At 34.6% G+C, this 140,238-nt stretch overlaps 18 protein-coding genes, 1 non-coding gene and 8 pseudogenes across 23 annotated transcripts; 12 read left to right on the forward strand and 15 right to left on the reverse strand.

The window, feature by feature from the left end:
• Positions 1-1,753: 1,753 nt before the first annotated feature.
• On the reverse strand, positions 1,754-4,747 carry LOC120179929 (tetraspanin-20-like). Of its 2 annotated transcripts, XR_005521654.1 has the most exons (7): positions 4,371-4,747; positions 3,733-3,832; positions 3,328-3,408; positions 3,123-3,227; positions 2,514-2,720; positions 1,878-1,982; positions 1,754-1,780 (listed from the first exon to the last, which is right to left on the reverse strand). XR_005521654.1 is itself a non-coding variant. In XM_039185380.1 (6 exons), the coding sequence occupies exons 1-6, from the start codon at positions 4,673-4,675 to the stop codon at positions 1,941-1,943; spliced, it is 840 nt and encodes a 279-aa protein (XP_039041311.1). In that variant the 5' UTR covers positions 4,676-4,747; the 3' UTR covers positions 1,754-1,940. The 2 variants fall into 2 exon arrangements, 1 of the variants encoding a protein (XP_039041311.1); XM_039185380.1 differs by having other exon boundaries at positions 1,754-1,982.
• Positions 4,748-7,206: 2,459 nt separating this feature from the next.
• On the reverse strand, positions 7,207-7,644 carry LOC120179878 (S-protein homolog 1-like). The gene has a single exon (XM_039185345.1). The coding sequence runs from the start codon at positions 7,642-7,644 to the stop codon at positions 7,207-7,209; it is 438 nt and encodes a 145-aa protein (XP_039041276.1).
• Positions 7,645-8,400: 756 nt separating this feature from the next.
• LOC120179940 (putative vesicle-associated membrane protein 726) lies at positions 8,401-11,542 on the reverse strand. Its single transcript, XM_039185388.1, has 5 exons — positions 11,353-11,542; positions 9,942-10,083; positions 9,514-9,634; positions 9,274-9,336; positions 8,401-8,837 (listed from the first exon to the last, which is right to left on the reverse strand). The coding sequence occupies exons 1-5, from the start codon at positions 11,540-11,542 to the stop codon at positions 8,691-8,693; spliced, it is 663 nt and encodes a 220-aa protein (XP_039041319.1). The 3' UTR covers positions 8,401-8,690.
• Positions 11,543-16,558: 5,016 nt separating this feature from the next.
• On the forward strand, positions 16,559-17,283 carry LOC120179927 (small ubiquitin-related modifier 1-like). The gene is made up of 3 exons (XM_039185378.1): positions 16,559-16,714; positions 16,806-16,955; positions 17,170-17,283. The coding sequence occupies exons 1-3, from the start codon at positions 16,616-16,618 to the stop codon at positions 17,239-17,241; spliced, it is 321 nt and encodes a 106-aa protein (XP_039041309.1). The 5' UTR covers positions 16,559-16,615; the 3' UTR covers positions 17,242-17,283.
• Positions 17,284-19,614: 2,331 nt separating this feature from the next.
• On the forward strand, positions 19,615-21,142 carry LOC120180001 (adenylate kinase isoenzyme 6 homolog). Its single transcript, XM_039185438.1, has 3 exons — positions 19,615-19,876; positions 20,369-20,514; positions 20,945-21,142. Exons 1-3 carry the CDS (start codon positions 19,676-19,678, stop codon positions 21,129-21,131), a joined length of 534 nt encoding a protein of 177 aa, XP_039041369.1. The 5' UTR covers positions 19,615-19,675; the 3' UTR covers positions 21,132-21,142.
• A 1,101-nt stretch (positions 21,143-22,243) lies between these two features.
• Positions 22,244-49,738, reverse strand: LOC120179978 (oleoyl-acyl carrier protein thioesterase 1, chloroplastic-like). Its single transcript, XM_039185419.1, has 10 exons — positions 49,725-49,738; positions 41,697-41,699; positions 34,028-34,034; positions 25,724-26,080; positions 24,855-24,988; positions 24,654-24,767; positions 24,190-24,285; positions 23,167-23,254; positions 22,887-22,955; positions 22,244-22,765 (listed from the first exon to the last, which is right to left on the reverse strand). Exons 4-10 carry the CDS (start codon positions 26,069-26,071, stop codon positions 22,487-22,489), a joined length of 1,128 nt encoding a protein of 375 aa, XP_039041350.1. The 5' UTR covers positions 26,072-26,080; positions 34,028-34,034; positions 41,697-41,699; positions 49,725-49,738; the 3' UTR covers positions 22,244-22,486.
• On the forward strand, positions 39,728-41,471 carry LOC120179879 (40S ribosomal protein S8-like). The gene is made up of 5 exons (XM_039185346.1): positions 39,728-39,731; positions 39,839-39,911; positions 40,352-40,682; positions 40,940-41,109; positions 41,366-41,471. The coding sequence occupies exons 1-5, from the start codon at positions 39,728-39,730 to the stop codon at positions 41,445-41,447; spliced, it is 660 nt and encodes a 219-aa protein (XP_039041277.1). The 3' UTR covers positions 41,448-41,471.
• TRNAK-UUU lies at positions 42,160-42,232 on the forward strand. Its single transcript has one exon. It is a non-coding gene; the product is annotated as a tRNA-Lys (tRNA).
• LOC120179977 lies at positions 42,304-44,605 on the reverse strand (annotated as a pseudogene).
• On the reverse strand, positions 49,102-51,804 carry LOC120179979 (rhodanese-like domain-containing protein 4A, chloroplastic). The gene is made up of 4 exons (XM_039185420.1): positions 51,091-51,804; positions 50,882-50,984; positions 49,548-49,781; positions 49,102-49,342 (listed from the first exon to the last, which is right to left on the reverse strand). Exons 1-4 carry the CDS (start codon positions 51,741-51,743, stop codon positions 49,289-49,291), a joined length of 1,044 nt encoding a protein of 347 aa, XP_039041351.1. The 5' UTR covers positions 51,744-51,804; the 3' UTR covers positions 49,102-49,288.
• Positions 51,805-52,759: 955 nt separating this feature from the next.
• LOC120179880 lies at positions 52,760-54,518 on the reverse strand (annotated as a pseudogene).
• Positions 54,519-58,017: 3,499 nt separating this feature from the next.
• Positions 58,018-63,572, forward strand: LOC120179990. The gene is made up of 7 exons (XM_039185430.1): positions 58,018-58,513; positions 59,988-60,087; positions 60,983-61,048; positions 61,882-61,999; positions 62,371-62,453; positions 62,881-62,942; positions 63,457-63,572. The coding sequence occupies exons 1-7, from the start codon at positions 58,278-58,280 to the stop codon at positions 63,566-63,568; spliced, it is 777 nt and encodes a 258-aa protein (XP_039041361.1). The 5' UTR covers positions 58,018-58,277; the 3' UTR covers positions 63,569-63,572.
• A 2,468-nt stretch (positions 63,573-66,040) lies between these two features.
• Positions 66,041-74,121, reverse strand: LOC120179989 (flowering time control protein FPA-like). Of its 2 annotated transcripts, XM_039185429.1 has the most exons (5): positions 73,998-74,121; positions 73,601-73,900; positions 68,314-69,533; positions 66,693-67,919; positions 66,045-66,339 (listed from the first exon to the last, which is right to left on the reverse strand). In XM_039185429.1, exons 1-4 carry the CDS (start codon positions 73,998-74,000, stop codon positions 66,728-66,730), a joined length of 2,715 nt encoding a protein of 904 aa, XP_039041360.1. In that variant the 5' UTR covers positions 74,001-74,121; the 3' UTR covers positions 66,045-66,339; positions 66,693-66,727. The 2 variants fall into 2 exon arrangements, with proteins under 2 accessions (XP_039041358.1, XP_039041360.1); XM_039185427.1 differs by having other exon boundaries at positions 66,041-67,919.
• A 3,110-nt stretch (positions 74,122-77,231) lies between these two features.
• Positions 77,232-78,306, forward strand: LOC120179942. Its single transcript, XM_039185389.1, has one exon. The coding sequence runs from the start codon at positions 77,321-77,323 to the stop codon at positions 78,275-78,277; it is 957 nt and encodes a 318-aa protein (XP_039041320.1). The 5' UTR covers positions 77,232-77,320; the 3' UTR covers positions 78,278-78,306.
• A 5,569-nt stretch (positions 78,307-83,875) lies between these two features.
• On the forward strand, positions 83,876-88,545 carry LOC120179926 (zinc finger protein CONSTANS-LIKE 9-like). Of its 2 annotated transcripts, XM_039185377.1 has the most exons (6): positions 83,876-84,112; positions 84,893-85,636; positions 86,186-86,410; positions 87,098-87,402; positions 87,848-87,976; positions 88,067-88,545. In XM_039185377.1, exons 2-5 carry the CDS (start codon positions 85,043-85,045, stop codon positions 87,960-87,962), a joined length of 1,239 nt encoding a protein of 412 aa, XP_039041308.1. In that variant the 5' UTR covers positions 83,876-84,112; positions 84,893-85,042; the 3' UTR covers positions 87,963-87,976; positions 88,067-88,545. The 2 variants fall into 2 exon arrangements, with proteins under 2 accessions (XP_039041308.1, XP_039041307.1); XM_039185376.1 differs by lacking the exon at positions 83,876-84,112 and having other exon boundaries at positions 84,526-85,636.
• Positions 88,546-90,138: 1,593 nt separating this feature from the next.
• LOC120179882 (probable transmembrane ascorbate ferrireductase 2) lies at positions 90,139-90,597 on the forward strand. The gene is made up of 2 exons (XM_039185347.1): positions 90,139-90,494; positions 90,588-90,597. Exons 1-2 carry the CDS (start codon positions 90,139-90,141, stop codon positions 90,595-90,597), a joined length of 366 nt encoding a protein of 121 aa, XP_039041278.1.
• A 1,789-nt stretch (positions 90,598-92,386) lies between these two features.
• On the reverse strand, positions 92,387-93,122 carry LOC120179946 (nuclear transcription factor Y subunit B-3-like). The gene has a single exon (XM_039185396.1). It carries the CDS (start codon positions 93,093-93,095, stop codon positions 92,526-92,528), a length of 570 nt encoding a protein of 189 aa, XP_039041327.1. The 5' UTR covers positions 93,096-93,122; the 3' UTR covers positions 92,387-92,525.
• A 743-nt stretch (positions 93,123-93,865) lies between these two features.
• LOC120179960 lies at positions 93,866-95,875 on the forward strand (annotated as a pseudogene).
• Positions 95,876-97,486: 1,611 nt separating this feature from the next.
• LOC120179883 lies at positions 97,487-98,984 on the forward strand (annotated as a pseudogene).
• Positions 98,985-100,230: 1,246 nt separating this feature from the next.
• Positions 100,231-101,668, forward strand: LOC120179994 (rho GDP-dissociation inhibitor 1-like). Its single transcript, XM_039185432.1, has 5 exons — positions 100,231-100,661; positions 100,772-100,838; positions 100,971-101,189; positions 101,275-101,399; positions 101,478-101,668. The coding sequence occupies exons 1-5, from the start codon at positions 100,503-100,505 to the stop codon at positions 101,556-101,558; spliced, it is 651 nt and encodes a 216-aa protein (XP_039041363.1). The 5' UTR covers positions 100,231-100,502; the 3' UTR covers positions 101,559-101,668.
• A 391-nt stretch (positions 101,669-102,059) lies between these two features.
• On the reverse strand, positions 102,060-102,660 carry LOC120179996 (annotated as a pseudogene).
• A 6,223-nt stretch (positions 102,661-108,883) lies between these two features.
• Positions 108,884-110,579, reverse strand: LOC120179995 (60S ribosomal protein L13-1-like). The gene is made up of 5 exons (XM_039185433.1): positions 110,513-110,579; positions 110,295-110,410; positions 110,051-110,184; positions 109,379-109,537; positions 108,884-109,295 (listed from the first exon to the last, which is right to left on the reverse strand). Exons 2-5 carry the CDS (start codon positions 110,401-110,403, stop codon positions 109,074-109,076), a joined length of 624 nt encoding a protein of 207 aa, XP_039041364.1. The 5' UTR covers positions 110,404-110,410; positions 110,513-110,579; the 3' UTR covers positions 108,884-109,073.
• A 2,662-nt stretch (positions 110,580-113,241) lies between these two features.
• Positions 113,242-114,410, reverse strand: LOC120179884 (annotated as a pseudogene).
• Positions 114,411-117,950: 3,540 nt separating this feature from the next.
• LOC120179993 lies at positions 117,951-119,351 on the reverse strand (annotated as a pseudogene).
• Positions 119,352-126,285: 6,934 nt separating this feature from the next.
• Positions 126,286-128,007, reverse strand: LOC120179980 (scarecrow-like protein 23). The gene has a single exon (XM_039185422.1). The coding sequence runs from the start codon at positions 127,750-127,752 to the stop codon at positions 126,424-126,426; it is 1,329 nt and encodes a 442-aa protein (XP_039041353.1). The 5' UTR covers positions 127,753-128,007; the 3' UTR covers positions 126,286-126,423.
• Positions 128,008-131,716: 3,709 nt separating this feature from the next.
• Positions 131,717-132,192, reverse strand: LOC120179981 (annotated as a pseudogene).
• A 2,065-nt stretch (positions 132,193-134,257) lies between these two features.
• On the forward strand, positions 134,258-138,991 carry LOC120179869 (differentially expressed in FDCP 6 homolog). Of its 2 annotated transcripts, XM_039185340.1 has the most exons (11): positions 134,258-134,297; positions 134,354-134,417; positions 134,509-134,622; positions 134,790-134,851; positions 134,936-135,019; positions 135,126-135,157; positions 135,254-135,335; positions 135,580-135,808; positions 137,429-137,656; positions 138,125-138,417; positions 138,534-138,991. In XM_039185340.1, exons 2-11 carry the CDS (start codon positions 134,394-134,396, stop codon positions 138,826-138,828), a joined length of 1,443 nt encoding a protein of 480 aa, XP_039041271.1. In that variant the 5' UTR covers positions 134,258-134,297; positions 134,354-134,393; the 3' UTR covers positions 138,829-138,991. The 2 variants fall into 2 exon arrangements, with proteins under 2 accessions (XP_039041271.1, XP_039041272.1); XM_039185341.1 differs by lacking the exon at positions 134,258-134,297 and having other exon boundaries at positions 134,515-134,622.
• The last annotated feature ends 1,247 nt before the right edge of the window (positions 138,992-140,238 follow it).

Genomic DNA, 140,238 nt, shown 5'->3' on the forward strand with positions numbered 1-140,238 from the left:
TTGAACAAATTCGTATTTGACATATATAGTTTCACATGAAAAGTTGTTAATATGATGTGGAAGCTAAACTTGGTTCCTCTTTTTGGTCCAATGGGTGGTGGCTTAGGCTTAGGTGCTTCACCACCTTCTGGTACCGCCGTGGTGGCTACCGGCGCTGGCTAACCTCCTCGTCTACCGCCCTTACAACAAGCCGTAAATTGTTGTTGTTGTTGATTTTGGAAGGGAAAAAGGATGGAATTGTTGAAACTGTGGTTCAATTGTTTTAAGCAAATGGAAGAACAAAGATTGAGAGGCCTTGAATTTATTGGATCCTTGTTCATCAATGGATTATCTGATATTTTGAGGGAGTGGACTCTTTTGATTATTTTCATCCACTAGGAAGCTGCCACGTATGCACCATATCTTATTTGTTTGGATAATGTGATTCAAATTTTTGTACTCTAAGCTAGTTTTCATTTTTCTTTAAACGAAATTAAAAATATTAAACTTGTGAGAGGAAATACGTTTGATTGTTGGTCAAGTTACTCATCTTTATTTTCTCATTTTCCCTTAGGTCATGTGTTCTAAACATATTAAGATCACTATCTTTTCTTCCCCTATTCTCTAGATAGAGTTAGGATTAAATTTAAAATTTAGGATAAATTATTTATTTAGTACTTAAACTATCAATTTTCATCCATTTTAGTACATAAACTTAAAAAAAATCAAAATCATACATAAAGTTTAAGTTTTGTTTCATTTTTAATACCCATTCAAAATTTAACGTTAAATTTTAATTTTTTTTAAAGTATAGGTACTAAAATAGACAAAAACTAATAGTTTAAGTATTAAATGCGTTAAGTTTTTAACAACGGGTATTAAAATGAAACAAAAACTAGACGTTATGTATGATTTTAATAAAATTGAAAGTTTAGATACAAAAACAGACTAAATTTATAGTTTAGGTATTAATGCGTAATTTACCCAAAACGTTATAATATTAAATTACGCAATAGCTTATAAATGTGAATGAAAATATTTTATGTGAAAGATTATGTTAATAACCATTGAATTTAATCGGTTAATGTCACACGTCTCATATAATATTGTAAATAATATTTTTATAAATTTATTAATTTTCAATAAAAAATTAACAATTGTTCTAAAATCCATAAATTCTACCGCAATATACCAAGTGACAATAATATTTATATATAAAAAAACTTAACTGTAAAAATGAATTAATCCAACTTCCCAGTTTGAAGATCTAATTGGTTTAATTATCCTATTTGAGAATTCGATTGCACATAAAAAACCAGAAAAATACTCCATAGATTATTGATGAAGATAGAAAATGACGTAAAGATTTAAAGAAAAAATATCACACCAGTGTCAATGTTAAATATTTAATGGTCGATCACTAAATTAAAATTAAAAATATTAGTGATGCTTCTGTAAAAAAAATAGTTAGGTGACCCTAATTAAAAAAACAATAGGTTGGTGATTACTAGTGTAATTTACTCGAATATTTATTAAATTCATCCACCAGCGCAGAGCTAATGCTTATGATGAGTGACCGGTTCATTCGTCAACAGGCAACACAGTCCAAGCCTCAGGGAAACAATAGGGTTGACGAAGAGGCGAAAAGGAAATGAAATCAACAACGTTTATACAACATTCACTCAAACAAATCATTTCAAATGACAACAAACAGGATATCAGTAACACCAGATTAAATCATTAGAATCGGTTCATAAACACGATTATACAGTCGGTAATACACACGAACGAGTCCAAAGACCTATGCAAAACATCAAACTTCGTTCGGAAATGCCAAGAACTTAAAGGAGTGAGATGATATGTACCTGATTGGTTTGAAATACGGAAGATACAGCCGCCTGTGACATAGAGATGTCTCCTGATCATCGTTCTACTTCAACTTCATACTTGCAGATGGCCTTCTATTTCAGTGAATTATAGTTACCGCCACTCTGCAATCCAAACTGCAATATACAAAATTAAATGGCATGATATAGGAAACAACTATAAAGAAGTCATTGCAGCAAATGGAAGATACAAGGGGAAATACAACTCGGTGTTAACTTGAAGTTACTGCATTCTAATACACGAAAGTTATGTTGAACAAAGTCATGAACAATTACGAACTGCATATGTATTCAATCATTAGCCATTTGCTATTAAGATTCCGGATTTTCATGCAGTGTTCAATGGCTGTGAGTCGGAGCAATAATTTGCCACCTGATCACCAAATACTTCAATAGATTACTAGAAAAACTCGCACGTAGCATGCCAGTGATGAGATCCACTTTGGTATGAAGACAACTTAAAGGAACCAGTTCCACAGGCAGTGATCATCATTCAATCTCGAATTAGATGTTGGCATGTCGCATAAAGGATTTCACATCATACAGAATAAACTAATAAAACAACAAGTGAACCGTCACATATAACTAGCGTGCCAGCCATCTTTCTCTACTAAAGATGAGTTATATAAGCACTGAAAGTCGGGATACCTTTTCTCTCATTCGTGAACCCCACATGTTAGATTGTGCTTCCCTGCCATCACCCTTGGCCGACGTAGATGAGTGGCTAGACTGAGGGTTCAGGAGTGGCTCCCAAGTTCTACCTCGGTCACTTTCATAATCATCTTCCTCTTCGATGTCTCTTCTTCTAGCAGAGACCATTGCCCGCAAAATTATTGCTACTAGCAAAGCTAATGCCTGAAACATTGAAGGAATATTGATTAGAGTAAAGAAACCAGAAGATTTATTGGGCATTTAGGTGAGAACTTATCTTTTATTTCCTAACAGAAAACAAGATCCTTTCTATCTAGCCTTTGGATTTAGTTACCACAAATATATATATATATATACACACACTAAAAAAACAGTTCAGTGCTACAAAAGCTGAAACCCAAAATAAATACTTTTCCAAAACATGGTCAGAAGATCATTGCATCATAAATGAACTTCAGTAGAACCTTCATCTGATGAAGTGCAATGCAACAGGTCAAAAAAAGTATGTACTTATTTAGTTACTACATTTCTTTTGATAACTGCAAACAATTAATTTAGAATGTTTAATGTCATAAACTGCAGGAAAACATGGGTTAAAAGATATACCTGAATGATGACCACGCCAAGGCCAACCCATTTACATATATCAATGTTGTCTTCGACAAAAGATCGGAAGCTATCAAGTTCCCCAGTTGGGTCAAATGGAAGATCCTGTCATAAAATATGGTATTTAGCTGTAAATGGTAACCTGCACATGATCAAAAACATAGCATCTCAAGCTAAACCCAATGTACCAAAAAGAAAAATATACCTTCTCCCACCTACGGTCAATTGCAATAAATGCAACCAAAGCAGCTTCTATTAGAATCAAAACAATTTTGAGAAGTGTATACTGGCAATTTTATCAAGGAAAAACATTACTGGAAAGCAGTCCGTTGGATACTTGGCTGCGGATATAGAACTTAAAATCCCCAAGTTCTTCTTTGTCAATAAATTTAACAAGTACTTAGTTTTAGACACAATTAAAAGTGAAAATGTAGAAGATGACATATTGAGTTTTGTGCTTCAATAAATAGAAAACCATAGTCTGAAATTAGCTTTTTTCGTTAAAAATAGCTAATGTCTACTGTGGAGATGTTCACAATCACTTCAGTTTTAACTTATCTTTAAGCCAATTTCACCAGAAAAAGAAATGTAAAGACTCCTGGTAGGATACAAAACAAAGGCAGCATCCATTAACAGATTCAGCAGCTATGCAACCGATGAGAGTAACGCAAGATAGCGCGATTCCTATTCCCATAAAAGAGTATATGAACCTGAAACAAAGGAGAAAATCATCAAAGTTTGCAATCCAAATGTCTAACCGAAAGCACCAGAATAAGCAGACATTCTATAGTTGTGAAATAATGAATTGAAAGAGACACATCAAATAGCAGCAAGAAACAACCAACATCTAATGCAATAATCACAAACTTTACTCTTTATAAACCTTTTTTATGAAGAAAAAAAATCACCAAATCAACTAGCCAGTGGTGTAATGGTAAATTACTAACTAAATATTAAGAGGTAAAAGAAACAACACAGAAGACAACTAGAATCGAGCTAGCAATTTTGATGCATGGCACGATTTATTGGAAAACTTAAGGAACTTCACCTAAGTACAAATCATTAAATTACATGATCAAAGGTTTCCAGATATACAAGTCTTAAAGTGAGTTTATTAACATGTCCTCTCAAAAACCCCTCACAAACAATTAAAGTTCGTCTTCTTTGCTTCCAATTTTGTTTATAGCATTTAATGCAGTGTCCAATTATATGATTTCTTTTTAAAAATGGACTAAATGGAGGAAATACCAGGGAGCAGGTAGCTCAACGGAGCTCAAGTTTAACTCGACACCATCACTCAACCCGACAGCTAAACCGTCGAAAACCCTAGCTGCTTGAGCTCCAATCTCCGGTCCCGAATTGAAGAGTGTCGAATCCGGTACAGAAGAAGACGGTGACGGCGCTAAAGCAGGCGGAGAAATTGGGACGTGATGGTTCCACTGGTCCAGCATCCATATCGAGTAGAGAACAATCGATACTCCAACGAAAGCTTGGAGAGAATTCAACAACTTTAGAACAAACGCAAACGATACGTGGCAGCAGTTCGTCTGCATTCCCTATGATTTTTCAATCGATTTCGACTTCAATTTGCGTTTCGATCATTTGATTTTGGGAAGTAATGAGATCGAAACTGCGTTTATCGACATTTTGCGGATAATTACAACTTTTTAATGGGTAAACTACATGAATAGTCATTAAAATTTGAACAAGTTTCTCTTTTCAGTACTAATGTTTTAAAATAACAATTTAATCAATAATATTATCAATTTATAACAAATTAGTCACTCATCCGTTCACCATTGTTAATAAGATAACAAAACAAATCATGATTGTTTCTCGTCGACTTTATATTTGCTTCAATAACATTTTAGAGTTTTGAGAGACTGCATAACCAAAAGTGCATGTAATTTAATTGTTTTATAATAATTGAATATTAAAATCTTATTGCAATAAAATTATTGATCTATTAAACTTTCCTTTTATTCCACTAAGAATATTAAAAAACTACAGCAGCTTTTAACTCATCTTCTTCCCTGCATGTTCACCATTCCAAGGATCCCACTTATATTTCAAACAATACTCCCTATGCTGGTAGCTGAACAAATAGACCCCGTCGTTTTCCGACATCACGGCAGTTGTTCCCGCCGCACTCCTCCGTGAAGAACTTATCGTTCACCCAGAAAACGTCGAGTTACTTTTTGACACCGCTCCACCACATGTGGCAGGAGTAATTGGTCCAGGAGAAGAAATCGGTGTGGAACGTCCAGTTGAACTCGCCATGGACGGGGACGTAGCGGAGTCCGAGATCGTCGTCTTTGGATCGGCAGTGAGCCTCGAGCGTCTCGTTAGTGCCGGTGAACACGTTGATGACGTGAACGTGGAACTTGTTCACGATCGAGTAGGCGACGAGTGACTGAACCATGCACAGAGCCAAAACCAGCAAGATGTTGCTAACATTGGGGGTGGGATTCATGTTTGCTGTAAAATGTTCATACATATCAATTTGCTTGTGCCCTTGGGTCCTTTTCTATAGAGGAAAAGCAAGTGAAAGTTACACAAAAATTACCATACATCCCTAAACTATTACTCTTAATTAAAATTGATTCATAAACTATGATTTTCATTCTAAATTAATCTCTAAACTTTTGAACATTTCAAATTAATCTTCAGAAACTACAATTGTCATGCTAAATTTGTCCCTAAATTTTATGACATTCCAATAACGTTCCCCTTATTACAATCTAATCCGATATAGAAACAGCTCTCAGTGATCGAATAATAATAAAAAAATACTAAATTGTAATATCAATTTGCATTGTATTTTTCCTTATATTCAAAGGGTATCTCTTCACCTATATATGACCAAAAAACATTAAAAACTCAGGATTTTGTGAAGTAAATAAGGCGAGAAAAGGACCACAGACTCAACAGTTACAAGTTGTATACGTTGACTGTTGAGTATAGTTTATTACTACTAAATGTAAGTTGTTCTTTTAGGGTAAATTATATCCATCACTATTTAATTATTTAATTATGGGAGGATTTCAATTTGATCACCCTGCCACAGATCTTTTAATCTTATTAATCAAAACACTTAATTATTTGTCACAGTTAACAAAATTGATGTAGTTATAAATTTAGTCATTATTACAACTTTCACATTTTATCAATTTGATCTTAATTTTAAATTAGTTCAATAAACTTATAAATTCAAAAAACTTAAATTGTAGTATCACGATCACGACTAATATCTAATATATTGGTTGATTAGTCTGGATAATGTCACACTTGGAGAGGTGGTGGACATTAATCCCGCTTTGAAAAAGAAAAGAGAGGTCATAGAGTTTAAAAGTGATAATGTTTCACACTCTATGTCTTTTGAGAAGATGATAATAACTACATTAACGGTTCTTTAACTGCCCAATTTCACGTCAAGCACATAGGTGGTAGAAAGGATGAACAACTGTGACAAATGCATCATGAAATTGAGTGAGAAAAATGTTACTACTTAGAGAGATGACGGGTGTTAATTCCCATCGGAAAAGAGAATGGTAGTCCAAGAGTTAAAATCTATTATAGATATAAGTTTTTCATCTTATATATAGTATTAGAATTTGAATCAAATTATCTAAATGGTTAAAAGAATCATAGTTGTTCCTAGAGGTCACGTCTTCGAACACCAGTAGCTGCATCAAAGTGAGAAAATGTTCATTATCAAATGGTTGAGAGCATACTAAAAAGTTTAACACTTGATCCGATTATTTTTAACAAATGCAATCACGCAATCCTTAAGTTGTCGTAGCTAGATGTAGAAAATTACATGAAGTGATTATATATATATATATGTGTGTGTGTGTTTGTGTGTGTGTGTTTAACATGTATGCCAGATATAAGGAGGAAGATAAACATGACCTTGGAAACCATGATAATTATTGACGCTTTTTAGTAACCGTCGCTAAGCCCAAAGAAATTATTAGTAGAGAAGATAAGGCATTTGACTAACCTTAGATCTAGTGTTTATTAGCAATGTTTTTATAGGAACAGCTTAAAGAAACCGTAATAAAGCTGTTTACAAAAATGGAACTCAGTCTCGGAGCAGTCCTGGTTTCCATCCCCGACGAAACTCGTCGGTATTTCTAGCAAGATCTTTGATATAAACACCATCATCCTTGGCAATCCAAATGCAATCTTTCCATGCACACTTGTGGAACAAAAGCACGTCTTGCCAGAACACCTCCAACGAGGCGTGTGCCCCATCCTTGCTCATGTAGCACCAGAAGAGGGTTCGACGGAAGATATGTTGTCGAAAACTCCAACTGAAATCGGTTCCAGGATCCAGATACCGGCCACCTAAATCATCATCCTTGGACTTGCAATGGACGAACAAGGTTCGGCAATCGCTCAATCCGTTAACTACGTGAACATGCCACCTCGTGAACTCCGGAGGCAAACCCTGTCCGTGCGCAATGAAAATGACTGCGAATGTGACAACGAGGAGGAGGAAGCCATTGAAGGAGGACATTGTTTGAAGATGCATTTCTCAATATTTTTCTGATAAGAACACTCGGTTTTACCTTTGATTATATAGCTAAATCTTGGCGCGGGGGAGGGAATTGAAGGGTTTTTGAGAGATTGCAAAATTAAACGTGCTTGTAATTTAAGAATGTTTAATAGCAACATAGCACCATGACTGGCTTAAAAAGGAATATGGAGAGTTCAAAAATGGAAGACAAAACATTTTAGTATTTCGGTTATTACATAAATTATTCATGTAATAATTTAAAATCGTGCATATTTGCGGTTTTGCAGCCAATTATCCAGAAGTATAAATAATACAATCAAGGACGAAGGTATATACCCCCCAGAATTTTAGTATAAATTCCCATTATTTTGAATTTAGATAAGTTATCCATCCCAATATTTAATCCCAACCTAAATAATTTTCTTCTAAAAAATACTTATCATTCAATGTAAAATACAATATTCGTTATAAGTGATTAAATTTAAGAGCGTATTAACTACTAGAGTTGGCAGCATAAGCTGTTATATATAGATAGATGGTTTCAAAAACGAACATGACGTCTTCGTTTTTTTTTTTCACTCCCCGTTATTCATAACACCAAGGGTGTTCCCAATTCCAGCCTACTTCTTGTAGGCTCGATTTTGATACTTTCCCGTATGACCATCGATTTCTCTAACTCGAATACTATTTGATCTAGTCGAGTTGAAAAATATATTTTAGATCATAAAACGAGTTTCAGCAAAAGCTCGAATACTTTAGAATAACTAGAAAATACTTCCTTCTATTCCTAAAACACATTTTTTTTTCAATTTCCCAACATACCATGTATCCACACATCAACATACTATTCAAAAAGAATCCAAAATTCAAACTTATATTCTACATGCACAAAGTCTTCTGACATAGGCTAGATCTTTAAGCACATGTAACTCAAAAAAAAAAAGAAGAAGAGGAAAACTTTCACTACAAGCATCATACATTACTTGTTACTGCAGCAATTGCGATCTATGAGATGGCAGTGGGATATAGAGTTGACAAACAATACGTCAAGTGCATTTGAAGCCATGGCAAACGGACAGTACAATGATGAGAATCAAAGCAATCAGGATTCCAAGAACTATCAGCTTTATCTTCATGTTTTGAAACCACATCTTTCTCCTCATCTGGGTTCCCTGCTGCCGGAAATCTTGTGCCTACAATGCCCAAAAAAACAACAAATACCCCTCATTATCTATAATCTATAATTTTGAAGCACCATTAGGAGAATCATGCAAGAGATATTCTGGTTTACTAATTGAACAATTTGGCTAGCTCCTGAATATTTGAGAACTAGTATTGATAAAAGCTTTTAAATGAAAGAAATGCAAAACTGAATCGCATGTGCTCAAGGATCCCACATTTAACTTAACATTCATACCATGGAGATGCCTTGTGAAGCTAACATTAACAGTTTTGTTTTCATATTTTACCAATTAGTCAAACAACAAAACAAATTACTGCCCTACATGTTATGTTGTTTCAACTTTTCATTTTTCGTAGATTTCATATGCCTAACACAATTCCGGATATGGTTCTATCCATAGTGCAAATATTGCTTAAAGTAGAACAACATGATATTCATTTGCTGACCTGGGAGCGAAGGTTTTCTGTTTTATCCACCAGAAGCTCAATTTTCTCGCCACGGTCCAGAACCTGCAAAATAAATGTTAACAGAAAACACAAACAAAAAAAGATCCCGAACGCTTGATTATCATTTTCCATATTTTTGTCAAGCCGGACTTTTTCACTTAAAAACCTCACACCACACGACAGTCCATGTTAGCATGTGCATAAAAAAAATATGAAAGATGACAATAAGTCAATAATTACCTTCTCAATATTTTCCATCATAACTCCTTTGACTTCTGAAACTTGAGCTTTCACCTTGGCAATCTTACTAAGCTCCTCAGGATGATCAATGCAATACTGCATATGCTCCTTCAGTTTTGGCCTAGATTAAAGATATAATAAACGTAGCTATCAATGTCCTTGATAACCAAAAAAAAAGACATTCTCTTTAACATTATTGCTCCAAATCTTCATTTTCAAGCAATACTTGTGTCCAACATATCCAGTATATATGTACATGGGTACAAGAATATGACCCTCCAAGAAGGGAAGGATCCTCCAGATACCTGGATTTTAGAACAAAAGATAAATTGGACATACCCGTAAGTGTAACGGACACATACTTGCATCTGACACCCAAACTCAAGTCCGGATAACATTACTCTTTAAAGTAAAGGAAAAGAAAATACCCAAACTCCTTGCTCAAGCTGTTTGCAGGAGCAGCTGCAGCTTTTCCTCCACCATATCTCTTGGTAAAATCCTCTTTAATTTTCTCAAGAAATGCCATAGGAACCTGTCGGCCAACAGATTCAATAGCAACCACACAATAAGCTGCAAAGAGGAAGGAGGTCAATTCAAACAAATAATGAAGTAACCTTGTGTTTATGATAAAGGATGCAACAACACAAGTTGTGAAGCAACAAGAAAACATCATGTGAGCACCAAATGTACCCAATTTGAAATGAATGCCTAGGCTCTCAGTCTTTCAATGTATGAACAAAACATTAATGGACCAAACCATCCAGTGCTATGAAGCAAAGACACTTCTGTTAAAAGGAGTGTCCAAGTATCAAATGCAAGTTTGACACGGAAAAATACGTATAGTAATAACACATCAAAAAATACAAAGAAAGTCGGGCATGGTCAAAATATGATCGTGAATTGGCTGGACAGTAACACACCCAGAACACAGAATAAATTTTTTTTCTTTCAAATATGAAATAAACTATAAGCAATTTGATTCTGGTGGGATTTTTGAAGATTCAAGTTATTAAATAATAATAATAATAATAATAATAATAATAACAATAATAATAATAATACAATTATCATGTTCATATCTAATAAAATTCACCTATCAGCATGTCTGTATCATATTGTAGGACATTAATCATTTGCTACAAGTACTTGTATCCTCAAACTACATAACATGTTAACAATTCTTTCATATATAAATATAAAGTATAAGCAAACAATGCCTTCAAACTAAAATTTGGAAAGCACACAATCAGCCAATGGTACACTTTATTGAAATGACAAAAAAAAAAGCAAAAACTTAAAATCTACTCTGTTCAGGCCACTAGAAGCAAGCAAAAGTGAAAAATTAAAATCATATTTGGCTAAGAATGTGAAATTATGATTAATTTATCGCACACATTTATACATAATAATAGTTCATATGAAAGTGCAATCATAGCATTTCGGTTGCTTATAGAATATTTCAAGTTTTTAGTTTTCAATTATCCTAAAATGCTAGCACTTGATTTTGTATCGAAATGCGACCCACTGCTATTTGCTTCAATGTGTAGCTAAGAAGGCCTAAATAACAATATTTCTATGCGGATTTAACTCATTTTAATCGGAAAAAAACTCAATCTCTTAGATAAATTTAAATTTCTAGTTACAAATACTACAAGTTTAATCATTTTTATTCCTAAAATAGAAAGAATACAACTGATTTGTCAACAACAACGATAACAGAAAAAAACTTCGTCGTCGATCAAAGAAGCAGCCAAATAAGGCAGATCACAGAGAAATCGATAAATAAAATCGAAAAATTAATAAAATTAATAAAAATGAGAGATAGAGAGGAGAGATTACTGAAGCCGCTATCGACAAGATAGTTGAAAGTGTGTCCATCGCAGTTGTAAGTGAACTTGTTATTTGAAGCAGGAAGTTTCTGGAGACATTGAGAAGCTATGCTGGTGAAGTTGCCGGTGAACTCCGTGTAATCGGCTAAAACGACCGTGCCTCGCGCCACGAAGGCGTAGATCAACGACTGTTGCCCCATCGGAAAACAACTCCTCGCCCACTGAGATGGAACCGAAGGAAAAGAGAGGAAAGATCGGAGATTTTAGATTCGGAGAGGGAAAGAAAGGAGACTTTCCTTTGTCTTTTCGGCTTAGATGAGAAGCTAAAATTTAATCTTTTGGGCCTCCCGATTAAAGGCGCAATACATTATTTCTTTTCAATTTATTCCCTTCCATGGGATAATAATACATTTAATCTTTAATACTTACATATTCTTTCAATTTGATCCTAATTTTATATAATTCAGTAAATTGTCCCTTTACATTTACAAAACCTAAAAATTCAACCCTCATTTTAAGAACATAAAACATCTCTAATACATTTAATCTTTAATACTTGTATATTCTTTCAGTATGGTCCTAATTCTATATAATTCAATAAATTCACCCTTTACATCTATAAAACCTATAGATTCAACCCTCATTTTAAAAATATAAAACATCTCTAATACAATTAATCTTTAAATATAATAATAAAATGACATAATATATATTTTTCAATTAGAATAAGTGTATTTAATTTTTAATGCTCACATAATCATTCAGTCTGCTCACATAAAACATCTTTCAGTATGTCTCAAGTTCGAGTTCTTGTGTATGCAGACAATCTCTACTGGGAGACTCACCCACCAAAATTAGGTACACAACACCAGTCAATCCAATTAATTAGGACAAAACCCTAAAATCAAATAGGAAACAAATAAAAAAGAAATTTACTTAAAGTTTGATACTCTCCTATGTTGATATGTCAATATAACATGATTCATGAGTATTGTTGTGTGTGTGATGTACTATGCTATGGCACACAAATATGTGCAAGTATACACAATTGAATAAATAATATAATAGTGAGTGAGTTTCGTCTCCACAAGGATTGGAGGGATTTCCAAGTTAAGTTATTGCACTTAAACTAAAGACAATAAAATGTAAAATGGTATAAACAAGGTGATGTAAATGTTGTGGAAAAGTATTGAAGTGTGATGAGTGTGAAATGCGATGAAAATAGTAAAGTAAAGAATTGGGTGTCCAAGATAAGACAACAATACGACCTCACACATGTGGAACTCTCAAGATGGATAAATGGATGGGTTTATATTGGAATCCAATGTTTTTTTCCTCAATGAATGCTTAACATTTTCTAATTAATACGATGCTCAAAAGTGTTTTTCTAAGTTGTTTCTAGGTCATCTCTATTAAGAAATCTGACAGTGAAAATGCTACAACAAGATATTATCAATTAAGCCCCACACTTTTTAGTCTTTGAAACTCTTTCCTTATCTCTAAAGCGAGTTAGGGTTTTACTTCCTAGCTCAACCCCATTTTTCACGTATATCTAAGCTTAACTCTCTCGATATCAAGCATCAAACATAGATAAAGGCTACCTCTCGAAAGCCCTAACAAATCTAAACAATAAAACAGTGAACAAAGCATGTATATGAACTGGAAATGTTGCAGATGAAAAAAATAAAGAACAACTAAATAAGGAAGAAAACTCCCAAGCCAAGAGTTGTTGTGGACTGCCGTGAACCACCCAAGTGTCATTGCTTCTCTCAAAGGCCAACAAGCTTTATCCCTTTGGAGCTCCAGTAATGTAGGTCACCACGATGAAGAAGAGAAGAAGGAAGAGTGGCTGCCTCTCACCTTCTCTCTCTTATCTTATAAAACTATTCTTTTCCTAGGGTTGAGTGCCCTAATTCCTTTTGTACCCTAAGAGAATATTCCTTTCACATGTGTGGGTTGGACAGTTGATAGAGGGTATTCACATGTGACAACTGGTAGCAACAATAAAATATCTTTAGATATTTATCATTTTCTGCACCCAGAAATACTGTCCATATTGCTGCAGCATTTTTCACCCATAAATGTTATTCAAAATGCCATGACATTTTCCAATTGTCCTCAATTTTCTTCAGCTACACAAATCACCACTAAAATACTACATTTTTCCCATCAAATCATCATTTATAAGCTAATTAAATACCAACTAGCAAACTACACCACAAGTATGATAAATGCAATTAAATGAGCTTGAAAACGAACAATAACCTAAATAAAAAGACATGAAATATAATCTTTTTACGGAGTTATCAAGTATGTAATTAGAATGCTACTTTACGCCATTTGGTATATATTAAAATACATTGCTTAAAATCTTGAAAAAATTGTATTAACACGTTTAGTTCATCAAATGATGTATTGGGATGTATTAATACTTTACAAGATTACTATTGTTAAAAGAATATAATACGCATTTTATGATTTTTTAAGAAATATTTGGGTTAAATATTTAATAATATACCAAATACCCCAAAGGTTGTACTTTAAAATTTCATTTTGAATTTTGGATGTTTTAAAATCAAAAGTAGTTTGAAATTTAGAGCTCATGAAAAACATTTAGAAAAAGAATGCATGTAAGAAAAAAAAAACAAGGATTAAGCTCCACTTCGTTATCAAATACATACATAACTTCGCCAGGTTATCATTTCCACTTCTAAAACCAGCTCATAAAATGTGTAATATGAAACATTTTGAGATGATAAGGAGAATGTTTCATTTTGAGATGATAAGGAGAATGTTTTGAAGCTTTTTGTGAGCTAATTTCAGTCATTTAGAAAAGCAATCTTATTAAAAACATTACGAAGACGTCGTTCCCGTAGCTCAGTTGGTTTGAGCGTTAGCTCTTATGAGCCAAAGGTAGCGGCTTCGAACCCAGCCGGGACCAATTTTCTGATTCTTATTTGAGAGGCTTTTGAAGCGTGTATTGTTTAATTTACAATAACCAACGTTAAAGGACTTTTGTAAAACTAATTAATTTTAAAGTAATGGTCCCGTAGCTCGTTAGAGCGTTGGTCTTATGAGCTTAAAGTCGTCGGTTCTTGCCCCGACACAACAATTATATCTTAACTTTTTAAGATTCCATATCGAGCTAATTATCCTTTGATTACAATCGGCTCAATCTTTGATTCATAGTTACTAATTATCCTTTTCAAGTGGCGCAAGCTTTTTGACACGAATGAATTCGAAACTCTTAATATCTTTCCTCCTCAACTCTATAGTGAAGATGGCTATTAGACCAGCCGGTGAGGTAATTGATGAAATGATTCATCTCTGGTAGCATCCCATTTTTGTACAGTTCATCGTCCAACCCCCAAATTTTGCCTCGATGTGGAAGCTGATCAGCATTCCCTGTATGTACTCACTTGACTCGACCGCCATTGGAGCTTTTAACTCAAAGGGGACTCAGTCACATTCCAAGCACAACTGGTAACCCTCTATACATGGAGTCGGTTTTAACGACAAGGCAGAGAATTTCTTATGCAAAGGTGTGTTTCGAAATACTCTACCGACTTCATTAAACAAGTGTTTCACGATGAATTAAAAATACCGAGGCTAAGGGAAGTTTTAAGTAGAAAAATAACTAAGCATGAACTAAAGGAATGGGAATGCAGTTGAGCCTAATGGGTTTTCAGCTGGCTTTTTCATGGTTGCTTGGTCTGTTTTTTACTGGCTCATGAATCAATTTGGGGATATTGTAGCAAGCAATTATCTCCTATATGCACTGTCAAAGTAGATCTACGTAAGGCTTTTGATACCATTAGTTGGCATTCTTCTGTTCTTGAGCCTAGAAGCAATGAAGAACAGGTAGAGTCTTAAGGCGCTGAGATTTCCTACTAAGATGGTGCAGAGGATTGAAGCTTGTGTCACTACTCTTAGATTCTCAATATATGTTAAAGATGATGGATTAATAGGTTATTTCAAAGGAACTCGAGGGATTAGGCGAGGAGATCCATTATCTCTTTACTTATTTGTTTTAGCTATGAACTTCCTTTCTAAGTTTCTTAACTTTGCTGCAACCAAAGGCACTTTCATATTTCATTCCATATGTGCAAAGGTCAAGCTTACTCATCTTGTTTTTGTTGATGACATGATAATATTCACAAAGGGCTCAATTGATTCTGCTATCGACATTGGGTGTTTATGGCAACAGTTTTATTCTCTCTATTCCATAAAATATGTCAATTATTAATTTTTTAGTCATTTTTTAAATTATAATTAGTTATTATTTAAAATTTATTATTGACAAAAAATATTAAAAAATATTCAATCAATTAATTTTTAAATATATATTTTATAAAATTTAATTATTTGAAATAATCATCCTCTTCACTTTCTCCCGGGATATGATTGATTTGTACATTCCATTCCATTACCTGAGTTGTCCTCAAAATCATAGAAAATATAATATATTTGATTTTAAAATGGTAAAAAAAAATTCACCAATCTCACTGTGACAGCATCTCTGGATGAAATTCAAGCTAGTCATCAAAATATATTTTACATTACCGACAAAAACCGATTTAAGTAATATACCATTTAATACCGTTTAAATAATATATTGAATTTAAAATTTTTGTGTATATAAAAAATCTATGTTAAAAAAATCACGTACTAAAATTAAATGTGTAATACGTTAATCCAAATTAATTAAGATAAAATCGTGAAACTAGAAGAATAATAAAAAAATATTTTATATTTAATTTTAATATGTATTTTTCACGTCTTAAAAAAAACACATCGTAAATTACCAAACAAAGTAAAATCGCCGAAATTTCACACTACCCCACACATAGTTTTCTAACCGATTCTCTACACAATCAATCTTGACCGTCCATTCTGATCACCCCAGAAAAGGCAATAACAAAAATCCAACGGCGTTCCAATTCCCCAAACCCGGAATCCAAACCATGATCGAATCCAGTTAAACTCAACGCGCTTCTTTTCCCAAATAAGACAGGTACAGTACGGCAAGACTAGCTCCATAAGAACATCCAGTCACCAATAAGGTAAGTTTATATTTTTTGAACAATATTACTTCATTGCCACTACGCGAGGAACCTGCGCGTTTTACTTGACAAAACGGGGTGCACTTAAGGGTTTAGAATTCTATATATAGCGTAAAACCAACGCTTTCGCTTCTATTTCAAAGCTCCCTCCGCTACGGTTTGCTTCGCACACGAGGAAGCGAAGGCGGAGAGAAGAGCGGCACATCGAACATGTCTGCGGCAGGCGCCGGCGGAGTTGGTGGCGGAGGGGCGGAGGAGGATAAGAAGCCGACCGATGCTGCTCACATTAACCTCAAAGTGAAGGGCCAGGTAGGTTTTGCTCTTGCGTCGTCTGGATAATCCCTTTTGTTTTCTTATTTACATCTTCTTCTGATTTTATTCTTCGATCTTTTGTTTGTAGGATGGAAACGAAGTGTTCTTTAGGATTAAGCGAGGTACTCAACTAAGGAAACTAATGAATGCATACTGCGATAGGCAATCAGTGGATTCCAACTCCATTGCTTTCTTGTTCGATGGACGGAGGCTCCGAGGAGAGCAGACTCCCAATGAGGTAAATCCCCTTGCGTATTTCCAAGGCGCTCGTTACTTGTCTTTGATGGTTGTACTGTTATTTCAAGGTTCCGTGATGCTATATGCGTTCATGCATAGGCTTTTGATCCGATCAGTGATTTTTTTAACACGTTGAATTCAAATCAAATTATCTCTAGGATTTGGATCATAATTGTGTTTCTAATTGATTTTATTTCTCTTCGTCTCCGGTTTAGCTCGAGATGGAGGATGGAGATGAAATCGATGCGATGCTGCACCAGACCGGAGGTGGATGCGGAAGCTATTAACTATGCCGATTTGAGAGGAGCAGCAGAAGTAGGTATCATATTATATAGAAATATATTTTCATCTGTGTATGTAACCGAATATCTTGGAGGATGTTTTGGAACAGTGGGTTTGTTTTGTGAACTTGGTTTCTGTTTTTCTTTCACAGAAGTATTATGAGCAATTGCTGCTAATCGTTTTAGTCATTTTAAAACTTCTAAAGTGATGCAATTTCTAAAGAATAAATAAACCGGGCTTTTTTCACGGGCCGACTTCAACTTTATAAGGCCTGAAGAATTCTTTTTCAAAACCTTAATTGCACTTAGGGATGAGATTATGGCTCTTCTAAATTTGATTTAAATATAATATTATTTCATCTATCACTTAATCTAATCGAATTTGGGGAAAAAAATCATTTGATTCAATTTCTAAACATGCAGTTACTACTTACTAACTCTTGTACACATTCATATATTATTTTTATTACATAAAATAGTAATTTAATTAAAAATAGCGTAAAATATACAAATGGTCTCTCAATTATAAGGTATTATTGTATTTAGTCTCTCAATTATTGAAAGTTATAAAATGGTATCTTATAGTTAACTATAAGGAGTTGCTTTGTTAAGTCTCAGGACTATTAAAAGTTATAAATAGTCAAGTGACTATTTATATATTCCAAACTTGTCATTTTTCGTCAAAAAGCTGATGATCATCTGAGTCGGACGTTAATTTCATCTGAGTCGGACGTTAACTTGCTCACTAGGATATGATAAAATTTTAATCTTGAAATTGTTTGAGTTGTACTTTAAGAATCGAGTCTTTGTTTACATTAGTCGTTGAATTAATGCTTGAAACATTATGGCATCGAGTTAGTGCTTGAAAGCAACGATGATGTTAGGAAAGGTCATTAAAATATATTTAATCATATCACAATCAGCAAGTTAACGTTAAACTCATAAAATTAATAATTTTTTAATAGAAAATGACGGTTTTGAAACATATGAATAATTGAATGACTATTTTGTAACTTTTAATAGTTAGAGAACTTAATAAAATAATACCTTATAATCGAGGAACTATTTTATAACTTTAAATAATCAATGCTATAGAAGAAAAACTATTTGTAAACTTAAATATATAAATAGATGTATTGTAACTATTATTCTTAAATATATAAATGTCTTTTACATTGTTATTATTATTATGGATCATGTTTTTTTTATCTTATACATGTCTTAATTTGATTGTATCTTATTTAATTTTTTTTAAATTTTGTTTAACCGGTGACGACATCAATTTTAATGTTGATTGTAGTCCGCCGGTTATCTTTTTTTTAGTTTTATAATAAGAATAATTATGTTTTTGTGACATGTTCAGTGTCTTTATGAAATGTTTATCTCTACCTTGGTGATATTTTTCTCTGTCTTTTGGTAGCTTACAATTTCTTGCCGTTGTTTTTTTTATCTTTTTTTCTCGGAGTTAGATTTGACATCACTACGACTTATCAAGATGACGCTTATTTGTTATCATGATAATATTCTCTGCTTTGGACCATCGAATGGATTTGAATACGCTTTTTGTGTTCGTGTATAGTTTTCTCACATTGCTTAACTCTAATTTGTTATTTGTTGGTGGTATTTCAATAGCTTCATCTCCTTTTGTGGTTCGTTTACCGATGCAGTCAGATTTGTTCGTATCTTTATTTTATTCGAGTTTTTTTGTTAAGTTTTTTAACATTTTCCTTCTTTGGTCTTTATGTAATATAGGTGACTAGTTTTTATCTCAATGATAATAGAAAAAGTCATAATTATATTTTAATTTTACGATTATGCTTGTAAATATTTATTGTAATTTTAAATATTTTCTACTTTTAATAAAATCAATGACTTTCTATAAAAAAAATAATTTGATTGTATCTTTAAAACTCTCAATCTGATTCAAATTTAATGTTTTTTTAATAATTTTACAAGATTGAGTTGAAGCCTGTCTCATTCAAATAAAATCTACATTCTTTATTTATGACATTGTTGATTTTCATAAAAAATAATAAATTAAACTAATGATAACCAAACTAAACAAAAATAAACTTTTAGTTATTTATAATTTTAAAGTTATAAAATGAATAATTAAATTTATCAAATTATTATAAAATAATTATTAAAATGATAAAATTACTATAAATAGCCCTTAATTATATTGAAATCTATCACTATTTTATAGGATGCAATGATTATTTTATAACAATTTGGTAAATATAATAACTATTCTGTAACTTCTACAATTTAAGTGACTAAAAGAATCATTTTAGCTTAATTTAGTGACCGTTTCCGTTTGTTTACTTTAAACGAAAAAAGAAAAAAGAAAAAGCGTTTTATCTTTTAGCGGGGAGAAAGTGAGAAACCTCTGATAAGCCCTTGAATTTAGCAACAACTCTAAGAATAACTGAATTTATCTATGGCTGCCGGCGGCAACAAGAGAAAGAGTCCCAACTTATTGGTGACGGGAACGCCTGGGACCGGCAAAACGACGACGTCTACTGCTCTGGCGGAGGCCACCAATCTCCGCCACATCAATATTGGAGATTTGGTCAAGGAGAAAAACTTGCACGACGGCTGGGACGACGACCTCCAGTGCCACATCATCAACGAAGACCTCGTAATTCCGATTCTTCCCTCATGCTCTAACCTTATAACCTACTGATTCTTTTAAATTTCTTGACTGATGGAATTTGAGATCATTAATTTAAGGTTTCTTCATATTGGTGAATTTAATTACTGCAAAAAGGAAGCTAAAACAACCTGCAGTTTTTGGTATAACATTTAATTTAAGCAATAAACAGTTCTGAAACTTGAAGAAATCTTAGGCTTTGTTTGACTGTGATTATTGCTATTCATAATTATATATATGCGTGTATATATATAATATATGAAGTATGAAAGGATTGCCAAATACTTATGTTGGATGCTCAAATTTTCCTATGCGTTTCATATATCTGGAGAATCATATTTGATTCGAAGTATATGTTGGATACTGATACTTTGGGTACATACTTTGGGTATGTTGGCCTTTGATTGCTGTCTAGTTTTCTGTATTTTAAGCTCAGCGTGTGGTTTGTTGCATTTGATTCCCATGTATTGAATTCTGAAGGTGTGTGATGAACTTGAAGATGTAATGGAAGAAGGGGGAAACATTGTAGATTATCATGGTTGTAATTTCTTTCCGGAGCGATGGTTCGATCTTGTCGTAGTTCTTCAAACCGACAACACTGTGTTGTATGATCGGTTGAGTAAAAGGTACCGATGTTCTGTCCATAATACTCTTACCAGTTTTCAAGTCAGGCCTATTTTTGGACATAGGGACAAGCATATGACTTTCAAAGAACCCCCTCTTAATACATGAAAAACTTGAGGGAAAACAAAACATACTCATGTTCACTACATACCCATATCCGACACTCGCATTGTGCCAATGTTCCGCTGTATGATCGACTTTCCAGTTCATTTCTTTTTTTTATTCCAATGCTTCTTTTTCTTGAACTACTTGTGCCTGGAACTAGTGTCCGTTACATTTTGGATTTGGATGTTGGAATTTCACCCTCCAAGAATCCTCCGAATGCTTGGAAAGAAAAACTTAGAAATAATCGGGCACACCTGTGTCGTACACACAACCGAATCCGACATGCACATTTACGTGGCTTTCTCATGAACTCTTTTTGTCTGACAGAGGTTATGAGGGTGCCAAGCTTTCAAACAACATAGAGTGTGAAATCTTTCAAGTACTGCTAGAGGAGGCAAAAGAAAGTTACCCAGAAGATATTGTAATAGCTTTGAAGAGTGATAATATTAAGGATATCACTAGAAATATTTCAACCATAACTGATTGGATCAGGAGCTGGCCCCGAGCAACTTGAACGCGTGCAATTTTTCGCGACTAACCGCACGTATGTTTTGCTTCACTGGACGGAAGAAGCTCCCGTGCGTGCGTTAATAAGGTATATCTCTATCGAGTATCAGTTTAAGTGTTGATCGCCGTGTTCGGGTTTGTGTTATGTGAGATTTGTTTCTGATGTGTGTTTTTTGTTAATGGTGTTTGTAACTGAGTTCAAGAATTTGACCACCGTTCTGTAGTTTTTCTTTTCCCTATTTCGTATTGCATTTGAATCTATAAGCCATTTGCAATTTCGATGGTATTGAATATTTTCATTGTTTGCTGCATCAACTCTTTGTATTTAGAACATCTTTAATTCTCATTGGTATACTCATTTAATAATACACACCAAACAGGAATATTAGGCTTATTTGAAGATAAAAAATTGTTCTATTTTGTATCATTTTCAAAGTTGATTGTTATATTCGTTTTTTTTTAAAATGTTATTCAATGAATATTGACACGCAGTGCTTTTTGCTTCCTCTATTTTTATTTTGTAATCAAATTATAAAGAAATGAAAGTGAATCAATAAAATAAAAAATTTCAGAAAATTAAATTTTTAAGACTTAAACTTACCATTCTATTTTATTATAGTCATTTTTTTTATAAAATCTTATTTGATCTTACAAATTTAAAAAATAAAAATAAAAGAAAAATCACAGGTTAAAATCAAGGTAAATTATACATATAGCACCTAAACTATCAGTACCTAAGCTTTCATTTTTTTTTAAATAATACCTAACGTTTAATTTTTATTTTATTTTAGTATCCCATTATTTAGGTACTAAATGTTAGATATGGTTTGGAAAAAATTGAAAGTTTAAGTACTAAAATGAATTAAAATTAATAGTTTAGATACTAAGCGTGTAATTTACCCTAAATCAATTATCATCCACAAGCCCCCGACTGTTTTTCGATTATCCATTTTCTCTCTAATTTTACCATAAGAATATGACGAGAATCTAAATTTTAAAAAATTAAATATAGCTATGCTGAAAATTGATCCATACATTAGACAAAGCACAAGATTCTAGGGGAGTTTCAAACATTAATACTTGTCAAGTAAATACCACACAGTCGTGATGAAAAGATGGAAGAAAAATGGAAAGCACAACAGATTAACGGATTTTGATGTGGGTGTTTCAAACATCAGTTTCGAGCTAATCTTCACTACGTTCTCCTCCATATCTATGATTTTTGAACTCCACGCCTCAATACGGCTTCCAACGACGGAATTTGAAGGCAAAATCCTTCGACGATACGCATACGCATACGCAAAACGGTACGGTATATTATAAATTATCTCCTCGTCCCGAGGGTTTCTTTCTCCACGCACCTCATCTCGAGGGCTTCCTTCTCCACTCGGTACGGCCTCTGTTTATTTCCTGTCCGTCACAAGACACTCTCAACAGATGCAAAAATTTAGGGCAGTCTGCATCATCTTCTCTTGCCACTGCAGATCCATATGTCCCTTTAAGCTCTGAATCTGTTTCAGTACCAGCTGTTGGTTCCGTACTGGTAAGCGAATCAACCACGTCGTCCTGTAGGCATTCCCGCCTATAATCCAATGTGATACTTGCCAGTTCATGGGTGTCAATGATCTCTTGAGGCATGCTCTGTCAAATAGATGTGTATAAATCGGTCAAGTTACAAAATCAACCGGAAGAGTTAAACCAACCGATTTGGACAGCAAAAATCAATAGAACAAAAGAATTTTCGAATGCTCTCTCTGCTGACCTCCAGAACCCATCCGATGTAGGTGACATAATTGACATGATGGTTCATGTCCAGATCAGCTCGCCTTGGCTGCAAATTTTAGAAGCACAACAAGGGTTTTAAAGAGTATTAAAAAAACTTGGATACACTGATGGAAAAACCGAACCTGATTGATTGGTCGAACCAGCCAACCAGGCACCTATGCCTAGTCGGGTCCGGTATACTTCAAGTCCATTTTTTTTATGGAAAAACTTGAAGTCCATTTTTTTAAACGGTGCTTAGACAAACCAAATAATCTTACCGTAAGGGCAAGCCGGGAATACTGAGCAGGATCTTCTAATTTGATAATTTTCTTCAAACTTCTGTTGTTCTCCTCTGGAAATGCTAATCTGTAAAGGCCGCAAGAGGATCAATCAAATAAGAAACAATGCCTTGCTTAAAACAAATTGCACAAATGAGAACAGGGAAATCAGGAAATGCATGAGGTTTAGCTTTATTATTGATGCAAGTTTTAAATCGAAAGGGTCTTTTCCCGAGTTGCGAAATTTATCCTGCAAGACAGAGCATATGCTTTCTACAGCATTTTCACAAAACTTCTCAGAACAAAATATAGAGATTAATAAAGCTTACAATATTGAGCATTTTGTCCGTCATCTTAAAAGATTAGTATCAAGTTCTGATGATTCAGTCATCACGAGGCATGTATACTATTGACTACCCTATTCAGCATCAGACAACTTTGATCGAGAAATGTGCGTCCAAAGCAAATAAATTAAAAGTTCTAATATGCAGTTAATACAGACCTTCTAAATGTTTACCAGAATGGTTCCAGTCCAACCACATCTGCCGACTATGAAACATCACAGTTGAAATCAGAGCCATGTCCGGCTTCACCACACATCAGCAACTAGTTTAGAACTGTACTCTATACTCCAAAATAATCCCTTCTGAAGAAACTTCAATTGGATTTATTTTTGTATACGTATGAGAAAAGAGATTCATTGATGAAAATTCTCAGATTGGTCTCAACCCTTTTCAAGGCTTTCAGGCCACAAATACGTACACGACCAAAAACATTTTTGAGCCTCAGAAATCACAAAGGCATGGTAGCAAATTTTTAAGCACTTATGAATAAGCTATTAGGCATCCAACTTCAATCTCAACTTGAACGAAGCAGAAAGCATTAGAAATTTGAAAATTGGACAAAGTAATGTAGTTAATGGAGTATAATCACATCGTTTTTTATTTAGTATCCCATTAAATTATGTAATTGAAGATATAAAATGAGTCAATGCTTATGTCTCAAGTGAGGGAAAGCTAATACCTAGGCTCCTGTGGAAAGTGGACCAAAAGCTCTTCCCGGACCTCATCACTAACTTTCTGCAGCCGCCTCGTGTCATGGTTCATCATCACCCACTTGCTGCAATCATACCAGATTAGATTAGCTTTTGGGATAAATCTAATCTTAACAAATATATAAGCACAAGTTATACAAATCATTGCAGTTAATTTAGAAATGGTAAAGCAGAAATGAAGAAATTCAATGACATTCATAAAGAAACATAAAAATTGAGACGGAAATATGTCAGGAAAGAGCAGCAGGCTTAGCAAAACAATCATTCACGGGACAGAATCTAAGCTGGTAAATAATTTCTAGTTTTGATGCAAATTTTCAATGTTGACTAGTGTGTGTAGAGAATTATTAGTCCCCTCGGGTCAGTTCATGCTATGAATCTTATAATATGCAAAGAGAATGAAGAAGTGGGAGGATTAAAACTCAAGAATCACCCCGTAGCTCGTCCAATAAGTTCACCAGTTGCAGCATCCTTTAGGATCCAGTCCCTTCTGGTACCAATTCTTCCCTCACTTTGGCACCATGTCTCGATTTCAACCACATCACTCCTACACCACAAAATCAAATACCAAACTTTTAACATATGTTACAAATGGAAACCAAAATTTTGTTAAATGAAGGAAAAAGGGACCCACCAAGCAGGGTATTTGTATATTTCTATGTGCATACGTGCAGTCACCCATATGAGGTGCAATTTTCTCATGGTGGGGGTTGTAGCAAACCCGTCTGTCGAAAATCCAACACTCTGAGCATGGTTAGATCCAACCTCCTGCATTGCATAAATTTCCAAAAGATTAAACTAACAAAAAGTCAAAGATGAACGTTTCATTTCATGACTTCATCCAAAGTTGCCAAAACTTAGTTTACGACAAATTAAACTAACAATTTGACCATACCAAAATGTAATGAGCAGAAACTAAGATAGAGTTCCTAGAACGAAGTTTCGGAAAATGTTGAAAACAGGAGAAAATAGAAACTAACATCAAAGCTAAATAGATCGGTTATATATATATATATATATATATATATATATTAAGAAAAAAACTAGACTGTGATACACTCACTTGTAACAACAACTCAATTGAAGATCTTTATATATAGTATAGATTCTAATCATTTTAAAAGTTTTAACATTCTCATGAAAAATTTTCATTTTGAACTGAAATCTATATGGTTTTCATTGTTTTTTTTTTTAAAAAAAACAAAATTGTTATTAAACAATATAGTCAAAGAGATTTATTACTTCACTAACTCCAGCATTCAATTTTAGCTTTAATTGAATCAATTTCTTTAGAAAAATGAAGTAATTAACTTAAAAAAGAATGATCATACTTCCATATTACACTGAGAAAGCTTCAATGTATGCGGAACCCAACAACATTAAAAAAAACATTAATAATTAAAAGAACCCAGAAAAACTTGAAGTTTCGTAACAGTTTCAAAAAAATAAAATCAACTTGAAAATAGAAAACCAAATTTCGAAACAAATGGGGGGGAAATGTACCTGCAAGAGATTAGCAAGGGTCTCAATAGTGGCGGTTTTGTTGATTCCAACTTCATAGCACCTCACGATATACTTTTCTTTAAAAGACAATCCATCTTCCGCCAAGCTACCCAACCGGAGCCGGTCAGCCAAAGTGCCCGACCCGGATTCAACGACCTCAGCCACAAATGGTTTCTGGCTCGACAGAACAGCTTGAACCGGCGTCAACTTGAATCTACTCGGAAGAGGACAAGAGACAGAGACCGGGGCCTGCCTGCGAAATGCGAACGGACCGGGGGAACCGGGTAATCGGCATTGAACCGACGCCTGAACTTGGTCCGTCACATTACAAGAGCAAAGCTTCAGCATCTCTTATCTCTTCCTCAACCTTGATCTGCTGCGAAAAGCTTAGCTTTCTTTAGTACTTATTTATACTATCGATTTTAGAGTATTTATAGTTTTATTAGGTTAAACTACAAAAATAGTCACTAGACCTTTAGAATACTTATACTTTTGTTACTATCTTTTTAAAACTTACAATACAAACACTAAATTTTTCATTTACTTTCATTACTACCATTATCGTCAATTATTGTTAAGAGACGCTAACATGACATGTTATGTTATTCTTTTATTCTATTTTTGATTGAAGTATTTTGGTGAATAGCTCAGTCAACGTTAACAGTACCAAAAAAATAAGTACTTTTCATTTTTCGATATTTATAAATATGTTTCTATTAGTAACATAGCCCATATATTATCGTTTATAGTCTTAAATTTACTTCTTGATGGAAATGATCTTAATAAAGATGAATTAAAAGTTTATCGATAGTATTACAGGTTTCAAAATTTTGGTAACCAAAATATAAGTATTCTAAAACTATTGATGACTATTTATGTGGTTTACCCTTTCAGTTATTGTATTTGTCGATGCGACCGAGGTCGTACGGTGGTTATTTGGTGAATTGCCATTTGCTTTTCAGGTTAATTACTAAATTGCAATTAAACCATGTGGTTGTCTCGTTCACGTGTCGCACTAAAAATCTACATAACTGAAGCCTCTTAATATTATACCATTAAATTGTATATTTCAGTTCTTTATTATAAAATCGATCAAATCTAATCTATGCCATTAATTAATTAGATATAATTCAGTTTGAAATAATATATTAATATACATATATATATATATATTTATTCTAATTATTTTATTAATTTAATGGACTTGTTGAATAAAGATAATATCAGATCGAATTGTAATTTTTAATTATTTGAATTTATAAATACGTATAAAATTTTAAATATAATTTTATGTATATATTAGGCGATTTTCCCGATATATCATCGGTGACTGATAATATTATCGATCTAACACCGGTTAGATTATATTTCCTGATCTAACACCCTTAGCAGTAAAGCGCGCCCCCCTGCACCGCGCTATACGGTGAGCTGGCACCACGTGGGAATAGCGCGGCCCCTGCAGCGCGCTATACCTGTATATCTGACACGTGGGGTATAACACGGTGCAGGAGGCGCGCTATACCTCTAACTACCGACCCCTCCTCCCTATAAATACCTCCATTCTCAATCAATTTTATCACACCAAATTCTCTCAAAATTCTCTAAATTTCTCTCAAATACTATCTTTTTAAGGTATATTTTATAATATTTTTACTATTATATTTTTACTTTATTTAATATTTTACTAATATAATTCTTTTGCAGATATATAATGGAAGGCATTCTACTTCGCTCGGATGGAAATCATATATCTCTACACTTTGCTGTTACGGTAACATTTTAACGTTTTAATTTAATTTAAATTATTAGTAATATTTAGTTATTTATTTAATGCATGATTATTATATTAATAATTAAATATCTCGACACTTTGCTGATACGGTAAAATTTTAACGTTTTAATATAATTTAAATTATTATTAATAATTAGTTGATTCATTTAATGCATGATTATTAGATTAAGAATTAATTTTTTTAATTATTTATTTTTAGGAGAAGGACCGTGTATTAGATCCTTTTATTAGGAATCTTAAGTTTGTGATACTCAGTCGTGTCTTGTCGTATTTAGTAGAGGCTGAATTCGGTTACATAGGTAGATATTAGGGTCACTGTAAAATAGAGTCAGACCTGATTTCTGCCTTAGTAGAGCGGTGAAGGCCGGAGACCCACACATTCCATCTTCCGTGCGGAGAGTGCACGATCACGCTTGAGGATGTTTCTATGCACCTGGGGCTTCCGGTGGATGGAGATGTGATATCGGGGATAGCTTCCGGTTCTTGGACTGGTTTGTGTCGGGATAGTCTAGGACGTGTCCCGGAAAATTTTATCCGAGGTAGGATACCGTTAAATTGGTTAGATGCCAATTTTCGGGAGTTGAGCACAGACGTCTCTGAGGATGAGGTTAAGATGTATGCACAGGCATGCATACTGCAGCTGATAGGAGTGTTGCTGATACCGAACAAATCGCGCAACCTAGTTCACTGCATGTGGTTGCGACATCTTATCGACTTTCGTCTCGTCGGATCATTCAGTTGGGGCTCGGCAGTTTTGGCTTTGCTGTACAGGGAGATGTGTGGAGCCACTGACTACAGGCGTAATGCTATCAGCGGATGTCTCCTGCTGCTGCAGTCTTGGGCATGGTATCGATTGCCCTTTTTATGTCTCGTTGTGAAGAACTCATTCGTATTTCCACTACTTCTGAGGTAATTATAAAACTGATTTTGTATATTAATAATTTTATACAGCGTATAACAAATTTTTTTCCTTGAATAGGTAGTCTACTGATAGGAAAAATCATCAGGAGATACCTGATGATTTAGAAAAGATTAGGGTGCTAATCGATCAGAAGGTTGGCACACAGGTATGAATTTTAATGTTTAAAAATTGATTTTAGATTATAGTTATATAATTAGATTATTATTTTGATAAAAAAATATATATTATTTGTTTTAGTTTGAATGGGTGCCATATTCTACTGATGATGTGAGGGTGGTGATCTCACCTAAGTTGAGGGGTCCATTAGATGTTTGGATGGTGATGGTCCCTCTGATCTGTTATGCGACCATCGAGTGACACTCCACTGATTGCGTGCTCCGGCAGTTTGGTTGTTTTCAACCAATTCCGGAAGCACCTCGCAATATGGATGAGTTGCATAGCTTAGATAGACGCGGCAAGACAGATACAGATTGGCTGGTGAGGCATCATGAATAGGTCGTGTTGTGGGAGGATCAACATCGGCGCCTTCCACGTAGAGAGCCCATTTTTACTGACTTCTTGATGTATGCTGAGGATTATTATGAGTGGTTCAACAGTAACGGGAAACTGTTTCTACTTCCCGAGGATGCACGAGGGCAGACCTTTCCACGACGTCGACAGAGACGTTCACCGACACAGTACCATCGTCCCCCGACTCGTGGACGGAGAGTAGGTGCTTCCGGTTCATCCTCAGCTGCACCAGCAGGACCTTCCCAGCAGCCACCACAGCCATATATGATGCCGCCATCGCCTTTTCCATTACCAGATGTCGCCGCCGCCGCCTTCACTCGGTTTTATGACCCCGCCACCGCCACCGTCACATATGACCCCTCCTGGAGGATATTATGGGTCTATGTTTACAGACCCGACTTGGGGTTCATATACTGGATATTTGGCGGGTTCAGCCTCATCACCCATGGCCGCAGCACAGACACCGCCTCCTGTACAATTTTCACACTCAGCGATGTCTGGGTTTTATGACTTTTCCCAGTTTTCGCAGGCCGGTGGGATATTCAGTCATACACCTCCAGGGTCCTTATTCTACGGAGGTGCTTCATCGTCATCAGCTCCTCATGTACATGCGCAAGACGACGACAACGACGACGACGACGATGATGACAACGATTACGTCGACGACGATGGTGATGATGATGACAGCGAGGAGTCAGAACCAGTGATACGAAGAAATCCTCCTCGAGACCGACAGCCACCGCCTTGCGGAACACATTCGCGTCGCAGGCATCGATAGATTTTATTTTTTTATTATATTTGTATTTACTTTATTTTGTTAAATTGTAATTTTTTTATTTCTCATTTAATACTTACTTTATTTTGTTTTTTTAATGTATTTCAGTTCGTTTTTTTATTACCATTTAATATCAGTTATTGTAATTTGGTTATCATTTACCATTTAATATTTATTGTTATTAGTTTGTTAAAATTTAATGATTGTGTTTGTTTTTTTAATCTTCATCGGTGATTATCAAATGACATTAACTTGAAGTAAATACAAATTAAAGTAGAAGAATTATTATTTGATAATAAAATACATCATTTCCTCATCAATTGTTATTTGATGACAACAGAAGTGGACATGTTTTTCTAGTGTGTCCTGGGTTTCTACAATGCCCCACATCTTCTGCCTTGTCTAGATCTTTCTCTAATATCCATATCGTAATGAATTCGATTGGATTTTTGGACGACCACGCTCCCTCAATAAACTCGGATTTGGTATAATCGGAAGCCAATCTTGAACCTTATCAGGGTCTTTGTCATTACCTATGAGGGGAAACTCAAATTTGTATACCTTAAAAACTTCAGATAGTAAGTATACGAGATCCACAAAATGGTTTATAGTCTTGACATGTATGCGAGCAAGCTGCTATCACATGAGAGCATGAATACTTCAGAGCTTGAAAAAACCCGTAGTCGCACGTTCTGTCCCTTAGATTTACTCTTAACGACACAGCTTCAATCCCTTGAAGAGGTCGCAGTAACTCTGTGACACGAAACATTTCATGCATTCTAGAGAAGCTTGTTACAGACATTCCATTTGATGCAACAATTTTTTTCTGTAGATCTGCAACTAATATAGGGTGATAGACATAACCGCCTTGCATCCAGGTTTGAGCTTGTCCCCCGAGTTTAGCAAAAAGCGCCCCCAAACGAAAATATATAGTCTTTACCAAAGCCGCTACAGGTAAGTGACGTGCACCCTTTAAGGTTGAATTGATTGCCTCTGCCAAGTTGGTCGTCATGTGTCCATATCGATGTCCACCATCATATGCTTTCGTCCACATTTCTTTATCGATGAGGCTGATGTAATCATATCCTTCCTCGTTCTTCGCCCGTAACTCTTGAAACATTGATTCAAACGTTCGAGGAAGTAGTTCGTAACATGATCAAAAAATATATAACTTACTAACTTGCTGTCTTTGCAAAATTTAAACAATCGAAAGATAACAAACTTGCTAAGTTTCACTTACCCATGCGCACAATTAATTGACGCTCAGCATTCTTCTTGTACCTTCCATGGTAGTTCGCGGTAATGTGTCGAAGACAATACCTATGTTGGACAAAGGGTGGTTGCCACATTGGACCCAAAGACTCCATTGTTTCTTTGATTCCAGCTCCACAATCTGAAATGACACAGATGTTTTCCCTCGTGATAACATGTGATGGTAAATTTCGGAAGAAAAAAACCCAAGAAGTTGTATCTTCTCCTTCAACAAGAGCAAAAGCAACTGGAAGAATGTTGCGATTGTCATCTTGGACAACTGCCAATAATAAAACTTGCTTGTATTTTCCATACAAGAAAGTCCCGTCGATCTGGACCACAGGCTTGCAGAATTTGACAGCATTAATGCACTGTGGGTAACTCCAAAAAACCCGGTAGAATTGGCATCGATCGCGAAGAACTCAATCATTATGGTATGCATAGGAGGTTTCGAAGTCCACAATTGTCCCAGGATTCAACGTTCGCACCAGCCTACACCAACCTGGAAGTTCGTTGTAAGATGCATCCCATTCGCCATGAAGTTTGACAATGGCATTTTGTTTTGCCAACCAAGCTTTTTTATAGGAGACAGTGTACTCATACTGCGATTGTATAGCTGAAATCAACACTGCAACAGCTATATGAGAGCTTGATTTGACCATGGGCATGATGGCTTGGCATATCACTTCAGAGTCCAAGTTGAGATGATCTTGGTTGACCCCTCCAGCACAACATGTGTGAGGACCGTTGTATACTGTTAGTTCTCATCTGTTGTTTTTCCTCTTCTTCTTCGATACGCGAACCATCCAATTGCATCCGTTTTCGCGCTGGGCACAGTAGCATACATATTTTTTCGGTCGTGGAGCGGTCTACTCTGGACTGAACAGAATTACGAATATTGTAATTTTTGATAGCCATCATCGCTTCTTCTTTGCTTGAAAACTCCATGCCTAAAGATAACTCACCATTATTTATTGATGAGTAATACCCATAGTCACCGAGATGAGGCATATCCGCAAATTCTGGCCCGTACATTGCACCATAATCAGCTTCATACATGTGTGCAGGAGGGTCAGTTTGTGCCACATTTCCTGGAACTTCATCATCATCGGAGTTGAATTACGGTGATTCTGGGTCAATGAACAGTCCAGTCTCAGCACCATTCGCACCAGGCTCACGAAGCGGTTCTTCTGGTGGAGATGATGGTTCCTCCATGCTCTCCACATTTAGGTCAAAGAATCTACTACTTACACGCCTTCCCTTTGAACTGGAAGGCATATCGACATTGAGATCGAAAAATCTCGCAGTCGAATGCCTCCCCCTAGAGCTTGAAGCCATCGCGTCAAATGGAAACTGCACAGATGGTTGCGTCGATGGCATCTCCATATTAAGGTCAAAGGGATTTGCAGATGAATGCCTTCCCCTTGAACTGGACGCGATGTTTCCATACGGATTGTTCGTCGACCTACCTTGGTACATATCGTAAGGAGTTGCAGTTTGAATGTCTCCCCATTATGGCATTAAAATAATTACACATTACTATCGTCGGGCTATCAACTTGATCAACTTGTTCAGTCAGCCCATAGTGGGAGCTTAATGATTGACCCCGAACAACACGCACTTGAACAAAATGTGCATACATCTCAATAGCGGCGTCTGAATAATTACTTTGAGCTTCAATCATCATTTCAACATCATCATTGTTCGAAAGTTCGAACGCTGTATAAGTTAATGGCAACAATGATGTTTGAAATCTATACTACAACGACGACACTCTTCTACTACTTCCAACATGAATCTTCCTCGAAATCTTCGTTATAAGCTCCTCAAGAGTTATGTTTCTCTTGAATGATATTTTAACACGCTCATTTGATACGAAAACAACGCCGGTTTCATCTTCTCGAATTTCACCATCATAATAAACAATAGCTGAAAGTCGCGCCATTATTTGAGTTTAAAAGTGCGACACTATTATATCTGGAAAAAAATAAAACAAACCTGATTTAATAAATTATATATGAACGAACATATAACACAATAAAATTTTTACACATCAACGTAAATAAATTAAATAATATAATTTAATATTATTAGCTGCACTGCAAAACTATTTCGATGTATGCTCCCGATTTCCAATTTTACAAACACAAAAATTAATTGAAAATAATTAGTATAATATTTTCCAATAATCATAATAAACAATAAATAAAAAAAATTATAACAAAATTACCTTATAACGAAAAATCGCACAAATTTCTAAATAAAATATGAGAAGATTGCCAGAATTATTGACTCGTTGACGGAATTGTTGTATTAATTTATAAGTTGAGAGGAGAGATGTGAGAAATTAACCGACGGAGAATGGTATTTATAACGAGGAAAGTTATACAAAACGCGGTACCTGCCCCACGCTATATAAAATTATTAGGAGTAAAGGTATAGCGCGGTACCTGATCCGTGCTATACCCCTACGTGGCGTATAACGCGCTGCAAGGGCCGCGTTATACCCACGTGGCACCAGCTCACCGTATAGCGCGGTGCAGGGGGCGCGCTATACCCCACGTGACGCCAAATCATCGTATAACGCGGTGCAGGGAGCGCGCTTTACTGCTAAGGGTGTTAGATCGAAAAATATAGTCTGACCGGTGTTAGATCGATAATATTATCGGTCACCGATGATATATCAGGAAAATCGCCTACATATTATTCAATAATTATTATTTGGATTTAAATTTGAATTAAATATTATTATCTGTTGGATATCGAGTATATAAAAATTGGATTAGTATTTTAAATTATACTTATCTGTTTACAGCAAATAATGATTTTAACATATAAATTAATTAAATTCAAAATATTCGATATTCACAAAACACATATAAAATATATGTAAATGTATGAACTTGTTCTTAAATTAAATATCAATTTAATTAAACGATATTTAAAAATACCATTATAAGAATAATTTTATTTTTGAACATTTATATTCAAACAATATAATTAGAAGGCATTAATTAAAAATTAAGCACGTGTTTAATAAACTTGTATATAAACTTTTTCACTATATTTTTAATTATTTGTAAAATTAATTTTATATACATTTTTTACATATATTTGTTTATATCTAATATGGAGACTCGAGACCAAGGTACCCAAGTAGTGTAGCATCTCTGTCTTTTTTTAATGCCTTTAGGGGGTGTTTGGTTCAAGGATTGTGGGATTCCCATAGGATGGGAATCACACATTCCCATGTTTGGTTGGCCTTGAATCTCATTTCCAGTAATGTTTTATTACCAATAGTAGATTTTTTGGGGTATATTACCGGAAATGTCATTACCTCCCTTCCCTTAGGTATTGTAACATTACCGGCGTTTTGGACTAAAATGCCCTTAAATTATTATTTTTTTCAAAAATATTATTCTTCTGTCATTGAATAATAAAAATTCTACGAAGGTTAAATTACAAATTTATCCTTAAATTATTTTAGATTTACAAAAAAGACTATAATTAAAATTTTATATGAAGTTCAGGGGTTAATTTTTTTTACCTTTTTATTAAACCTTTTTTATATTTTAAATTTTGTAAAAAAAATTATGTAAATATTATGAATTTAATTTTTTTAAGAAAATATATAAATATTTTATAATTTGTAATATTATACAAATATATAATAAGGACAATTTGGTCAAAATATATATTCCAATAATCTTTTATTTCTTTAACCAAACACGGTAATCTTACATTCCTGCTAAACCAACCAAACACAAAATACAACATTCACAGTAATCCTATTCCCTGGTAATCTTTTATTCCCACTGGTAATCTTATATTCCGTGAACCAAACGCACTAATCTCCATGACTTCTACTTTTCATATGTTTCTGTCATGGAAATTTATGAAGGCTTAGAACTAGGATAACGGAGTAGTGTTGCCTTAGTTTAGGATTTAACCTATTTGACTTTATTCCTTCTTGTAGCTTGCTATCGCTGACTTCTGTGTGTCATTCTCTTACTGTTTTCTCTTTTTAAATTTAATCGAGACTTACGTTTCTGTCTAGAAGCAGAGATTTTTACGCAGGGATTTATTTGCATGGATTACTTCCCATTACAGACGCGCATATGAAGACTGCATATGAAGACTGTTCAACTGTGTATTTATTGATTTATTTATGCATGCATTGTATTTTATCTTTATTTTTAATTATCTTACTGTCGGAGGTCTTCCACAGAAGTTGCTCTCAATCTAGCGTTGGGGGCAACCTACTACCCCACCTCCCCCTTACCCATTGCATATGGGAATAAGGTTTTGTTGTTGTTGTTGTTGTTGTTGGTTATATCTAGTATGTAACAAGATATAATATACTAACATTCATTACCAAATATGCGTGATATAATTAACTTGTAGCTCATTTCAATGTTAGGTTAATTAAAATTTTGGAATATACTGGAAGCTTAGATCATCGTCATTAAATATATTAATTAAAATATAATTTATTAAAAAATATAAGATTATTTATAAAAAAAAACTAGCCCCACTTTTTCTTTTAGGATTTGTGCAGCTTTCTATGAATCATGTTAATTTTTCTTCTTTAATTTTGTTTACTCGAGATGATATCAATTTTGATGTTAGTTATCGACAATCGGTTCTATTTTTTTTAAAATTTTTAATAAGAATAAATTTACTTTGGTGATATGTTTTTCTTTGTATTTTATGACATTTTTCCGTCTTCTTTTTCCATTTTTTGTTTGTTCTTTTTATTTTATGTTTTCTCAATGTTAGATTTGACGACATCACGACTGATCAAGATGACGCTTATTCGTAGTTATGATGATTTCCCTGCTATGGGTCCTCATACTGAATTTAGATACGTGATTATGTATTTGTGGATAGTTTCTCATGACGTTAGACTCTTATTTGCAATTATTGATGGTCTTTTAGTAATTTAATCTCTTTTTGTGGTTTATTAGTCGATACAATCAAATTTGTTTGTATCTATTTTTCGTTCGAGTTTTTTTTTTGGGTTCTTAACCTTTTCCATGTATAATCTTTATATGATTTAAAGTGACTAGTTTCAATGTTATAGAAAATGTCCAAATTATATATTTAGTTTACGATTATATTTGTAAACTCTTATTGTAATTTTGAATATTTTCATATTTTTTAATAAGACTAATGGTTCAATTTTAATATATATATATATAAATTGAATTAATCAAGTGGCCTTAAGATAAAAGAGAATGTTATTTTCCTGAGAGGATCTGAGTTCGAGTAACTGCGTCTCTAAGATATATGTGCATTGTCATTTGGACAAGAAAGTTTTGAATAAAGACTACTCTTATAAACACTCCAAACTATGCAAAAATATATATTATTAAAATTATATGTATAAATTACACGTTTAGTACATAAACTATCAGTTTTGGCCCGTTTTAGTACCTAAACTTTAATTTTTTTCAAAATCATACCTAACATTAATTTTTGTTTCGTTTTAGGATAAATTTTAAAATTTAATTACTTAACTTTCAAATTGCTTATAATTTAATCACTCCAACTTTCAATTTTTTTTAATAATATATTAATAAAATAAAAAAATTTTATGTCACAAAAAAATTTAATAATATAATTTAGTGTGATTAAAATAGAAGCAATTTGAAAGTTGAGTAGTTAAATTGAAAATTTTTAAACTTTAGTACCAAAATAGGAGTGAGAAGATATTTGAGAGACGAATTATGTAATTTACCCATAAAAAATACGTTGCAGTTAAGTTTTTAACAGTGATATACTAAAATGAAACAAAAACTAAACGCTAGGTATGATTCTGTAAAAATTGAAAGTTTAGGGACTAAAACGAATCGAAACTGATAATTTAATTACTAAATGCAAATTTACCCAAAATATATCGTGTCTTGAATTTCTTTTAAAAAAATCACAATTAGGTACGAAAGTTAATACTTGAGTTGGAACCACTTAGCACTTGCCTCACCTTCCATCGTTATTTTCAAGAACTATAACACAGAGACAAAAAATAATCTCAGCTTTTGAATTTATAACTCCTTAGATTGTATTTGTACAGCTGCTTATGACCATCAAAAGTCAATATCGAGCATGAGTTTCTATAATTTAAAATTATGCGCATAACCCTGACTTGTAAAAAATGGTCAATAACTGGAAATCTTCCATAGAATGGTATATTTCCTTTATGTCCAATTTTTCACAACACAACCAGAAAGACAATAGGTTCTCACATTAGATATCAAGTAAGCCTTGATTTACTCAGATACATACTTTGAAAAGAGTAGAAAACCTGATTTCGATAAAAGCATTGGATTCTATAAAGAAATATAAGCTTCAAAAGAAATGGCACATATACGACATATACACTCATTTAGAAAGTCAGACCCAAGGCAATCACACATGCATGAAAGAGAGACGTATAGAACTTACTTGCATGGTTGAAGCTATACTCATGACACCATTTCCTTCAGGGCGACCAAGTTTGCTGTCATCATGGTAAAGCCGGTGAACCAGCTCAGGGGATTGGTGTAATATGTGGTAGTATTGATGAACGAAGGCAATACCCACCTAAAATCACCAACAATAGAAATTAAATTTTAACTTTATATGCATTAGTAGTAGTAAAACATCCAAAGAAGAGGGAAACATACAACATCGGCAGGAGTTGCAATTCCAGAAGGGACTTATTGTGCTGTTACTGCAGATTCCATCGCCATTCGGAGATCCAAATTCAAATTACTGATCTAAATCTAAACCCTAGTCAATTCCTAGAACCGCAATCCCAACTAGAATTCAGGTCTAAAAGCATAATTTGATTTTAATATGCAAATAACCACTAAATATTCCATCTTATATACCCACCAAACAAGTAAAGCATTGAGCTATCAAATATGCTGTGAAAGAATTCCCCGGATATTTCTCCATAAAAAAACAAACGGAACCTATTGGATGCAAGGAAAGAACAATTCGTTTGCCGTTGAAATCAATCATATGCATTTCTTGAGAATATAATCATCTTTTTTACTAAACACTGGACATAAATGATTGATGTAAGAGGTTGAAACAACAACAACAATAATAATGAAGAATATACAAAATAGAGAAACAGAAACGAAGAAAACAACTGGTCGATAAATGAGGTAATTTACCTGAGTTTTTTTTATTTGGATAGCAAAAAATCAAAAAGATGAATCTTTATAAAAATGGTTTTTGGTTCAAATCGCGTCTTTGTTTATGACTTTTCTTTTCTAATGGATTGATCGGCGCTTCCTAGGGTACATCTTTTTATAAGTTAAAATACGTGTATGTTGCATACTATAACTAAAATTCATATACATATTAGAATCAAAACTTATGATTTTGATAAAAATTGAATACTTAAAATAATAAAAGAATGAAATGACCATCCAGCTCAGTTGGTAGAGCACAAGGTTCTTAACTTTGAGGTCGTGGGATCGAGTCCCACGGAGGGCATTTCATAATTTGGAGTTCTCTTACGGAAGTTGCTCTCAACCTGGTGTTGGGAGATAACCTACTATCTTACCTCCCCCTTACCCCATACATATGGGAAAAAGGGATAGCCATTTAAAATAATAAAAGAATCTGTTAATGGGTTTTGGCATAAGTTATTGGTATTCATAAATTTGAGATTAAAAGATTAAGTTTGAATCTTACTACTGTTATTTTTTGTTAACAATCTGTAAATTCCTATATAAATCTCAGTTAGGTCTTAAATATGCCCTGACTCTGGACAAAACGAGTCACCTCTAACCTAATTTTTTTCACAAAAAATAAAAAAATATATATATCATTCCTACTTTCGTCATAACTATTTTTTTATTTTTTAAAAATTATTTAAACTTTATCTCTATTTCTACCTAAAATAAATGTTGTAATTATATACATAATTAGAAAAGAAAAATAACAATATCACAATTTTCTTAGTTTTCTAAATTTTCTCATTCTTCATGAGATGTTGAACCTTATTATCTAATCAAAATTGTTTCAAAAAATTTAATTTAAAAAGTTTGTGATTTTATTTTTATTTTTATATATTATATTTTTTATTTTTTTATTATCATTTTATGAATTTCATAAATTAACCCTAGTTTGTTTAATTTATCAGAAAAATTTTTGAAAAAAAAGAAAGAAAGAAATGAAATGATACGTAACAAACTCCAGCTTAATCATAACAAAGATGTAGAAAATACGGAAGAAGCTTGTGAATAGGTCTAAAAATATAATTTTAAATATAACAAATTTTGATATTTGTAATTAAGAAATTACTTTTAAACTTATAATTATATATATTTTTAATTATATATATTTTTAATTTTAATTAAAAAGAACTAATTGTTATCAATAATGCAAAGAAACAATACATTATCTTGATTGAATATCAACTTTTATGAATATTTAACTATACTTTTTATTTATTTTTATTGAATATTTGATAATAATATTCATGCACATATATTATCGTTGTTGTAGATATTTATATATTTTAAAATTAAATTTTATTGTAATTGGTGATATTTATATATCTTTATTTTTATTGAATAGTTAGCGATATTTATATTGAAATTAAATTTTAATAAAATATTATTAAATAAGTGATTTATTATTTGAAGTTAATTGGAGGTAAAACAGCATATAAATACAGCATGATGTCGCCTTGCCTGTGAGAGTGAAACGAGAGAGACGAACTGAATCAGTTCTTTGCGCCGCTCAGTTAAAAAAATGGGTATTTTCTCACCATCCAAACACTCTAAACGTTTCTCCTATTTGACATTCATTTATCCTTATCTCTCAATTATGTGTTTCTTTTTGTCAATCTTTTGTTTTTCTCAGGTATTTCCAGGGATTCCATGCACAAGAGACGTTCCACTGGAGGCAAGAAGAAGGCTTGGAGGAAGAAACGAAAGTAATTCTCCATTTCTGTCCTTTTTTTCCCACCCATTTCTCTTCTCATCTTTGTTGAATTTTTGCTTAATTTCTTTACCATTTTCTCTCTTTGTAAATCCGTTAATGAATAATATGATTTGGCGTTCCCTTTTCTGGGTGAAATATCTGTATGTTCTTATATTTGATGATGTTCGATTGATGTTAGAGATCGTGTGGCATTCGACTAAGTCCAAAATGATGGGAAAACTCGCATGTGATCCACCCAAATATAAAATTTTATATTAGGAGTGTGAATTTTAGAAGTTATATTAAAATTTAGAGAATATGGAATTAGATCTATTGAACTTCCACTTTGGTTTGAGGTTTTTAGGCACTACTTGATGGATGGATACTAGATCAATTGAATTTCCAGTTTTGTTGCACTGCCTTCTTCAATGACTTGGGTTTCTCTCCGAGCAGGTATGAACTCGGTCGCCAGCCCGGGAATACGAAGCTCTCGAGCAACAAAACCGTGAGGAGAATCCGTACCAGAGGAGGCAACGTGAAGTGGAGAGCATTGAGGCTGGACACAGGCAACTATTCATGGGGCAGTGAGTCCATCACCCGTAAAACTCGTATCCTGGACGTCGTATATAACGCCTCGAACAACGAGCTCGTTCGGACACAGACTCTCGTAAAGAGCGCCATTGTTCAAGTCGATGCCGCTCCTTTTAAGCAGTGGTACCTCCAGCACTACGGCATCGACGTCGGGAGGAAGAATAAGACTGTCTCTAAGAAGGAAGCTACTGAGGTATATATAGAAAGTAGACAAATTATCTCTTCCCTTTATGAATTTTCTCTTTTGCCTGCAGGGTCACCTTTAAGATCAAGTTGGATGTGATAATCCAATGATCCGTTCTTTTTTTTAGCTTAATTACTAGTACCTAAGAAAAGAATTTGAAGAATCTTTATTTTTCGAAAGGAAATAAATGTATTCGTATTAGATATATATACTCAAATCCGAGTTCGAGTAACATAGGTTAACGTGTTAATGGTTAAAACTTATAGGAACAAGAAAGCACTACCGAGGAAACCAAGAAGAGTAAGCATGTGATGAGGAAGCTTGAGAAGCGCCAAAAGGATCGCAAACTTGAACCTCACGTTGAAGACCAATTTGGTGGTGGTAGGTTGTTGGCATGCATATCTTCCAGGCCTGGTCAATGTGGCAGAGCTGATGGGTAAGTTTTGGTGTTTAAAATACAAGTGTTATATATAGATACGAATCAAGTGAACTCCGTGATAAAATAATTGTTGTTATTCCTTGAGAATTTGGGTTCGAGCACCATAGATGCTAAGAGTGTGAGCTTTCAATGTCGAAATATTGAGAGTTATCTTTGAACATATATTATCTTGTATTTACCCCAGATTAATATATATATACTACCCGTTTTCATGCACTATCCATATTTAATTGAACACAATGTATGTGTTAAGGTACATCTTGGAAGGTAAAGAGCTGGAGTTCTACATGAAGAAAATGCATAAGAAAAAGGGCAAGGGTGCTGGAGCTGCTTAGATGAATAAAGTCTTGCTTCTTTTAGTTGAATTAATGATATTAATTTGTTTCTTTCTTCTTCTTCTTTTTATCGAAATAATGTTAGAATATTTAATGAAATAAATAAACTAAATTCTTCCCTCTTTCTTACTTTTTTGTTTTCAATTTGATTAATTTAAATATACCTTTATATACTGAGAGGGAAATTACAAATTGAGAGAAGGTTCTTTTGATTACGTAGAGAAAAAACTGATCTTTAATGGGGGCAACGATCTAATGTAGTGTTACGTGATTTATTGAGATGTTTGGATCATAAATGTACGAACATGTTCATTTTGATCAAGGAATATTATAAAAGAAAAGGTAATTTAAATAAACTTCAAGAAATATTTTGATCAAATCGATAATTCTTCGTTATATGAATATAATTGTACATAGATATTCAATTTACAGATCCGGGACAGCAAGAGAGTGCTTTAACTTTCGGATTTTAGTTTACAAACTTCACCGACACATTCTTTTAGGCTTAATTCAAACATAATTTGATTGGTAATTTTATAAATATTTAATTGTCATGTAAAATATATTACATATCATGTTTGATGTCTAGAGCTCCAGTTAATTGATGGCTGCATTGTGAACGCCAATTGACCTCAACAGATGAACTGTTACAAGTTTCTGCTCTATTTAATAAGCAAATATTTATAAAATATATTTCAAAAGTGGTAACCAAGCCGTCTTAGCTCAGCCGGTAGAGCGCATGGCTTTTAACCATGTGGTCGTGGGTTCGATTCCCACAGACGGCGCTTATTCTTGTCTTTTAATTGGAAGAGCCATAGAATGCACATTCAGATTCGTAGTAATATATATATATTTTTTGTACCTTTTTTATGCAATACATAGATTAGCAACATGTCCTAGGAAGGAACAGTCATTTCTTTGCCTTCTATGAACTGTACAACATTTTTTTACCTATTTCGGACCAGCTTGAGCCGGATCATTGTTGCGGTACCGTTGAAATTAGGTGATGGCAGGTTATCATGATCATCGGACTTTAGCTTTGATTCATTCAGTCTGAACAGCACGACCAGTTTGTGGGATGAAGAAAGCCAGTAAATCTCGAAGACGGTAACCATTGCCCCAAAAAGAGGCAAGTGAAAGACCCATGATAGCCATTGATACAACAGAGCATGCTGCTGGAACCGCCTGACTGCTACCTCCCAGGAACTGAGTTGCGAGAAGCCTGCCATCGTGGAGCTTTGCATTCCGCTGCATAATGATACCTTCCGGCAAACTTCTTCCCTCTGCCTGCACACATAACAATATGGTATCGAATCTATGTTACTCAAAGTAGGGTGTGAGGATCATATCCCCATATCAATGTCCGGTTTTAGACATGCATAGAAGAGTCGAGTAACATGGATGTAAGAAAGCTGATGGCCTGCAACTGTTATATTCAATAAGAACAAGATCAAAGCAACAGTAATTTTCCGCTTCCATATGTAAGAAAATGTCGACTGTCATTCCTCAGCACGAGAAATTATCGATCCTTGATATCAGGCCAAAGTAAACGATCCATCAGACAGAGTAAACGAGTTCCAGGAATCTAAATTACCTGAAAGCACGAATCTTTAAGATCCAATATCCAACAGCAAATGCCACTGCATGAAATGTCAAAACTGGAAGAACCAATTGGAGACGTCTTTTGATAGAATTTGACTCTGGTTCAGTACTAGTCCTAGAGGGCTGCTAATGCACAACGAAGTACAGATCATAGCAACAAAAGGCATCACGGGTCTGAGGATAGAGACTACCAGTTTCGCGTATGTATTAAGCACAAGCCCGAGAGCGACCGGAACAAGAACAACCTAACACAAAGAACCGGGCACACATTTTTCATTTCGTCATAATACAAGAATAATGCTGAATTAGAGAAGGTATATCTGCTCAATCGTCACATTATACCTGTAAAATTGACTTCGACATAGCAAACGCATCAACGAGAACAACCGATCCAATAAAGAGGCCGGTTAAAAGGGTGTGACGAGCACCGATGCAATGGTGGTAAAGCTAGTGAGAAGAATACTTACCGCAACATCTCCTTTGCTCAAAAAGCTAGCATAGCTAGAGAGCTGAGCCCCTGCAACACAACATGTGAGGATAAAGCCGGCATAAAACATCGGATACACGCCGAACGCCTTGGCAATTAAAAGCCCAAGAACCAGTTTGAGCATATACTGTACAACAAGTCCAACAGAGAGCGGTAAAGGTCTGCAATGAAACAAAAGCATGAAAACTTGAGAAGAATATCTTAATTGAACAGCACAAGCAGCAAGTAAAAATGATATGATGATAGATTGATACATATATATGACACACAGAGAGAAATTTTTACCTCTTGACAGCAAGTGCAAAATCATCCAAGGAAAGCTTAATTCCAATGGTCAACATAATCCCACCAAGAGCAGGAGCATACAATTCCTTAGATACCCTGCATAATAGTTTTTGCTTACTTTTTATTGCCTTCAACAATCACAAACGTTCATATATTATTTAATTATGGATGCAGTTGCAGTATCATTATGATCTTAAAAGTTAATGCGCCTTTACATTGCAACCGCAATTTAGCCGTGATTTACAATTTAGTACTTTGTTGGTTGGCACTATGAAATGAATGGAATAAAAAGAAAAAGAGATAAGTTTACCAAGTGAAAGTGGAGGGTTGAACAAGGGAAGCAACGGCCGTACAGGCGAAAACAAAAGGAACAGATCACCTTTCGTCGCACCACCGTCTGTTTTATTCCCGAACGGAAGCCTCTCCGACCCAACTCTTCGCACATACGGCGTCGTTGAGCAAGCGAACACCGACAACCTCCCTCCGTTACTTTTGCATACGTCGAAACCGTCCTCCCTCCGGCGCAAATTCAAACCAAACCTCGAATAACGACTACAACAAAACGGCGTCGCTGGCTTGGAAGAGACCGAGAGCTGCTTCGTTTTCGAAAAGAGAGTGCGCCGGCGGTGGGGACGGTGAGGTGAAGAAGGGGAGTAATCGATGCCATTGTAGCGAAAATTGTATGGAATCGGAGTTTCTTCACTCTTTTTGCCGGATCCGGTGGCCGGCCTGAGGTTTAGCGGTGGCGGGAATGAAATGGAAGGAGACGATGAAGATAAAATGATGGGTTGATTTATATATAAATATGTTTGTGTTCTTTTTGAGGGAAATTTTATGGTATGCTCATAGTATAGTTTAAATCGGTGTTCCTCGTTTCCATCCGTTGGTAATGGACGGTGACGATGAGGTCAGAACAAGTCAAGTCAAAGTTATTTTTTGTTATTTGCAATTGAGACCTTTACTGTAACACATTAGTCCGATATGTACTGATACCAGAGAAAAAATTGTAGGTCTACAAATATAGTACTGAGTATCTTAATTGAAATAAAGGGAGGTCCAAAATGAATTAAATGAAAAATTAAGCGGGAACTGTCAATAATTTGGTTGAATTAGAGGGGATAGAAAATAAATAATCCAATTATGATACCTCGGGAAACTTGTGGAATGTAATAATTGGTAGGGAGTGGGAATCTTCTGACACGTGTTAGAGAAATATTGGATTGGAGTTGGAAATCAGTTTGAACGAGGTTGCAGGATCGAGGCTCTGCATGTACATGTTAACTAACGTCACATCAGTTTGCAACGTGTTCTTCTGCTGTTTCGGTATCTTCCAGAAATATCCTCTAATACTTCGTTGGAATTTTCATAAAGATATATAAGGTTTTTTTAGGCTTAGTACAAAAGGTGTCCAAATTATATATATATTTAAGTGGTGTTTAGATTTTTTTGTCCATTTAAATATTTGACGTTATAAACTTTATTTTAGATGTTTCGACAGTAATAATCGTTAAAAATGTCTGTTAAAAAATATAAGAAGTGGAGCTCTTTTAGGGCCTAAATGGGCTCCAACCCCTATAAAATTATTTCATGTTTGATATATTTTGATTTAATAGTATTTTAGTTAATGTAAAATTAAGTATTTAAATTAAGAAATATAAGAATTTATTAGATATTTAATCAAGTAGGGGGTGAACTAAATAATGATAATCCAATACCAACAACATGTTGGTCTAGCGAGATGAGATACTAGATCTCTTGAGTAAGGTCAAGGGTTAGAATCTTGGCGATTGCGAATGGAACAAACTGGGTTGTGAGGGTCACACTCGTCTCTACAGTACATGATCCAAATTAGTCGACCAATAGATTGGAAATCGGTGGTTATACAAAAAACTGGAATGATAATTTAATGTTCTTAATTTTTTTTTCTCATAACAATTAATGTCATTATAAATTTAATTCTTAGATAAATTATGCATTGTTTTTTGAATTGTAAGTTTAAATATTTAATAAGTCAATGTATTTTTCTTAAAAAGTTTAATATTTCGACATCTGTCTATATTTAATTATGGCTTCACCCCTAGTAACACATGTTATATATTTTAGTAATTTCAAAATTTTTATTTAAAATATTTAAAATATTATTATATTAAATAAACCCTTAACTTTTTTTTTTATTTTAATCAAAATACCGATAATAATTTAAACTCTAATTTCTAAATCTCATAACCCTAATTTTCTATTTGGCCGATGATAAAGGGGTGCCCAAAAGTGGATTCTGACGATTGATGAGTGGCTTCAACGACGAGACAATGGCGGCCAATGGATGGTGTTGCGACGAGAGAAAAAAGCAAGGAAAAGAAAAGTGACGGTGGCCGGTGGAGTCAAGTTAAGAACATCAAAAATTTTAAATATTATGAAAGGAGTTTAATTAGGTTCCAACAAGGCTTACTTTTCAAGCACATAGATAACGATATTTGCAGGGTTTGGGAACTCCACTCATAAAGGATTTGGTTTATATTTTTTTTCTAAAAAATTAGGGTTTAACTAATATTTTTGAAAATTTAAGAGTCTTAAATGAATATTTGTAAATATTATGAGAGGAGTTTAATTAAGAATATAAAAAAAATTAAATTTTAATATGAATTTCTAAGAAAATTGAGAGGTCAAATTAATTTTTTTTTTAATTTTGAAGGGTCTAGATTATAATTTTTGAAATTTTGAAGGAAAATTCACCTTGTAAATTAGGAGGAGGTTTGCACCAATGTCAAGAAAGGAGGTCTTGGAGTAAGACATTTACGTTCGCAAAATGAATCACTTATTATGAAGCTTGGGTTCAAATTGATAGTTGAACGGGATATGTTATGGGTTCGTGTTTTGCGAGCTAAGTATAAAATGTTCGAAGTTTGCCCCCTGTCAATTGCAAAGGATGTTGTTCTCGTATTTGGAGAATTTTGGGATCTCTTTGGGAAGATATTCGTGAAGGAATTGTGTGGAGCCTTGGTGATGGTATGACCGCTGATTTTTTGTGAGATAATTGGCCAGGAGAGTTGGGTCCTTTAGATAAATCCGTAATGTCTTCGGGACAAGGCGCTCTTGCTCAATCTAGAGTTATCGATTGGGTGACTCCTATGGGAGATTGGGACTGGTCTGTATTAGAAGCGATCCTTCCGCCCAGGGTGTTGTCTTATATTGCAGCGGTTCCAACCCCGTTTCCGAATGGTGGCTGGGATAAACCTGGTTGGAAGTGGGAATCTAACCGTAAGTTTACGACGAAAAGTGCATATCAAAAGCGTATTTCTTTGAATTCGGAGCAAGCAATGATCTCGTGGGACTTCCTAACAAAGTATAAAGGACTCCCTCAGATCAAAATACTTTTGTGGTTGATTTGCAAAGGAAAATTACTCTCAAATGAAGAACGGGTCCTAAGGCATGTTGCAATGACGGCTAATTGTGGAATATGTGGTGCAAGTAATGAGTCGATATCGCATGTATTACGTGAGTGTCCTACAGCACAGGCAATTTGGCATAGGATTGTGCGTTTGGATCGATACAGGGAGTTTACGAACATGGAGCTCTTTTCATGGATCCAACATAATGTGACTCAGCCTGGACACTTCTCCAGTGATGAACATTGGGAGTTGAGGTTCGGGGCAATAGTCTAGAATCTATGGTCAAGGCGAAATAGCTTGATCTTTGATGAGGAGTTTGGTGTAGGCGAGAGCATCTTAGATCGAAGTAATAGGCTGGTCAATGAAATGTTGTTGGTGCAATCTTATCAATGCCCAAGACAGGTGCAGCGGGGTTCAAATAGTCGGAATGGTGAAGGGTGGCAAGCTCCCCGAGTGGTTGGATCAAGTTAAATTCGGATGGTGCACGGAATTTAAACTTCGGGACAGCTTCGTGTGGTGGTGTGCTTAGGGATGAAACTGGTAAATGAATTTTGGTTTGCCAAATTTATTGGAACCTGTTCGGTGCTCGATGTGGAGCTCTAGGGAATACTAGAGGGGCTCAAATTAGCATGGAATAAGCAAGTTACTGCTGTTATCTTCGAATCAGATAGTCAAGAAACGGTGACGACTTTGAATGACCGAGGTGGCCAAGGAGGGGGTTCCTCACTGTTATCTCACATTTTTTATGTACTGAAGTAGAACTGGAAAGTTATTTTCAAGCACATTACTCGAAACATCAACTCAATCGCTGATGGAACGGCCAAGATATCTGATAGCAATCGTTTGTAATTTTTAATTTGTTTCATCTTCTCATTCAAAAAAAAAAAAAACCCTCCGCTCCCCAAAACTTCACCCAGCAATATAACCACTATTCTCAACTCTTGCATTGGCTAAATGATTAACAACAAAATATTTCAAATAAAATTAAAAACATAAAAGTTTTAGGGTTCAAATCGATTACAATTAATTTTGCTTTTTTTAATTTATTAATTTAATTATATACGATACGATACGAGGATTATTAAAAGTAAATAAACCCTTGATCCAATATTTAAATGATATGAAAGATTTTAAAAGATTATATAAATTTTGATTTTTTTGGGGCTAACAGTTTCATAAATAGTCAGAGTAAGAGAACACCTTTCTTTGGTCCAAGGATTAAACAACTATATTTTTTTATAAATATTAAAACCCAATTTTTTTTATTAATTTATGGATTAAAAAAAGAGTTGTTATATATATAAAAAGATTATTGAGTCTTGGACTGGGCGGCCCATCGTTTAATTAGAATGGGTGAAAGAATATTGTGTTTGGGCCTTTGTTTGTTTTTTTTTTGGATAAGTATGGGCCTTTGTTTTATCCTTCGGTTGGTGTTGTTTTTCTTCCACCTTTCTAGGTTCAAAAACAAAAAGACCCACACAAAAACGGAACGTTGCCGGGGATCGTACCCTCGTCAATCGCGTGACAGGCGGGAATAAAAATGAGCTGACCCTTATTCTCATATGTAATAGAATAAGAGAGATGTAGGATAGTAGACTGCCCCCAACGCCAAATTGAGAACATTTTCCGTGAAGACCTCCAAATTATGAATTACCCCCGTGAGACTCGATCCTACGACCCCAAGATTAAGAGCCTTGTGCTCTACCTACTATACTAAAACGACTAATAAGGGATGACAAGATAAGATATTTTATTTGTAATTATAGAATTCGATTCATTTTAAAACTAGTAAAATTCCTTATTCGAACTTTTCTAGTCAAGAAAACGCAAACAGAGATCCATTTTTATAATTTAAATCTTACTTTAAAATAAAAGGATCAAATTCGAAGTAGTTAAAATAGGGGTTTCAAACCCACAAGTACAATAATATAACATAAAATAATCTCTCAAGAAGTTGGATTATAAGGGTAATTTACAACCAAAAAAATGAAAATGTGCTTCCCGACAGTGGAATGGCATTCAAGCAATGAATGGTCCAGGCAGGAATCGTGTCCTCCGGCTGAGATACTCAGCGTATTTCATTCTCCTGGTTGTGATGGAGTAGGAGAAGACGGTGGCTTCAGATCCGGATACTGCACAGCAATGAGGGTAAGTGACGGTAAAATCTATTAATGTACAGTTTAGAATGGATATGTAAATTAGTCTTCGAAACATACACCCTTTAGCAGTTTAGGATAAGGAGAAGAGGACCTGTGAATGTCGAACATACGTATGTGTCTAACACGAATGTGTTCATTTGGAGGAAAGATAATATGTAGAAAAACAGAGAAATCGTACGTTAGGGTAAGGTGAAGAGGACCCAGAATGAACTTTTGCATGTGGAATGGATTCGGTAACTTCATGATCCGTCGTTTGGCTTTCCATTACAGGAGCATTTGTTGGAGAGGAACCATCTTTCTTATCCTCGACTTGATTAACTGCTCCATTTGCTCCAAAACCTTGAGAAATTTTGACCTTCTTCTTCTTGCGCTTAATATGTACAGAAGGTGGCAAAAGGGTCTCCTGTATAGCCTGCAAGAAACGAAAATTTCATAACACAAGCAATCTATATTTATAATATATTATCCGGACTCAAATACAAGTGTTCGATACAGATACAAGTCCAACTTGCGTATCTGCTGACAAAGATTTGAAATGTCATGTCCATTCCGTTACTAATGTTCTCACATGCATCAAAAAACGATATTTCAGGGGAAAAAAGTCAGAATAAACATTATATTATACTAACAGCAGATAAACAACAAACTAGATATTCATTATGGATTTCTAGACACAAAGGTACAACACTAACTCAGATTTAATCAAAGTTAGAACTCAACATTTTTACCATTTAACTACGAAATAGATGTAAATGTTCTTGAATCTTCATCTTTCTTGAAGTATCCATCTCTTGCACATATCCAATACAGGTAGACGGATAAGATTTCCTTGGATTTTCCATTACATGGAAATATTTTTAAAAAGTAGAGCATGCTCATTTCAAACACGTACTAGTACGAACACTTGCATCCGAGCTCACATGCATGAACAATTGGTAAATCTTAGACCTGAGAATGAAGGTCAACACTAATCATATTAGATCAATAGCTAAAATCTACCAAAAAGTTACAAGTATAATACAAACTTGTACTCCATATTTCATGACTGTTTTGAAGCATCCTAAACCGATATTGTTAAAGCATAAGCCTTATTCACTTGTATTTATTTCCAAGGTTAACAGTCTCCAGTTTCGCTGTCTCGGTTCGCTAATCCTTGAATTAGATCGTTGAACTACGGTCGAATGACAAAAGTATGAGCCATCAAGAGCAAGAATGCATCTGCGACTACTCTACAAATCCCGGTGGATATACTATGCAATTATCTTCCATCCCCAAATAAGCATTTTAACAATTTCATGTAACAAATATGAAAATGTTGCTTCACTCCCCAAACTCTCAGTTGAGCCTTTCTACTTATCGACTTCGCTGAGTGTAAGAGATGATTCCCTAAAGCTAACCAACAGGTGACATGCTCGAAAACATGAAACATACTTAAAGAAATTAAACCAGAAACACTTACATGAAATCGAACAACTCTAAATTCACCATTTACTAAGAAACATAGAGACTTACTAGCCATCCTTTCTTGCCCATGACTCCATCCTTGATTGCATAAACCTCCTTAAAGCCTTTCTTATACAATAACTCGGCTGCTTTCAAGGAATTACCATCAAAACTACCTTACATAAAAAACAAGACAAAACAACTATGCAATTATGAAATAGTTCCAAAAACAAAACAATCCAATCAAGACCTGAAACGTAAGTTCCGACAAGGCTTACTTGTCAAGCACACAGATAACGGTATTTGCAGGGTTTGGGAACTTCTCCAGCACTTCCTTCACGAACCCATCCTCGTCTTCAACACTAAACTGGAGTTGAACCGTTCCCTTGTTCAAAGAACTCAAATCAGGGGAACCCAAAGAAGCTAGAGTCCTGTTCTCTCTAATATCCAAAAGTTGTGCATTCGGGTCATCGCGTAGCTTCCTAAACGCATCAATGGCGGGCACAAACTTGCATTTGCTCAAGTTCTGTCTAATTAAAGGTACAACAACGAGCCAGATTAAAGTGCAGCCAGCAACGAAGAATGGGTTTTTGTTAAAAAATTCATCGACCGAAACCAACACTGCTTCGAGGTTTACTTTGCCTGGCTCGGTTGGAGATATGACTGTTTCGGCGGCGGCGAGGCAAGGGAAGGAAGCAAATAGGTTGGTTAAGGTGAAGGAAACATGGGTTTTGGCTACGGTTTGTAAAAGAGGAGAGTTTTGAAGGGATAAGAGAGGGTTTATGGAGGGAAGAAAGGGTGAGGGAGAGGTTGGTTTAATGGCGTGAGGTTTGGTTTGTTTAGAAACGGGGTTTGGAGAGATTGATTTGAGGGTTTTGGGGTGGTTTGGGAAGGGTGGAGAAGATAAAGGGATCATAGAAAGAGACTCCATTAAATGACTGTCGAGGGAAGAGCGGGGAAGGAGAAGATGATAAGAGTGCAAGTGATTGGGCCGACGGGGCATTTGTGGTCAACTGCGTGCTGTTGAGATCGGTTTGGTTTCACTAAAATGACCCTTGAAATTTGTATATTTTTACTTTCTTAAAAATATTTTTTAGTTTAAGATATATACCATACAAACGTAATTACTTGACATTTTTTTTACAAAATTTTTAATTATTCTTTTAACTATTAATATTGTTTATATAAATTTTATAAAAATGATCGATCAAGCACGAAAAAATTTACTCAATTGGTTCAAAGAAACGTTTTTATTTCTAGAAGTCACAAGTTTGAATATCAACAGTTACAATAGGGTGAGTGAACGTTCATTGTCAAATGATTAAGACTATTTGATACAAATAATACTTTATAATCACCTTAATTTAATAAAAAAAATATCGATCAAAGTCTTTCATAAATATAGATGTTATCCGTCTCAATGTTACATCCTTCAAATATTAAATCATAAAATAAAATATATTTAAAAATATATATCAATTGATAAAAACGGAAATGAATTTTCTTTTGTTTGTATGGATTTTCATGAACACAAAATTCCATGATCATAATATTAAATTTTGCTAGAATTGTGAATAAAAGAATGATAATATTTTTATATCATCTTAAATAGCATATATAACCCCAACCAAATAGACCCCACTCTATCAGACTTTAAAATATAATATAAATAAATGAAAATATATTATTTTATAAGAATATGCATTACTATTAGATAAGTGATAATAATTTTATAACCAAAATGATAATTCAATTACACAAAAATATAATAATCGGTGTACCTAAATAATTTAGATATATATATATATATATATATATATATATATATATATATATATATATATATATATATATATATATATATATCATTTTAATACAGGTATTTATCATTCGAGTTGTTCTCAAGATATTTTTCTTCGCAATTCAGTTATAAAACAATAAACAGCAACAACAAAGATGATCCGCAGACAAAAGGCTACCTACTCACATGCATCCCTAATAACAAGCAAATAGCATGAAGCAAAAGAACAAAAATGAACTCGAAAAATACACTCAAAATTCAAATGCTGAATCCAATAAGAGCATGTTCCTAATCCTCAGCACCATCGATTTCAGCAGCTTAATCATTAATCATCGGAATCATCATCGTCAGCTCCAGCAGCTGAATTCAGGGCTTTCAACCTATCAATCAGCTTCCCCTTCCGTTCCTCACAAGTCAGCTTCTTCAGGTTGTACCTGTTGAATCAGAATGTTAAAAAATATTTATGTGAGAACATGTAATGAACAATATCGAGTTTTCTTTCATGCTTCTCCATAAATGTATTTGCGGTGAACTTCGGGATGAAGTTGTTTACTATCCTTGTTAAATCCAGAAAACCTCTTCTTGCTGTGGGGAATATCAATTCCACCATCCAAAGCACCCTATAAAAGAAAACATAAAGGCCACATGTTTGACAACCAAATGAATAGAAAATACAAGTAGAAGATTGACAAGCTAAAAGATAATATATTCAAGAATCTTTTTCAATTCCAGAAGTTAAAACATTAACCTAAATGAAAGCCCATGCTTAAATATAGAAACATGTCTGCATGAATGATGATGAAAATTATCAGTGCACCGCAAACTCAACTAACAAGCATGATTATATCTGGCAATTCATGCATCTGTTGTTTATGTATATTCCCTGATCATAATCATGTGTAACATAAATTATTCTTTTTATAACTTTCAACAGGTTAAGATTGTGTTAAATATCATTATTTTAATGACTTCCCATAAACATTGATGCCATATACTTGTATCATGTCCAGAATTGAATCGATAGCTTTAATTAAGATGTAGAATAAAACCAATGAATAAGGTCTAACTCAAGACAATTATATGGGAAGGTGTCTATACCTTGAGAACACCAAAAACACGGTTTCCAGTAGTAGTTTTGACAATACCAACATCAAGGAGAGCACGGAAAGGCCTTCTGGTCTCTGCCGGCTCAACAGTGTAGTCCTCCCCAGTTGCCTGTGAGCAAACACCATACATTACTTACAGATGCTTATCATATATCTAAACAAAAGATTTGGAACAGCACATATTTCTTCCAACTTTATCCAAGCCACATACCTACCTCAACATTTCCCTCGTATTCTGCATCCATCTCCAGCTGCTTCAGTGTTCGGCGAGCCAAGAGGAGTCCAACACAATAGTATTTGTTCAAAAGCATCATTAAGTCAGTATCCTCAATCAGGTGCAAAAAGAATTTTAATGTTTATACGAAAAAAATTTCACACCGGCGGCATAATTTGTAAGGCCAACTTCAATTCCATAGCGAGGAAGTTTATGAGCTTAAGCTGCTGCAAGAACCATATCACCAGAAATACTAGCATGGACGATTTGGGCAACTATATCCTTGTTGGTCTAATATATGGTTAAGCTAGAACATTAATCAGCAGCCCAAAAATGTTCAAAAACAAAATAGGTCAGGGATAATAATTAAACCAAGGGGAAAAAGTCCCGTCAGTAAATTATAAGGATACAAATTGTGCAAAAAAACAATATTTTGGGATGTGATACTTGTTCTTATCCTGATTGATAAGACGGTTCCTGGCCCAGTAGTCAGTCTTGCCCTCTACAATATTAAAAATTGTTAAAACCTGCATAACAAGTAATAGAATTTCATAACACTATTTCAGGTATAGGTACTGGTATCATATCTCTCCTTCTCTTGAACTTAACTTGAAATCGCTTGAAGTACGCCTTAGATTTTTGGAGCTTTCACGTAAGCCTATGCCATAAAACTAACCAAATTACAAAAACTCGGCAGTGTAGAATCATTTCAAACACAAATAAACCTAAAAATTTGTTTAAGTATTATGGTACTTACTCGGATGTGAGAATTAGCAATGGATATATTCAATTTTCTTCTTCTCTGTTTTCAGGGGATCCTTCTAGGGTTATACCCCCATTTCAGTGTCTAAATATAGATCAAACGCGAGTACTTCATGAAAGATAAAGAGCTGATGAAACATAAGTTCACCACTCAAGTTTCAACCTTTTCACATTTTTTTTAAAAATGTACTATGTCAGAACTTACTGCCATAATTTTTCAGCTTTAAAATGATAATAATATTAATGAGTAGGCAATGTCTTCTTCTATATACACATTAACTTTCATTTCTCTTCCGGAAACAAAAAATTAGCAAAACTAAGAACCATAATTTTGTAAACAAACTTGATTTATCGTTTCTTGCTTCGATTCTAGGATCAATTGACTTTTTTCAAACAATATCGTAACTACGTAATAACATACATCCACTATTTCATTTTTCATGAACAAAACAGGGATCTGACATTGAAATCTGTTTCAAAAACATTATACAAATCGGATTCGCAGTCGAAATAAGAGATGCTAATTTTCCAAAAATAGATGATAAAAATAGAGAAATTTATAAACGAAAAACATCGTCAGTAGATAGATTTACCATGGCTTTGAGCACAGTAGTTTGCAGCTCCGAGAGAGTGTGAAAACAAACGAGAGCTAAAGCCTACGGGAAAACCCTAATCATGCGTTTTATAGTCAACGGTGATGATTGATTTCATTAAGATGTGTTGCATTGCAAACTAATTAGCCCACTTAATCTTGGGCTGGTGCAAAGAGTCCAAATAACTATCTGTTCTTTCTATTTATTTATTTCTTAATCTTAATAAATTTTGATCTCACATTTTGTTTATGATTTTTTTAATTTTTTTTAATATATAAATAAAAAATAATTGTAGAGTTTATGATAATTAATAGATCTTTCAATTTAACCTAATTATTATTTTTTATAGGTATAATGTTAAAAATATCTCAAATGTTTGACTAGTAGGCATTTTATTCTCGATTTTTTAGTATTTTGGTCCCTAGAGTTTTATTTTGAATTAAAAACTCCTACATGGATGGAAACCATTAGTTAACGAACGATTGACACTCTAAAATAGATAACTTTTTTTATCTCAAAATAAAACATTGAGCGTAAAAAATGCTTTAGAAAAAAAAAAGATCAATATGACAATTCTATCAAACGTCAGGGATCATTTTACCCTAAAATAAACAAATAATGGTCAAAATACTAAAAAAAAGGTAAAATAATCACTTTGCTAAATTTTATGAGAATATTTTTAGCATTATGCCTTCTTTGTGTACTTTATTATTTCTCCGTTTATAAGGATATTGGTTTTGGAGTTCCTTTAATTAAGTTGGGGGAGATAATTAAAGATATAAGATTATATTTTTTAATAGTTTATGATGATTACAATATAATATTTATTTTTAATTTTTATTTATCATTGACATCATGTCCGACATAACAAAAATTTGGATACCAGGTGTTAATTTTTATTTATTTAAAAAGTGTCATCCCCTTAGTACCGTTAAAAATAAAATTGTGATATTTTTTCAAATTGTGGGTGCCGAGATTTTGGGATTATGTGACTATCACATGCCACATTTGTAAATGGACTAATTTAGTTGACATCATACACACACCTTATAAACACAACTCTTCCAACTTATACTCTCAAAGATCCCTAACATTTGATTCATAGTCATTAAAAGTAAGAATTAGTTTATAACCAACCATTACTTGCATAAGAACTAGTTTTTTTTTTAATTTTAAGCAAGACAAATCCAAAACTATATGTTTTAAAAAAATTGAAATATGGCCATGGGATTTGAACTAAACCTAATCATTATTGGAACCAATTTGTCGTTTTGTACTCTCCTTTGTCCCTACGTTTAAATAAAGGCGAACGGGAAAAAAAACAAAATTTAGAAGTCAGATATTTTGCGAGGTATATATATATATATATATTTTTGGACATAATAATTTGCAATTGGGTAAATTTACATTTTGCCACTTTAATTTATTTTAAAGTTTAATTTAATATATAATCAATTAGATGTTTGAATTTAGTTTCAAAACTTAATTGCAATTTTTCCAATTAAGTACCTAAATTAAGTTTTTATTTAGATTGATATATATATTTTAAATTAAATATCTAAATTTTTTTTTATTCAATCTAATAAATGAAGTATATATATATATATGATCCCATGAATATAGTGCGTTGTTTTGTTGAGTCCCTCAACTATTGAAAATTATAAGATAGTTTTTTGATTATGGAGTACTACTATGTTGAGCCCATCGACTGTTGAAAGTTACAGAATAGTCACCCGACTATTTGAATATTTTAAACTCGTATTTTTTCGTTAAAAAATTGGCAGTCGTTTGAATTGGACGTTATCATGTTAATTGAAATATTACATCGTCGAGTCAATGCTTAAAACATTACATCGTCGAGTCAATGCTTAAAAGCAATGACAATGCAATTAGACATTATTAAAATATGATTTTTTTCCATATTCTATACAATAAGTTAACGTCTAGCTTAAACAATTGTTGGTTTCAACGAAAAAGAGCGAGTTTGAAATAAATAGTCATATGATCATATTGTAACTTTTAATAACCGAGGGATTCAATTAAGCAATGCCCTATAATTAAAAGATCATTTTATTACTTTTAATAGTGGAGTAACTTAAAAAAAGAACTTCAATACTTTAGAAAAGAGTAATTTAAAATTTAACTTGTTTGTGATTACGGTTAAAAGTGATTTTGAAAAGATAACAACCTTATTTTAGACATTATGTTCTAAATTAAAAGTATAATATCTAAAAATAAAATATAGTTTCACCAAAACTTAATTTATACGTTTGAAAATAATTTATCAATAATAATTTTAAATTAATTTTTGAGTGCTTAATATTAGTTATAGGTGAAAAATCATTTTTTTATGGTAAACTACGATTTAGTACTAAACTATCTGTTTTTGTCTGTTTTAATACTTAATTTTTTATTTTTTTAAATCATAATTAACATTTAGTTTTTATTTCATTTTAGTACCCTCACTGTTAAAAACTTAATGTGTTTAATACCTAAACTATTAGTTTTAGTCCGTTTTATTACCTAATTTTTTTTTCAAAACTTAACTTTAAAATTTGAATGGATACTAAAATGAAACAAAAACAAAACTTTAGGTATGATTTTGAAAATAATAAAATTTAGATACCAAAATGGATTAAAACTAATAGTTTAGGTATTAAATATAAAATTTACCCTTTTTTATTATAGAAAATTCCCAAAATGGCCTTAAGCATGCAAAGAGAGGAAATAAAGTGGAAAAGGCAAAAATGAAATAAGAAATATTCGCATTTCTAGGTTGGAAATCGGAAAACAGCTCTCCAGTCTCCATTTCAATCCCTTTGCAAGAATCCACTCTTTCCTCCTCCCTTTTGTTTTCCGATTTAATTAAATTTGTCACGCATACATTCGCTATCATAATTACTCCAAATGCTAGATTTATTTCCAATTCCTAATCCCCAACGTTAGAACTTCGTAGGAACAGAAAGGATTTTTGACTTTTTTATGATCAATGGCTGCGAGTGCGAATCCGACGGGGAATAATCAGGAGGGCTCGTCGAACCAGAACGTAACACCTACTCCTCCTCCACCAGCCAATGGCGTTTCCGTCAATTCGAACAACAGCGGGGGCAATACATCCGCCGCCGCCGTATCGACTGATACGCAGTCCGCGTTGAGGCACAACCCTGGCATCTCCCTCGACTGGACTCCTGAAGAGCAAACGATGCTCGAAGATTTGCTCGTCAAGTAAGCTCCCTCCGCGTATTCATCATTTCATTTTGTTTACATCTGTTATCGTTTTATTCCTTTAATTTCTTATACTGATGGAACTTGTTACTCACTTTTTGTTCTTCAACTAATTGTTAATTTAATAAGCTTTAAAAAAAATTGAAACTGGGAATCTTAGTTACACATTAATTATATTAATTTTCGTCTTTTATAATTGATTCTAAGTTGCAAAATAAATTAGTCTTTTTGATGCCAGTACTTTTCAGTTTTAGCGAGTATGCTTGTTGCTCAATTTGATTCACAGGTTCAAGGGAAATGAAGAGATAATTTTATTCTTTCCTTATACCTTTGTTCCTTGGACATATTTGGTTGTATTACTTTATGCCTTTTGTTTTGGTAAATCGTGCTTCCGTATTACCTTGTTTTCCTTCTTCGGGTCAAACTTTATGCTATATATAGTATCATGGTCCACTCTCCATTTAAGTGAATGATGAACTACTTTTAGTTATGAGGTCCGAGACTGACCAATTAAATATTCTTGGCGGTTTTCTGGATGTTAAATACCATTGAATGAGTTATTTGGCATTGAAAACACATCACGTTATGGCAGGGTAACATCTCACGTTATGGCATTGAAAATACCATTTAATGGGATTAAGAGATTATCTGTGGTTGAACTCCTCACTTATTTGGTATGGATAGCTTATGAGTCTAGGCGTGGATGTTATTATTTGGGCATCTTGTTTGGGCTACCAGATTTATGTTCTTAATTTCTTGGCACGGATATTGGCAAGAATTGATTGAAACTTCACCATGGGTTCATGAACGTACACCTTTGGCTAATTTAATTCTATGGAGAATTCCAGACTTTCCTGCAAGCTTGGGACGAACATGGTTGGCGATTCAATAGGTGAATAGGGTTTCTTGAGTTATGAATTATATTTTTTATGTTCTCCACCTTATTGAATCAATGCACTCTAACACAGTGCAATAATTCCTGGCACTGTGACCACGATAAATATGTGGATGGACTTTTTTTTTTACCATCTTGACATTTAGTTCAATGATAGTTTTTCTTTTCTTGTTACTTGCATTTATGTTGTTGTTATCATTTAGGATAAGTGGTGTTTCCAAGATAAAAACTATCAGCCTGATGGTTACAGTTAAAGCAGTATGTTTCATATATAATATGTAGTTTATATGTGAGTTTAGGTAGTGGGTCTGTTGGTTGTCCATCTGGACCCCCTCATATAACTATCCTGTAAGAAATCTAATGTAAATGCTAAATTTTGACGCTGGCTTACGTAATAGCTTCTATTATACATGTTTCTTGTTTTGTTATGCCGGAAATTAATAATGTATTTCTCCTGGTTGAGTCTCGGGCATACTTGATTTTCTGTTGTTCATCCTTGTATATTTCCTCACTTGCCTTTGATACATGAAGGCAGCTCAATTAATCGACATATATATCTGGCAATATCTCTGTTTGCAGGTATGCCTCAGATTCAACCATAGTCCGCTATGCTAAGATTGCGATGCAGTTGAAGGACAAAACAGTTCGGGAGGTGGCCCTGCGTTGTAGATGGATGTCTGTAAGTTGCTCATTTCAAATTGTATGTTTTTAAAGATCTGGGACCAATAAGGTTTTGGAAAATTGATTTTCGTGATAAGCCCATAATTTGTCCTTGTTCAGAGCAATTTATCTGGTTTTAAAGATTGGCATAATTACACAATTGCCCCCCAACATTTGCAAAATGTTAACTTTGCCCCTTATTCTTTTTTTTTGGGATCATTTTATCTCCCAACATTTCAATTTTTGGTCAAAACAAACCCTATTGGATGAAAACCTTTAGTTGACTAACGATTAACTCATGTTACTGACATGGCATGTGCCACATCACCCAAAATGATGACGTGGTATGTGTCACGCCACCCAAAATGATGCCATGACACATGCCCCGTCAGCAATTGATCACATGTGGAAATGCCACGTCAGCAACACGTGTTGAAAGTTAGTCAACTAACAGTTTCCATCCAACATGGCCTGTTCCCCCAAAAAAAAAAGAATAGGGGCAAAGTGACCATTTGTGCAAACGTTGGAGGTAATTATGTAATTATGCCTTAAAGATTTGTCCTTGTTCAGTGCAATTTGTCTTTTGGGCCAATACTTATTATCGTAACAGCTTAACAGGATAGGTTTTTAACGGATTCTCATTTTTCTCCTGTTCTCTGTTGATGGATGCCTTATTCTTTTCTAAGTTGTTTTTCACCAGAAAAATGTTCTATAGCTCATTGGGCAAAAGGTGCATGGCTAGTTTGGGTACTAGCATCTCTCTGTAAAATGAATTTTAGTTCATTTGTGTATTGTCTATAGTGTAATGTCTGCAAAATGTGTCATAATCTTTTCGCTTGCACTTCGAGTAAATATTCATATGAATGTGCATTCTATTTGTGTGCCAAAAAATACCTAGTGCAATATGCTTGCAGAAAAAGGAAAATGGCAAACGAAGGAAAGACGATCATAATTCAGCAAGGAAAAATAAAGACAGAAGGGTATTCTGTTTTTCTCCTGATTCTTCATGCTAGTACAATTCATATGTGCAATGTACTTCTACAATGCTTTATGTTTCATAATTGTTCCTTGAAGTATTTCTTTAGAAGAAAGTTCTTTCCCTGTGATTGTTTCTTGGACAAAATTGGCTAGCCTGTTTGGTAACTTTAGTGGCTTATTATTCTCTGTATGAATTCTGAATATGTTTTCTGTGGTCACTGACCTTTGACCTGTGATTGAGTATAGCTCGTTTTGTCATTCTTGACATGACAATTGCTTCAAATGTATATCTCACACACCACTCTTGTGATTGTTACGTGCTCATCATCCTCCATTTTACATGCATATTGAAATTCTTGAAATAAGGGTGTGCCTGAAAAGATTCAGGCAGGAGGAAACTCGATAATAAATCATGGTTACATAACTAGGTGGTATATATAACACAATTATGTAATGGTCCACTGTGCCTCAGGTATTGACTATCAGATGAATAAAACATATAGTCTGAGGCATAACTAGATATGGTTAAAAATTGTAATTTGTGTAGATAAGGGCTACTCCATAATATGTCCAACCTAGATAGATCTTTTGCATGAGATTCCACACTAATTCTTTTGAGTTTTTTTTAAAGAAATTTCTTGATTGTTTCATGTGTTTTTCTAACCCATTGTTCTTTAGTTCAGCTGGTGATTGGAGTGGGACTGCTCTACCTTCCAATTAAAAGTTTCCTCACCCCCCTTGTTTATGCATTCCATCTATTTGTATCTTAGCTCATTTCTTAGGTAGGTTACTTCTGTTTTTGAAACCTCAAGTTTGTAAGGACATTGTTTCACAGGAAAAGGGTACAGACTCTTCAGCGAAGTCTACGCCTCATTTAACAGCTCGGCCTAATTGTCCTGCATATTCTCTACCAATGATCCCTATGGATAATGATGATGGAATTCCATACGAAGGTTTGGTTAACACATATATTAGGGAGGACTTTAGTGTTTACCAATATAAAAATTACAGCTGGGCTGAAGCTTGCAGCTGAACATTTTATGCTCAGTCAGTGTAAAAAAAAAACCTTGTTTTCTATTAAAAATTATTAAATTTGATCAAGCTTAAAACTGGATGTACCATGCACGCTGGTTCTTTGGAGCTGACAAGGGTTGGCGACCACATAGAGTATAAAAACCTTACATCGAGTTTAAGATTTATCGACTGATCTTTTTTATAGAAAAAATAATATAGGGGTTGAGAGTGAATCAGATTTGAGATGTCAATATAGTGAATTTGCTTTCTTTACACTGTTTTCTTAAAGAATTTGAATTTTCTTTTTCAGCCATTGGTGGTGTGACGGGAGAGCTGTTTGAACAAAATGCTCAAATGTTTAATCAGATTTCTGCAAATTTCGCAGCTTTCCAGGTGAAGGATATAGTTTCAAACTTTCCATAAATTTTCCTTCACAAATCACAATTATGTGCTAAGAAGATCTGCACTTGATATTCTTCTGAGGAATATTTTATATAATTTTACATTCATTAGTGCTGCTGTTGCTTAATTTCCCTTTGTGTGGTCCTCTCTCTCATTTTTTTTATTGTCAAATAAATCATTGTATTTTATTTGAGTTGAAATCTTTCTTTATGTTCTCTAAATCTTATTATAAATTCTTTTTCCATCCCTTGTTTATATTAGGCCATTGTTGGTTTCGATTGAAAGCGGCAACAAGATAAAATAATGGAATGAGAGGAAAGAAAAGAAAAGAAAAAGATATCAACTTACAGAAATGAACTTAATTCCCTAGTAGCTAATTACTGTATTTATTGGTATTATTACGTTGTTTTCCACGCAGGTACATGACAATATAAATCTCTTATGCAAAGCGCGGGACAACATCCTCACAATCATGAATGAGTATGTTGTTATCTTTATGATTTGAGGAGTATGGTATCTTTGTTGCATGCTATTTCCGGTAAAGACATTTGCAATAGTTTCATGTGACATTTAGTTGGTTCAGAATTCATTAGCTGAGGTCATAAGTGGAAGTGAAAAAGGTTAAATCCTTCTTCATGGTTTAGGTAATGACTGAATGATAAATGGTTTAAATCTATTGGTGCCCATCCCCAGCCCGAATTTTTTCCATAAGGGATTGAAGTCTGATCCATTATTCCTATTTTTATTAACGCCTACTGGCTCAGAAACTGCGTAAATGATTGGTTATTGGAACCAGTATGAGGATGACCAAGCTCTTCACTCGGGACCATGGGTCTCCATTTCTAGGAACAGTCGGATAAAGACGATCCTGTTGTAGCTGCCTCTCTGGATAGAGGGGAATCATAAAAACTTCCACCCTTCATGAATGCATCATTTATTGCCTTATTTATATCATGCACTTCTTTAATGATACTGTTTTATTTTTCCTTTCCAGTTTGAATGACCTGCCAGAGGTAATGAAGCAAATGCCTCCACTTCCGGTCAAGGTAAACGAAGAACTTGCCAGCAACATCCTCGGTCATTCATCGCCTCGGATGAAATCATGATTCGGTGTTTTGGGGTGGGGGGGGGTCTTACCTATACCCAACCATTTGTCTCAGAGCAGGGAATCAAGTAAAATAAGGTAAAAATTAAATCATTTTGTCAAATTAAAGTAGTTTTCCATGTGTGTTATTTCTGATAAATTAGAATGCAATGATTTATGCTTGTGTTCACGTTTGGATTAATTTTAGGAGCTATGTAGGATGTGAATATTTAGTTGCGTAGAAGGAAATTACTTGCTGTATTATCATTTGCTTATATTAGTTGCTCACCGGGACATGGTGTCCAGTGCTGGATACTTGTGGAAATTCATTTTTATTTTTATACTTCGTTTCATATATTTGAAGGATCAGATTTCATATTCATATCTAAAGATACGTCAGAATACATGATGTACATCAAACCTTGTGTAAGGGTGAATAAAATTTGATCCAATTTAATGTTTCTTCTTAATTTCAAGTTGTTTGAGTTAATTCAAACTAATTTTAAGTTTGAATAAAATCTGAATTTTAGAACTTCTAATAACTGTAAAACTGAATGTTATAACCGTCCTCTTGGTAAAAAAAAAAAATGGCAGTCCCTTGTTCTCCCATATGTAATGGGGTAAGGGGAGGTAAGATAGTAGGCTGCTCCCAACACCAGGTTGAGAGAGCAGCTTCCATAGAAGACCTCCGAATTATGAAATGCACTCGATCCCGCGATCTCAAGGTTAAGAACCTTGTGCTATACCAACTACGCAAAAGGAAAGAAATGTTAATTCCTTTTTACCCCGGCATCCCCATGCCTAGTAGATCAGCTCTCGGTGCTCGAACCGGCGTTAGAGTCGTCATTGCCGGCGATCGTGGCACCGGTAAATCCAGCCTCATCTCAGCAGCAGCCTCTGACTCTTTTCCCGACTATGTTCAGGCTGTTCTCCCCCCAACTAGCCTCCCATCTGACTTTTATAACTGTCCTCTTGGTATTTACAGTTAATTGGTTTGTGATTTGGTTCATCATTATTTTATTTTATTTTATTTTATCAATTCTGCTATCCTTTTAATTTCATTTTGATTAAATTTAAGTCATGTGCACCTTAACAATAGAATACTCGTGTAACTTTAATCCTTTTTACAATAATTTCTTTCTAATTTAGTTTTTTAACTTTTCATACTATTTAGTTTGATCTTTTCGGTGTAACAATTTGCAGATTCTTTCTTTCCATTAATTTCTTTAATTTTTTTATATTCGTATCAATATTTTATCTTTAAAATCTTTTATTATAAAAATAACATTTCATTTTTCATTTATTAAACAATAAAGTACACAAATGATCTTCGATTATGTGATGTTATTTTATTAAGTCCATCGACTATTAAAAGTTATAAAATGGTCTTTTGATTATAGGGTGGTGTTTTGTTGAGTCCATCGATTATTAAAAGTTACAAAACAATCAATTGGCTATTCTTATGTTTCAAATTTGTCCTTTTTGATAAAAAAAAATAAATTGTCGTATGAGCAAGATGTTAAAATGCTAACCGATATATGATAGTTGTTTAAATTTTAAGATAAAATTTATCATATCACAACGAAAAAAGATAAGTTTGAAACATATGAATAGTCAGATGATTATTTTGTAACTTTTAATAGTCGAAGTATATAACAAAACAACACTCTATAATCGAGTGATCATTTTGTAACTTTTAATAGTTGAGGGATGCAACAAAACAACATCCCGTAGCCAGGGAATCATTTGTGTAATTTACCCTAAATAATATTATAAATCTTACACGTGAAAAAAATAAGAAGAATTATATTTATATATAGTATATAATTAGAGAGTTTAAATTAGAAATAATATCATGATTTTACAAATAATTACAATTAAATTTGAACAAATCTATTTGATTCGACTTAAATTTATAATTTGATACAAAAAGAAATTTAAATAAAATTTGAATGATAACTTAATATTCGTAAATTTTATATCTAATCTCGATTTCATGAGAACTACACATCGTTAAATTATTACCCTAGTTTTAAGTTGATATTTAAACTTTTGAACATTCTAATTTCATCTAAAACTATGACATTATATATTCATATCTATACTTTTGAACATTTCAAATTAATCCCAAAATTATAACCCCCATTTTAAGTTGACCCCCAAACTTTTGAACATTTCAACAACATCCCAAAAATCATTTAAAAGTTCGAGTGACAAATTTAGAATAAGGATCATGATTTAGGGATGAATTTAGAATATTCAAAAGTTAAGAATCAATTTAGAATGAAAATCATAACTGGAGAATGCAATCAAAATGTTCAAACGTTTAATACCAATATAAAATAAAAGTCATAATTTGAGGACGTAAAATACAATTTAAAATTTCTTTAAGTAATTTAAATGTTGGTCCTATTAACATCTCCCCTTTAATAATTAAAACTTTCCACTTGGAACTAATGTGCTATGAGAGCCATCTACTTGGCATTTGAATTGCAATACCCAAATATCAAACTCTAGGGTAGAATAAGAGTAATAGGACCACAACCATGAATAAAAGAACCGTGCATCACAAGCAAGGCGCAGAAAAATACAAAAAGCATACAACACAAGTTACTTGTAGGTTTCCAAAACACCGTATGCACAATGCTTCAGTGGTCCCAATGCTCATGGTCGGACTCCATTGCGTTCACATTGGGCCTTATTGTTGTTGACGCCGCATGGCATCTACTTCCGACAAGTATCACAACAAATAGTTCGAACAAAGCACATAGAAATCTTTGTAGAATCAGCGTCCTGAGAGGTCCACCAATGGTAGTTTCCAACAAATCATGATTTTGCACTCATGATGAATATAATGCATGCTTCAAAACAAAACCGAGGACCGACGATAATAATAACGAATATTTTGTGAATTGAAGGTAGCTATTAACATGGAAGGATTGAACAAGAAATACATATTTAAGTAGCTTCATCACTGAACATTTCTAACATACAGCAATAAGTATCTGAGATTGGAATTTCTCAAGCAAAGTGCTAAAAAGCTGATATTATTGACCGACTCGTTTGGAAGACTCTGAATCAAACCAATGGAATACGAAACAAGGTGAAATTTCATGAAGCTAGTTTTTGAGAGTAATAGATGTTACCCAACGCGCCGAAGTTGAATCCGGGAGCAGTTTGTTCAGGTTCCTTTCCCTTGTTGAATTTGTTGAAGAAGAGCTGCTGCTAGCTGTAATGTTGCTTGCAAGCGTTTCTGTGGATCCCCATCGCCTTCCTCCGTTATGCCGGTACCTTGCAGTTGACTTCTTTGAGTTTCTTGAGACACTGCTGCAGCTGAGTTCCATGTCTGCTGCTGTTGCAACTGCTGCAGTTGAGAAAACTGAGATGCTGAAAGCTCTGGAACAGCCTGGTTATTTTGTAAACCGTACCCCTGTTGTAGTCTCATCATGTCGGAGTGGTCCATTGTGTTTGTGTGCTGAAAATTCTCCCCCATTGAAGCATTTGCAACATTCCCAACCTGCCCTTGCTGCCCAATAAGAGATGACGCTAGTTGTGCTAGTTGTTCTGGTTGAAGGGCATTAATCGGCATAGACGGAGATTTGAATTCAGGCATAGAGGGCTTGCTATTTCCAGATAATGGAATCCCAGAACTTCCACTGGTACTAGAATATGTTTCTTGCACTGCCCTTGGCATAACTGATTGATGTCCCTGAATTGCTGGATCAAAGCCGGAAACTTGAGGGCCATTTCTGTTGACAGAAGCCGGACGCTGCTGATCGAGAGAAGACCAGCCTGGTCCATACACTGCGTTTTGCTGGGGTGCATAATCATGCTTCTGCTCATGATACAAGTCCGATACATTTCCAACAGAATGAGCAGGCCCGGAAAGTGAAACAGGTGGAGCTGATGTTGCCCCATTACCCGAGTATGAGGAGTCTTTAATACCTTGCCTACTTAATTCTGGATAAGGCATAGAAGGAAATGGCCCTGAAGTTGTTGATGGCTTTGCAAAAGATGTATCACCATAAAAAGGAAACGAGTTTGAATCGCCTCTTACACTTGGATGAGCAGAACTGGTGGAACCAGAATGATCTAATCTCAAAATAACACCTGAAATGCTCAGTTTCCCAGGTACTTTCAGTACTTTCTCGGAAAAATCTGATGGTGGTACAAGAAATAAAGTGGTTTTATCGTCTAATTTAGAAACAGCTGCTCGCTGCTTCTCTCCCAGGTAATTCATGAATTCGTTATAGAATCCCATGTCATCGTCACTTTCTGGAACAAAGAAAACAACCCAAGCACTAGATGCTTGATAATAATGCTTTGCAAGCATGTCTAAACCAGTCCTTGCTGTGCAATCTAAGAATTCAGGCCTGCAGCATCAAGGTAGGGCTAATAAGTAAAATTTGTTGAAGGATGGGTGGTAAATGGAAATGACGCTATCAGAAAAATTATGTGATGCCTTGTGAAGTCGAAAAGATGCATTCATTTTTCATGATCACTTTCCTTTTTCTTTTGGTAAAATCTAAAGTTAGTACATAAATACTTTGCAGAAATACTTCTACTTCATATTGTATCAAATCGTTTAATAAATAATTAAATCTTTATTCTACCAACTAGAAATATGCAGTCAATTTGTGGCTTAAAACCATGACCTGAATAGGGGAAACAAAACTGGGCAATTCCACTTCACAAGACCCGCTTTTATGATAACGGAGGAATCAGTAAGAACAAATGTTATCCATGAGAGGTTTTTTTACTACTTACAGCATCATGTCAAGGACTGTTCCAACAGGAAAGCAGCGAGCACGACATACAGGTGTTCCACCCTTGGCTATTGTCCCCTCCCATTTCCACTCTTTCAATGATGGCTGATCCAGCTCCTGAGTAAATCTTTTCCTCTCAGCAATATTTGATTGTAGAGAACCAGAAACAGACCCTACCGGAAAATCATCGTAAGATGGCTTCCAGTGATTGTTCCTTTCTCCACGCATTGAAGTAAAACTCGTTTGCCGATCAGTAACCTGTTTATACCCCAAAGCTGCAGGCTCAAAGTGCTTATCAAAGGCTTCAGGTTGAGGAATATCAGAGAGCATCCTTGGAAAAACACGTTTTTCTTGTTCAAGATCAGATAAATTGTACTCTGGTAACTCTTTCTCAGGAGGAAAGGAACCGGTTCTCATTTTCTTGGCACCATGGACGGGATAGTTGTCTTCAGGCATATCCCAAGGTTCTTCGTAGAATGCATTTTTCTGAGGTAATTTTGGAGGATAATCCTGGTACCTTATTGGACTTTTACTATGTTCATAAATATCTTGTGGTACTCGAGGATCAGGCTCCCCTTCCCCAAACCTCCGGGGTTCATATGTATTTCCACCAGTCCATAAATTACCTTTCCTCTTGAAACTATAGACATCATCACCAGAATCATAAGTTGACATATAAGGAGATCTGATGCTTGCATCTTCTGGTAAGTCTGAATAGCTCCTATCATGCAGAAAGTTCTCAGAAGATCCCAAGCGACCATTTGACCTGAAATGGGGAGAGTTGGGGGAATTCACTGAGCCCCTTCCACCGGAGGATGACCCACCATCACTTTTCGCGAAACAAATATGCACACGGGGATTACCAAATAACTTCCCCTGAAGAGTCTCTTTTGCCCTGCAAGCTGCTGATAAGCGCGTAAAGCGAACAAAAGCATAGCTACGTCCTGGAAACACAGTAATCTTCTCTATCTCACCAAATGGAGAGAAAGCCTTCTTCAAAATCATTTCATCCACTTTCAATGAAGCTGGAAATCCTATCCAGAGGACCTCACTGGGATCACCACTTCTATCACTCCCCTTTGATTTGTCATGGGTAAAACGTTCAGGGCTAGTACGACGTGCTCTATTGTCCCTTGAAGAGAAAGGCGACCTTACTTTAGAGCGTTGCTCATCTCGATGGGGCAAGTAGTCCTCATCACGTGATGGTGTTGATGACTTATCCTGTAATTAAGAATATCACCAGGTAAGGGGAAAACCAACCCTTACTAAAGCAATCTTATATAACTCTAATCCAGATTGATCAAGTTTAAAATGAAAAAGGTAGAGAAATCAGGTGGATTGATATGGAGAAAGAAATTAAGTTGTGCATATGTACTAGTATATGCAGGACTAACCATTTCAGTACATATGCACGACTAACCATTTCCAGTGGCAAACGCACTCTAAAGACATTGGACAATGGTATTGCAAGCTTCTGACGCTAATGATTAATATGTTAGCAAACCATATCAAGTGCAGGGCTTGTACACTTGATATGGCTTGCTAACAAAATAACCAGCCACTGTGCTAATTCTCCTCAAGATCCTACTGCCTCAGTGGTCAAGGTGGAAGTAAAAACACCTAATAGGCATAGTATTGGAGATTTTGACTAAATTTGTCAGATTAAACATCCCTTTTTGAGGGTGTGAAATGCTCTATAGAATAAGCCCCGAGGATTTGTAAACTATATATTTTTTCTCTCTCATGAATTGATGGTGTTGCAATTTATGTACTTTTTTTTCAATCAATATGCTTCAATGTCAAAGGATCAACTACTTATGACCTATAAAAAATCAATCAGAACCAAGCCTCTATAGATTTGTGCAAAATTTGATGGGAGGCAATAGATTTTCATTAGTATCCCTTGCTTCTATTTAATCACATGCATACTCCAAATCTCTTAACAAATTGTAGAACAGCAACTAAACTTTCATCAAGCAAACCCCAGCCAAAAGAAGTTTAATGTCCATAGTTCTTAAGAGTACATATTAAAAACTTAGGTAAACTAACAACACTTCACACAGAAAAAAAATCTCCCTGCTCTAACAACAAATTCACCCACCCATTCACACATCTCATCATAAGTGAAAAACAATGCCATTGATTCACAGCACACTAACACATGTAATTGTATTGTAACCTGCGGGTCTGCCACAAGCACATGTACGCCTTAAAGTTTGCAGAGAAGATTAACAATATGACATAAAAATCATGCTGTGCAACTGAGAGGTGCATCATCATAGGTAGAAAACATCAATCTTATGAACATACAAGAGTTTTCATCACTTCTTAAGTGAACGCGGTCACTGACAGAATAGCTAGTCAATAATAGTTCCCAAGTCTAGTCCTGCAAACCTTGCTCAAAGAACTCATACCACAAGATATTAGAGTTTCGAGTTCTGAGAATAAATATGGCAAGCAATGATAGCCAGCTCATCGTATAAATCTTGACTTAATACGCACATTGGTTTTGTATTCGATTATAATCTGAAGGCATCATATATACATTCAAGACTACCTAGAACTCCTACATCCAGAAACAGAGATGACAGTTTTAAAGCAATCAAACAACAAGGCTTGCTTGATTTATCTATGCCACCCCGATTTTGCCGTCCTTTTTGGCACCAACTCAATCTTGAAAAGCAGAGAGATTTAAAATAATAATTATGACATTAAATGATCATTTCAGCACTGAAAAGCTACTTTTCAGTCATTCTTTGCAATTAATAATTTGCTTAAACTAAGGGGTCGTTTTAGATTGCATATGGCCAACAAGTAGCACGAAATATATAGTGAAAGTAATGACTAATTATCATGGTATTCCAAGGTTTATAAACACCCCCTCATAAGGGAATGTACACAAGATTAGCAATGTGTCCTGGGACAAGTCGATGGCACAAGGAAGACAGAGTAGGTATTTACATCTTGTGTTCCATGGTGCATTGAGTGGAGAGTAATTCTGGATTTACGCTGTTCCTGCTGATATGGAAACATTTCAGAGAAAGTACAGATATGGACCCCGAAAGCTTGCTGTCACATCTGTTAGCATTTGAGAAACATATTGCTTTTGAAATCTGACTCTTTAATTTATATAGTTAAAATTTATACTTTTGAGACTTTGTAGATTAGGAAATGTCACTACTATCAATTTAGCATAAATCAATGTTAATGATCTTCCTTCTGCAGCTTTCCACTACAGTGCATGATTCATTTCTTGAAATTTCAAATTAGATTGGTGTTTTATTCAAGATCTAGTGATCATCAATTCAGGTTATTTTCCTCCGTTTCTCTTGACTCCAACTTTCCTATATCAGAATTTATCATTAAAACATTTAATTATTTCATTATTCTTCATGTATCCTTCAAAAAGGACACACATTAGAACTCAAGTAATATTTATTGCTAGCAAAGAAAAGGTTAATGCCCCATGAATCTTGTTAATGATACATTATCCTCAGTTATTCACTCATACTCGTATGCAATCCATGGTATGCTTCATGATGTCAGCAGACATAAGAGTACTTCTAGATCGTGTAGCACAAAAATGGCCTAGAAAACTTAAAAACAATCTACTTCACCAGAAAACATATGTTTATTTTCAAGTGGCTGCAGGTGTGAGCATATCTATGGATCATGGAGGTCGAGGAACATATCTTTATGCAGCAGAAAAATGCTGTATCTTGTGTATGCTATATTTTCTTTCATGTAGAAAATTTTCAGATTGCTGCACAGGTTACAATTCCAGTATCAATAGCATTGATGATTACACTGGCATGTACACTGCTCTAGGTCAATATACTTAATCCATCATATTCAACAGTTCAAATTTCAATAGCTGTTTTGCCAGGGTAATTAAGTTGCTAAAAGCTATAATCTGACATTGATGAAATTGATAAAAGTTAACAACTAATCAACTTATTTAAGTCACTGAAAGCTATAATCTGACATTATATGGATTGCGACTGTGCAATTTATGCTGAGTGCCTGGAATGAACTGGGAGAATAACAAAACAAGGAAGAAAGCTTATTGACAAAAGAATGCATCCCTTGTAATGGAGAACCCTTTTTGAGTTTTATGGTTAAGTAAATATCTTTTGAAATCTGAGTCGTGGATAGGAAATGAATAGCATGATTCCACAAGCATCTTCGATGAAAATGCAATCAACATGTTGAAATCAAGCGAGTGGGCAGAAGGAACTAATTTACTCTTATTTTGCCTTTTTCTTTTGTAATGTGATTATTCTTGACATAATTTAGATTTGTGGACCCGATAGTGTACAATTATGGTTATCAATACTCTAAGGCATAATACTAATTGCCAGACCAGAAAAGGTTTTGAGGCTGTTTATGTAATTTGGAAGACCATGCTAAGCCTTACCAAACATCTGAACACTTGGTGCTTGCTTTGGTTTTTATAAGTTGCTATTAAAGGCAAACTTTGCTTATGAAATGTGCTGTGGTGGAGGATATTGGATTCCTAAAGTTGCTGCTATTGGGAGAAATAAACAAATAGAGGATTTCCTCACAAAGAACTATATAATTTAAGTGAAATAGAATCATGATTATGATGTCCACTCTTATTCCTGCTATGATATTTTTTGTTATGGAATGAATCCTCAAGCATATAAGCACCTGAGGTAATTTGGGTTGCGGACCTAAAATTTTTCTATTATTTTTAACCAGGAACTTAGATGGAAACTGCTAATAATTCACAACCAATTGTTCAGTTAAATGGACTGAAACACCATGTTCTTTATTTATAGGCTCTTTTGGTTGCTACTTGCACTGTTTGCATTCTCAAATTTTCTTTAAAAGAAACGGGCAACATTGTAACACAAAATCACAAATTTTAAAAATGAGCAATCAAATAAAAATATTTAACACCTTCAAATATAACTGTTTAAAAACAATTTGAAATTTTGGCATTAAGAAAACAGGCTTTTCCTCTTTGTTTCCATAAGCAGTAAAGCAAGCAGCTAAACTAATATCAACCAAACAGAGCCTAGCAAAGTTAAGCTAATACTCTTTCCCAATTCTATTTTAATTTTGAGGATCTCTTTTGTTTTTCATGCGGTTGGATCAAGTTTTTTTTTAAGATCTTGATTCATGAGCTTCCTTTGACTTCCCTGCCAATCCTTAGCTACTAAACGCACAAATTTTGGGGATTCAATCAAATTTAAATTAATTCCGGGAAAAAACAACAGTATCAAAAGATAAAAAAGTAATATTAGTAATGGTTCAAGACTAACCGCCTTGGCAAACTCAATCCTAAGAGGATTCCCAGCAACGGGAAAACCTTGGAGCGCCCTCATAGCGGAAATAGCTTCTTCATCGTTCATGAAATTGATAAAAGCGTAGCTTCGACCAGGCTGGAATGCGACGCTCTCCAGCTCCCCAAACTGCAAGAAGTGCTCTGTCAGGTCCGGCTCTAGTATACTGTGGGATATATTCCCCACCCAAAGGTGTCTCGACGGCGGCGCATTACTCCGACTCGATCTTCCAGACGGCGGGTGGTCACGCCGCGATCTGTCCCTGCCTCCGCGGCCAGACTGAAAACAATTCATTGAAATAGCAAAACGATGAAAGATTATCTAAGTGAAAATATATGAGATGGTAGATTAGATTGCAAGTTGAAAAATAACTGACCATGACGGATTTTTCTGAAGAATTTAGGGTTCCCCCTTTTCTCGGATCGATTTAGGGTTTTGAAAATCAATAAAATTGGGACTGATATGAGTGTAGGTAAATAATTTTCTTTCTTTCTTTTTTCTTATAAAAAAAATACTTCTTAGGTTTGGGATTTACAGGAAAATAAAGAAAGAAAGAAAAAAAGTAATTTTTTTTTATAATCGTGTTGGCGTCGAAGTGTAAAACTCAACCATACCCTCTACTTTATCTTTACTTTTTTGCGGTAATAACAAATGGGTAAACTACACGTTTAGTACCCATATTATTACTTTTGTTCTATTTTAGTTATTCAATTTTTTTAAAAATCATATTTAACATTAAATTCTAGTTTCATTTTAGTCACTAACTGTTAAAAAATTAACAATTTCTGTCACAATATCAAAATTAAAATATTAGGCATCGTTTAAGATATCCAACATCTAATCTCACAAACTCATTAAATGATTTCGATGATAAAAAAAGATGTTTTTCTCTCTCTAAATATCTCAAATTCGGACAATTGTATTTATAATGTGTATAGTCATCCTCAACTTGGGAAGAAATGGTTAACCGGGCTTCTTCAACTTCGAAAGGGAAATCCTTACTCATTACAATTCTGAAGATTTCTTGGACAACCTATATTTACACATTGTGGGAGGAAATGAATCACAAAATCTTCCAAGGCCGTCACAGATCTACAGATGAATTGCTCAACGTTATTATTGAAGCTGTGCGAATCCAACTTAAGGGTAAAAATATTAATAGAGCTAATAGAATTAATTCAAACCTATGTATTGCTTGGAGTATTACTTAATCAGTCTTTGCTTTTGTAACAGTTGTGTATAATTCTTTTGTATTGATTGATTAATTGTTTTTTGTAGCAGAACACTGCTCTTTGAATAATAAAATTTTGATTTATCAAAAAAAAATTATTTAAAACGTACCATTCCACAAAACTAACTGATAATTAATTGAAAGGAAATTTATTTAATTTAATTATTATTTTAGTCTACATTCTTATTTAGTTGATATAAATACTAATATTAAAATTACAATTAATGCTTTCGTATAATTAGCATTGACATCAATCATAATAATTATATAAATAAATCAACAATAAAATTATATCCACTTTTTTTTTTTTTGTAGAAATCTGCTAGTTATATTAAAAATAGAAAGTATTTATAATTGCAATAAAGATTTCTGAGCATGACCGTAAACATAAACTAAATTATAATTAGGACATTTTCCTATAACCATTAATACAAAAACTAGCCACCTAGATCCAATGTTTTTAAAATCGGATCGGACATTGAACTAGTAAAGGTACTGGTTCACTGGTTCAACCGCGGTTGAACCGGATTTTATATAAAATAATATAATTTTTTTAATTTTACATAATATTCAAAGCAATATTAATATATATGTAACACTTTTTTTAAGTTTACAATATTAAAAGGTATAAAAATATCACAAGTCATAACATATATAAATTAAAAATCATAAAATCAAGTGAAACAAAATGATTCAAATAAACTACAATATAATATTTAAGGTAAAACATATTAAATAATAAATATAATTATATAACTATAATAAAAAAATAAAATTGGGGCTTAAAAAATCATAACAAATGATGTCATTTGGTTTAATTTTTTTAAAAAAAAACAATCCCATATGGCTAAGAAACATAGAAGAGCATCCCAAAAGTTTAAAGAGTAAAAATATGAGAACAAAACAATCTCACATGGTTAAGAAACATAGAAGAACATCACAAGTTACTTCTATAAATAATAGAGGTAATTTGACATTCAAAATCATGGAGCCTTTTAGTGAGCGCAGAGCGAACTATTCTTTCGCTTCAATTGAGCTCAAAGTTTAGACTTCAATCTAACTTCTAATTTTTTTTTGAGTTCGAGCCTTTTTGAGTTCAAGTTTTAATATTATATTTCGAGTTCGAGTTGAACTTGATAATTTTTAGCTCATGAGTTTTTGAGTCGAGTTGGGCTTACTTTTAAAGTTTTCGAGTTTGAGTCGAGCTAAGCAATACTCGAATTTGACTCGGCTCGTTGAACAAACGACGTCGTTTGGTTTAACTTTTTTTTAAAAGAAAAAAAGTGAATCGTGGTTCAAACCGATTTTGCCGGTTTTCAGCTGGTTCACCCCGATTTTACTGGTTTTCAGCCGGTTCATTGCTAGTCTGGTTTTATGAGGTAACCGGACCGGACAGACCACCGGTTCACGGTTCAACCGGTTGAACCGGCTGGTCCTGTTTTGATGACCATGCCTAGATCACACAAAGACCATAAAAGGAAAATGTTAAAAAACCTAACCAATGCTCGAATAAAATAAAGATACAAATAAATCTGATTGTATCACCAAACGAACCACAAAAGGGATAAAACTACTAAAAGACTATCGACAAATCGCAAATCAGAGTTAAGCGACGTGAGAAAACTATACACGAGCACAAAACACGTATCCAAATTAATCCGAGGGTCCAAAACAGGGAAGATCAACAGGATAACAAATAAGCGCCATCTTGATCAGTCGTGGTGATGTTAAATCCAACAATGTGAAAAAAAGATAAACGAAAAAACAAAACAAAAAATTGTAAACTACCAAAAGACAGAAAAATGTGTCATAAAGACAGAGATAAACGTGTAGTAAAAGAAGTGAATATGTCACAACGACATAATTATTCTTATTAAGATAAAAAAAATAACAGGCGGACGACAACCAACATCAAAATCGGTACCACTACCGGTTAAACAAAATTTTAGAAGAAAAAATTAAATTAATAAATAAGATTGACACTAGTTATATAAATAAAATTATATCCAAATTTAAATCATAATAATATCGATAAAACTCATAAAATAATTTGAAATTTTGCATTTTTGTAATGTGTATAGGCTAATATCCATTTTCACGGTGGATAAAGGAATAAACAATTTCAGGTTAAAAATACAGTGGTGGACGTAAAATTTCCTGTAAAAGAAAACTATACGCTTTGTTTACTGTATATAGCAAACTCCCCTTTATTTCGGTCACCATTTTTTCTTACAACCTCTAGAATCGAGATTTTCCCTCCATGGAAACACTAACTTTCCTGCTCGTTTCCCAGATACCAAACACCCCTTCAAAGCTCAACCTCCATCGGCCACACCGTTCTCTTGTTCTTTGCTCAAGATCAACATCAGCTGGTTTTGCTTTCAATCTCAACTCGTAACCCTTTTTCAAGGGTTACAGAGAGATTGAATAATCGATCCGATCTGAATGCGAGATTAAAGGAAACAACGATGTCGTTCCATTTCCCCATTACCAGAGACCAGTCATCTCGGAGTTCCGCCGTGTATGCCGAGAGAATAACCGAGGAACCGCTGCCGCAGACCAACAATAAGAACTCGCAGACCACCGTGACGGTGATGTACCAGACGAATATGGCCGGCTACTGGCGGAACGTGACCATCATATGGTGCAAGAACGTCATGAATTATTCTCTCAACATCATGGTGAACAACGCCGAGGGCGACAACGTTCATTCCACCTGCAAGATCGAGCTCAAACCGTGGCATTTCTGGAGCAGAAAAGGGTACAAATCGTTTGAAGTTGAAGGCAAACCAGTTGATGTTTATTGGGATCTCCGCTCCGCTAAATTCACAAGCGGACCCGAACCGGTTTCCGATTACTACGTCGCCTTAGTCTCCGACGAAGAAGTCGTTTTATTACTCGGAGATTACCGGAAAAAGGCCTACAAAAGAACTAAATCCAGACCGGCTCTGGTGGAACCGGTTCTGTTCTACAAGAAGGAGAATGTATTCGCCAAGAAAAGCTTCGCAACCCGAGCCAAATTCGACGAGAAAAGGAAAGAACACGACATCGTGGTCGAGAGTTCGACGACCGGTTTAAAAGATCCCGAGATGTGGATAAGCATGGATGGGGTGGTTCTGATACACGTCAAGAATTTGCAGTGGAAATTCCGGGGGAACCAGACGGTTCTCGTCGACAAACAGCCGATTCAAGTGATGTGGGACGTTCATGATTGGTTCTTCAGCAGTCCAGGGACCGGGCACGGCTTGTTCATATTCAAACCCATATCGACGGAGTTAACGGATTGTAGTGATAAAGAAGGGAGTAGCCACGGCGGTGACAGTGATACCAGTACCGGAACCTTGTATTATTCGACGTCGAGAAGTAGCCTTTCGTTGACGTCGTCGGAGTTCAGCTTGTTTCTTTATGCATGGAAGATTGAATGAACTTTTTTTTGGTCGTAATTTAATCGTGTAATTTGCAGGGAAAAAAACAAGTGTTTTTAAACGCAATTTCCAATGTGCATAATATATATATACACGCACACGTATACATTTATATTGGACTCGTTTTCGGTAAATTACTTATTTAGTCACTAAATTATGATGTCGATTTTATTACGGTTATTACACAAAAAGTATTTGTCCGCTAATAATATTCATTATAATATTAATCAAGTCATTCATCGTTAGATTTTCGTTAGTGATTTATTAATTAGAGATGACAAAATAATTGGACGCTACGAGTTTTAACTTGGATTAACTCTATAAAAATTAGTTTTATTTTTTAAAATTCGAGTTGGAGACAAAGTTTAAGAAAAATAGAATCACGATAAAATGGATTCATATTTAGGATAAAAATTCTTCGACCCAAATTATGTGCATATATATATACATATACCCTTATATCGCAGACTCTATCGGTAAACTACTTATTTAATCGCTCATAATTATGAGCTCGGTTTTTATGGTTACAAAAAAAATATTTGTCAATTAGGTTATTAAGGGTTTTATTTTAGTATTAATCAAGTTATTGACTGTTAAATTTTTGTCAATCACTTATTAAGAATGATAAAATAACTTAAACATGACGAGTTTTGACCCAACTCAATCTATAAGAATGAGTTTTATTTTTCAAATTTCGAGTTAAAAATAGGTTTTAAGAAATATAAAATCAAGGCTGAACAAATTCAGATTTAGGATAAAAATTATTTTACTGAAATTGTGATATTTTTAATTATATATATTATTATATTTACAGAAATACTATTTTGTATACAGTGTATAATTATTTTCTTCTTTTTTTTACTATTTTTTTAAAATATGATTTTTGATCCATCTTTTCAATATTATTTTCTGATTATTATATTTTTTAAATTCACTGAATTTCTTATTTCATTGATTTTTATTCCACAATTGTTACACATACTGATTTTATGAGAAATAATCTCATCAATTATTATATATAATGTGTTCTGTTTCTTTTTAATTATATATTTTATAGGTCTTTTTTTTTAATGTTTTAATGTTTTATAGTTTTGTTTTATAGATTAAAAAGCAAAAATAAAATTTCATCGAATTAAAATTGAATATATCTCTCAAATCTGATCAAAATCAATTCAGGGCGAATAGAATAATTCTTTTAAAATAAATTAGGGTTTGATGAAATATGTGATATTTTAGATTAAGTTCGAGAAGATCAAACCACCTAATTAGAGGTTTAAATGAACCGAGCTTGAAACGAGTAAGATTGTATTCGTGTTTGTTTGTTTGTTTTTGAAAGTGTTCATGTTCGGTTCGTGTTTTTTTATTTATTTTTGAAGGTGTTCATGTTCGTTTATTTAACGTTATCGAACGCGTTCGTTTAATGTTCGTGAACATGTTCTTTTAAATGTTTGCGAACATGTTCTTTTAAATGTTTGCGAACATGTTCGTTTATATGTAAATTTAACGTTCATTTATTATTCACGAACATATTCATTTAACATTCTTTTATCTTTCGCCAATATGTTTGTTTAGAATAAAAGGGAAAAGAGAGCGACGAGAAATGTTATTTTTTTAGTTATAAATTATAATAGGGAAAATGATAAAATTATACAACTAGTGCTTAAGCTTCTTAAGATCCGTAGTTTAAACTCCAAATTTCATCATATATTCAATTTAGTATGTACCTCCACTAATATTCAAAATATAAAAAATAAACGAGCCTCTAAACGAACTTATAAATGAGCTTCTAAACGAGCTTGTTTGTGAACATAAACGAATTGAACACACATATATTTGTGTTCATTCGTTTATTAAATAAACATAAAAATTTTGTTTATATTCATTTAATTAGTTTAATAAAAGATTATTATACGAACAATTCATTAAACGCTTTATACATTTACACCTCTACACCTCGTTATCATTCCTATTACATACTCTTTTAATTGAGATAACGCCAATTTTAATTTTTCATATTTATATATTTAATTAATTTACCTATACAACTTTTCAATATGAAAAGTTGCGACTCTACTATTTTTTGTGCGGCAAATTGGAGTGTGGTGAGAAGTTCTGTCCCCAGAGGGTTCTACAAGAGAAAAGGGAATTAGCTCCACAATGGGATGCATCTCTTAAAGCTCCACTTAGAAGGAATGGAATTTTGTCAAGTCCGTGGCTGCGTGATGATAATTCAAATTTGGGCGCTGGAAGTGTAGAAGAAAAAGGGGATAATCAGGGGAGACAAATTACGGTGGTCAAGGGTGGCACAAAACAATAGCTATAGAGTACTTTTAAGGAGAATATTCGGGATAATCCTGGAGGGGTCAACGGTGATGTTGTTATGACGGGTGTAGAAGAATATGATCCCCTGGCTAAAATAGAATCTACAAAGCGGCAGCGAAGTGTTCAAGAAGGATTGGGTATGGAAGGAAGAATTCAAGAGATACCGGCTGGCCTATTATCCCGGCCAGCCGTAAGCAATGAAACTCTTAAGTTGGAATGTCTGGGATTTGGGGCAACCTCGGGCAGTTCGTCGTCTCCATCACTTGATGAGAGATGCTAACCCCTCTGTAGCTTTTTTGATCGAAACGAAACAATAGGGTTCTCGTATGGCTAGAGTTAGACGTTCGTGTGGCTTCTTAAATGGTATTGAGGTGGATCCTATAGGGACTTGTGGTGGTCTCTGTTTAGCTTGGAAGCAAGAGTGTGATGTGGTTCTTCGTTCGTTCTCTGCTTCTCATATTGACATTTTGATTTCAAATGATGTTGATGGTATGCGTTGGAGATGTACGGGGTTTCTATGGCGCTTCGGAGGAGGGTAGGCGTCATGAATTTTGGAATCTATTGAGAAGATTAAATGATGAGTCCATGACTCCATGGCTAATTATTAACGATTCAATGAACTCATGTATTCTTTTGAGAAAAGTGGGGGTCGTGTTAGACCAAGAAGACAGATGGCAGTGTTTTGTGAGGCGGTTGAGGATTGTGGCCTTGCTGACATTGGTTTCTCGGGACAGTGGTACACTTGGGAAAGGGGAAATCGAGCTGATACTAATATTCGCGAAAGGTTGGATAGAGGTTTGGCTAGCTCTAGTTGGTTTCATTTATTTCTTGAATTTAATTTAAGACATCTGGTGAATTCGGCTTTTGATCATTGCCCTTTGATCCTTAACACAATAGTGAGTGCGCGGCCAGTTCGAAGATGGCATTTTCATTTTTAAGCTCCTTGGCTTCTGGAAGAATTGTGTGAAGAGGAAGTGGTCAGGCTTTGGGGTGAAGCGATTAGTACAGTGCCAAAAAAGCTTGGTTTCGTCTCGAACGGGTTGGATTGTTGGTTTAAACAGTTATGTCATGATAAACGTTTAACGGGTATGGATATGGAGAAGCGACTGGCTGAATTGATGGATATGGTACAAATAGATGGTTTTGGGTGAAATGATCGACACAAAATTGGCTTTCAATTTAGAGGCAGACAAAAAAGAGCTCTATTGGGAACGACGTGCACGTGCTAATTGGCCCAAAAATGGAGACAATAACACGGCCACCGTTTTGCCACTCAAAGGAAGCGTCAAAATAAAATTTACGTGCTTGTTTATGAGGATGGCAGTAACGTTGAAGAGGAACTGAGTTTGGAACGGTTTGCTAGAGAATATTCTCAGTCCCTGTTTTCTTCATCGGGTTCGTCGATTGAGGAGAAAATTTTGCAAGGAGTTTTTCGGTGTATTATAGGCCAATAATTTTCTTTTGAAGGAGTTTACGTATGAAGATGTTACCAGTGCGGTGAAGTCCATGGGACCTTTGAAGGCAGCGGGGGATGGTTTGGGAGCGGTCTTTTATCAACGTTTTTGGGGATTAATTGACTTTGAAGTTTTGAATTTTTGTATTGGCGTCATAGAAGGGAATTTTGATTCAAGGTTGATCAATCATACTCACATAGTTCTCATTCCAAAGATTGATACTCCTTCTCGGATGACTCACTTTAGATAGACTAGTCTTTGTAATGTTCTGTATAAGATCATTTCAAAGATCATTGTTTACTGTATGCAACATTTTCTTGATAGATGCATTGACGAGGCTCAGAGTGCTTTTGTCCCTGGGAAGTTGATATCGGACAATATTTTATGTGCTTATGAGGTGTTTCATCCTTTCCCACAAAGATGAGTGGGGTGGAAAGGTTATTTTGCTCTCAAGCTTGACATGAGTAAGGCGTATGATAGAGTTGAATGACTTTTTTTGTGGGCGGTAATAGAGCGTATGGGGTTTTTTGAGGCTTGGATTTCGATTATCAAGGCTTACGTTGGCTCGGTGTCGAATTCGGTCACTATCAATGGAGTTACTAGAGAAAGTTTTGACCCTCAATGGGTTTACGACAGGGAGATCTTCTAAGCTTGTATTTATTTCTTATAATATCAAATTTGATTTTTCTCATCAATATTCACAATTCATTAGATAAATATCAAGTTTGATTTTCTCATTCGGTTTTGGAGAGATTGTTTACTCACCGTCACCTACATCATCAACAAATTATCTTCTCTTGTTTTGGATAACAAGTCTCCCTACAAAGTATTGTCTACTCATGTTTCGGATTATAAACATCTTATGGTGTTTGGATGTTTTTGTTTTGTCTCAACACTTCGAACTCATATAGATAAATTTCCAAAAAGAGCATTGTTTGATATATTTCTTGATTACATTGTTGGGATGAATGGTACAAAGTTTATGTTATCAAGATTAAGTGCATTGTGGTGTCTCGAGACCTTGTGTTTCATGAAATTATCTTTCTATTTCATGCTATTTCTCCCTTCTGTTATTTATCGATTTTCTGATTTTTCTATTTTTCTTTATCTACAATATTTTTTTGGATAATTAAGATATTATTTACCCACAATATTGACTGATACTTTAGGTTCACATATTGATCAGATCGCCCCTAATGCTTTCCATGTATCTCCGGTACAACATACAAGTGAAGTAGAATCTTCCTCCAATACATGTTTATATCAAGTCCCTATTTTTCAATCAAAGATAATAGTATAGTTGATTTTTATATATTTAAAAATAATCATTAAAATATCTCTTTTTCTATATTTTTCAATTAATTTTCTATTTTATATCTTTCAAATTATTATATATATATTTATATCAAGTCGAATCAAGTGCAAGTATATGTTTTAACCTATAAATTGGGTCAGATTTCAGATTAAATAAGATTTGTCTAAGTTCCAATCCGGTGAAGGGTGAAAGATATTATACTTAAATTAAATTCGACCCATTATTATCTATTGAGTGTACCTAGAGTTTCAAAATTCAATGACCAAATGAAGCAAAATTTTAAATATAAGGACTAAAAATACTTTATCCAAAAATCAGAATTAAAAGCATTTTAATCATGGAGGGAACAAGTAAAAAGGAGGACCTGACTTCCCCTTTTACGATTGAAGAGGACAAGGACCCACTTTTCGTTTTCCAATTTTGCCCTTTATGTTTATTACAATTTTTTTAATTAGAAATTTTTTTTCCACAATTTTTTTTAATAATTTTTATCATCTCTGCACTTTTTATCAGCTTATGTAATCACATTTTCTGTACACGCCCACCGATTTCCATCTCTTACACTTTCACAAACTCAAAATACAGAAAAATAAAATTAAAAAAAAATCAGAGAAGAGAGATTCTGGAAATCACTTTGTTCCAGGGTTTCTCGTTGGAATTTTATGTTTTTTTTCCTATAAATTTTCCATTTCGATATCACTGTTAGTTACCGATCTTGTCATCATCTTCTTTGTTTTTTTCTCGGTAAATTTCTAACTCTCTTTTATATTAGTTCTTAGCCTGATTTCCCATTATGTGTTTTCTTTTTTGTCTTCACTTGATTTCGATTTTATTTCTGGGTTTTAGATTTATTTTTTTTTTGTTACTATTTCCGGGTCTATTGGTTTGCATAAGATCCTCTGGTTTGTTTTGCTTAATCTGTTGCGTGTGTTTGTAATTCTGTTTTGATTATGGGGTTTGTTATGTGGATTAAGGTTCTATATTCCATTTGATTTATGATTAAAATTTTACTCTTTTTTTTCCTGGATATGTATTTTATTCTGGTATTTTTTTACATTCCTTAAAATGTAATTGAATTTTCTTTTAGTTCTGTTTTATGAATGCTTTCTCCCTTGGTTTTTTGCTTATTAGGTAATGAAAATGATATTATTTGCTCTTTTTTTTCTCGATTGTTGTAGTCGCCGTGGATGATTCTCTAAAATTTGATGTTTGCACGTTTCTCAATCAATAATAATTTTGTGTTTCTTTGCTTCTGAGTGCTTGGAACTGTTTACTTTTTTGGCTGAGATATATAAAATTGAAATCTTCACTCTTAATCAGTACTGATTCATGTGACCGCTTGTCATCTAGAATTCGACCTTGTTGTTGTGTCATTAATTTATGGGCAAATTTGAAGTGAATGAAGCTATCCATATATAAGTTTGCAATTGATACTGCTATTTTCCTGTTCGTTAGTTTGCTTTTAGATAAAAGTGAACTGAATTCCGTCGTAACAGCGACCTTCCTTTTCCTTTTATGTGACAGCTTGACAGGTATTGAAGTGCACGAAGAGATAGCAGAGTCTGGGATCGTTAGAAAAGCTCCTTGCCCATGATTTATATATGGTCTACTTATAGTCCGTAAACTCTTGGATAGAAGTTTTAGGTTTTGCTGTGCAGTGCCCTGCTTGCAGACATGGGTTACAACTGTGATTTCTGTGGGCATCAAAGGCCAGTGGTATATTGCCGGTCTGATGTTGCCTGTTTATGCTTATCATGTGATCGAAATGTCCATTCTGCTAATGCACTGTCAAGACGCCATTCGAGAACATTGTTATGTGAGAGATGCAATTCGCAGCCTGCTTTTGTTAGATGTGTGGAGGAAAGGGTTTCCCTATGTGAGAACTGTGATTGGATTGGTCATGGTAGCTCTACCTGGAATTCGACACATAAGAGGCAAACAATTAATAGTTACTATGGTTGTCCATCATCGGCCGAACTTTCTTCCTTATGGCCGTTTTTTTGGCAGTCCCCTTCACCGGGTGAATCTACTTCTGAGCTGGAATTAGGTCTAATGAGCATCCCTGAGAATATGGAGAGGACCTCCTGGGGTCCTTCAGGAAACGCCATTAGCCAGAATCAGGATAATACTGGTGGTGCAGAAGTTAATAACGACAATAATGCAGATATGGGAAGTGGCTGGGATGGGTCTTCTTCAGTTCTGGAAATAAGATCTCCTCAACAAGATCTAGATCAGCCAGGTGGATTAACTGATACATCATTGCCCAAGGTAAATTATGAATTTGAATATTTATCATTAAAAAATCTTGATCAACCGTTATTAAGATGCTTTCAGCTCCTTGCTATACGAGTTTCATGAGGCAGTGTTAAAGAAATAGGATAAGCATTTTGAGAAAAAAGGGACTATATTTGTAAATTTATTCTGCAGGGACAAGCCTTAAAAAAATATTCTGCAGGGAAAGTTTATACCAATTTTGTTCCTTGCTTTCTTGATTGTGTTTTATAGTGGAAATCGAAGTTTCATGTAAAAATTTTCTAAGAGCAAGTTATGTTTTAGGGTGATCTTGCAGAGAACTGTTAGTGAGGCCTTCAGAATATGATGACAATATCAATAATATCATTCTTTAAGATTTTTCATGTATGTATGTGTGTGTGTAACAGAACGGGGAAAAAGCAGTTTGAACGTGATTGACACAGGAAACAGGGAAATTGATATCAGAAGTTATCAAAATTTCATTTTAATCATTAACATAGTGATTGGAATAATATAACTCCATTTTGGGAAAATTTGATAATTTTTGCTTTATTAAATTTGCAGTTACCTTGCCCTCAAACAAATCATCCTTCACTTTGTGAAAATGATCTCTACCATGACTTCAACATAGATGATGTTGACTTGAACCTTGAAAATTATGAAGAACTCCTTGGAGTAACTCTCAATCACTCTGAAGAACTGTTTGAGAATGGTGGAAGTGATAGCGTATTCAAGATAAAAGACATATCTGCTGCTGATTCCAACTGTCGGGGTGCTGTTTCTGCTGAGGTTCTCTCTCTTCTCTTTTGAACTTTCTTTGTGGTGTTTGAGTTGTCTTTTTCTGATGACAGTGTTGTCATTTTTGTAGATATTTTTTCCCTGTATTGTTAGATGGTATGTATGACATATCAATTTTCCTTTTTCCCCGTCGTTTGGGAAATGGGAGTATTCCTTGCCAAATTAATATGGAGAAAAGTTTTTTAACACTGTACCGAGAAGCTTTAATTTGGTGTATTATAGCACCAATAACGTTGCTTTCCTGATATGTACCAAGACGAAGTTTAGCATCCTACTTTAGCATCTTCCTTTTGGAGGTTGCATAGTGATAAAAGGCATGCCCCTTTTCACTAGGGACAGTACTATCTACATGAAAACAATATTGTCAGAAACGACCAATGTAACGAAAAGAAGTTCACTGTCCTATCTGCTGAGTATTCATTTCGTATTGTGATTACTCTTTTGACAGAGTTGATTATATATAGCCACTATTGGTGATGAGAAAATGGATTCCTCAAATTTGCAAATAGATTACTGCTTGATCTTTTAGAGTCATCTTGATCACCAATTAATGTGCTTGGATACGACGTGCTTGTCTTATCTTCTTTGGGAATCACACATTACATAATTCCAGCCCCGTACAGTTTCAAGTTCGTGGCAAATGTTCTCATGGTCAGTTACTAAATATTTCTTGTCCAGGGCTCATCTATTGGTCTGGTCAACACAGTCCAGCCAACATGCAGCAATGGGGCATCTGCTGATTCTGTGATGAGCAATAAAACCGATTCTATTCTTTGTTTCACCGGAAGGCAGGCTCATTCAAGCCTATCATTTTCGGGCCTTACTGGAGAGAGTAGTGGAGGAGATTACCAAGATTGTGGGGCTTCATCAATGCTTCTCATGGGAGAGCCTCCATGGTGTCCTCCATGTACTGAGAGTTCCTTCCAATCATCTACTCGAAGCAACGCTGTAATGCGTTACAAGGAAAAGAAGAAGACACGGAAGTAAGTATACGTCAATAAGACACAAGAAAATGTGTTGCCTTATATGTTTATTATGTTGATGACATCACAAATGTCTGGAACTTAGAGGCCTTCCTTTTAGTTCCTCCCTGCTTCTAAATTTCTAGTTCCAGGGAAAGGATGTTGATTTACTACAAACTAAGCACATAACAATGACTTGATTATTGTTTACTACACTTTCTAGCTTTTCTTCATTTGGACCTTTTTTATAATTGCCTTCAAATATCAATATAGTCGTTTGCATTTTTATACAAGTACGATGAGCAGAACTCTGACACGACGTTTCCAAATAATTTGATATCATCTTAACATGTGTTGTTAGTAGTATAATCGTTTCTCGGTATAGTAATCTGTAACCAGTTCATTTTACTTACTATTCTGCCATTGAAGGAGGTTATATATTTAACCATTGACCTTATTGCGATAGGTTTGAGAAGCGAGTGAGATATGCATCTCGCAAAGCAAGGGCGGATGTTAGAAAGCGTGTGAAGGGACGCTTTGTGAAAGTCGGTGACGCCTACGATTACGATCCGTTGAACTAAACCCGAGGCTGCCGGTACGGTTCTTTTAACCTTGCTTTGTTAGTTGGAATGAATTGGTTTATTTCAAACTAATTAAACTGACAGGTTTTTTGGTTGTATTACAGTGCTCCAGGTTTCTTTTATCAACACACACTGTGAATAAATAATACCAAGGCCTGGTTCTTTATCACCATAAAAAACATCGAACGGATCGCTAGATCAGTCGGCAAGATCTGCCTGCTCATTTCTTCTTTAGTATGGAAAGGACGGATGCTGACTATAATCCTCCTAGCCATATTTAAGCTCGGTGTCGGTTATTGTCGACCAATTATCTACCTTCGGCTGGTTCCCAGCGCTTTTATAAAAGCTGCCGCCGCCGCCATCGGCTAAAGCATGCAGCTATAATTTTGATCTTGTTTGTTTTTTGCTCCTTCTATTTAAATGTATAGCAAAGATTTTGGTCTGTATGCGCAGTTGAGAGAGTTTTAATGGTTGCCTGCACATTGTCCATTGCCCAAAGTAATAGTTGCACCTGTAATTTCCCTCTCTCTTTCCTGCTGGAAGTCTACTGCAAAACATATCATCTTTATCTTTTGGGAGTCTCTAAAATATTATTTGTTAATATAAAGCCTTTTATATCGTTCAACTGAAAATATTACTTAAAAGCATAACTTTTTAAGTCGGATGGGATAATTTTTTTATTAAAATTGAAAATATTATATTTTTCGTAGTATTTTCGATGTAATTGAAATTATTTTAGAATATATAATTTTTACAATTTTAAACTTTTAATCTGTCATAATGTAATTTTTGGGGACTATTTTTGACGAGTTTAATGAAATTCACCAATAGTTTGTTATTGTTTATTTTTAATTTCATTTTATAAATTATAATTTAAATAAAACATCCTCCTCTATGCAACCATACAAGATTTTCATCAAACTCAAAAAGTTACATATTAAAGCCAAAATTAGGGGTTAAAGCGTATATCAAAACCAAAACCAAAACCAAAGGTCAAATTGTATTAAAAAATAGGAGACCAAAGTTATATTAAAGTCAGAGGTTAAGTTGGGGGAAAAAAAGATAAAGTCAAATCGAAGATCAAAGTCAAATTCAAAGACTGAAAGGTGCATTAATCTTATATAATGTAAATATATTTCAATTACATATGTTTAAACATAAAAATAAAATTCAAAAATATAATTAAATTGTACTAAAATAGTTTAAATTTTATATGTACCAAGAAATAGTTTTAATTTTATTATAAAATAGATGATACATTATTAATACAAGATGATGTGGCACATAAAAATTAATAGATTATCTCTTAATTATAATCAAAATTTTATTCTAATATTTTTAAATGACAATTTAAAAGTTTACAAATTTATAAAAAACATATAATTTAATTTAAAATTTCATAGTAATATTTTTTAAAAATTATAATTTTGTTCTTCTTTTAAGTGGTAAGTCTAAGTTTAAAACATATTTATAAATAGTCTTTATTTTCCTTCTGATTTTCTATTTGTTGTTGGCCTCTATTTTCTATTTCATAACCCTACCTAAACTCCAGCTTAGAGAACCCAAGTTAAATCATCATCAACTTAGTGCCTCCTCAAGTTGGATATTAGTTGAGTTGCAAACATTTGTTTAAGTTTCGTTTTCCCTTTTCGTTGTAGTTGAAGACTTCTAATCGTGTTTTCATCTTTAGTTAGAATCACTTTCAAGTTTGTGTAGACACTCGTTTTTGTCTTAATTTTAAAAAAATTATTTATTTATTTATGATTATGATTATGATTATTATTTTTATTATTAATCTTTTTATTAATTTTTTTTCCTTTTTTCATGTCCCATGTTCAACCCCACTATCTCCATTATTCCAACAAACTATCCACTCAACCCAACATCTTCCGTTTCTTCTTATATATATTATTCTCTCTAATTCAAACCAAATCCCATTTCTTCTTCCTATATATATATTATTTATAAAATGCCATGGGGGCTACGTGGATAAGGGCTTTTATTCTCTCTTTGATTGTAAAAAAAACCTCTGCGCTTTGAATGTTTTAAAAGATTCTTCTGATCCAAAAAGGGGACCACGAATCATTGGGGGGACTTCGGCTTCTCTTTTTGATGAGGAGGATTGGCTCTCATCTCCGATAACAAAGATCTCATCTTTAATGTTCATCAAGTTTTAATGGTCCTTGGACTAGTGCTCTTGAATGGAGAAGCCATGGTGGCATACAAGACTGTTCAGGGGACGAACAGCTTTAAACAATTAGTTCATCTTACCATACAATGCATTGCTGTTATCTTGAGTCTTGTCGGTGTATGGACTGCTTTGAAGTTCCACAATGACAAGGGCATCGACAACTTCTACAGTCTGCACTCGTGGGCTGCCTTGTTGCCATGGCATGTTTTCTTCGGGATTGCCGCACAAGCTGGTCAAAGTTATGGTCGGAGAGCGGCTTATGAGCGTAGCGATCGTGGATGGAGGGGGGAGGCAGTGCAGGAAGCTTATAAACTTTCCCTTTGGTTTCTTTCGTCTAAGCGGTGAGAATTGTTCTCTCTGTTCCTCCATTTTTCTTGTTCTTACTTTTTAAAATTTTTGTTTATAGCTACTGTTTTGATGCTGATATTCTGTAGGTCGGATTGAATTATTTTAGTGCGATATGAAGTTGTGAACCATAACGATTTTTTTCCTTGAAAATTATTTTTCATTTTGATCAATCTTCTTTTACTTTATACTCGGCTCGTTAGAGGTGCACTTAGTTCTTTGCTTGATAATCAAGCTGATTGGGGAGCTCGTATAAGGTTAACATGGAAACGACTTTCAATGTGGCTGTGCTGCTATAACGATTGAAGTAAGCAGTTGGTGCAGGTATTCGAAGCTTCATGATATATACATGGTTGTAATAGCGTGAGGCATCGGTTTGCTTCTCTTTTAGTTCTCTGGAAAGTAACGTTGATGATGAGCATTGTTTTTTACAACAAGAACATAGAAATTTAAGCTCTTGTTTTGTTTCTGAAATTTGAAAAGATTAACTTGGAAGGGTACACAGTCCTATGCTGCCGGAGTTCCAAAGAACCAAGTATATGTTCAATGGTTCATTTCTTGACATGGATCCGTAAACCGATTAAATATTCAAGCAGCTCTTTGTGCCTGGTGAAGAGAAAAGGATAGCAAGTTTCTATCTCCAGCAAAGCATTGCAAATCAGAGCATCCCTTCCCTGTTCGTGATGGAAAAGACCAAGCCCTTTATCAAAGTGCAATTGTTAGCACTGATAGCCAGCAGATTCTAAATTATTTGTGGATGTGATTTTGATCATTCAATTTCCAAGGAATCCAATTAAATTTTAAACCAACCAAAGGTAAGTAATTCGAATCGGTTTTAAAAATTTTAATTTAAATTTTTAATTTTCGCAAATAAAGACAAATGACAAATTAATTGGTACTGAAAGGATGGTTCAAGGGTGCTAATTATTCTTTGACCGTAACCGACTCCCGAATTTAACACGTTTCTGGTACAACGCAGATCAAGTAAGATGGTGTCTGATCAATCTAAATATTTTTTAAAATGATCGGTGGCAACTCCAACCCAATTATTCACGTCGAAGCCCAATTCCGGGCCCAATTGAAAGACGATTTCGACAATTTGGATGTAACAATTAGGCAATTAGTAACTATACGCTAGGTTTTCGAGCGTCTAGAGAGCTTGTTGTGCTTTTAAGTTTATATATTTTCTTGGCATGCAAAACTCAAGTCGTAGGCTAACTTTCACAAGTAGCCAATGCATCACAGATAATCCAACTACTCTGATTAAGTTTCTAGTACTAGCATATCACATGCGATTGAACCGCGTTTTAGCGTAGACGGCTAGACGGCTTGTAGTGTTCATAGATTTGGATTGCTTTTAATTGCTACATATGATGGGGGTATGATATAACATCGGTGCATCTGCAGAGATAAGAACTTGTATGATGTGCTCTGGCATAAGGTCGTGGATATGTAAATGTTTGTTGAGAAGCATTTTTACAGCAACCCATTTAAAATCACTGTATGGATCGTGATGGAATTGAAAGGATTGTAAATATATTTTGAAGTAGTTTTAAAACAATAAATTGTAAAGCACTGTATAGCTCAACCAAGATTGCTTGTGTGAATTGTATGCTCAACTGTTTCGGATTACATAATAACATATCCAATTGTATGCTCATCTGTGTATATATATATATACTATTTTTGAATTGTTCTCGAGTTTTTTGAATAGAAAGAAACTCAAAAATTAAGAATTTGAATCGAGTTTAAGTGTTCAAGTATGAGTCGAGTTTATTCAAATCGAATATTAAATAAATTTTAATCGAGTCCTAATGTCTATAAAAAACTGAATGGAAGAGTGTTTTGGAAAAAGCTGGCAATGGATTTATGCACAAGTGAGCTTAAAAATACATCAAATGATATTTGCTTCATTAAATAACGTCAACGGCAGCTTTAAAATAATATGGAAATACAATCTGTTAACCATCTACCTAGACCTGACCACAGCTCAACAACTCACGACGGCGGGTGCGGGGGCACCACCTTTACCCGGTCATTTGATGATGGAAGCCACCAGAACCATACGGGTGTCCTTGATGATGCCCCATCATCATCATCCCTCCACCAACACCACCCGGACCCACTCCGCCGCCGCCACCACCAGAAATCCCTCCGTAATCAGCGCCGCTGCCTCCACTTGCCCCACCGGCTGAACCCCCATTGGCTCCGTCGTTATCTCCCCTTCCCGTAGAGCTCCTCTCACCTTCCATCTCCCTGTACTTCTGCAAATAAATCTTCAAGGGCTCCACGTACTCTTCGAAACCGAGCGTCGTCATGGCCCAGAGCAAATCGTCGCCGTTTATCGTCTTCCTCTTCTCACGCTGACACTTGTCGGAGGCTTCGCCGGTGACGAAACTGATGAACTCGGAGACGCATTCCTGGACCGTCTCTTTGGCGTCTTTGGAGATCTTAGCGTTTGCCGGTAAAGCCTTCTTCATGATCCTGCTCACATTCGCAATGGGTAAAAACCTTTCCTGTTCACGCGCCGTCGTTTCCCTCGGCTCGTTACCTTCGCCGGTGTTATGTCCGCCCGATTCATTGTCCGAGTCCGCCATCAAAAGAAACAAATCCAAGGTGATGTGGATCGATAGGTAATAATGGATTTGGAGATGAAACGTGGACGAATGTGAACTGTTCGTTCATAGATAAGGCTGGACTGGAAGAGTTCAATCTGAACCGTTGGATTTCTGGGATCCCTAAATCTAAACGGTTTAGAAGCAAAACACGCATTGGTCAGAATCCTCCATTGCTTGATAAATGTTTGGGTAAACTACACCGTGATCCTTAATTTTCAACTTTGATCACAGTTTGATCCATATTAGCCCAATACTAATATAATCCTCAATTAATAATCATATTCAGAAATTAAAAATTCACTATTCTCATATTTAACACCTTTTGGTGAAAGTACTTCTTTACCCCTAATACCTTGAAATCTTCACAATAGGATCCAAATTACTAAATCTTAGACTCTTCTTATCTCAAACAATTGGCATACTTCTTTTAACCCATTAATAATATTAAAACAAATAATGGGCTCAATATCCAATATTAAAATATTAACATCCATATAAATGTACTGTAGTTTACCCTTTAACCTTCAAGGCGTACAAAATTGGTTTACTGGGTTGGGATCACTATTCATAGAGTAAACATGGATTAAAACCTTCCCAAAATAGGTTTTTGGTCTTAAAAGAATTGAGATAGATAATATGTTATACCATTACGTAATATGGAACAATTTTATTGGAATTGTATTACTTGTTTTATTTGTTATCAGGTCTTTATTCTCAATAATTATGCTCTCTTTTTAAAAACGAAGAAACTGTTTTCTTTCGCTTTAAACAACTTGTGAAGAATTAAAAAGACAAATGGCAAAGATCAAGCAGCAATTAAACAGGAAACTTAGTATAAAGAAGCTTAAATTTATATCATTATGTATCCCAAGTCGTGCTAGATGATGGTTCAAAGGAGTTGTTTTTATTTGCAGATTAATCAAGATTTTCGTTATGGGAACATCATCTGGTTCTAATATTAACCATCAGCATTCATCCAAGATGTTGCCCCCACGTCAACAACCTCGGTCAGGGAGCTTACAAACTTCGTTGTCCTTAGATGCCCATGAACACAGATCAAACTCTGATAATATTCACGAGTTTCCTACTGAGAGTGCTAGCTCACGAGAAACTTGGCCTGCTGCTGATGCTATCACAGCAAAGGAGATTGAAAATGTTTGCCTTGAGCAGTCTGTGATTTGTCGTGTTTCTAGCGCTGACAAGATAACACTACGAGACATTGCAAGAGAAAGAGTTGATGTTATGTCGGAAAAGATGCAATACCTACCTGATGAGTGTATGGATGAGTTAAAGAATCAACTCAAGGCTATCCTAGAAGGCAATGGTGGTTCGCAGAACAGGGAAGAGTTTTTGATTCTTCAGAAGCATGTTCAAAGTAGATCTGATTTAACAGAAAAGACATTGATCAGAGCACACCGGTCGCAACTTGAGATCCTTGTTGCAATAAATATGGGAATTCAGGCATTCTTGCATCCCAGTGTCCGTCTATCCCAAACTTCTCTTATTGAGGTATTTGTGTACAAGAGATGCAGAAATATAGCATGTCAAGACCAGCTACCCGCAGATGACAGCACCTGTGAAATATGTACCAATAGGAATGGTTTTTGCAATCTTTGTATGTGTGTTATCTGCAATAAGTTTGATTTTGAAGTAAATACCTGATGGATTGGCTGTGATTTGTGTTGCCATTGGACTCATACTGATTGTGCTATTCGTGATGGGAAAATTTGTACGGGTCCTTCAGTTAAAAGTGCAACAGGTTCTGCTGAAATGCTCTTCAGGCGTCGTGCTTGCAATTGACCGTCTGAGCTGTTAGGTTGGGTTAAAGATGTTTTCTGCCATTGTGCTCCTGCCTGGGACAAGGAGGCTCTAGTGAGAGAACTGACTTTATTAGCAGGATATTTCGTGGAAGTGATGATCCTAGAGGGAAAAAGCTCTTTTGGAAGTGTGAGGATCTTTTAGAAAAAATGAAGGGTGGATTTGCAGAGTCGGCAGCTTGCAGCTCGATATTAGTATTTTTCCAAGGTACAATATGTTCCTAGTTATTTAATCATCTCGCTAAATATCATGTGATTTTTTTCTTGTTATCTGGAAATTAACCAGGTCCAACTCCTAAACCAGTTCAGCAAAGAAAGGTTTTTCAGATATTCATTTTTCGTTCTCAAGTCTAAAAGTTTTGTTCTCTAAATCAAGAAACTTTTTTTGCGTGAAGGTTTTACATTTTGTTAAATCATGGTACTCCTTTATGTAGAACTTGGCATGGATTCTCGAACGAGCCTGGAATATGTGGAAGGTGGGAGGTTGATAACACCACAAGAGGCTTGTAATCGAATTGCTGATGTAGTGCAAGAGGCCATAAGGAAGATGGAAATGGGGGCAGATGAAAAGATGAAACTGTTCAAGAAAGCTTGCTTATCTCTTGATGCTTGCGAGCGGGAGCTTGAGCTAAACAAGCAGATTACCTTAAACAACGCTTGAGCGAGGCAGAGGCAGAAAAGCAATATTTGTTTGAAAAGATAAAGCTGCAGGAGAGTTCACGTGCATTGCAGAGCAACAATGGAGGTGATCCTTCAAAGGCGTTGATGTATTCCAAAATCCATGATCTGCTCCATGGATACAATATCCATTCTAAGACAGTCCTGGCCAAATGAGCGCCACGGTTTCAGAACAAATCCCTAGGGAAGTTTGATGCGAGTTGGGAGTATGTTTATTGTGGAAAACTAGAATGTGAGATTTGGTACTCAAAATTTTCTTTAAACCTTCAATTTTCTGTATCTTAATTTGTTTTCCTGTAAAGCAATTACCAGGTGTGGTAGAGCTGGTTTCTCTGTCTGCAATTTTGAACTTTGTTGACTTGCATGCTGGGGATTATTTAGGATAAGAAATGAAGAATATAAATCCTTCAAAAGAAATGAAGAATTCGATTAGATGGACAACTTACTTAGGATAAGAAAAGAATACCAATTAAGAGGATACGTATGATGTTGACTTGTGCTTTTGTTTGAATTAATTGATTAGGACATCCACATATGACGACGTAATGTTTGATATCTTCCGTCGTTTTGATCTGATATAGTCATTAATTGTTACAGATATAATAAAATAAAAGGATATGGCTTTGTCAGTAATGTCAAGATGGCCGAGTTGGTCTACGGCGAAAGTATCATGTACCGATACAAAGGGCAATGGTTCGAATACCTTTCTTGACACAAATTTTTTTCCCATATGCTAGCTGAACTGGAAAGGGCATGGGTTCGAATCCCACTCTTGACACAATTTTTTTCCCATATGCTAGTTGAACTGGAAAGGGCATGGGTTCAAATCCCACTCAAATAAATGCCCAAACTATACATTTTGTGTTAAATAAGTGCCTACATTTTTTTCTCATCCAGCTTGCTTAACATTACAAACGTTACCTCTTTAGTGCTTGGGCCGTTAACGGCGATAGTTCTCTTCGTTAAGTGATATATGTCACAATCGGGTAATTTAAAAAAAAATTATATATTTTTTAAAAATACATAAATTTTGACATTTTGAACTTGTTGCTCATTAAAAAAATTTGTTGTTCGACTCGATTTGTTGCTCGTTAAGCTCGTTAGAATTTTGTTCGACTCGTGCTCGTTAAAAAAACTTGTTGCTTAGCTCGTTCTCGTTAAGTTTGTTGCTTGTTAAACTTGCTGAAATTTTTATCTTATTTTTAAAATTATAGGTAAAATATACTAATACTATAAATTAATAGATTAGTCATTTATCATGTTTTTAATATCTATGAGTAAATTAGAAAATTTTGAACGAAGTAATTTAAAAAAACTACTAAAAAATTATAAAAAAAAATTAATGAGTTGCTCGCGAACTTATCGAGTTGAGTTGGACTTTGCTCGACTCAGCTCGTTAAGGTCTGAGTCGAGTTCGAGTTCGAGTCAAGTCAACCAAAATCGAGCTTTTACCGAATTTTTATCGAGTTGAGTTCGAGTTCCTCACAAGCTGCTCAACTCATTAATCACCCTAATAGTGTCTGCATATTAAAGTCCTCTGTTACGTGTGCTTCTTAAATTTGTTAATTTATTGCATAATTACATTTTGATAACAAAAATTATCTTATTCACCTATCGCGCTTATTTACGCATCTTTCTTATTCATATAAAACGTTTATTGGAATGCAGTTTAAACTAAATCTTGAAATAGAAGAATACATTGGAGATTTGCAAATTAAATTGGTTATTCTAAGTATAATTTAGCTAGAAATTGACAATTACTTACACATTCCATAAAGTCTTCAAGATTAAGAATGTTTTCAATTCCAACCACTCGGAATTTTTTATGTTGTCTGATTGAGAATTTTGTCTTCGTTTTGATCTCCTGTTTGAAACTTTGAGTGGTGGAATAAATCAAGAGAGCATTTCAACAATTTAATTGACGAGTTGATTAAAAATGGTCATTAAGCGACCACTTACCTTAGATATATAATTTGTTTTTAAATTTTATTCCATTCATTTGGCTAATTAGTACCTTTGTATATTTTATCAATGAAAGGCATCAAACCCTTTGTGACTCTAATGCACTTCGATCAACCGGATGCCCTTGAGAACAAGCATGGAGGCTTCTTAAATCTCAACATTGTGCAAGTTCCCACGCTAACATCCTTTACTATCTGCAACTTGTAATAAATGTAATATAAGCTCACTTCTTTCTTTGCAGAAATGAATTCAAGGACTATGCCCAGATTTGTTTTTAAAACATATGGAGATAGGGTTAAACACTGGGTTACAATCAATGCTCCACTGATTATGGCTAAAATGGGGTATGCGTTGGGAATAGGTCCACCAGGAAGATGCTCCGATAGAAACTTTTGTCCTAATGGTAATGGTGCAACTGAGCCTTACATTGTTTCCCATAACCTTCTTCTTGCTCATGCAACTGCTGCTAATCTTTACAAACAAAACTACCAGGTAAACCCTATCCCCATACCATATACAATGTGAATGTCAAATACGAGAAATGAAAACTCGAGCAATCATACTAATGCATTGGTTGGTTTGGTAGGCAACACAAGGAGGACAAATTGGAATAAGTCTTGTTGCACAGTATGTTGAGCCATTTTCAAACACATCACTTGATGTTGAGGCGGCAAGGAGAGCCATGGATTTTGAGTTGCGGTGGTTAGTACATGTTTTTTCTCAACTAATTTATCAAGATGTTATCAATTCGTAAACGGACAAATAATCGAATCAAGCAATATCAACGTAAAAGAAGACACGCACAAGAAATAAGATTTTGAAAAAATAGAATGTGATCGTAGGTATATGGAACCGCTGGTGCGAGGAGAATACCCAGAAAGCGTGAGAAGATTGGTGAAGGAGAGGCTACCTGTTTTCACTCCACAAGAGAAACACTCGTCAAAGGATCATTCGATTTCATGGGTATCAATTATTACACCTCCAGATATGGTAAAGACATTCCGTCAAGTCCAAATGCACACCACCTAGCTACTTGGTAGATCCAAATGTAAACGTGACGGTGGATAAAGATGGTGTTCTTATTGGTCCGAATGCGGAAGTGCATTTATCTACGTTTACCCTCAATTACTTTACATGATTCTTAAGTTTATGAAGGAAAACTACAGTCAAGACCTTACGTTTTACATTGCTGAGAATGGTTCGAAAAATGAACTCCTCCATGCTTTCATTCTATTATATATTTGTTAAACCCTTCACTAATTAATGCAGCTTCTTAATGAATTAATTGAAAGCTTCGGATGGGGAGAAGGTTACAGGTCAACTACGGGCTTTATCATGTTGATTTTATAATCTTACTCGTGCACCTAAAGAATCCGCTAAATGGTACCATGATTTTATTAAAGGTGTATGAAAATAGAAGTATCAAAGATCAAATTATGTTGAGATTTTTTTTAATTAATACTATCTATGTAAGCCTATTGTATAAGTCATGTGTATATATTTTATTTTATGACATTTTGAACTTGCTGAAAGTTTTAGATTTTTTTTGTTATCCTCCGATTCCAAAACTTTGTCTTGATTAATCTGAAATTACCTACGTACCAGTGGCGGAACACAGTGAGACATGTGGGGCCATGGCTTACCCAAAATTTGAAAATTTTCCATTTTAGACCCTTAAAATTTTGATAAAATTAATTTGACCCCCACAAAAATTTTAAAAATTCATATTAAGCTTTAAATTTTTTAATGTTCTTAATTAAACCTCTACCATAATTTTTAAAAATTCTCATTAAGCCGAATTTTTAAAAAAATTAGTTAGACACCAATTTTTTTGAAAAAATATAAACTGAACTCTTCAAATTTTAAAAATTTTAATTTAAACATCTAGTATTTTTAGAGTTTTAAGTTGGCCCTCCCAAGCTCTATTACCAAGTTCAGCCATTGTACGTCGTACACCTGACCTTGGTGGGTAAGTCTCTCAGCATGATTTTCTACATACACAAAGACTCAAACTCTAGGCCTTTCTTAATCGATATCAAGCTATTTACTACTTGAACCAATCCCTGTTGGTGAAAGCATTAGATTTCATTATCATTTTGTTGAATGCTTGTTTCTATTATTGTTGGATGCATATTAGAACGCATGGATAAAAAATACAATCCATTTAAGATATGGAAGATAAAATAAAATAAAATATATTTATTTAATATTTATGAACATATTTTATGTTTATAACATTAAATGAATATATTAATAAAAATCAAATTAACGAACATGAATGCATATAATTTTAAATGAAAGAAGAAATACAAATTTAAATTTTTTAACAAACATAAATCAAACTCAAGTAAACTTAAGAATAACAAACAAATATAAATAGGAATTTGTTCGTTCAAGGTTGTGTGTGTAAAAATACATAATTAAAAAATAATTATCAACTTAAATTGTCTATTTTATAATAATATTATATCGATATTATTCGAATCGTATAATCATATTGATGATGTATTTTCAACGATCACTTCCTATACTCGAGCTCCTCCGTCCACGGCAATCAACCGGAACTCTCCATTTCTGCCATGGAAACAGCACTGTTATTTCGGATCACCACAAGACCATTTCCTACAACCTAACCATTCAACAAACCAAGACCAAAGACAACCTCAAAAGCTGCCCCCTTTGCTCCTCTTTTAGGCTTCGATCGCCTCCCACCGACATTTCTGAGTTTTTCAACAAACCAAAACCATACCCCGCACCATCAACACAAAGTGGTCGACCAATCGGGTTGCTGAACAGATATGTCTTGTGCATGGTCTTTGGTCTTATGATTCTTTTTCATGTCTCTTTGGTTTTAGCGGACGACAGAAATTAGTACAATAATTTGTTGGTAGGGTTTACTTTTGCCTGTTTTTCTGTTGATGATCAGTTGATGTCTTTGGCGGTTGGACCTGGTCCGAGTTCCAGTAATATGGATAGCAACACCGAGAAGAAGACTCCTCATGAAGGTGAGGAAGAAGAAGATAACGATGAGAGCAGTTTGCATTTGGGCCCACAGCGTACTCTCAAAGAACAGCTTGAGAAAGATAAGGTTAATTCATTTTTGTGTTTTTCAATAACACGTGTATGTATGTATGTTCTATTACATGCATTCAAGATTTTATTATCATTATTCTATGTTGGTGATGGCTGTGAGTGTAGGATGATGAGAGCTTAAGGAAGTGGAAAGAGCAGCTTCTTGGAGGTGTGGATATTAACAACATTGGAGGTACTGATTATGTATGCATAAATCCAATGCATATATGGATACTAAGAGCATTAACAAATCTGCGTTTTTCCTTCATGTTATTCAGACTCAATGGTGCATTTTAGATATATGTATGTATATATTTGATTGCAGAAACACTTGAACCAGAAGTGAAGTTCCAAAGTGTGGCAATCGTGTCTCCAGATAGGGCAGACATAGTACTTGAGATACCTGCAGATGGGAAGCCACAGGGCCTATGGTTTACACTGAAAGAAGGCAGCCATTATAGCTTGAAGTTCACTTTCCAAGTTAGCAACAACATCGTATCTGGTCTCAGGTACACCAACACCGTCTGGAAAACTGGTGTCAAAGGTATAACCTAATCTAATCTACTCAAACCCTCCTACCATTCTTCTTACCCCAAAACCCTACGGAATACTTCCCTTTTCTGTTCCAGTTTACGGCACCAAAGAGATGATTGGAACTTTCAGTCCTCAGTTAGAGCCTTATACACATGAAATGCCAGAAGAGACAGCCCCATCTGGGTTTTTGGCTAGAGGAACATACACTGCAAAAACAAAGGTTAATTCGTGTTCAACACGTACTCGACTATATCGAACCCGAGTGACACCAATTTTGTTTTCGTTTTTGTTTTTTCAGTTCCTTGATGATGATAACAAGTGCTACTTGGAGATCAACTACACATTTGACATCAAAAAAGATTGGGCATCTGCTGAATAGATCAGAATAAGATTTGATGATCAGTTCATGGAGTTAGTGCATGTTCTTGTCATGCCTACTTATATATATATGTTCAACCTTCGGACAATTTTCCTACAGCTAGTTTTGTTTACCGCAATAAACACAAGTGATGAGATGAGAGGGGCTTCACTTGGGAAATATTTAAGCTTTTTATGAGCAAGTTCAGTTTAATTAGCATTTTCTTGATAAATTAACGATGTCTAGAACTCTAGATATTGCTCTTCTATTCCATCTATGTGCATATATTAAAAATGAGTTATCAGTCGATGACTTTTTTATCATCAATTTGTTCTTTGTATGATTTTACAATTGTTATCATTTTTTCTATTTTTATGATTTTATTTGATTTTTTTGTATGAGTTAAAGGATTCGACCCAAACTTGAAAGTTGATCCACTAATTAACAACAATCGAGTGACCAAAGCAATCGGAATTCGAAAGTTCAATGAAAACTAAAAATTGGGTGATCAATGAACTCTTGTTACAAAACCATCTCCACACAAAGTAAAATCGAGAATTCGAACACAATTTCAGTTTTAGGGAATCAACAACATACACATATCTAACAATGACACTTTCCATTCCATGGGATGTGTATCCCACGTGCTATAGTCTTCAGAACATCATCTACCCAATCTTTGTTCTAACATTTAAACACAGGGATTCAGACATAATTTACCTTAGATTTTATCGATATCTTCATCTTCGAACTCGACGTAATCATCTGCACCCCTGTCATCCTCCTGTCAACAATGCCTTCGTTGAGACGGGTGTTCTCCGGAAGCTCATAGGCTTTCAACAGCCTTGCTTCATCAGGCATACTTTAGGATCACATCAGCCTTGTAGTCCTGAAGTCTCGAAGGCCAACGAGAATTATATCGCCAGCAGCAATCCAAACCTTTTGTGCATTTTCCGCGGATATGACAATGACGCTTAGTACCGTCGATGCACATTGCCTGTCACCGGCCATTTCCTAGCATACGAAGCACTTGGGCATACTCCTGCCCGTCTACCTTGAGGACGAGTTCACGCTTTTCGTCATCGGCTTCATTCTTTCATCCTTTTCCCTTGTTCTTTGGCATTGTTTTCCCTAAGGAAAAAACAATACATTTTACATCATCCACAAAGCTTTAAGATGCCATGAAATTGAAATGATTTAACACGTGTAACCTCAGCGCGAATAACAAAGTACAGATGGATATTAACAGAAAAAAAATCAAACCCTAAAGAAAAACTAGATACTCCAAAATTCCTATCTCGTGATAAAATCTTCTGAGGCTGTATATACACACACAAAAGGATAGAAACCATTCTTTAATTCAGTATTGCATGAAACATCACAACGTAACTCTGAAAAAAGTTAAAATTCTAGGGGAAATTATCATCAATTTTAGGCGTTAAGCAATTATTACCGGAAAATTGAAGCCAGAAACAAGCGAGAAACGAATCAATATTGATCAAAATAAGAAGAAGAAAAAAAACAATACCTTGGCGCTGGTGCCGCCGAGCAAAGAGTTGAAGACGAGAGAGAAGATGGTAAAAGAAAGTGAATTCGAATCTCTCTAACTCCAAATTCCCCAACCCTAAGCTTAGCTTAGCTGAGGACAACTCCACCCACAATCAAACGTTTGGGTTTTGATTTGGGCCAGGATGTGTTTTAACAAAGCCGATCTAATTTCGGCTTTTTGGTCCAATAGGACAATCAGTTTTATTAATTAGCTCAATAGAACATATAGAAGTTTATTTTGGGATCTAAGATATTCGTTAGGGTGTTCAAGAAACTTGTCACGTAGAGGTGATCGGTTTATTTAAATAATATTTTTTATTTAAACTCACTCGTCGAGGTGACGAGTTTACTTAAATAATATTTTTTATTTAAACTCGCTCGTCGACTGACGAATTCTAAATCATTATATCAACTATGATAATCCCAAAATAAACTTTTATATATACTATTGGAGTAATTAATAAAAGTTTTTATTCTATTGGGACAAAAAAACCCTAATATCATATTCCATTTTTTTTCATTTGAGAAAACATGGTTCTAGGTGTTGAAGTTTGATCGATTTACATTTTAAGTATTCCCACTTTCAGATAATATATGCTTTTTTTAAGAACTATGAGTAGGGATGGTCATAAGTTGGATCGGTTCAATTTTTTAGTTCACTCGAATTTAATTTAAAAATTAAATATCTTCGTCCGTATTTGTTTTGATTCGAGTTTAGGAGGATTCTACTCAACTTGAAATTTAACTCATTTTTAATTCAAAATCCACACTCGGTTCGACCCAATTTGACCTAAATATATATAATTCATTTTTATAAGATGAAATAAGAACCTAATTGAGAAAAAAAACATAAAAAAAGATATAATTCAATTATTTCTAAATATATAATTATAATATTGTCAGGTCATACAAGGTGAGTGTAATTTTTTTATTTTAAACTTGAATTCGACTTGACTCGACTTAAATTAAAAAACTAATTTTATAATTCAACAAGGTCGAGTTTAAGTGTCACATTAAATTTGAATGAGATATAACCTGTGGGAGGATTCTCATTAGAGAAATTGTGGGCAATGATAATAAAAGTAGAATAAACACGTAGAGAAAAAAAAAGTGTTGCTAAGATGTGTTCAATTGTTTGAAGCAATGGGCCAATTGGCTGGCATCAAATATAGGGATGGACATGTCGCATGGGATCCGAAACCAAAGGTTCTGACCGATTCGATTGGGTCGGATTTTTAAAGAAAAATTAAGTTTGGGTCGAGTCAAGTCTTTTAGAGGTTACGTTTGGGTCGGGTCGATTCGGGTTTAGAGTGAAAATATCGACCGATCTTACCGAAAAAATATAATTTTACCTTATATATTTAGGGATAATTACAATAATACTCATATATATATTATTTTTAAAAATTAAATCCCTATTTTTATTGAATAAAAGTAATAGTTTTTAATAAATATATTATTTTGGATCAGGTGGGATCGCGTTTGGATTTTATCTGAAAAGGTAGGTCAGATTCAGGATGGTAGAAGGTGTATATTTTTTTGGTCGAGTGGAGGATGTATAATTTTCAGGTTGGGTTAGGTGGATAAAAAATTGGACTCGACCCGACCCACGCCCATCCTTAATCAAATACGATCATTTTCCTGTTGCTAGGGATGGTTATTATCTTTAAAGATTCCAAATTCGAATATCATTAACTACACAATATTTAAGCGTTCATTGTCTGAAAATTTGAATATTAATTGAAAACCGATTGTTTTAAATATTTGAATATATTATTTGAGTTTCAACAATTGTATCTATAAATAAATAAAAAATATTTACATATATAACCGTGTTATTACCCTAAATTATTAAAAACTATATATCCAGCTCAATTAGTAGAGCACAAGGTTCTTAACTTTGAGGTCGTGGATCGAGTCCCACGGAGGGTATTTCATAATTCGGAGGTCTCTTACGGAAGTTGCTCTCAACCTGGTGTTGGGGGTAGCCTACTATCTTACCTCCCCTTACCCCATATATATATATATATATGAGAAAAATAGACAGCCATTTATATATATATATATATATATATATTTAATCCGTTTTCGCTAAATAATTGGTGGTAAGCCTAAACACGTACATCTTCGTCGCCGTTTATATAATTCGTTTTGTTGGACACCTTCTGTTTATCAAATCATTTTAAACTAGGGTTACGCTTTCAATGAGATAATTTCGGTCAATTGTTGAAAATCTAAAAATTACACTACTGTCAATTTCTATCTTCTACTTAATATTCATAAATATTATCAAAATATTCAATTATAGAATATTAATTAAAATAATTTGATAAAAATCGAATAAATGTTTTTCCTGTTTAAAGAATCATCGAAAGATCACATCTTTATTTTCACAATCGAAAATATGTCGGACAAAAATAATACAACTCCAACATCATGAAACAACATGGAGGTTGGGGAGTGTCATGACTCGTGCCCCACTTTGCTTTGCTCAAGTTTCATGAAATGAAAAGCTATGGCCTATTGATGAATGGTGGCAAAAGAAGAAGCTTTATCCAGTCAAAAGATGAAGCAATAAACGAGACAAAACGGGGCTTAACTTATTGCTGTTTATCTTCTTTGTGTGGTTCTCGGGAGAAGGGACGATGCATTGAACATGTCCTACATTTCATCCATGGTGGCACCACTTACACCTATTCATGTAACATGCAAGAATCCACCACCTCAACTGCTCTTTCTTTCTTCCCAAAAAAAAAAAGACAATTTAGTGTCTGAATAGATCCTTTTTATTTCAGCATCCTACTATATATTATTTTACAGATTTAATGGAAAGCACATGTTCATCCTTTAAAGTGCAGTAACATCTGTTCCTTTTACTTGTTGGTATGCATTGGTAGATCAATCGGAGACTAACGCTTCCTACTACCATTGCGTTTCACATGCCAGCCTTAAAAGATAACTGCAGAATGTGCATATTTATAGCAGCACGCATATGTAGAGATCATTAATTCTAGTTTGTAGAATATCATTTGAACAATGGAATACTTTTTCTGAATGTTCTTTGGCGAACATTGGCTTTCCTTTTCAGATACAAAAAAAGGGCTGTGACAAATTTGATCCATCCTTTTATCCTCGTTTCAAAAAATGGTATGAATGTATGATCTTCCCAGATTTTTTCAGTATCATACTTGACTCATATGGTTCCTGAGTTATAGAATTGTGTATAGCATTTGAATTAACAAGAATGGGCACTATTGCCAGTCAATGAGTTGATCTATGATCGTCATTTTCTTTTTTGCTCAATGCTGGGATTGGAAGCAAAGTCCGACGAGACTTCTTAGGGGAACAATTATTCAGGAATCATTCTTAGCCATTAACAATGCACACACACATCTAAGACAGCTGCTCAAACTCGGGATTTCTAGGGAGAACAATACTCTATTTTACCACTGAGGTCGCTCAATGGGTTGACCCTTTTTCCATTTAAATATGAGTTAAATTACTAAACTTAATTGTTCACTTTTAATGCTATATGCAGCATCGAGGTGAAAGACGAGGGCTCGGTGGAATATTTTTTGATGATCTAAATGACTATGATCAAGAATGCTTCTTTCATTTGCCACTGGTAACTCCTCAATACTATTCTTTGAGTGTTCCCATCTACAACTAGCAATACCAGCGGTTTTCAGTTTCTTTAAATAGACCAATTTACTATGAATTTACAGAATGTGCGAATTCTGTGGTTCCTGCATACATACCAATCATAGAGAAAAGGAAGGATACCCCATTTAATGAGAGCCAAAAGGCATGGGGTCGCTATGTAGAAGTCAACTTGGTAATGAATTGTATTTCATTAAATTTCACCTAACAAAAGGCCTTAAAATATATTTCATTTGTTAATGAAAGGTCTACGACCGAAGTACCACATTTGGAGACTGAAGACCGGAGGTCGAATTGAAAGTATTCTCGTTTCTCTCCCTTTATCTGCACGATGGGAATATGATCATGTAAGCCTTCTTCCCTTCTCCTCACAACTGAAAAAAAATTCTAACACGTTCTTTGCCAAGATTTGCTGTGAGCTGCGAGTGATCATGAATGCCCTATTTATTTGTTTGGCATACAGAAACCAGAAGAGGGAAGCGAAGAGTGGAAATTGTTGGACGCCTGCATCAATCCTAAGGAGTGGATCTAATACTTCTGGTTGAGTTTCTTTCTACTTTTGAAGTTTCCCATTAGTCCCTCATCTTTCAGATACTGGTGTTTTTCTGCAGGAGATGTAAGTTGGTCCAATGATTTTGTTGTATTAAGATGATAAGAGACTATGAGATGAGTTAAGAGACCCAACAATTGCTAATAAATTTAACTGTTAACATCTTTGCGTTACTAAATGATTTCTTAATGTGAATTCTTTTAATGTGTTGAAAGGAATAGTTTGCCCCCTGCAACTGCATTTTTTATTCCCTTCATTGTAATTATCAGTCTGGATAATGAAATAAAATTACTAGGCAAAAGCCTTTCGCAATGTTTTTGTCAATCTGTTCAACATTAACAATGGAGACGGCCACAAAAGATGCTACTTGGTTGTAAAGTCAACTATCTATTCTTCTACCTTGTCAAAAGAAAACAACAACTTCGATGAGTACCTAGACTGAAGGTTATTGATAAGAGTTCCGATTCAACTCAAAATGATGGCATAACTCTTGTTGTTGCGTCGAATTTTGACTTGGTCAATCGAGGAACTTGTTCCCTCATTCTGTCCTATAGATTCCCCAACAACATTCTGTGCAGCTCCGATGGCTCGATACACAGGGCAAGTAAGCAACACATTGTGCAAGAATCACATTACACCCAGGCATGCCCAAGAAATGACAAGCCTGATAACAAGAAACAGCTGGTTTAGAGTAAGTGGATCAACCGACCCGACATCCTCAGTGGCAAACCTTATTAGCCTGCGACCAATGTAAAGGGGATCTTCGCCTCCTTCCAGCATTCTAGCCAACCGTTGCTTCTGAATCAAAATCCCTATCGGTCTTTAATCCTACACTTTTTTGCTTCAGTTGATGATCGGCCACTAGAGCAGCTGCAGTGGTGGCATATATTTCTAAAGCATTTGATGCAACACGAGCATCACCATCACAACTCGTGGACAAACATTCAACAGCATCATCATTAACATCGACTCCCTATGATCCGTGACAATCCCTTTCAACATGATGAGGTTAAGGATTCAATGTAAGAAACCTACACCTAGACAGCAATGGCAGATTCAAATGGAACGGAGGAGATGGCAAAAAAGAATCCTGTTGTGATTTATTAAACCTATGAACTTCATCAACAAAAAGCAGTCTTATTATTATTGGTTCTCGTCTAGATTCATCAACAGCATCTCTAACATCCTTAACACCACTAGTAACAGCAGATAAAGAAACAAATCAATACGGACCCCAAAAGTTAATAGGATGATCGGGGTGGTGGCTGTGGGCTGAGGGGATGAAGGGGAAGTGGAAAGCTTGGTGTGAAGAAGGAAGAAGCAGTCGAGTTTGGGCTGAAATAGAGAGGGGATTTGATTGGAGGATTTCTGGGAAAGAATCCATCCGGTGGTTTACAAATGTATGCCGTTTAGAAAATGTTTACCTATATATTTAGACTTCAGAGCTGCAAAAAGCAGGAGGAAGATGAATCTAACCTTGGGGTTCAAAAAATGTAATAATACTTGCATGACAAACTATTAAGTCACGGATTCGAATCGAATGAACCAATCATAACGTGAGTGTGTGCTTAGGGGAGAGAAAAAATAATGAAAGAAAATGGATATAGATAAATAGGTCTCACATCTCAGGTCATTAATTAAAGTCTCAAAATCTGGCTTACAAATGTAATACCGAAGTTCTCTAAAGCTGTTATAAACTAGTCTGACATTATGGAAACAAAAAACTAAATTCTGCTGCCAAGCTAAATAGCAGAACATATCCCTCGAAAAACAACCCCTTACTTCTTGTCTTCTTTCTCAGCCTCGGCAGCCTTCTTCAACCTGGCACCAATGTGGCGCTCATTCATACATTCAACACGAAGCTTGTTGTAGGCCTTGAATGACTTCATCTCCTCGGTGACCTTCACCAGCTCAACTGAAGGCTTTTCACGAAAAATGGGTATGTATGATCCTTGGACTTGGGTTGCTGTTGCAAGCTCCTCGGCAGAAGAATCACCAGCCTAGACAAACACAGAAGAACAAACAACACTTAACACCAAAGATAAAATCATTCAACATCGCAAAACGACCCACACAAGTTTACCTTAAACTTGCGAGCACGTCGTGGGAAGACAACGAGCTTAGCCTTGTAAGTCTTAAGCCTCTGAACATTGGCTTGAAGACCTTCAAGAGATCGGTTCTTACGACGATGATCAACTGCGATACCAATGGTAGGTGACAATTTCTTCGATATACCAGCAGCCTGGTCAGAGAAGGTTACAACAGCACAAACAATATCAAGACGAGGAATCCATCTTATCTAAACATAATAGATATACAAACATTTAAAAGCTAATACAAGTACCAATAAGATTCACTGTTCTTGCTGTAAAACTATATACTTGGTAGTCAACAAGGGTGTAAATGATAGGAGTGAGTATTTGATAAAATCAGGTCGAGTCAAATTAAACAAATTGTAAGTCCAATATAAATATACATTTATTCATATCTTTTTCATATATGATATATCATTCAGATTTCAGAGTTGAGGGACATGACTCGAACTTAAAAACCAATCTACCAGTTACTAAAAGTTTCGAGTTATTTGAGTTATTCAAGTACAATTTTATCACTCAAACTTTATTTGAGATCTTTTTTAGTCGAATGAGGTTTTTAGCATCAAATGAGTCAAAAAATCTGCTCACCCGTGGCAAATGGTATTTATACTAGATCAAATGAAAAAACCTGAAACCAGAAAGATAGAAAAAGAGCATACCTTAAGCTCTTCAAGAGTGAAACCCTTGCCGGATCTCAACTTCATGTTGTACTTCAAAGTCTGGCCATGGACAATCGGACGTAAAGGTCCATCAGTTGGCCTTGGGAAGATCCTCACGGCCTTCTTTTGCCTCGCTGCAAATCCCAAAACCACAATTGTAAATCACTTTTTCCATTCAAAAAACGCATCCTAATGAGCTTACAAAAACAGGTAAAAACAAAAACCCACAACAGATTTAGCTCACCGATTCTTCTTCTCGCCTTTCTTGCAGGCTGATTAAACCAGGTTTTCACATAGTTCTGCCAATGCTTCTTAAAATGGCCATTTGGTATAACGTTGTTATGCTTAACCATGGCTTACCTGTGATTGAACATGAAGAAAGAAATCAACTTGATAAATGATAATAACAATGTGAAAAGAAAACTGTGGAAGAAGATACCAGAGGAAACAAAAAGGGAGAACCTTTGGCTGTGATGCTGACCAGAGACAGAAGTGGAGGAGAGCGGCGCACAGGAAAATTTAAGCTCTTAGCTTCTTTTATTAGGCTTTTTCTCGATAGTGGTGGGTTTTCCTCTCTTTTAAGTGGGCTCAACCGAAATTGAAGCCCAAATATTAAAGGTGAAATTCTATAGATATCCTCGTAGTATATACTTGTTAACGGATTTAGTCTTTAATTATAATTTGATGGTTTCTGGTCCATTTATTTTTCGAACTTTTCAGTCTCGACATCGAGTTTCTTTCAGTTAATTTGTTAAATACTTTGATATATCTTTTAAAACTCGTAATCAAGTAACATAGACACCTTAAAAATTTTAATAAATAAACAAAAAGACAAAAAAGAGAGAATAAAGATATATTGTTTGTCTAACAAATAAAAGTATATTTGAATATTCAGATAACTCAAACAATTCTTATTATCGTTGTCATTCAGAAGTTTAGCAGATTCAAACAATGACGGAACTTGGTGATAGAGATTGAGAGGTAAACTTAAACATTAAAAAATTAAGAAGTTTAAATTAAATTTTTCAAAATTTTTGAAGGGTTTAGTTTACTTTTTTTCAAAAGAAAATTATGGTCTTGACTAATTCTTTTTAAAAAAAATTGAGAGGCTTAATGAGAATTTTAAAAATTACGGAAGGAATTTTAATTAAGAACATTAAAAATTTTAAAATTTAATATGAATTTCTAAAAAAATTGAGGGCAGATTAAATATTTTAAAAATTCTAAGGGTCTAAATTATAGTTTTTAAAATTTTAAGGGGCATGCTCCCACTAATCTCTCTTAGGTTCCCCCACTGGATTCAAATATTCAAAGGATGATAATCTTTAAGGGTAAACTATACTAGTAACCACCCAACAATAACTTCTTTTCACTTTGACCACCATTTTTGAATTTTCATCAATTAGGCCACTCAACTATTTAAATACATTCAATTAGGCAACTTGTTGTTAGCAGTTAACAGAAGTGTTGACGTGGCAGTTAGAAAAATTAGTATAATTACATATTTGGTCACTTTTACTTATATATTCTATCAATTTAGTCTTAATTTTAATAAATTAAAATAAAAATTAAACTTCTAATAGAATGATGACATGTGTCATCATTTAATTTAATGATTATATTTATTTTATATTAATTAATTTAAATTTAATATATTTATTTTCTGCCAATACGAGGGTTACACAAAAATAAAAATAAAGTAGATTGAGGTGATCATGGAATCAATCCTAAGTATATTTGGTGAAAAGAATAAGAGTCCCACCACTAAGCCAAGCTATTTGTTTGGTTCCAAGAATACTATATGACATCTAGATGTTATATCATAGGACAAAGTTAATTGTTTGACCCAAACTAACATTAAAAAATAATTTTTTTATCTTAAACTCATATATATATAATCTTAAATTCACATATTTAATTGTCGCTCTCCCTTTATCTTATTTTTCTTTGAGTTTGTATTATTTTTTATAGATCAGATCAACTTTTTTTCTTTGATTTTGTTTAACCGACGATGACATCAGTTTTAATATTAGTTGCCGACCGTCGATTCTATTTTTTTCTCTATTTATTCTTTTATTTTTTTAATAAGAATATTTTTGTATGTGTTGCATGTTTATTCTTGCCTTTATCACACATTTATCTCTATCATTGTAACATATTTTTTTTTCTCTCGATCGTTTGTTAGTTCTTTTATTTATGTTTTCTCATGGTATAATTTACCCATCTTTAATTCAGTTAGATAGTAGTACGGATGAAGGTACAATCCCTTTCAAAATTTTGGTCTAATAACATTTTAGATCCCTATTCATTTAATCTCAAATAAAATTAAACTTGTGTTCCTTTACTTTTTTAGATAAAATACCTAATAAGTCTTTGTTATTTTGAATTTAGATAATTTGTCCATCTCAATATTTGACCATAGCTTCGTCCTTCGATAACAGTACTAGGATAATTTACTAATAACAAATTTACTAAAATCATATAGATCGGTGGTAAAGGAAATTTTTACTATCTTTAAAAATATAAATTCGTGTAGTTCTATCTGTAAGGTGTATGCATTATCAGTTAATTAAGAAAATTCTGATGACAAAACTACCTTATGACCATTCTCGTATATTCGACTTTGTTGTCTTCATATTAGGGATGAGTATGGGTCGGGTCAAGTCGGATTTTCGGCCCACCCGACCCGACCCGAAAAATATACACCTTTCACCCGACCCGATTTTTTTGAGATCAAATTCGAATCTGACTCAACCTAAGATAATATATTTATTAAAAAATATTACTTTTATTCATTAAAAATAAGGATTTAATTGAAATAAAATAATATAAATAGGACTATTATTGTGATTATCCCTAAATTTAAGGTTAAATTACTTTTTTCGGGTCCGGTCCGGTATTTTTCATTGTAAACCTGAAAACGAACCTGACCCGAACCCAAATTTTTTTAAATTTCCAATGTTTGAACCCGTCAAGTACGGTTCCCATGAACATCCCTCCTTCCTATACTAGTCACAAGAATTCAATCATAACTCAACTATAGAAGGTATCTAATTCTTAAGCAATCTACCATTACAACATTACAAAACTACCAACAATACTACAAGTTTCCCATAGTTGTCACTAAAGAAAGAACTAATGAGCTTTAATCCTGAAAAGGAAGGAACAAATCTATGCTTAGTACAAAGGGTTTAAGCCCAAATCGCCACAAAAGACATTAGAAAAGCGCCGAGAAAAAGAGACACTGGCACTTATTTTAAGTATTCTATTGTTTAGGAGCTTTGGGTTCATTAAATCAACAGCCAGAAGGTTCACCAACGCCATGTATATTAAGATCCCAGCCGATGCCGCGCTGAGCATCCGTCGAATGATGAGGGCTTTGGGGTTGTTCTCATCGTACACGTTCGATATCCCTATTCCAATACGATTCCGACTGGGGTCCTAATACTCACGGTCATGATCATCACGGTCCGTGCCTCCAATTGTGCCTAAAAAAGATTATCGAATAGTAAAGATATGTCTCGAAAGTCGAAAACGAGTGTCTGGAATTCGAATGATATTGTTACCTGAGAAATGCATCCGCCAACTCCTATGCCTTCAAAGACCTGATGAGCCGGAAAGTGCAGCCAACAATGATTTTATTTCATTTGGATCATGAGAAGCACCCAAAATGTATCCCTATTATAACAGAGTGCACTAGTACCCCGAATTCCAAAACCTTCAAAAATACATCATCTCTGTAACATCTGTTTAATTATTTTATCTTAAATATAAAAAAGAGATCGTAATTTCCAAAAAAGAAAAAGTACATTCGATAACAACCAGTATCCAATAATCTCGGTTGAAATCGGAGAATGTTCGGTTTCTCTTGATGTCTCTTCATCTCGGCAAATCTGCTGGGTGTTATTATTTAAGTGAGACTTGGTGTATTGACAAGTGACAAACATATCCGCCATCAATGTGCCAATGGCTCACACCATGGCCACAATCCGGCAAATGGGAACCTCCTCCAAGGATAATCATCGAGGCAAGGAGATGTCAAGTACCTGGTGGCGTCCTAAAAGACGTGGATGAACACGGTCGACAATATGACGCCCGAAGCGAAGGCTTTGCTCACGAAGAAAACGTTCCATTCAGGGCGTAAAGCGTCGATCGTTTTCCGGAGGAGAGGAAAGCTAACACCAATTGCTCCGGCAACAAAAATCCAAACTATAGCAACTACCTTGTATTTGAGCGCTGGACGGTCGTTTCGGTTTCGGTCTTTGGCTTTGCATGTGCACCCTCCACAAACCAGGGACGGAAATAACACGACGAAACAACAGAGAAACGCGAAAAATCGAGGTCTTTTAACGTTGATCATGGCCGGAAAGTGAAATCCGAATCGATTAAAGTGTACTCAAGTCATTGTGAATGATGGGGGCAAAATGAGGCCATCTTCAACATTATATTAGTTTTTTGTGTAATTTAAAAGGATTTTCCAACTTAAGAAAGAAGCATAGGTTTGTAGAGATAAAAACATGAAGAGAATTTGAGAAGATGGAGGGGTGCTCAATGAATGTCGCCATAGGAACTATTAAGAAGAGAACTTAAAGCTCTCTTTGTCACGGCCAAGCTTAAATTGGTTAAATTCTAACTAAATGTGGACATTCTTTGGGGGATTATTTTTGGAAAGTATAACTAGATTAGGGTTTAGGCAAGTACTCTGTGAGAAACTTAATATTGGATTTTATAAATATTCAGTGGTGGATCGAGAAAAAAATTTCAGAGTGGCCACATGTATATTAATAACAGAAAATTTTCGTACGGGGTGGACACAAAAAATTTTAAGGTTGATACATTCAGTAAAAATAAACAATTAATATAAAAAATTATTTGGATTCCAGGATAGGCTCGTGCCACCCTGAATTCTACATACATCTACCACCGTAAATGTTTATATATAGTGAAGTAGTTAGTTTTATTAGAAAGATGAATTATCCAAAATATAATGATTGTTTGTAATTACAAACGTAAACTAACCACATTATTAAGATGTTTTTCTATAATCATTAACACAAAAATTATTTAATATCACACGAGCATCATACAAGGAAAAAAAATTAAAATCTAACAAAAAAAATCGAATAAAATATAGATACAAACAGATCTTATTGTATCAACAAATAAACCATAAAATGAGATAAAGCTACAAAAGACCACCGACAAACCATAAATTAGAATAACTCGAAATGAAAAAACTATTTTCATAAACACAAATCACTTATCAAAATCTAATCTGAATGTCCAAAGTAAAACAATCAACATGATAATAAATATTAAGGGTCTGTTTGTTTCACTGAAAACAAATTCCAAAAAATGAATTACATTTTTTGTAAAACAATTTACGGAAATCATTTTCCGGTGTTTGAATGATGTTGTGTAAAACATTTTCCGTTGTTTGGTAAATTTTCCTAAAAACATTTTGTGAAATCTTTTTTTAGTGAAACAAACACATTACAATTTATTTTTTAAAACTTTATATCTTTTTTTTTATTAAGTTAATTTTATAACTATAAAATAATATTAATTTATTTTTATTTTTATAAGTGTATAATGTTCTTAAGTAAGATTACAAATCGTATAACAAGTTAAGGAAGATTGTTACGAATTTGTTTTTCTGGATAATACCAAGCACACTTGTGAATTTGTCTTCATCAACAAAATGTGATTGAATGATGGGAACTTACAAAGAATTTAAAATAAAATTTGTTTGTTATTTTATTATATAACTTATAATAACCCTAAACCCTATAAACTACATTGCTAACAACAAAACATAAAAAACAAAACAATCTTGTTCTACTGCAATTAAGCAAAAATCCTAATTGTTCCAGTCCCTCTACGCACACTTGCATTAATCACATAACAAGATCACACATGAGCAAATAACAAAACAACTGAATAGTTGAATTACCATACTCTTAATTATTCTTATTGCTAACTTACGAAAGGATAAGAGACTCCACAGATGTTTAAAACATGAGGTTTGTAAACAATTGAAGCCATGTACATTTAACATATGAATCAAAGGAGTGGACAGTGGAGTTTATCATCCACACCTAAGCCAACCCTCCTTATATGACATCCATCTAAGAATAAGTGGATTATCATACTCTTGGGACACGATCTCTTCACAGGGGCGGACCTCCATGGTGCCCGGGGTATCCCGGGCAACCCTTCAAAATTGTCTACTTAGTGTTAATTTTTTTCTAATTTTTTTAAATTAAAACAAGTGCCACCCCTCAAAAGTGTCACACCTGGAACTCTTGCAACCCCTGAATTTTTGTCCTGGGTCCACCTCTGTCTCTTCATATCTTTGAAAAAGCATGAAAGATTACAACATAGCTCTTTCTTGGTCGTAATCACCATTGAAACAAAAACAACTGAATTTTATCAACACTCCAACCTTGCAAATTTGACCACCACGTCTTGTTCATTGTCTTTAACACTAAAACTTCTTTGTAAAATCTCAAGTTTGTTGTGCGTTCTTCAGAGTAAGTTTATTCTGATTGTTGAAATTCGAGTCTAATAAAGAACAGGTACACATACTCAATACTTTCATATCTCGAGCCTTACTTCATGAACATTTTTCAGAACTTACAGTCCCTAGATCGAGCACCAACCAAATTAAACATATCGTAAAAAAGAGAATACATTTACAAGCAATCATCAATAGATTAATTGACTCTTGATCTTCAACAATCATCAATACATTTACCAGCCAATGCATAATTCTCATTCTAGCCAACAATTTATTTAGCAATCATTAATAGATTAACTAACTCTTGATCTTCAACAAAGTTGTGAAAATTCATTCTATAGTTAAATACAACGCCTACTTTCAACATTTGATCTTATAAATTAAAAATTTAACCTAATAACACAAGGCCTAAAAATTGACAAACAAGCTTTAATCTCATCTTATAAAATGATATGATCATCAAAAGTACAAGGATCATTCCTCTTTGAGGGTAACAACTCGTATCTAATTATTATTAATTTATTGATTGGATCAAGTATCGTAAAAGTTCATTATAAGAATAATCTTTTCAATTCAATCTTTTCTGCTCGTAATACCAAGATTCAAACCTACTAAATTAATTTATAGTAAATGTTAAGTGATAAGTTACTTGACATATAATACAATTGTAAATGTTAAGTGATAAGTGATTTTACTTAGCATATTCAAAATTGTTTTTGTTGAAAATTTTGTATTAAAATTTTACTATAGTTTTATTTATTTATTTTAGTCAAAAATACTCTTTTTATCCCATTAAATTTGTTCATTGTTGATTTTTTTGTTGTCAATTTTTTAAGTTTGACTCATTATTATTTAAAATTTATTATTATTAAAAATATGAAAAATATATATTTTAAAAACCATGAATCAATTAATTTTCAAATATATATTTTATAAAATTTAATTATTTAAAATATTTAAAATAATAATAGCCAAAATTTTGAAATTCCGTCTTTTAAAAAATCAATAACGGACACGTTTAATAGGATGGAGGGACTGATGTTTATTAATAAAAAGAAGAAAACTACTTGTGATGAAAGGTTGCAGTTCATTTGGGAAGGAGTTAGTTTGGAATGGAATGATAATATATCGGTAATTTTTAATTAAAGCATATTTTTCACTTTCATATTGTTGGCATGAGTTATATATATATATACACACACTTAAATTTATTAAATTTTGTTCGTTGGGATTTACGTTAAATCGTGGATGTATTCTGTTCTTTCGAAATATGAATTCAGACAAATTTGCAGTTCGAGTAATGTGTAATTAAACAAATTAGGAGATGAACTTTGTTATCCTCGAAAGAAAGGAACAAAATTGAGCATAGTACAAGGTTTTTCAAGCCCAGATTGCCAGAAGAGACATAAAAGCAGAGCCAAGAAGAAAGAGAAATAGCGGCACTTGCTTGTAGTATTCCATTGTTTTGCAACTTTGGGTTCATAATATCGGCAGCCGAAAGATCAACCAGCGACATATATATTAAGATCTCGGCCGATGCCGCGTTGAGCATCCCTTCGACGATGAGGGCAGTCGGGCTGCTCTCGTCATATGCATTCGATATTCCTATTCCTATACCGATTCCTACTGGAGTTGTCAGAGAGAGAAACACTGCCATGATTGCCATATATTGTGCCTAGAACTGTGCCTGCAAATAACATTGAATGATTATAAAGCAAAAGCTACAAAAAAAATGTACATATACCGACGAATATGTAGGAGCTGGTAAATATTTAGTCGGTATTCATCTATACCGACGGAGTAATCTGTCGATACAGACCTGCGGATGTAATAGGATAGACTATAGTGACAATTCGTGTATGTACCGACAGTTTCCTCATGTCGGTATATATCGTTAATGTGTAGGACAGGGTTTAAATATGAGAACGAGTTTTAATTCGAATATGTGAAGGACACGACGGTCGAACACGGATTACATTATTACCCGAGAAATGCATCCACCAAGTCCCATGCCTTCAAATAACTGATGAAAGGTGAGAGCAGCCACCAATGGTTTTATAGTCTTTGGACTTTCAGAATCACCCAATGATATCCCAATTATCAGAGTGCACCATTATTCCCAGCTCCAAAACCTTCAAAAACATCATTCCTATAACATCAGTTGATTGATAATCGGATTCGTTTATGTTACGATTCATGTTCGAAGTTAAAGATGTTAACCTGGGAGACTACTTGGTATCTAGGAGTCTCGGGTAAACCCAAGGGCTCAAGCATACCATGAGTTAGAACATGTACACCGTCGTTTTCTCTTGTGTTCTCTTCATGGCCGTGACCCTGTAGGGTCTTATTTAAATGAGAAATAGCAAACATGTCCGCATTCAATGTAACGACAACGGACATCTCCACTAACCCGGCAAACGGAAACTTCCTCCAAGGATCTTCATCGAGGCAAGGAGATGTCAAGTTCTCCATAGCGTCCGGAAGAACGTGGATAAACCCGGTCGACAATATGACACCTGCAGCAAAGGCTTTGAAAACGAAGAAAACTTTCGTTTCGGGATGAAAAACGTCGATCGATTTCCCGACGAGAGGGAAGCAAACACCCATGGCTCCGGCGACAAGAATGCAAACAATGGCAACCACCTTGTATTTAAGCGCCAGAGGCTTGTTCCGGTCTTCGTCTTCGGGTCGACATGTGCACCCTCCTAGAGCAAGGGAAGGAAACAAGACGACGAAGCAACAAAGAAACGAGAAGAAAGGAGTTCGTTTGAAGTCGAACATGGCTTGAAAGTGAAATCGAATAGCGAGGCCATTATCAACATGATATTAGCTGTGGTTTAAAAGGATTTCCCCTTTTAGGAATGAAAATGGAGAGGTTTGAGAAGCTGGAGAGCAGGAGAGGTGCTTAGACATTGTCGACAACAATCATTAAGAAGAGAATTTAAAGCTTTCCCTTTGTCACGGCCAAGCTTAAATTGGTTAAATTTGAACAAATTCTGGCCATGCTTAAAATAATGATAAAAAATGTTTAACGTTTGATTGAATAGTTTCTTCAGATCATATCTTATTTTTTTACAGTACTTTTGTTCCCGACGTTCTATTTTTTTTTTAACAAAAAGACTTATGTAAGATGAAAATTGTTAGTTAACTAAATATCAACGCTTTTCACTAACGTGATTATTTCTATATAATGCGATCCTACTCAAACAATTATTCGTGTTCATCATTCTTTCATCTTTTTTCACAATGAAAGAAGCGAGAGTTTTTACTTACCCTATACATCTTTGCATACTCTTTGTTATACATGTTTATGCTACCTATGCCATTCATGTCATCCTACATCTGGTGTGTTATGTTTTACACGTCATCATGTTATTGGCATACTTTATAATATGCATCTTATATATAAAAATTTATGTTCTTATACTTTGGTCTTTATATTATGCATATTACACAAGCTACATTAGTGATTATATGCTCCACATCTTTATATTTAGTTATGTCATGCATAAATCATGTTTACACATAATTCACTTATGTATATATTATGTATTATGAAATTTAAATTATATATATATATATATATGAATCAGATATCCAAATTTTATGAGCATCAAAACTTAACCGGCCGGAACATGGATCGACTAATATACTACCATAAGAATCATATACCCGAAAATACGGATACCCGATTTTATAAACCCCCAGATGTACGTATGAACAACTTGCGTCAATATATTTTTAATTTCTTTTTAAATTCAAAAAACATTTAAAAATATCAACCATAACCTAATCTAGTTAATCATCACTTAATGCTAGAAACGGTTAAGATGCCCTGTACCACTACCACATGAACATCACAGAAGGGGCCTACGTCGTCGTTATCAACGATGATATTACAGCTTTTAAGCATGGTTTTTGTAAGCTTAAGTATTACCACAACTGTAATGATGATCATGTCAATTAGGCCTGTAAATGAACCGAACGCACACGAACGGAGGTATGTTTATGTTCGTTCATTTAATAAATAAACGAACATAAACGAACACGAACATAAACAAACAAACAAAATTTTGTTCATTTCGTTCATTAAGGAACATAGCTTGTTTATGTTCGTTCCTTTAAATGATAACCGAACGTAAACAAACACAAACAAACGAACATAAACGAACAACACAAACACAAAAAATAAACTTATTCGAACACAACAAATGAATGTAAAAAAAAGTAAACAACAAGAATAACAACTTAAAATTTTTTAATATAACCTGCGACTTTTGAGTTAATTTGTTCGAATAAGACAAAAACATACATAAATCATAAATAAGCTATATGAACATAATAAAGTCTTAAAGTTAATTTGTTCAACAAAACAATCTTCTTGAAATCCAAACAACTTCAATAATCTTCGTAACATATTCAACTTGCCCTCTGTTCGAACATAAATGAACGAACATAAACGAACATATAAACGAACGTAAATGAACGAACAAGTCCTTTGTTTGTGTTCGTTCATTTAATTAAACGAACACAAAATCTTTTTCATGTTTGTTCATTTAATAAATAAACGAACTTACCGCCACACGATTCATGAACGGTTCGCTGAACGTTCAATTTATTTACCGGCATAATGTCAATACTGTTTTGTCCTAACCGTTGCCGCTGTATATATTTGAATCTAATTAAAATAAAGAATTTTAAGCGTACGTTTAACTTAATTGTATATTAATCTTGAAAAAAAAATATTCTATTTAAAATTAATTTACCATTATTTAGAAGGTTTTAAATGATTAAAATATAAAAGACAAAGATAAAAGAAAAAAGTAGTGAAATAGTAGCCTTGTTATTAACACACGTGAATATAGCTCAATTAACCCTGGTAATAATGTCGTTATCATTCATTGTTTTGTCATGCTTTTGTCCGTCTGTTTTTTCACTCACCCGCGTATGCAATTTCAGAAGCTTGTATTTGTTTTTAACCAATCAATACACTAAAGGTTGGCCATAGGTCCCCACTACACGTGTCCTTTAAGTTCTCTATAATTTTATTTGACGATAATTTGAAATTGTCTCTAAAAATAATATTTTCTTTAAAATTAAAATGAAGTATATATTAGTTCAGTTGATTCGTGACATTCAATTAATATTTCAATACATAATATATTATATCGTACTTAAAATTATTAAAATTTATGTCTATAATTAGAGATGGGTATGGGTCGGATGGGGTTGGATTTTTGACCAACCCGACTCCGACCCGGTTATTATACCTTTCATTCGATACCCGACTTGACTCTAAGAAGATTCCATCGGACTCGAATCCGATTCTTTTCTTTGAAGTTAAAACCCGACCTGGCATTCAAATTCATCCCCGAATTGATTTAAAAGTTTACTTGAAGTTAAAATTCAAGATTTTAATTTCTATGTTTAAAAGTTTCAGATTTAATGAAAGAAATGATTTAAAAGGATAAGAAAGAAAATATAAGAAAATAAAAGAAGATTAAAAATGGAATGAAGGAGGAGAAGAACACACAAAGCAAAAGAACTTAACGTGAGAGAAAGATGGTGAAGTTGTAGAGGCAACGGCAGCAGTGGGAAGAGAAGAGGAAATAGGAAAAAGAGAAACCCTGATATATATATATATATATATATAATGGCATTTTTTGTAATTATATTGAATAATATATATCGGGTCGGGTCACATATTTTTAAGTTATAATTTGAATTCGATGACTTCTCTCTTAAAACTCGACCAAATCTAAACCGAAATTTTAAAAGAAGTATGGTCGGAATCGTCTAATCCGAGTTCCATGTCCATCTCTATCCATAATTGAGCCACAAGATCTTTTATTATTGTGTAAGTTGTCTTTGTTCCGAGGAAAAAACGAAAGTCCTCTTGTGAGTAGTCAATAAAGGAATAATTTCACATTCTTTGGCTAAATTTTAAAGTCTGATAAAAGTAGAACTACACACTTCTATGAAAAAATTACAAAGCGTAAAAAATGTGGTGTTTCTATTTTCTTGCGACAGTTGCGTTAATTGTAGGCTTAATACAAGGCTTAAGTATAAAATAAGTGAATAAACTATACTTATTTTTACGAATAGGTGTCTAAATTATTTTTAGGTTCATCCAGGTGTCTAACGTTACCAACGTTACTACTTTAAATGCTCAAACCGTAACGGCCGTTAAATGAAAATCGTTATCCATTTATTTGCTGACACGTGACCATGGCTCAAGTATAAAATAAGTGGCTAAACTATATCGTTTTTCCAAATAGGTGCATAAAGTATTTTTTCGGCCCATCTAAGTGTCTAGTGTTATAAACGTTGACACTTTAGGTGTCTGACATTACATATGTTCTCACTTTAGGTGCCTGACATTACGTCGGTGTTAACGATCGTTAAAAAACCTGTTAAGTGACATGTCACAATCTGATAATTTTAAAATTTTATTTAAAAAACTCAAAAATATTTTGTTTGCAAAAAAACCCATTTTTTCTAAAATACCAAAAAACTAAACTCTTAAAATCTCTTATTTTAGTCTCACTTACTCCAACCGCCGGTCATCTCCGGCCACCTATCCACGAGCAGCAGACCACTCATACGTCGTCGACCACCCACTAAACGGTTACAGCTCTTAATATAATATCAAAATCTAAAATTCTCAAATCCTTAAATTTCAATCCCTAAAATCCCAAATATCCAATCCTTTAAATTCATTTGATTAATTGTAGTAATCGACTGTGGAAACAGACCTCTTAGCCATTTGATCGGTCGACCGTTTGGCCATGATAATTAAAATGACCAAAGAAGAGGGGAGGAAAAGCAGGGGAGTAGGGTGGCCAAACGAGTAATTCAGTTAACTAATTGAACCCAAATTTTATTAACCAATTTTTTTTCTTTAATTGTTAATCGAAACAAATTTTTTTCAAAAAAAAAATTAAGTGGATTGAATTAACCAAAATATATAAATAATATATATTAAATATTAAATATTTTTGTTTATTCGGTTAATTCAATTGGTTAATTAAGTTAAAATCGAGTTTAAACACCCCTAAAGCTAAATAATATATATATGATATTATATATTTAATAATTTTTTAATTCGGTTAATTAAACGATTTTGAACCAAATTAACTGAAACCGAAGTTTTAAAAAAATCATTAATCGTTAACCGATCGAATCCAAAATCACCCCGACTGAAATTTTGATTCAGTCAGTTAATTCGGTTTTACCCGAACAATGAACACTCCTATAGGGGAAGGGAAACACATTTTTTAATAATTTTTTTATTTTTTTAAAAAATAAATAATTCAAAATTTTAGTTTTTGTGACACATGTCACTTAATGAGATTTTTTAGCGGTCGTTAACACTGAGACACCTAAAGTGATAACGTTTGTAACGTCATACATTTAAAGTTGTAACGTTTATAACTTAGGCACCTGGATGGGTCGAAAAAGAGTTTAGGCAACTATTCGGAAAAAATGTATAATTTGGGCATTTATTTTATATTTAAGCTATGGTCACGTGTCAGCAAATGAATGGATAACGGTTTTTATTTAACGGTCATTACGGCCCGGACACCTAAAGTGCTAATGTTAGGCACCTGGATAGGCCAAAAAATATTTTAGGCACAAATTCGTGAAAACATGTATCAAGCTTATTTTAGGCACCTAAAGTTTAGGCACTTATTTAATACTTAATCCTTAATACAAAATTAAGTGTATGAACTTTGCCTCGAAAAATATTTTAGTGTCTACATAATTTTTCGCTAAAATTAAGTGCATAACATTTTTATCGGAGCACTTTTAGGTGTTTGGACCGCAACAACCGTTAAATTTAACAGTTAAGTGACACGTATCAAGCTTTGGTAATTTTGAAATTTTATTTTAATTTTTTTTTAAAAATAAAAATATTTTTACTAATAAAGAAAAAGAAATCCCCCAAGTAGCATACCCCCTCTTTCTTCCCCCTTTCTTCCTTCTCCTTTTCTCCTTCCATGGTCACCGACCGACCCGTCATCACCATTGTCGTTAGCACTGAGGTCGACTCCATATCAAACCCCTGTTAGCCTTTCGCCGTAAGCTGCCATAGTTTGTCGTGTAGAAGTGTTCGAAGGTTTGTCGAACTTTAAGCCACCATCGTTGTTTTTCATTGATTCCGTTCGATCCTGACGTCCATAAGTCATGTACCACCATTTGAACCACCGTACAATTCCGCTCAAACCCCATCCTCATCGTCACTCCGTCGATGTTCCTCCGACGTTTCATCGTGGAGATTAATATTTTAAAGTTTTAGGGATTTTGATGTTGGGGATTTTAGAGATTTAGAGGATTTTGGTGACGATAAGGGTGAAGGTTGATCGATGGGAGGCCAGCGACGGGTGCATGACCGTTCAGCGGTGATGATGGTGGCCGATGATGGTTGGTAACGGGATTGAAATGAGAGGTTTTTTTATAATTTCATTAAATTTTGGGGTTCTTTTGTAAATAAACTAAGTTTTTTTTTATATTTTTTTAAAAAATCATATTTTTATTATTAAAAAAATAAAAAATAATTGAAAGAATATGAGGCATAAATTTTTAACGAAAAATTATTTAAACACCAAATCGTTTTTCGAAATAAAATTTAGGCACTTATTCTTGAATTAGGCCTTAATTGTGGGCTAAAAATCCAATTGTGGGCAAAGTTTTATAAGCAAAATTACATTTTAAAAACTCTTTGTGGTACAAGAAAGCTAAAAGGATCTTAGTTGATTCACTATAACCTGTAAAACATAAATTTGGAAGAAAGAAAATCAAATCCAAATAATAAAAAATTAAAATTTAATTTTTATATTTTTAAAAATTAAAATGATAGATAAATTAGGACATACAAGAGAAAATTGGAGCGCGTCGGAGCGAGAAAAAAACCATAGCCTTGAACCGCCATGATTGAATTGTCGGTTGTTGATTAGGTTGAGGCATAAATGTTGGAGGGGAGGGAATTAATTAGATTTTTGCCTTTTGAATGCAATTTTGTTTTCTAATAGCTATGAAGGGTAAAATTATTCGGATAATGGGTTGAAATAAAAAAATTCTTCAGATAATACAACCAATAATTATTTGTTCATTTGGGATATTTGTTACCGTTTGAGGGTAAGTCGCCAGGTCCTCTAGGCGACCTTCATAGGTCGTCAAGTCCTCCAAACGTTCAAGCATTGGTTTCCTATATTTCTCATAAGTAACAGTGATTACCTAAATAGGTAATTAGACTTTTAGTTGAAACCTCCATAGGTCGCTAAGTCCTCTGAACGATCAAGCATTGGTTTCCTTTACTTCCCATAAGTAACAGTGATTATCTATATCAGTAATTAGACTTTTAGTTGAAACTTCCATAGGTCGCCAAGACATCCCGACGATTTTTCGAACTTCTGACAGATACTGTAACATTCACAATATATCAAAAAATAATTTCAGTTAGACCTTATTTCAACAAATAATTTTTTTCAAAACTCTACAACATCAAATCAACCTCTATGAAGATTCTATACGTTTACTAATTTCTTACAAGAAAAAATTATATTATTAGTCTCTGAAATATAAAAGTTAAAGCCATTAAAATATTATAATATAACTTATTTAATTTCAATTTCTATATTTTGTTAAAAAAAATAAAATTAAATCTACAATTTACATTTTTTTAAATGGAAATTTAGAGAAAAAAGTAATCGAATGAATTGAGAAGTGAGTGGTTTCTCCATTATTATGAAAGACGAGAAGTTCTTAATCCAAAATTCTCGAGGAGTTGAGGGACTATAATTTTAATAGAATTTTAGATACAAAAAAGAAAAAACATATTAAAAAGAGTATTTTAATCGGACGGCTGCCAGGCGGAGGCGGTCAACAAGGACAAATCTTTCCACCCTAACTTGAGGCACCCATTCTCCTCCAACAGCGTATACCCTTTCCAAGGGAACATCCCCAGCAGAAGACTGGCCTGTGCTGCCGGGTTCCCACCCAACGATACGGGTTGAAACCCGACCCGTCTCAACTCCTCTCCCCATCTCTCCACCTTAACCTCCCCCGTCCTCTTGGGCCCACCCACCGCCACGATGTTCCTGATCTCGCTCCCGAACAGCTGCTGCTCCACCGTATGCCTCTCCAGGCTATCCACACCCAATCCGTCCCCCAGCGCGTCGAACAACGCGCTGTAGTAATGCAATGCCTCCACGAACCTCCCGAGGAAACTACCTCCGTGACTCAAGTCCTGTTCGACGATCGTGATTAGTTTCGGCTTCAGAACCGTCAGCAATCTCAGCGTCGCTAAATCGCTCCCCGTCACGTCGTATAAGCAATGATGCATACAGTGAACCACCACCGCTTCGCTCGACCGGACACCGAGTTGACTCAGATCTGTTACGTTCCCTATTTTTCCCTCCAGGGGATGGAACTCGAATGGTAACCCTAACGAAGCCGCGAAATCGGCGAGTCTTTTCCCGGTCAATTCTAGAAGCTCCGAGGAGGATCCGAACCCGGTGATTCTCATCGATCGGATCTTTTTGGAGCGGGAAGCGAGTATGTGGAATAGACCTGGCCATTGGAGACCTTGCATGATGTCGAGATCGATAACGTGGACACAATCCTCACCGCTCAATGCTTGGAATATGGCTTGATTGGCGGTGAAGTGAGAGAATTTGACCAAAGGACTTATCGAATTGTAAGATTGGAGAGCATTGAAGATCTTTTGAGACTGAGTCAAGGTAAGCGATTTGTTGTCGAGGGGAGAATATGTTCTCAAGCAAGAACTAACCACACGTGCCTGTAGAGCGTGTGCGAAGTACGCGCCGACGCGTTCGGGAGACGAACCAAACGGAGTAGATAGCTCAGAGATTTCAGGTAAAAGATCGGTGGCGTCGTCGAGGTTATCCATCGCGACGCATTCGGCGCATTGGAGGAGGAGACCTAAAAGCCTTAGCCCCGTGGACTCACCTTCGATCACCGTTTCCTCCTGTTCATCGACAACAACCATTTTATCGCCGGAGGAGTAGTTGGGACGCTTGTTAGAAGGATCAGCGGCAGCGGAATCTTCCCCGGGGGCAGCGGAGACGTCTCTTTCGACGCGCTTTGACTTCATGGAGGAGCTAGGATTGGAGCTGGTGTTGGAATTGATTGGAGATTGAGGAACTAAGCTTTGAAGCATGATCGGTTAAGGGAGAAAGAAAGAGAAAGGGAGAGAGAATAGATTCGAAAGGCGAGCAACTTTTGGGAGAAAAGGGACAAATATCTTTTGAAGAGGACTAACAAAAGTTTTTCCTGTACAGAGTTTTTGTGCAGGGATGTGTCAGAGATTGAAAGTTGGGTCTGTTTGGGAGGCGAGAAACTGAAAGAAAATTTCTATCATCAAGGAGAAGGAGAAAAAGGTAGATAACTTTATCTCTTTGATTTTTTTTTTCTTTAAATAATATTTTATGCGATAACCGTTAGGTAAACGGGGAGGCTGTCGTTAAGTCTGTCTGTTTAAGTGGAAGGATTAGGGATTGAAAAGGAAAGTAATTGTTAATTAATTAAGCTAAATGATAGGTCATTGGATCCCGGGGATGTTGTTTAGGGTGAGATTAGGGGATGAGTACTTTGTCCTTTATGTTAGGACATCGATAGGTCTTGTCCGTGTAAATTATTCCTATTTTTTAACTTTTGATTTCATCGAAGGAACTGGACTTTTTAACTTCATTATCATTATTTTTTTTAGAACAAATAAATTTAATATAGTAAGGTTTAATAGCCAATTTTACCCCTCAAAGTAGGATCCGATTCTCATTTTAATCCTTCAATTTTTGTAAATAATTTTGACCTCTTTGATTAATGTAGTTAAAAGGACGTCTTGCTCATCTTAGAAGTCTTGGTTTGGACATTTACGTTTATATGGTGTGTTCATTGTCAATAATTAAAAAAAATCTAAATAGATACTACCTTATAAAAAAAATGACTATCCCTTGTTCCCATATGTAATGAGGTAAGGGAGAGGTAAGATAGTAGGCTGCCCCCAACATCAGGTTGAGAGCAGTTTCCGTAGAAGACCTCCGAATTATAAAATGCTCTCCGTGGGACTCGATCCCACGACCTCAAAGTTAAGAACCTTGTGCTCTACCTTATAACCACTCTCAAATTATTTTTAAAAAAATATTTAACATTTTAAACTAATTAGTAAGACATGTGAAGATCAAAATTAAGAATAAACAATATGTCGACGAAAAAAAGGTTTAAAATATTATCAATTTGATCCTTCACATGACACTGATTAATTGACTGCAAATGGCATATAGTTTTTTTGACGACGTAAGATAAAAGGGTAAAAACTTTTGATGGAACGAAACTTAAGGGACACATTTGAAAGAAAAAAAAAAGAAATAAATGAGAAATAAATTATACTTTAGAGTCAAATAATCTATCAAGTCATGGTATTATTTTTCACTTTACTATTACTATTACATTTTCATTTTGATTTATTTAAAACAGTAAATTATCAATAATAATGTGACTAATTGATTACATGTGTGTTGTCGGGTGCTGATTATTTTAGGATGATTTGAGATAAAATAAATTTTAAAGACTAAATATGAGAAGAGGGAGTGCCGAAATCCAAAAATGATAATAATTCAGTGGCTAAATAATGTATAAAGGGGAAAGAATTATTCGTGGTTGCAGTGTAAGAGAATACAATGAAGACTGGGCACATTATAACGGGAAAGCGTTACTGATTTGGTTATTATTTTTTAATAAAATCGATAAAAAAGTATCAAAAATATTATTATTTTTATTAATTTTATTATTATTAGGCGTTTTATCAGTTTTTTTAATATATTTAGTAAAGTGTTATTGATTTTTTTTATTTTTCTAACGATTTTATTATTATTGGACACTTTAACAGAAATATTAAAAAATTAATATTTTAAATAAAATTAATAATATTTTAAATAATTTAATACCGATTTTATTAAAAATAATAATAAAACTGATATCACATTTTTAAATTATATATTAAAGTTGTGGATATAACTGCTCCATTATAACTGACAAATTAGTACTCCAGTTGCCAGACGCCACTCGTACTACTTTTGGTATGTTGTGTTGCTATAATAAACTATTCCACCCATAGTTAACCCGGAATTAAAAAATATTTTTAAAAATAGACATATGTACATTAATAATATAATTTTTTCGAATAAATGAACATAAACAAAATTTTAAGATGAGCGTCGTCATTAAAATAAGTGATTAATAGAATAAAATTTGAATTTCAATATGGATACTTGTCCACATTCAACCCTCAATGAATATTATGCTTTTCCCTGTCTTAATTACTGAATGTTAAAAACATTAATGTAGTATGATAATAATTTTAGTTTCTAAAATTTATATTTTTTGCAACAGTTTTAGCCCTTTTTAATCACTTATTCACCTATATTTGTCTTCTTAGCTCTACTCTGAATCCTTATTTCTAATTAATTGAGCCCTTGGATGCATTGTCTTGCTATTTTATAGAAAAGTAGGATTATAATTTGTATAACAATTTAAGAAATCAAGTCCCTAGTTTAAATTGAAGGAAATTATTTTTGACGTTATTTATTTGATTTCTGATGTGGACGTTTACATTAGGGGTGTGATGTGGACTGAATTATTGGTATACCTTGCTCGTACGAAGGTATTATTCGCTGTGTAGATTAAGATGGAAAGGAAAGGGCGATCCTAGTCTTGTGAAGTTGCTGTTTGATCCAAAGGATGGAAGTATAATTTACCATATTACACAAGGGAAGTCTGAACTTTTAGTAATACAATTATGATTTGGGTAAAATACACTGTTAGTCGCTAAACTTTAGGTTGTCTAATGATTTTAAATTTAAGCTTTAAAGTATTTTATTTCTAACATTGAATTTTAATTTGTGTTTTATTTAGAACATTAAAATGTTAAATCATTAATGATACACTATTATGGTCACCTCTTTCTGATTTTTTACAAAAAAATAATAACTTTTATAGTCGTGGTTATTGATCAATCGTTGCCGATCGTTAGGCATCATTTGTGATAAGATAAATATCAAAATATTCATATTTCCCTCCTCTTTCTTCTCCTCGAATTAAGTTTGTAAAAAATCCAACCAATCAACAAAAATTTATCTAAAAGTCTCATATTCTAATGTTTTGATCTCGTATCGAATAAGATTAGTTTCTAAGTATGTTATTCGTATTTTCAAAAGAATATTTCTCCATTTGAATTTTTAAACAAACACTTCAAATTCAATAAAATTCAAACCCTTAAAACGATGATTTTTTTTTGTTTAATCTCTTGAATTTTATAGAAAATTTAAGAAAATTTAAACTAATAAATGATAGAACATGGTGGGACGAATTTATCGATGTCTTCAATAACCACAACAGATACCAAAGAATGATAATTTCTAACGACAAAAAAATAAAATAAAAAAACTTAATATTGATATAGAAGATGAGTTAAAATAATTATAAAAAAAACAATATTTTAGCTTCCACATCAACAACAAATTATCATACCATTGAATAGTTAATGGTTTATCGTCCCATTACCCTAATTGAAACATAAACTAAAAATTTAATGCTAAAATGGAAACAATTTAAAGTAAAGTGACTTATCCAAAAAAAATTAAAGTAAAGTGCTTAAATTTATACACCATGTAAAGTGTAATGAATAATGGTATAATTTACTCTTATGATTTTAATCTATTGTCTGAATCGAGTGAAAGAACGAACTTGAGGAAGACAACAAATTTCAGGAAACTACAATAAAAAAAATCAAATTATGTTAAATTCAAGTGAAAAAAAAAATAATCCCAAATTTTGGCAGAATCAACAAAGGGATAAAACCACGTTTAAATCTATATGAAAAAATGATCATCATCTTCAAGGTCAAGAAAAGTGCAATCAACATACCCACAGATCAGCATGGAAGAATTGAACAGCAGAATCAGCTCAATAATTACATTATAAATAACAACCAATCAGACCAATAACGCAACACGATTTTGGCATCAGAATCACCTATTTTAAACAGATTCAGATCCGTTCAATCGCATGAAAGCACCCGAATAAGTTCAATCGCATTAAGTTTTCAAAATCCAAACAGATTCAGATCCGTTCTCAAAATCCGAAATGTTCAGGATATTATAAAGAAATCGAGCAAAACACTCAGAATCTGAGCTTGGTAAAGAAGCACCTGTTTTTTCCAGTCTTGAACCTCTCTTCGAACCTCTGTTTCGTAGCCTTACAAGCGGCCACCTTCTTGTCCTTCGTCTGGAGCGCATCGACGGAGACCGCGTCTTTCAAGTCCACGTCCGGGGTGTAACGCGTGGGCATCAAGTGCTGGAAATTCACGAGCTTCACGAAGCCTTGACGCGCGATTTCTTGGCGGAGTCCTTGCGGATGACCTTGCTCGGGTACTTCTTTATCCCCGCGACTAAACAGTGGCCTAGGGGCGGTCGCGTGTGCCTTCGTCGAAGGATTTAACGATCACGGCTTTCCGGCCGGCGTATCGGCCTTGGAGGACGATGACTGCCTTGTTGGGCTTTAGAAACTTCACCATTGCGCGGCTTTTGATTTATCTTCTCGCGCAAACCCTAACTCGATAAAAGGGAAATTACTGGAAATGTGGCATATATAGTATTGAGTTTAGTGAAACGCAAGCACATTCGGCTTTGGTTATGTGGTCTTATTGGTTTGGGCCTTAATTAAGTAATTACAGGCACCATACTTCATTAGACTTTGTCAGGTTTAGGATGGTCATTTCATTTAGATTTGATGATTTTTTTTAATTGAAAGGAAGCAATACAATCAGTGTCTTAAATATGGGTGGCCGTTTACACCACGATCCAGTAGATTAAGTGGATCAAGAGGGGCAGCATAAAAAAGGATGATATTCAGTGAAGCATGATCCGCCAGTCGTGTAAGAGCGTCCGCCATCTGATTGCACTCTCTCGGTATCTATTGAATATCGGTAACCCAAGCCTTGCTTCTCATTTCATGTATTGCACGCAGTATAGATGAAGGAACAACAGCACCGTCCATAACTTCGATTAACTTGGTTGCATTGAGACAGTCAGATTGGATAATAACGCGTTCAAAACCTTTGCTGAGGAAGCAATGCAAGGAATGTTACAATTCTAAAAGTGTTTTGCCCACGCAAGACTGCAATTAAAAACTTCATCCGTAGAACGACGATCCTGATTGAAAGTATAATCATTCCGTCGTTTCCACAGTTGCCACACCAATGATAGAAAGATGAAGTCCCAAGGCACATTCCAAGGAGGCGTCGATGTCGTCTGACGAATGTTACCAATTAACCAACTATCAAGGTCTAGCTCAAAGAATCTAACCTGCCACTCAGGTGGGATGATTTTGGTCCATTATTGTTTAGCTTCTCCACAATCACGTAACACATGGAGTATGGATTCTTGATCACCACACATAGAGCAAGAGGATTCAGCAGTGAGATGCCTCCTTGGTCTTTCAAGGTTTGTCATGAGGCGGTAATGGAGGACGATTCAAAGAAACATTTTGATCCGTTGCGGTACCTGCAATCGCCAAATGCGACTCCACATGTTGTTGCGAGCAAACCAAGTGTGGGAGACCAAAGACTCGTAAGCAGAAGCAACAATGAACTCATGAGACATACCCCACCTCCATATGCATTTATTATGGGGCGTCACCCAACGTTGGAGGCATTAGCCCAATGATGTATATCCTGCTCGGGCAGTAAGTTTTTGAGATATTCGATATTCCATTCACCATTATGATCGACAAAGTCAGCAAGACTGCATTGAGGGATGACTTGCACAGAATCCAAGAGATGCTCGCTAAGGGGACCAATTGTCAGCACCCAAACATCGTTCCACACCTGTATACCAGCACCCGATCCAAAAGACCATGAAACATTTGATCGAAAAAGGCACCATATGTTAGAGAGAGAGCGCCATAAAGGAGAGCAGACAGATCGTTGAATAGAGTGAGGCAAAAGTTCTTGCATCCTGTATTTTTGTCGAAGCATGCAAATCCAAAAAGTAATCCGGTTTACTAATAGAGCATAGCAATTTTTCATTAATAGAGATTGGTTATTCTCATGAACACGGTGGAAGCCTAAGCCACCGTTCCTCAGCGATTGACAGATTTCCTCCCAATTAACTAAGGAAATGGAAGATCTTGTGACAGTTGGTCCCTAAATAAAGCGTCTGATTAACTTCTCAATTTCATTGCAAACCCGAGTTGCAAGCATTGCGGATTACATGAAATAAACAGGAATCGAAATAAGAACAGATTTTGCTAGAGTGATACACCTACAAATACAATGGATAAAGATCGAGAAGTCCAATCAGATAGGAGACTCATTTTATCAAGAATAAAATCATAATCCGCGCTGGTTACTCGACGGTGCTGCATGGGAACCCCAAATAATTTCCTAACGTTTCCACCTGACGAACCCCCAACTTCTCACTAACGGCATCCTTGAGGGAGGCATCAGTACTGGGAGAAATAAATTGTAGTTTTCCTCTTGTTGCCTTTATGGCCCGAGAAATAACCGGAGCAATCCAGTTTGATCCAATTTAGTTGGATCACTTTTTTATTTCAGAAATAACATTCTGAAATACATTTTAAAATAAAAAATGCAATTGATGGAAAACGGGGGCATAGCCCAACTGCCGGTCCAAGCGGCAAGCCTAACAGCTCTACTGAAATGGAAAGATAGAATTAAAAACGGAAAAAAGGGGATATTTTTCCAGCTGAAGACCAAAGCTTTCCCCTCGGATTTGATCCCTCATGGCTTCCAATGGCGCTTCTACGGTAACTCCCTTTGCTCTCAGTCTTCTAGTAATTATAATTGCAACCGGAATTGGAGTTGATTCTTTCTTCTTCTTCTTTTTAAAAAAAAAAGGAACAGGGAGTTAGGGATTCGACGGAGAACAGTTTGGAAAAGATCAAGCGACAGCTGGCCTCTGGCTCCGGCAGGAACTTGCTCCAAGGTCCTCTTCTCAAGCGATCTGAGACCGTACGATCTTCCTCTACTCTCCCTCGTTATTGTTTTCTGTGCTAATTCCAGCTAAATTTTCGATTTTAATTATATCAGTTATATCTTTCATAGATTTGTATTTTTTTAAAGATAAATTTTGAAGCAATTTGGTAATTTAGTTTGCGTGCTGCACATTGGTTTAACAGCTGAGGAAATGGAATGAACGTTGGGTGATATTAGATCCCACAACGGGGAAAATGGAATACAAGTAAGTTTATTTGTAGGTCTTATTCTTTGTTTTCTTCTTGAGATTGAAATTGAACTGGAAATTCTGTGGTTTTGGTTATTTTAGGACTAGGAGGAATGAACCTACTATTAAGGGGATCATGAACTTCAATGAAAACAGCACCATTGCCGTATCTCCTGTTAACTTTCAGTAAGATTATTTTCTAGTTTTTCGTTTGGTCGAAAGTTGCTTTGAGTTAAGATTCTTTGACTGGGAACTGTTATTAATATTTGTTTTTAATATTTATTTGCTGCAGTGGACTCCCCAAGTACGAAGGCTGCTGCTTCTGTATCCAAATAACTTTTGAAAGTTAAGGTTTTCTCTATTATGTTATGTGGGAAATTTAGTTGCTAAACTTGCATGCTTTTTAACCATACCATTTAGATATTGGGACTCCCCAGAAAAATGACTACTTTCTTTGTGCGGAGACTCCTGGAGCTGCTAGAGCTTGGGTATCAACTTTACAGTAAGTTAGCTTTTCACAGCTTTATATTTCAGTCTTTTTCCTGTTACAAACACTCGCAAACGTGTGTGTGTGTGTGTGTTTATTTATATAATTCTTTCAACTTGTCTGACGATGATGGCTGATACCATCTCTTGTCATCAGAACAAAGTTTGCTCACCATATGATTTACAGACTTCTTTCCGAAACTCATTTTTCTTAAATAAGGTGTTGTCATTTGATTGTTTTTTCTCCTTTTCAAAAATAGTGCGGCTCAGTTGGTTCTTAAGGCCCACAAAGAGGCTGTCAATTCTTTAAGTGGGAATGGTTCTGCTAAATTGGGCACGGTTGCAACAGTAGTTGCTGCTGCCAATTCAACAGCCAAGGAGTGTTCTAAAGAAATTGAAGCGGCAATGCAGATATCTTTGAGAAATGCCTTAGTATTGGTGACAAATGCACCCACTGATGGTCCAATGGATGATCTTACAATTATGAAGGTATGCTACGAGCAGTTTCTCATTTTAATCTCTTGTGCTTGGGGTTTGTTCTTTTTAGTTATTTGAACATACCAGTGCTTCTAAGCTATTTGAAGATACCAGTGTTATACTCGGATTGAAGCCTTATTTACACATAGAACTTGTTGTGAGAGCATATTCAAAGTGCAAAACATTTACACTTAATTAGATAACCTTTTCCCTAATATTAGGAGCTGGACCTGAGATGCTTGAAAATTTTAACATGACTTAGTTACTGGAGTAAAAAATATCATTTTGTACTTGACATCGTGAAATGTTTTCCATTAAATTATTTAGCAATCTAGATGATTCTTATGTAAACATACTTTTAGCGGATTGCTTCTGGCATTAGGATTAGGTAGATGGAAAAACCATAACATGCCTACCCTCAGTTCTGCTGGCTGTTCTTGAAGTAACTAGATAAATTAATATATACCTATTTGTTTGTCCCTGAGGTGCGGATTCAATTGCTTCTGTTGCTAATTGTCAGACTTGCCTTACCCAGCTTGCTATATAGTGTGGAGTAGACTGTTTGCCTCGGAATATTCCTGAAATTAAATGACTTGGCTAAGAAATTTGTGTTGGAAATGACAAATAAATAGAGGAGATTTATTTCAGTCCCTTGTCCTCACTTTTTCGTTGGATGTGGACCTAGGCTCTTCCTTGTGTAATTTCCTTTTGCTAACATGGTTATTGTTTCTGGATGTGTGAATCTGCACTTGCTTGAGTGTACAACATCAATGCGCAGATTCCCACTATGCAGGAGCACGATTTTGCAGAAAAAAAAATACCATGCTTGTAGGTTATTTCTTTTTCTAAAGCTTTTTCCTAGATAGCTAATAATTCATCTCTTTGAAGGGCTATATTTTATCTAAAAAGGTTCTCCATGCTATAAAAGTACTCCAATTATTGATTTGGGTTGTGCAGTTGTATTGAGAAGAGTTGGTGACAACTTAATCGTTCTATTCCTTGTTGTCAGAAATCTGACGACTATCCCTTGTCTACCTATTGTTGACTATCCTTTTCCAACCAAACATCCTTGTACTAGAATCCAATTTCTTATCTTTTTGGCTGTGTTTTTATCTTAATTGTTGTATCTTGAGGATTGTAATGGTGCAATACAGAAGTCCTTGCTATACATACTATGCAAAATTGGTGTTCCCTTAGAGCTGAAACAAGGCAATCAATGTATTGTTTTCTGTGTTATTACATTTTGATTTTATTGCGAGAACGATCTAAATGACGGCTTCTCATAATTCTCCTTTCAAATCACTCGTTGGCAGTGTATTGGGAAGACCGAGGGTGTATACTTAGGTCCAAATTATTGCAAAACAAACATAAGCCAACACTTTTGCATCATGGCCCTGTCTTGTTACTGTTATCTAGATTCTAATGTGATTACAGGGGCTAACTGTAGTGCGCTGAGTTGTGATAAATGTTCTGATAATGCCGATGCCCAAGGAAAAATTTACAGTAGTTTTAGCCTCTTAGGCTGGCTTTCTATCTCACTGTCTTGTCTCCTTATTGTGGTTAATGCTTGGTCAGGTAAAGTATTTTGTTATACGTAGATTTGGTTTTCTGAGTGGTAGCTAAATCATGTAGGAGACACTAGGAGTCAAGGATGAGGAATTGCAGAATTTGGCTCGAGATCTCCGGGCTCGTGATTCAACAATAAGAGAAATAGCAGAGAAACTTTCGGAGACTGCTGAAGCTGCTGAATCTGCAGCATCTGCAGCTCAAATAATGGATGAACAAAGGAGAATTGCTTGTGCAGAAATTGATCGGTTAACCAAAGATTCAGAAAAACAAAAGGAAGCATTCATGGTAAAGGTATGGCTAAATTTAAATTGTCTAACTCATCTTATTGCTAGCATCTTGATGTGATGGAGTGAATTGCATCCAAGAATCATCTATTTTTTTTTTAGCCTTCTCCTCCTCTCAACATCTTCCATCATTGTTGCTCAAATCTAATTCACTTGGCATCACTAATATTGCTTCACTTCTGAGAAGTCACTTTTTTTTTTTTGAGTCGGTATATTAGCTGACCCTATTCCCATATGTAATGGGCTAAGGGGGAGAGGTAGGGTAGTAGGCTACCCCCATCGCCAGGTTGAGAGCAGCTTCCGTGGAAGACCTCCGTTATGACTTGCCCTCAGTGGGACTCGATCCCTCACTTTTTTTTTGAGTCGGTAGTCACCTTTAATTGTCTTGAACTGGGCTTTATGATTCTGACGTACCATATATTGCTGGTAATCATCATAAATTTTGTTGTAAAGTTTTTTTCTTTGGTGTTTGTAGCTGATGGAGTCTGAAGGAAAGATTGGGATCCTAAGTGAAGAAAGAGAACAATTGATTAAGCAGAGAGACTCTGCCATGCAGGAGGCGCATATGTGGCGTACGGAGCTTGTAAAAGCTCGAGAGAATGCCGTGATATTAGAAGCAGCAGTTGTGAGAGCAGAGGAGAAGGTCAGAGTCTCCGAAGTGGATGCCGAAGCAAGAATAAAAGCAGCAGCACAGAAAGAGGCTGCTGCTGTGAAGGAAAAGCAAGAACATCTCGCATATGTGAATGTATTACAGGCACATCTCCAAAGGTTTGATGTCTTCTATTTTCAAGAGTCATAACAATCATCCTGCTTTTACCCTTTCTAGAAAGACTATGGCTTGTGAAGCAACAGACGTTGAAATCGTCTCCTGTTTTCATTTGCAGACAACAGAGTGACACGAAGCAAATTTTCGAGGAGAAGACGGAGTCCTCAAACCCCAGCAACAGTCCACCTGATACGAAGGATGTTGACTTGTTGGATAATGTAGATAAAGCTTGTCTTAGTGTTTCTAGATCAGTCCCACTGCCTGGGGAGAGCGTTGTCCACATGGCAGTGGATCAAGTTAACATCCAACCAGATGGTGACGGTGCATGGAGCGATATTCAGGCGACAGAGGCAAGAATAGCTGATGTGAGGGAGATAGACCCGCAGATGGAACTCGGAAGGAAGCAGCCATGATATTTCTGTCGATAACCAAGCAATCGACAAGCACCACGAGCAAGGACCAACCTCTTTCCACTAGCTTTAAGAAAGTATTCCACTTATAAAGATTCTCCGATTTTTAGGGAATTCAAGGTAGGGGAAATGCAAAGATGCTTTATTTATATTAAATTTCATCCTCCCTCTGGATTCCATAATTTAAACTGTTGACAAAATGTTGTGATGTTGTGGATACCAACTAAACTGGAACACAAGGGAGCTCTGAATAAAGTTAGCCTTGTATGGATTGTAAATTTTAGGCTAAAATATTTTCAACTCTTTTTAATTAAATAATAGTTTAGTTGATACCATACCATTAACTCCTTAATTAGCAACGTGAATCATAACAATTACAGTGGGAAAATGGATATGATTTTACCTGGAAATCATGAGCTGCGTGACTTTCAACCACTAGGATTGATTGATTTGTTGTTGCAAGTCTGAGGTTTCCACAGCGGCGGACCGGACAGTGGAGTGCACGGGCCTGAACCATCTCGTCTGCATGTTGTGGTGTCGGAAAAAAGAAGAAGAAAGAGAACTCGAACTCGATAATCATTTTGTGTCAATCCGATAATGTTAGACCCTTAGTCTGCCTCGGGAAAAAGGGATTCCTCGATCAAGTCATTATAGTGTGCTGTGGAGCTCTTCATCTTCTCCGGTGAAACCTCCGCTGCAAGAAAACGGTTATCGCTCACCACGGCCACATTCAAATTGCTAAAATAAACCTCTCCTAGTTTCTCTTGGCTTTTAACAGTCGAGTAAATGATTGTTAGGCTGCCTGGGAACATTCATCAGGTGTGAAAGCCCTTGTGCTTCATTCAAATTTTCTTTTTTAAATAATCACACGAGTACATGAGTCATCAACAGAGTAATTCGGATCAAATAAAAAAATATTATTAAATTATCCTCTTAATATAGTATGTTTTATTCACAACGTAGTAATTCAAACTTATAATTGTACTTAAAAAACTAATGATTCGTCTCATTAAATTAACTAGTTGTTAGTTATACTTTATTCATTTTCAATTATAAATAAATGATAATTTTTTCAATAATTCATTAAATGATATAGCTTTGATGCTTATATTTATTACTATTAATTTTTAAATGATTTTTAAGAGAGAACAATATGTTCATTAAAATATCCTTCATATAATCAAATCATATAAAACATAATCCGAACAATGAAGGAAAAAATATACCAATATTAATAAATCAAATAAGAAATTATAAAAATACTAAAACACGTAGTTTATCAACAAATCAAAGAAAAACATAAAATGATCAAATGACGTCACGAAATTAGTATACTAAAACTAGAAAAATCAGACATCTAAAAGAAATTATTAAATAAACATAATTGATGTTATGCAATGTTATTAATTCTTT

This window comes from Hibiscus syriacus, unplaced genomic scaffold (genome assembly GCF_006381635.1).
Source record: "Hibiscus syriacus cultivar Baekdansim isolate YM2019G1 unplaced genomic scaffold, ASM638163v2 tig00112471_pilon, whole genome shotgun sequence".
Lineage (NCBI taxonomy): Eukaryota > Viridiplantae > Streptophyta > Magnoliopsida > Malvales > Malvaceae > Hibiscus > Hibiscus syriacus.

What these genes read in the sequence shown, in the direction of transcription:
- LOC120179978 (XM_039185419.1), bottom strand. Translation starts at nt 26,071, where the DNA reads ATGCTGAAGCTTTGCTCTTGTAATGTGACGGACCAAGTTCAGGCGTCG. An exon ending in CCCTTGCTAATCTCTTGCAG is followed by an intron (nt 24,989 to 25,723) that starts GTACATTTCCCC and finishes TATGCAATGCAG; the next exon opens with GAGGTTGGATCTAACCATGC. An exon ending in ATATACAAATACCCTGCTTG is followed by an intron (nt 24,768 to 24,854) that starts GTGGGTCCCTTT and finishes TTTGTGGTGTAG; the next exon opens with GAGTGATGTGGTTGAAATCG.
- LOC120179942 (XM_039185389.1), top strand. Translation starts at nt 77,321, where the DNA reads ATGTCGTTCCATTTCCCCATTACCAGAGACCAGTCATCTCGGAGTTCC.
- LOC120179995 (XM_039185433.1), bottom strand. Translation starts at nt 110,403, where the DNA reads ATGGTTAAGCATAACAACGTTATACCAAATGGCCATTTTAAGAAGCAT. An exon ending in AAAGGCGAGAAGAAGAATCG is followed by an intron (nt 110,185 to 110,294) that starts GTGAGCTAAATC and finishes TGGGATTTGCAG; the next exon opens with CGAGGCAAAAGAAGGCCGTG. An exon ending in GACGTGCTCGCAAGTTTAAG is followed by an intron (nt 109,296 to 109,378) that starts GTAAACTTGTGT and finishes GTGTTTGTCTAG; the next exon opens with GCTGGTGATTCTTCTGCCGA.
- LOC120179946 (XM_039185396.1), bottom strand. Translation starts at nt 93,095, where the DNA reads ATGGCGGACTCGGACAATGAATCGGGCGGACATAACACCGGCGAAGGT.
- LOC120179990 (XM_039185430.1), top strand. Translation starts at nt 58,278, where the DNA reads ATGGCTGCGAGTGCGAATCCGACGGGGAATAATCAGGAGGGCTCGTCG. An exon ending in CAAATTTCGCAGCTTTCCAG is followed by an intron (nt 62,454 to 62,880) that starts GTGAAGGATATA and finishes TTTTCCACGCAG; the next exon opens with GTACATGACAATATAAATCT. An exon ending in ATCCTCACAATCATGAATGA is followed by an intron (nt 62,943 to 63,456) that starts GTATGTTGTTAT and finishes TTTCCTTTCCAG; the next exon opens with TTTGAATGACCTGCCAGAGG.
- LOC120179980 (XM_039185422.1), bottom strand. Translation starts at nt 127,752, where the DNA reads ATGCTTCAAAGCTTAGTTCCTCAATCTCCAATCAATTCCAACACCAGC.
- LOC120179926 (XM_039185377.1), top strand. Translation starts at nt 85,043, where the DNA reads ATGGGTTACAACTGTGATTTCTGTGGGCATCAAAGGCCAGTGGTATAT. An exon ending in CTGATACATCATTGCCCAAG is followed by an intron (nt 85,637 to 86,185) that starts GTAAATTATGAA and finishes TTAAATTTGCAG; the next exon opens with TTACCTTGCCCTCAAACAAA. An exon ending in GAAAAGAAGAAGACACGGAA is followed by an intron (nt 87,403 to 87,847) that starts GTAAGTATACGT and finishes TTATTGCGATAG; the next exon opens with GTTTGAGAAGCGAGTGAGAT.
- LOC120179878 (XM_039185345.1), bottom strand. Translation starts at nt 7,644, where the DNA reads ATGTCCTCCTTCAATGGCTTCCTCCTCCTCGTTGTCACATTCGCAGTC.
- LOC120179989 (XM_039185427.1), bottom strand. An exon ending in GGATTGAGTTTGCCAAGGCG is followed by an intron (nt 69,534 to 73,600) that starts GTTAGTCTTGAA and finishes TCTTAATTACAG; the next exon opens with GATAAGTCATCAACACCATC. An exon ending in ACAGTCCTTGACATGATGCT is followed by an intron (nt 67,920 to 68,313) that starts GTAAGTAGTAAA and finishes TTGATGCTGCAG; the next exon opens with GCCTGAATTCTTAGATTGCA.
- LOC120179927 (XM_039185378.1), top strand. Translation starts at nt 16,616, where the DNA reads ATGTCTGCGGCAGGCGCCGGCGGAGTTGGTGGCGGAGGGGCGGAGGAG. An exon ending in ACCTCAAAGTGAAGGGCCAG is followed by an intron (nt 16,715 to 16,805) that starts GTAGGTTTTGCT and finishes TTTTGTTTGTAG; the next exon opens with GATGGAAACGAAGTGTTCTT. An exon ending in GAGAGCAGACTCCCAATGAG is followed by an intron (nt 16,956 to 17,169) that starts GTAAATCCCCTT and finishes TCTCCGGTTTAG; the next exon opens with CTCGAGATGGAGGATGGAGA.
- LOC120180001 (XM_039185438.1), top strand. Translation starts at nt 19,676, where the DNA reads ATGGCTGCCGGCGGCAACAAGAGAAAGAGTCCCAACTTATTGGTGACG. An exon ending in ACATCATCAACGAAGACCTC is followed by an intron (nt 19,877 to 20,368) that starts GTAATTCCGATT and finishes TGAATTCTGAAG; the next exon opens with GTGTGTGATGAACTTGAAGA. An exon ending in TATGATCGGTTGAGTAAAAG is followed by an intron (nt 20,515 to 20,944) that starts GTACCGATGTTC and finishes TTTGTCTGACAG; the next exon opens with AGGTTATGAGGGTGCCAAGC.
- LOC120179869 (XM_039185340.1), top strand. Translation starts at nt 134,394, where the DNA reads ATGGCTTCCAATGGCGCTTCTACG. An exon ending in GTACGAAGGCTGCTGCTTCT is followed by an intron (nt 135,158 to 135,253) that starts GTATCCAAATAA and finishes CATACCATTTAG; the next exon opens with ATATTGGGACTCCCCAGAAA. An exon ending in GCTTGGGTATCAACTTTACA is followed by an intron (nt 135,336 to 135,579) that starts GTAAGTTAGCTT and finishes TTTCAAAAATAG; the next exon opens with TGCGGCTCAGTTGGTTCTTA.
- LOC120179994 (XM_039185432.1), top strand. Translation starts at nt 100,503, where the DNA reads ATGTCTTTGGCGGTTGGACCTGGTCCGAGTTCCAGTAATATGGATAGC. An exon ending in AACAGCTTGAGAAAGATAAG is followed by an intron (nt 100,662 to 100,771) that starts GTTAATTCATTT and finishes CTGTGAGTGTAG; the next exon opens with GATGATGAGAGCTTAAGGAA. An exon ending in CTGGAAAACTGGTGTCAAAG is followed by an intron (nt 101,190 to 101,274) that starts GTATAACCTAAT and finishes TTTCTGTTCCAG; the next exon opens with TTTACGGCACCAAAGAGATG.
- LOC120179879 (XM_039185346.1), top strand. An exon ending in GCTTGGAGGAAGAAACGAAA is followed by an intron (nt 39,912 to 40,351) that starts GTAATTCTCCAT and finishes CTCTCCGAGCAG; the next exon opens with GTATGAACTCGGTCGCCAGC. An exon ending in CTAAGAAGGAAGCTACTGAG is followed by an intron (nt 40,683 to 40,939) that starts GTATATATAGAA and finishes TAAAACTTATAG; the next exon opens with GAACAAGAAAGCACTACCGA.
- LOC120179882 (XM_039185347.1), top strand. Translation starts at nt 90,139, where the DNA reads ATGGTCCTTGGACTAGTGCTCTTGAATGGAGAAGCCATGGTGGCATAC.
- LOC120179940 (XM_039185388.1), bottom strand. Translation starts at nt 11,542, where the DNA reads ATGGGGCAACAGTCGTTGATCTACGCCTTCGTGGCGCGAGGCACGGTC. An exon ending in TCTTGTCGATAGCGGCTTCA is followed by an intron (nt 10,084 to 11,352) that starts GTAATCTCTCCT and finishes TCCTCTTTGCAG; the next exon opens with CTTATTGTGTGGTTGCTATT. An exon ending in AGCTTGAGCAAGGAGTTTGG is followed by an intron (nt 9,635 to 9,941) that starts GTATTTTCTTTT and finishes TCTTTAATCTAG; the next exon opens with GCCAAAACTGAAGGAGCATA.
- LOC120179929 (XM_039185380.1), bottom strand. Translation starts at nt 4,675, where the DNA reads ATGCAGACGAACTGCTGCCACGTATCGTTTGCGTTTGTTCTAAAGTTG. An exon ending in GTTGAGCTACCTGCTCCCTG is followed by an intron (nt 3,833 to 4,370) that starts GTATTTCCTCCA and finishes CCTTTGTTTCAG; the next exon opens with GTTCATATACTCTTTTATGG. An exon ending in TTGACCGTAGGTGGGAGAAG is followed by an intron (nt 3,228 to 3,327) that starts GTATATTTTTCT and finishes ATTTTATGACAG; the next exon opens with GATCTTCCATTTGACCCAAC.
- LOC120179979 (XM_039185420.1), bottom strand. Translation starts at nt 51,743, where the DNA reads ATGGAGTCTCTTTCTATGATCCCTTTATCTTCTCCACCCTTCCCAAAC. An exon ending in TGGGCAAGAAAGGATGGCTA is followed by an intron (nt 49,782 to 50,881) that starts GTAAGTCTCTAT and finishes CGTTTCTTGCAG; the next exon opens with GCTATACAGGAGACCCTTTT. An exon ending in CCTCTTCACCTTACCCTAAC is followed by an intron (nt 49,343 to 49,547) that starts GTACGATTTCTC and finishes ATTGCTGTGCAG; the next exon opens with TATCCGGATCTGAAGCCACC.